The sequence below is a fragment of the Ailuropoda melanoleuca genome, chromosome 5, assembly GCF_002007445.2.
Source record: "Ailuropoda melanoleuca isolate Jingjing chromosome 5, ASM200744v2, whole genome shotgun sequence".
Classification (NCBI taxonomy): domain Eukaryota; kingdom Metazoa; phylum Chordata; class Mammalia; order Carnivora; family Ursidae; genus Ailuropoda; species Ailuropoda melanoleuca.
In genome coordinates, this window is record NC_048222.1 from 39,792,769 (window position 1) to 39,936,947 (window position 144,179).

A 144,179-nucleotide genomic window follows, 5' to 3' on the forward strand; every position below is an offset into this window, starting at 1 on the left:
TTGTGACCGTCTAGCTGGGGAGCCTACGTTCACATGGTGCAGGGGCACATCCAGGTTTTGTGCGGTCTGAGACTTATACTATTGGATGGCTTTCTTTCAAGAATACATGAATAGTGAGGCGCCTGGGTGGCAGAGTCGTTAAGCGTCTGCCTTCGGCTCAGGGTGTGATCCCGGCGTTATGGGATCGAGCCCCACATCAGGCTCCTCCGCTACGAGCCTGCTTCTTCCCTCTCCCACTCCCCCTGCTTGTGTTCCCTCTCTCGCTGGCTGTCTCTATCTCTGTCGAATAAATAAATAAAATCTTAAAAAAAAAAGAATACATGAATAGAAATACAGAATTGCTAGGGCTACTCCTAGGACCCTTCCAGAGGCCAAAGTGGGGGCTGGGCACACACCGGTACTTTAACTTCATTACCTGAAGGCTTCTCTGGCACCCCACAGAGAACCACTCTATTTCACTTTCAGGGGAGGCTGGAGGGGCTAGGCCCCACGTCTCTTTTTGACTCATCATGGACATCAGGAAGCAAGTCCTGCACAGCTGATCTGGAATACTCCGGATGAGGCAGGAGATACCTGGGATTTACATGAGACAGGAACAGGAAGTTCTGGGCCAGAATAATAAACAAGGGTACTTTCCCTCAGAGCTTTGTAAATGTCTCTGTCACTGAATGGTCCCAGGATGGTTTTAAAACAAGTTTTACTCAGGCACTTAGGCCGTATGGTGTGGTCATTAGAAGCCGGGACTCATCCCCGCTCCTAATTAAGGGTGTTCGGTGGCTAGGATTCTAAGATCCTGCGACACGTCCTGATGTAAACCTCTATCCCAGGAAAGCCTTTTTATACTACCCCAAGTCCAGGTTTCTTGTTCATTCCTGAAATTCCAGCTGGTTTACTTAGCACCTAGAGCTGTTTACAAAAAAGGCCACACTGCTCTTAGCGTTCAAACTGCCGATTTCTAAACAGATTTAAAACTAAACAGATGCTATGGTTCAGTACAAAGCTTGCCATATTTCAGTAAGAAAGGGGAACGATGGCCGTATATGCATTACTTACCTCAAAGCCTGCTGCAGGAGAATTAGTTTACCTGCCATGCTTTGAAATCTTGGGATGCAAGGTGCTTTGGAAGCACAAAGCATTATCATTTTTCTCACAGGGACTGTCCCTTGAATACCACAGTACATTTTACAGAAGACAAATTAACTGAAGGCTTTTCTTTTATTACATCTAAAGAGCTCTACATAAACAGGTAACATTCAATAGGTAAACAATTTTTTTCCAATGCATGTAATAAATATTTTCACTTGGTACTTTTATACAAACTGACATTGGTCTACTATACATTTTTAAAAGCCATTTTACTGGTTTGGCATGCGGTATGGAAATTCTAAGAGAGAAAGTTTTAAGGCAATGAATCACAGATTTAAGTTCATGGAATTTATGGTAACTTTTATATCTGTTTATATACATTTCCCCTTTGTTAATTAAACAATTAACAGCAGCACACTCTGGGACCACCAGCTATTCTCCCTCCCTCTTTCTGAAATCTAAGCTTTGTGTTTTTTTTTTTTTAATTAAAAAACAATTCAACATGTATTGATAACACAAAATTCTTACTAAAATAATTTTAAATGTGCTTTAAAGTCCTGAAGATCTTGAAGTGTCTTATGTATTTAAACTTGGAATTGTTTAAAAATGTTCTTTCCACAATTAGTTCATTTAAAATTGGGATATATTTTCATTCAGTTTCAGACATTTGACTCTAAGGAAAATCTGCCAAGAAATCACATTTATCAGAAGCTTAAGTGCAATCTTTCTTAAGTCAGTAATGATACAGAAGTGTGATAATATCTAAATTAACAAAAGACAAATTTTAATGCTCAAAATAAATTAGTCAACCAAGTGTGGTATGGTTAAGGTTCAGATTGTTTTAAAAAGATGTGTCCAATAATGCCCACAAAATAATTAAAAGCCACTTCAACCCTGCTAAGTCAAACAGCTATTTTATCAAAGATGTGTGCGTGTACACACACACACACCCACACACAGAGCGTACTGTACAGAAACACAATCATATGCACACCTATTATGAAAGACCAAGGCAAGGGGATGGTGGCAGCTTGCCGAAAGACTCTGAGAATCGCTATTTGTCCGCAGACAGCACGTCAATGTTGCCGTGGGTGGGGGAGTGAGGGTAGGCTAAGGAAAACACATGAAATGACTATGCATGTCTTTTTTTTAACTTAGAAGAGAATGGTGCAGTGCGTGACTCCACCAACTAGTACAGATCATGACAGTCTGACTGACTAGTATCGACCATAAGACCAACAAAGTGACAGCTACCATTCATGCAACACTTTGGAAAGTCAACAACTTTCCAGAGAAACAAGCTCCTTAGAGTGGAATGAACTAACATCAAAAGACAATCAAATGGTTCGTTTCTCCTGTGGAGACATGACCAAAGCCACTAGACAGACATTTCTTTCTCCCTATTACCTGTTCTTCCCTTAGGTTGGTATAATGCAGGACACTGAGGGAAACTCACCATCCCCAAAACTGGACTGAAGGAAGGAGGGATGGGTTTTCAACTGGATCATTCAGAGTCTGGAATTCAGCATCATACACAAAGTTATTGATCAGAATTTTGAGACCACTAACGACGACAGAAAAACAAACAAAAAAAGAGAATACAGAAAACTATTCATTTTAGGTAGCTGAATTAATAGAAATGTTTCCTATTACAGTGTGAAATAAGAAGCAACACCCCACAACTTGAGTGATTTCTATCCCAATCTGAATTTAGACACAAATTATGGTACCATTAAATATTAGCCTAAGTTAATATAGCTATGAGAGTTCTTAAAGAGTTTACTCACCATAATAGCAGATTCATTAAAAAACTAATTCCTGTTTTCACTGACAATGAATCTTCTGTTTTTATTGCAAATTGTTTAGTGACTATAACTCAGCCATGTATGTGTGGAATACACATGCGTAGGGGAAGACTATTTAACTCACGTGTCACTCACACTTGTCTATAAATACATATATACACACACACATATACATATCAACACCAACTTGTTTTTCAAAATTCAAGTCAACAATTTAGTGGCAGAGAGATGCTGTAAAAACAGGTATTACTTTTAGATGCCACACAGTCATGTGAACCGTTAACTTTATCATACAACTGAAGATACAGCCATCTTGAATTCTACCTGGAAAAACTAGGTCACTTTATTATCACTGCAAGGTTGAAAGGACACTTTTATACACAAAGGTGGTCCTTCATCAACTCTGAGAACATGAACAATTGTGATAGAAACATCCAGTCTGGGAAACTGGTAATTGTTATGCCCCTTCCTTCATCTTTTCTTTTAATCCAGCTAAGCCTCTCCATTAGCTAGAAGATACTTTCCACACCCTCAGGTGCTCCCTGAAGAACGTGACACCTTCTCTAATGAGAATTTTGGAACACAAGCAGAACCACCTTCCTTCCCTCCAACCCACACTCATCTCCTGAAAAACAGTTCTCACTGTATTTACATGTTCCATTATTAACAAAGAGATCAGACTGATCCATGAATTCTTTAAAAAAAAAAAAAGAAAGAAAAAAAATCGACTTTCCTATGTCATGCTTCTCTTTAAGAGGTGAAGAAAAAATAAAATCAACAAGATAGCTAGGCTAAGAAAAGAAGTACACTGAGATCCAGAGAGTAAAAATGACCAAGGATCAAGCCTATTTTGCATTTCAACTGTTTATCAGATAATGGAGTTCTAGATCGACATATGTGATGCACTGTATTTTCCAAAGAAAAGTTACTTTTAGGGTAATTGTCTTTCTTTTTCGAGGTGCTGTAACCTTACCTCTGTCAGCTGCACGAGACATCCAACACGGCTTTCTAAGCTATTTTTACTTCCTACTTTGGCATGAAGATCTTACATGAAAACTTGTTACCCTGTGGCCAAAAAGGCAGGTGTTCACAGACTTGGTTTAAATACATAATACTGGCAATCCAAATTTAGAAGAAAGAACTAGACTAAAGTGTATTATTCACAGGTCTGCCAAGCCTACTCCTTATCCAGACAGCTTTACTCCAAATCTCTAAAACATATTCTCAGGGGGTATCTAGCAAATAAGAGAGAATATGTGATGGAGAACATGCAATTGGGATATCAATAAAGATGCTCATATGTGAGTTCAAGACCTTCAAAGCACTTTGAAAGAAGCAGGCAACGGATTTATCAACTGAATGCAAACTTGGGAGGAGAAGGAACAGTAACAACAGAAAAATATACACAGACACACACACTGAACACACTCCCCCACGAGCTAGGTCCTGAAAAGACACAGGGAATGCAGTGGGACAGATGAGATTTATAACTTAAGGCTGGATAAAATATGCACACACACAAACAGAATCCAAGTCTGTCCTTCTTAGAAAATGGAAATGAAAACTAGCCCCCCCACCCCCCCCACAACAAAGAAAAGCCCACAATTTAAAACTTCATACATGCAATTCCTTTTCTGTTATTGCAAATAAAATAATGCCATTGAAGTAAAATAAAACCAAAACCATAGGACAAATGATGAAAAAAATCTTCAGAATCCAGAAAAAAAATGAACTGAAGGTGGTTTGTGGGTACTGGTTTTTTTTCTTTTTTTTTCTTTTTTTCTTTTCTTTCCTTTTTTTTGTTTTTTACAAGTGTTTTATCAGACAGGCAGTCTTAAGTTTATATACAAAAGTAAAACTGAAAATATAGTTTTGTTCTCTGTACATTTCTTTTAATTTTTTCCCTAAAAAAAGGAAAAAAACACGCTTGTGTACTTTTCTAAACAGAATAAGGTAAAACATAGCACAAAGTTCTCTTCTTTCTGCCAAGTTCATTTAATCTGGGGCGGGGGTGGGAGCAGCAGGGGCGAGGGAATCAGTCCAACGAAATAATGTCTGGTATGATGCCGAAGATGGACGCCGTGTCCGTGCCGCTCCTGTTGGCGACGGTGTGGCCGTGGCTCTCCCGCAGGCTGTTGGAGGACACGAGGCTGCTGTTACTGCCACTACTACTTCCATTGGTGGTTGGCAGAGAAGTACTGCCTCCCGCACTTAACTGATCGAGAAACATCTGCGAGGAGGCGTACGGGAAAAACCGAGACGAGTGTAAGAGGTCCTGGTCATCTGACACTGCGGCGGCGGCAGCGGCCAGGAGGGAGGTGTTATAATGCTGGGGGGGGGCAGAAGACACAGACCCATCAGCTCTAATTCAGACACCTTCTTCTCAGCAGCACAGAGTCCTAAATTTAATATGCGCTGCGTATCTGCTATGTCTGAGATACCTAATAAAACATCTCGCAAAATCAGATGGCCTTATGTAATGATCACATCCTTGATCTGTCAAGATCTGTAAAGATTTTGGGGGGGAAATACCAAAATAAAATTGGTATTTTTTTGTTTTAATTTGTAATGCAAACAATTCTCAAAATTCTATTTCCAAAGAGGCATATGCTCAGAAGCAGCAGGAAAGAACAAAATCCACCCTCTTTCTCCCATGGAGATACGTGGTCAAGAATTTATCCATTGATTTACTGCCCTGTTTCTTTATAAAAAAGTACTGGAAACCAAGAAATAGACCCTGTTCCTACTATATCTCAGACACAGTAGAAACAAGGGGATTTTTATTTACATTCTCAAAACCTTAACAATAACGAGTAGGGCTACTCTGAATTCCTAAGCAATCTCTCAGCTACATATTATAAGTATTTTAATGTGCAATTAAAACAACAGCATTTTTTTCATATAACATACCTGATTGTCTCCTGATAAGAAAGGAAAGAAATCTAATCCTGTGAGAAAAAAAATTATTTTAGTTTTGAAAAACGAAAGAAAAAACCCTCCCGAATGCCCCCAATACTCCAGAAACAAATAAAAATCTTAAAAGGCTAATTCTAAATTCATTTAGAATTTAAAGAAGAAGAGTGGGGCTGAATGCTGTACGCCTCTCCCGTCTCTGGATTACCAAGGCTGAGGTACAAGCTTTAGCCATGATTTGCCCTCCCTGTAACTCCATTTGTGGGACCTGAGCCACTGCCGCCCTGCTGGATCCAACACTGATCCCTTACACTGACAGCGCACTTTCCACCAAATGTTCTCATCGACTCCTCTTAAGTAACACTTCAAACTACTCTCATTTACTCCTCACAAGCAGCTATGAGGTAGGTCAGTATTTCTGGCTGCATTTTGTGGGTGAGACAGTTTTAATGTCGAAGGAAGTTAAGCAAGCTGGAGCACAGATTCTCTTTCTCAAATTTGCCCGCTCGCCACTATTCATACCAGATTCTAACGCAGAGACCCTCCAGTGGGCGGGGGGGGGGCACGGAGAAGGTCTGAGGGGTGTCTGGTTGCTGGGGTGGTGCATTACAGAAGGACCAGCTCTAATTCCCGGCGGCCAGGGAGTTAAGGCAAGCTGCCCCTTCTAATTCCCACTCTTGTCCGTATCACTCAATGTGTGATGTTATGAAGAACAAGAAAACCCATGTGAATAAAACGCCTTAGTATGAGATCTCAACTTGGGGGAAAGGACAAGAAGCAGATGTTGTGAAAAATATAACAACACAGACATTTTGGGGATCCATGCACTACCTACACTAGAAAAGATTATAATATGATGACCTGCAAGATGGAGAGCACTGTGGTTCCTGATAGTGAGATCTGGCAGTGGCCTAAGTGAGAAACACGGCTGCACTTAACCACATGATGTGGGTATCGAAACTCAGTTCTTCAATCACGCTAGCCATGTTTCAGATGCTCAAAAGCCATATGTGGCTAATGGCCACTGTAAATCACAACATTTCCCTCATTGCAGAAAGTTCTGCTGGACAGAGCTCAAACAGGGTTTTCCTAACAACCACTAAGAATTGACTCAACTATCTCAGCTTCCAAGAATCTTTGCACCGGATTCTTGGCCCCAGCTTTTTCTGTAGGGGAGGGATGGAGAAAACTTCCATTTAACATTTTCTATTAAATTTTCTACAAGGAGCATATATAGCTTTTTGGAATAAAAATGTTCCTAGATATATACATTATTAAATTACAAAGATATAGGAGAACAACTAAGAATTTTCTGGTAATATAAATGATTATTACCAACTCAACATTGTGCATTGAGTACAATGACATTTCAAACTACTTTTAAAAGGAAGAATCAGGTTCACTGGAACAAAAATTAAAACTTTCCAATGTCTCAATGCAGCACGATTTTAAAGATAATACAACACAGTTACCCACAATGCCTGTTGCACTATATACTGCATTCAGGGAACAAAGAATAATTTTCATAAATATCAAATTCAAAGCAACATACTGAAAGTCACCCCAAAACAACTTTCAGACTATTCTGAAGCTCATCGCATGACTTTCACCACTGGTAGTAAAACACTGGCTACTGATGAAGGTACAAGCAAGAAACTGGATCTCTAATTATTTATGAGCACAGTATATAATTCTCCCAGTTCCCTAGGCCCAAGCCCCTGTTTTATCAATCTTTCCATTGTTTCTTAGACTCACCCGGAGGAAGACTATGTAGATGAAAGGTATTCATAATGCTATGTGACAAAAGAGAAGAACTGGTGACTTACCTTGTAGGTCATAAGGCATGGGTGTCATGTGGAAAGGATGCCTGTAGTCTTGGATGAGGGATGTATTAATGTAGCTTGTGTCTACAGCAGGGAGGCTTGGGGTGCGGGACACTGGAGATGCTTGATGTGGAAGACTTAATATGCTAGAAGGAAAGGTTCGCATAATTTTCATGAGTTAGTTCAACTTTTAGGTTTAACAAAGGGACTGCATCTCACAAAATGAGTCCTAGTTTGTGCTGGAAATAAAAAGACAAGCAAAGCAAAATGTAATTTAGATTATCATAATTACTAGGAAATAATCTGCATATACGGTAGTACATTGCACGGGCCATAGGGAGAAACTGATGGGTGCAACGGTTTAGCCAACATTCATAAATCCCATGCTGTCTCATCTACACTTTTGGAATGCATGGCTGAGCCGCTTCAGTGAGAGATGAGCGAAGATATCTATAGCAGCTGAGATTCTGAAACCTTTTAAAAATAAGCACTGAGTGCTGTCTAGTAAAAAGTATAGGTACGTCCTCGCAAAGAAAACATATATAGACGAGCATGGACGACGGTAGCAATCTGAGCAGTGGAGTTAACAGTTGGCCCCCAGACTTGTAAGCTTTATGGAACAGAGACAAGGAACTGTTTATCCTGGTATCCCTAATGCCCCGCACACTCTTCAGTACACTGTTTGCATACAAGGCCTGCTGAATGGACGAAGGCAGTGAGACAAGAAGAGATGCTCCAAAATGAACAGGTGGTGGAGAGGTTTTAAAGGGAGAACAGAACTGGGGGGGGGGGGAACGGGACAAAAAAAGGGATTCTGGAAGAACAGTGTGAACGGTTTAAGTAGCTGGGAAGTTAAATCTTTTTTTCTTTAAAAAAAAAAAAAAAAGATTTATTTATTTATTTATTCCAGAGAGAGTGCCTGAGTGAGTGAGCACAGGGGAGGGGCAGAGGGAGACAGAATCCCAAGCAGACTCTTGGCTGAGTGTGGAGCCGGAAGCAGCCTTGATCTCACGATCCCAACATCACAACCTGAGCCAAAACCAAGACTCGGATGCTGAACCCACTGCACTACCCAGGCATCCCTAAATCTTTTTTTAACAAAAAAATTAAGTAAAAAGCAAAAAGGAGAAAGAAATGAAAAAGAAAAGAACTGAAATGATTTTGAAAAGAAAAAGAAAGAATTCTAATAGCCCTGAGTGCAAATATAAGGGTCATGTCCTATCCCAAACACAGAAGAGGCTAAAAGGCATGTAAGTTATAGAAAATAAAGAGAAAAGAAGGTATAAAGAGGCTCTTTTTTGCCTGTAAAACTTCATATAAAGTACTTGGGTGTGGAGATGCAATTTCAATGATGCAATCCAAGTTCAGAATATTTCAAAAGAGGTCAAGGCTGGATTTCTAGGAACAGAGTTCTAATTATGACCATCTACCACATTTTCATGAATGGAATATGAAGCATAAAATATACTCTCATCTGCCTCATAACAATGTTTTAGTCTAATGGAAACTTAATTAAGCCTCTTACATCTATAAAAAGTACCATTTTCCATTAGCTGTCTCCTCTGACAATGCCTAAGGGATTACAAGAGAGCAGAAAGCAGATGAAATGCTAGCCTCTGAAAACATCTTGGTATACCAAACAGCAAAGGAAACTTCTGGATGAATACTAAACACTTGGTGGCTGAAGACAGCAAAATGTTTTACACTGACTCATGTTTGCCTCTAATTCCTAGCTGGCAACTTTCAATTTCAGGATAATATTCTGAAAATGCATTTCCACCTTGACACTGCACAATAACAAATACAATAGGCTTAGCTTTAGGTTTTTATTTACTGGCTCGTCATTATTGTAAAACGGCCACTAGTGTTGAATATGGCGTTATCCCTCTAAAAATGCCATCAACTTCCAGGCTGCTGGTTTTTATCTGAAAACAGAGAAAGATCTGACATTTGAAAATACTGTATCTGGGTTTACTTGGTCCCTGGGAAGCTGAGGAAGTAGTTAATGCATCTAATGTAATTTTCTAAACATAATAAACACAACTATTTTTGGAAAAACAGCAAAGCAAATACCCAAAGAACTGAAATATTAGATTTCCAAACACTCAAAAGTTTCTCTTAAGGAAAAATGTATAGTCAAGAGAGCAAAATTACTGCCTAGTTCACATATCTATGTGACGACTATAAAGACTCTAACGAGCAGAACCAACACATAATGGTGCGCATCTAACCCACAACGTATTCATGCACCCAGAGATCGATGAAATATCTTTTAATGTTGCAATTATGGCATTTAAAGAAATAATACAATAATATGTATTTGGTCACAGAACAGTTTGGAATCAAGATCCTATCGATATCTGTTCTAACTACACCAGCTTCTGGCAATTTGACTTTTCTTCTTATCCTACTCAGATTAATAAAAGAAGTCGGGGGTAGTAGCAAGGTCAGGCCTGCTGGGTAGCAGCCATCGAGGTAGGCTTTCATCGGAGGTAAATCTTCATAAAACAGAACTTAAAGTAGAATTAGTGTTTAGATAATTCATTTTTTTTTTTAGAATAATGATACTGCTATTAATGTCTTTATTGCTGTCTGATGTGTGCTAAGCTACTCTAGAGTGAAAAGCACAAGCTGTGTAACAGGTTTGATTGTATTACGAAGATTCATGAAACAGTCCAAGTTTCTAACAAGCGAGTTACATTTATCACCATTATGCTTTTACTGTTGCAACTTTACCTCTCAAGTAACTACAAATATTCTCAAATAGAAGATCTTTTATCTCATCAAACAGTCTCAAACTTGAAAATTATTCCAGTCCAAGCATGGAAATGACTGCTCTCGGTCTGGGGTTAACTTTCCCTCTTGAACCTTGAAATCTTGCAACAATGCCTTCCGTGGACCTTCCTTCCCTCACTTCACATTCTTTCTTCAGGTACTACCGTTTGTTGGAAGGAGATTTTCTGAAGAGCTCCTATTCAGTTCCAACAGGCTAGGCTACACCATTCTCCTGCTACATACCTAAAAAGGGGCACACCTATTTCTAGATTTACCTTTTGTGTGCTACCACCATGCCTCAGCAAAACATGACGTCTTTTTGTTGAGAATCCCTGATGTGTCTCATGAGGCTGAGTCGATTTAAGAGTACAGCAAGTGCTAGCTACTTGTTTTACCGTCCTCCACAAAATGTTAAACCCTTAAGGTTAGGACCGTACTCACTCATTTTATCATCACCCATCTTAAGCACGGGGTGTTTTACTTAAAGTAGATAACAGTGTTTGCTAAACTGAACCGAGGTATAACCAAGGTACATTATTACTGATATTAGACTAATGGGAAATACGGGAAATGAGTCTGCAAAACAGAAGGCATCGTGGCCTGCAACTTCAGTCTCCGACTTCTCTCACTGCCAACCTCATACACTCCCAGGCAGGTTGAAAGCATTCCTCTGGTCTTCCTCTGTTTTCTACTTGAAAGACTCAACTCAGGATTAATCTTACAGCATACATTTCCAGTTTGAGTAAATGTTTTAAATCCTACGAGCGGCATTAAGATCACCTAAGAACTAATCAGACAGATGAGTTTTCTCAGTCCCTACTCCCGAATCAGACACGGGGGAGCAGGGGAGCAATGTGTGTTTTAATGAGTCCTCTGGGTGATTCTGCTGTGCACCAAAGTTTGAGAACTACTGCACTAGAGTATCTTTTGGTATGATAAAAACTATACCCAAGGGACTCCTTTAATGCATTATCCCAGCCCCTCAAGAGTATCACACACCTGGGGAAAATCCAACCTATTCTTTGATTACTAAATGAAGTTTTACAACCATGCATAATCATTTTATTTGGCAGATCTTTTAAATCGTATTTGCAAAATTAACTTTCACAATGACTTTTCAAGGTCTCAGTACTTACCCTTTATTATTTAGTGGTGATGTGGGAGATAGGGAAGGACAGGTCCTCTTGGCAGTTGGCTCTTCCTCCTCTTCATCAGATGAACTGTCTATGGTTAAGTCAATCACCTCTACTTTCTTATTTTTATTTGAGGACTGGTGGTGAGAAGCCACCTGATGCTCCAATGTGGAGCTCAAGCATCCTGTGTGGGAATGATCAAAACACAAGGCAAAAAAGACCTATGACACTTCGCTTTTTTCCCTCAGTGTGCCTATGGATTAGTTTATCAATTACAGTTCAGACTTACAATACTGGGTGGCATCAGAGCATAATAGCTCTGATTCCCAAGCTTAAAGCTACTATTTATTATTGGTTGTTAAAGGTTTGTTGTTGTTGTTTTTAAAGACAATTCCGAATTAGGGCAAAAAATCAAAATGTATGTCTACATCAGAATAAAAGTGGTCTGAGGGGAAGGACTATGTATTACATATGTACCTGGGATACTTAAGAAATGTATGGTAGCATTTTTTTAGAAGTCTTAGCTTCTTTCCAGGAAAAACATACTAAAAACCAGAAAAATTACATAAATGAAGAAACATTCACTAATCTTTACCAAATCTCTTAAAAATTTAAAAGCAACCATTTCAAAAGCATGACCTTACAAATGACTTACTAGATTATGTTGCTTTTAAATCTTGTATCCCAAAATTTTAAAAGCTGGCAAAGTGAATTTAAAAGGAGTTCTCTACTATTTCTGAATATTTAATTAATAATTTAGTAAGCGTTATTGAGTTACCCATAAATTGCTGAGTTTTTCAGAAATGTATACTTCTTTAAAAAGCTTTTTTTTTCTTTTTTTTTTTTAAAGTAATCTCTGCACCCAACATGAGGCTCAAACTCATGACCTCAAGATCAAGAGAGTCACATGCTCTGCGGACGCAGCCAGCCAGGTGGCCCCAGAAATATATGTTTTAATACTGAAAAGCAGGGCTATCCAACAGCAGGGAGACTGCCTACCCTTCTGGAAAACGAGAACTCACCATCAACTCCGTTGTAAGAGGCAGAGACTTCCTGTACTTCCTTTTTTGATCTCATAGGTGCCCAAGAGCCATCCTCCTTAAACTGTATCTCATCGCAGTCTGTACAGTACTTCAGGATTTCCATAAACAAGCTACAAAAAACACATGGTCCCCTGAATATCACGTTCTAAATGAAAAGACTACAAGTATTGCTGTTCAAAAAACATTCAGACCTCCTGTGTTTTGTACAAGTATAAACGAGAAAGAAGAAAGGAGAACAGACAAGTTGTATTTGTTCTCCAAATCAGGGCCCATTTTAGGGAAATATTACTTAGATTATCGTACCTTATACAAGGTACATTCTATAACCATGAAAAATGGGGGTTTTCAAATTTTTTTTTAAACTAGTATTTTTTATAATTTTTTTTAAAGATTTTTTTTTTTTTATTTATTCAGCAGAGACAGAGACAGCCAGCGAGAGAGGGAACACAAGCAGGGGGAGTGGAAGAGGAAGAAGCAGGCTCCCAGCGGAGGAGCCTGATGTGGGGCTCGATCCCAGAACGCTGCGATCACGCCCTGAGCCGAAGGCAGACGCTTAACCGCTGTGCCACCCAGGCACCCCTCAAATATTTTTAATAATATGGGAAAATATTCACAGAAAGTGGGAAGAGGCCAAGAAAATAAAATCCTGTGTGTGAATGGTATATAAATAGCAGTTATTTCTGAGTGGGGACATCATGAGTATTTTTTTTTCTCCTTTATAAGATTCTTGTGCATAGTCCAAGCTGTCTACAATAAGCATAGGTTATTTAAGCAATACATACGAAAATATGTACTGAATGTTACATCCTGAAAAATATCATGCAGATATTAAGAAATCATTTCTTGCAAAAATTGTGTAAAAGTGTCAAATTCTGAAATGAAACCAAAGGATAGAAAATATTAATACTGTAAAATTAAAAAAATTCTGTAAAAACGAAAATCAGAAAATACACCACAAAGCCCTTTTTTCCCTGTTTTTCCATTTTTCTTTAAATAGATAACGTGTGTGTGCGCACATATACGGCTTTTAAAATAAAGAAAGAAAAGATCCCAATTAACGGAAGAGGGGATCTAAAGCTATACAATAAACAGTGTCGGTAAAATATTATTCAATTTAGATTTATTAGTGATAGCTGCCATTTCTGAACAATTAAACATAAAACATTTAAGTGACACATTTACTTTTTTCCCATGATTGGTCTGCCATTTTTCAAGTTCCAGGTAACACTGTATTGCTAAATGTATCCCCTTTCTAATGGTACATCTTCAGACTCCTGAGTTGTCTCAAATGCTATAGATAAGTTGCCCTAAGTGTTTTGCTGGCAAGTACAGGAACTATCAGGAAGATCCTTCTTTCCACAATTTATCTTTGTTCAGTGGCAAAAAGGACAAGGAAGGAGGCTAGAGGATAGGGGTACATTTAGAGAAACACTCCAAGATGTCTGGAAGGACAGATAAAACACAGGAGTGTTTAAAACACACACACACACACACACACACACACACACACACACACGATTGTTGTGATGCTGTAGGCAGAGGAAAGAGAGAACCCAAGAAAGCTGCTATTCATTAGTTTTAGCAGCCCTTACGGTGGGGAATAGGTATGATGAACCATGACTGAAGCACAAGAAAAACGTGCAGAAACAGGCTACTTCTGCTGCACCCAATTTGGGTGAGCTTAAGTTAACCAGAGTTTCATAATGCTTTTACTCTTTCTCTGACATGGTCTGCATGGCTAGAGGTAGATGAATTCACGTGAGGAACAGGTATAAGCATACCCTGCTCAGAACCAGTGGTACTTTTAAATGGTGAAAGTCAGGAGACACAGACGGTAACGCATGCACTTTCCAAACAGGAGGACTTCAACTTAAAAAGGAAAAATGCTCAATTACTTACTTAAAAGTACTGACTTCTAGAATCAGGAAATTCCTAAAAATATATTACTCAGAAAACACAACCTGTAAAATTTTCATCCTAAACCTGATGGATAACAAATCCAAATAATAGATGGTCATTCCGAGGTATAAGGAACACTTTAAATTGACATACCCATCAATAATAAGGTGTTCATACGGAGCCTTCTTATCACAGACAGGACAAACCCAGGTTGGTTTTTTCTCATTCATCTGAATATAAAGAGTTGCATCAAAACACTGCAGATGAGAACATGTCAGGGCCCGGCATGGAATTGTCAGCCGCATTTTACCAAGCTTTAAAAGAGGGAGACAAAAGTAAATATTAGACAACTGTTATTCAATTTTTGATAAAAATCTCCTGAAACACAATGTATATGTATTCTGACTTTAAGCATATTATATTTACTTTTCATCAATATGGAAGAACATTAAACACATTTTCTATGAAACCCGCACGTTAAAAAATTATAGTATTTCTTTAGATATTAAACACAGTGACTATGGAAAGTCTACAGCAAGGGTTATCCCCCCTCCCCCCCAAAGCTCACAAATCAGTTTTTGAGGAAAAGAACCATGAACTCCTTAAAATTATATGCAAAATTCTGCAAGTTTTTACATTTCCCCAGAGAGAGCACTTTCACCAAATTTTTTTTTTTTTAAGATTTTAAAAATTTATTCACTTGAGTGTGTGGGTAGAAGGGCAGAGGGAGAGGGAGAAGCAGATTCCCTGATCAGCAGGGAGTCCAACCCAGGGCTCAATCCCAGGACCACAGGATCACAGCCTGAGCCAAAGGCAGACGCTTAACTAACTGAGCCTCCCAGGCAGCCCCACCAAATTCTTACAGTCGTCTCTGATCCAAAAAAGTTAAGAACCACTTTACTAGGGCTTTGGGATATGGAAAAAGAATGTCTCATTAAATACTGCAGGCTACAGATATAAAGACATCCAACCTGATCTCTGAATGAGAGTAGTTCACATGTCAAAACGGAACGAAAAGCAACCATTCCCTAGGATGTTAAAAATGGCCGCTCTGAGAAGGAAATCGTGTGTGCGCGCTCTGTTCTTGTCCCGTCACCGGGCACTATCGCAGACAACGCAGCAACACGCCTAGACCTTTAGCACCCCCACCATGTCATGAGACTTTCTCTTCTCACCTTGCAAATGTTGCTTAAGCTGAGGTTACATAGAGTCTGTCCTATGAAAAATGAAGCCTACTCCATCCGGTTCCTGAGCTGCTAGCTTGGGCCCAGGGCACGGATGCTGCACTGACAGCTGTCACATCACAGCTTCTTCCCTGGAGGCCACTCACAGAGCACAGCTGGGTAACCACTGTGGGGTCCGCCTGGAGCCAACAGTGGCCATACAGGAGAGAAGTTATCTACTTTCAATAACCACACTGTTTGCTAACCAGGAAGAGACTTCTCACATACTTGCAAGCATGAAAAACATAATGGCTTGAAAAGGGTAGGAGTTAAATGAGGAAAGAAAGAGGAAAAGGACTTTGGCTTAGAAGAATTTCAGGGAAATGTGCAATTTCCTAGGAAGTCTACCAAGGAAATTAACTGTCATTTGTGGCCCTAAATTATTGTTCTGGGATCAGTGATTTACTGTGCCTCTAGGAAAGGCACTTAACCTTTCTGGGCCTCTTTTTCTATCTCCAAAGTAACACTGTTTCCTTCTTACTTCAACAGGATGTAGTGATGAAGAACAAAACAGAACCCAGGCTGTACTAGAAGCTTATGAGAAGGGAGCAGTGCCAGCTTACAGTGTCAGAAGTACAGAAAGAGCCAACGGACAGCTCCCTTCTCTCTGTGCGTGCCCAACTCCACCCTGTGCATGACTCTGTACTACTCATTTATGCAGGTGTCCCCTCCTACTAGAAATACATCAGCCTCCATTCCTCACCCCTGGCACTTGGAAATGTATGTGTTCTACGGCAGGAAGATGGTCATGTGTGTGGACTGATAAGGCTTGGCTGTGCTTCACTGAGCAGCTCGAGGAGGGACTTACTCACAGAGAGTGTGGGGGCTGCACGCAGTACTTTACGAGGCAGGCCAGAGTATGGAGATAGGCTACCTAGGTTTGAATCCTGGCCCCACTACTTACTGGGGGAATCCCGGATCTCATTTAGTCTCCCTGAGCCTCAGCTTTGTAAAATGGGAATAAAAATACCATTTACATCATAAGACTGTGGGATTTAAATTATGTTATGTTTATTGTATACTACCTGACATACAGTAAGTGCTCAATATACGTCACCCATTATAATTAAAGTACAGAAACACTATCTGCTTCAAATCACTTTGTGAACTAATGGGAGACACACCCATATCTCAGCTCGGTTGTTCTTCTATTCTATGCTCACATAAGATTAAACAACTCTTTACTCCCCTCTACTCACCTATTACTCAATTTTTATGATCTGATTAATAAGCAACCTGATGAAAAGGCAAAAAAGAACAAACTAATTCTTGTAACAGAAGAATCACCAAGACATGTTGCATTAGTCCAGAAACATTTTCCAAATAATGATCTGCTTGGTGGTGCTAAATTAAATTTTTATATCTTAGGGGCGCCTGAGTGGTGCAGTCATTAGGCGTCTGCCTTCGGCTCAGGGTGTGATCCCGGCGTTCTGGGATCGAGCCCCACATCGAGCCCCACATCGGGCCCTTCCACTGGGAGCCTGCTTCTCCCTCTCCCACTCCCCCTGCTTGTGTTCTCTCTCACTGGCTGTCTGTCTCTGTCAAATAAATAAATAAAATCTTTAAAAAAATATTTTTATATCTTAAAGCAGACCTTAACTCACCTGTGAAGTGCAAATTGCAACTAAGCAGGTATTTTTCCTAAGGCTTAAATACAAAGTAGAGAAATCGCAGACTGGAAAAATCCTAGACAGTAATTGCAAAGTCCACGTACTGCAGAATTTGGATAGTTTTAATATTAAGACAGTGCATAAAAAGGTAAGACATAAAGCCAATTTCAGAATCCAAGCCATAGGCTGCAGAACTTACACTATGAAAAGCAGTTTCTCTAAACAATCACCTCACAGACTGTCCTCCCTCTAATCCTCACTTGTCAGCTCATCTTTTTCGTGAGAGAGTTACTCTACAGCCCTATGATCAGTCACTATGACAAATTTACCCAGAGTCTTTAAGGAACACTGCTACGTGAACAATGCAGGAAAGACATTTATAAATGGGTATAGAAAAGGAAAAGTTCACTTCCAAATGTACTGTTTATTAGATGTCACAGAAATGCTTTGCTTCAAAGAATCACTAAGTATTATGTGGTAATACTCTTCATATTTCTGATATTAAAAACATTCTCTAAATGCTCAACACTTATCTACAAATGGACACTGAATTCTCGAACGCGGTATCAGGAGAAAAGCAGAGTTTCAAACAATATCTTCATCTTAGAATCACAAAGTCCCCCTTTTCCTTTACAGTACATGTGGACATTTACATCACTTGCAAATAAACACTCTGAAAACAGCCCTGAAACAAGTCTTCCAATGCCACTAACCTTACCATAACATATAATAGTACTATTTAGTAACTGAGGATGCTGCTGGAGAAAATACCCTACACCTAGTACGTTTAAACTAGCTAATAACAAAAGGAACCTAAAAAGTCAACAGTATGTATTTTTTCCTTGTAAAAAGAAAGGAATAGTGATATCAAGAATAATTTCACAACTTCTTCATTATCATCATCAATATTTCATAAATAAATTTCCAAGGAATTTTTTTTTCTTCTATCAATTCCAAGTCATTTGTATTGAAATTCATAGGTCTGGGGAATAAATATCTCACAAAGTAGGTTCTCAAACATTCTCCCAGCTGTTTTTTGGTTTTTTTTTTTTTTATGATTTATTTATTTTAGAGAAGGAGAGAGTGCATGAGCAGGGGGAGGAGAGGAAAGATGATCTCAAGCAGACCCCCCACTGAGCGTGAAGCCGGATGCAGGGACGTGGGTCTCCATCTCATAACCCCAAGATCGTGACCTGAGCCAAAACCAAGAGTCAGATGCTCAACCAACTGAGCCACCCAGGCGCCCCTCTTTCAGCTGTATTTTTAATAAATCAGAACTAAAAAATTCCCAAAGAGCAAAAACATTTCTAATTGTGTTCACTGCCCTTAGCTAAATGGCACACAAACAAGAGAAACTCATTTATTTTGAGCTGTGTATATCAAAACAAGGGCAATTCAAATGCACAGTCAGACGTCATATTTACATATTTCAAAGGGAACAAATCTCTTTTATTATTCTATAAATTTGATATATAGATGAGTTGTCATTACCAAGTTTTACTTTTTGGAATAAAAACATACCTAAAATATATCATCTTGATGTTCCAGGATAATTGTAAAGGGATTTTCCCTTTAGTCAAATAGAAATCTATAAAAGTATTATAATTATGGATTATATATACGTATGTAATTTTTTTCTATAATCTGAATTTTAAAAGCAGATGTCAATTTGAAATGAACTGCTAAAGCCGTTGCAACTAAAAAGGGAGGTAACAGGCGATATGGTAAGAAATATTAAAATGACCCACGAAATAAAGAGGTGTGAGAAGCAAAACATAATTAACATTTCTAATAAGATAAAGATCACCTGAACTATAAAATTCAAAAGTAGTTCTAGAAGTAAAAACATCAAGATTTATATTACGGTGCTTATTTATATGAACAATTGCTTCACCTAATGATGTAAACATCACATGTATTAGAACAACTGTAAACACTTTTAAAAGGAAATTGAAGAAAAACAAGACTTCTTCCAGTGATTATGGAAAATGAAGCTTCTGTACTTTTCTAAATTTCTCATAGTCTCTGAACTGGTATTTTATAATGGAATGGGATGGCAAGAAATCACATGGAGGAGGAAAATACATAAATAGGGGCCTGGGGGAAGGAGGGCAGAATAAGTAAGATATCTTTTTTTTTTTTTTTTAATCTTTTAAAGATTTTAAATCTTCCACTTACTTGGTTTGTGAGCTATTTTCCTAATGTTAAAAAAAATGCCAGCTTCCTTTGCACCATAATCCGTTACAACATTTACCTGGTTGGGTGGCTCAGGGGGTTAAGCATCTGCCTTCAAGCTCAGGTCTTGATACCAGGGTCCTGGATGGAGCCCTGCACTGGGTTCCCTGCTCAGCGGGGAGCCTGCTTCTCCCTCTGCCTCTCCCCCCTGCTCGTGCACTCCCGATCTCTCGCTCTCTCCCTCTCTCTCTCTCTTGAAAAAACAAACAAAATCTTAAAAAAAAAATTTATCCATGACTCTATTGCCTATTATTGTGGTAAAAAAACATGTAACATTAAATTTTTCACTGTAACCATTTTCAAGCATGCGATTCAGTAATGTTAAGTATGTTCACATTATTGTGTAAGAGATTTCTCAAGCTTTTTCATCTCGTAACGCTGAAACTTGATACCCACTAATTCCTCCCCCCCTTCAGTTCTTGATAACTACCTTTTATTTTCCGTTTCTACAATTTTGACCGCTTTAGCCACTTCTTACGAGCGGAATCCTAGTGTTTGTGTTTTCGTGACTGGCTTATTTGCTCATCAAAAACGATTTAGAGGTTCATCCATGTGGGAGCATATGACAGGGTTTTCTTCTTTTTAAATGGTGCATAGTATTCCACTGCATGTATCTACCACATTTTCTTTATCCATTCATCACCCAATAAACATTTGGATTGTTTCTACCTCTTGGCTATCGTGAATGCTGTAATGAACATGGGTGTGCAAATTTTCTCTTTGAGATCCTGCGTTTGAATTCCTCTGGCTATATATCCAGAAGAAGAATTGCTGGATCATATGGTAAACCAATTTTTATTTTTTTGGAGAAACTTCCACACTGTTTGGCACAATGGCTGCAGCATATTATATTCCCACAACAGGGCACAAGGGTTCCGGTGTCTCTGCATCCTCACCAACATTTGATATCTTCTGTTTCTTTTGACGGTGGCCATCCTGACGGGGATGAAGTGATAACCCATGTGGCACTGATTTGCATTTCCTTAGTCATCAGCGATGTAGAACATCTTTCCATGTTTGTTGGTCACCTGTAAATCATCTTTGGAAAAATGTGAAGTCCTTTGCCTCTTTTTTAATCAGGTTATTATTGTTGTTGAGTTGGAGAAGCTTCTTATACTGTTAATACCTCATCAGATACATGATTTGTAATGATCTTCTCCCATGCCATAGGTTGTCTTTTCACTCTCTCTGGATTTTTTTTTTTTAAACATGCAGAAGTTTTTAAGTTTGGTGTGGTCCATTTGTCTATTTTTGCTTTTGTTGCCTATGTTTTTGGTGTTATATCCAAGAAATCATAGTGAAATTCAATGAAGCTATTCCCCCCTTCATTTTCGAGAGTTAAAAAGTTTAAGGTCTTATATTTTAGGTCTTTAATTCATTTTGAGTTCTTTTTTACATGGGGTATAAAGTAAGGGCCCAACTTCCTTATTTTACATGTGTATATCTAGTTTCCTCAACACCATTTGTTGAAGAGACTGTCTTTTCCCCCTTGTGTAGTCTAGGCACCCTTGTTGCAAGGTAACTTGGCCCATAAATGCAAGAGTTTGTTTCTAGGTTCTCTATTCTGGTTCCATTAGTCTACATTATCTATCTTTATGTCCGTACCACACCATCTTAATTATGTTTTGAAATCAGGGAATGTGAGGGTTCAAACTTGTTCTCTTTAAAATATTGTTTTTGGCTCTTTGGGGTCCTGTGAGATTCCACAGGAATTTTAGGACTTTTTTTTCTATTTCTGCAAAAAATGCCACTGGGATTCTGATAGGGACTGCACTGAATCTGTAAATCACTTTGGGTAGTATAGATATTTTAATAATATTCAACCTCCCAATCCATGAACCTGGAACGTCTTTCCATTTATTTATGTCTTTAATTTCTTTCAGCAATGTTTTATAGTTTTCAGTGTGCAAATCTTTTGTTTCCTTGGTTAAGGTTATTCCTGAGTATTTTCTTCTTCTTGATGCTATTGTAAATAGGACTATTTTCTTAGTTTCCATTCTGGATTGTTTATTGTTAACGTTTAGAAACACAACTAAATTTGTATTTTGATTTTGTATCCAGCAACTCTGGTGATTTTGTTTTTTTGTGGAATCTTTAGGGTTTTCTACATGAAAGATCATGACATCTATGAACACAGATCATTTACCTCCTTTCCAATTTGTATGTCTTATTTCTTTTTCTTATGTAATTGCTTTGGCCAGAATTTCCAGTACTGTGTTGAATAGCATGGTGAGGGTGGGCATTCTTGTCTTGTTGAGTATCATGTTTGCTGTCAGCTTTTTATATATGGCTTTTATTATGTTGTAGAGGCTTCCTTCTAATTCCTAGTTAGTTGAGCGTTTTTATGATGAAAGGGTACTGAACTTTGCAAAATGCCTTTTCTGCATCCATTCAAATAATCATGTGGTTTTTGTTCTTCGTTTTGGTAATGTGGTGTATTATACTGATTGATTTTTTTTTTAAAGATTTTATTTACTTGAGAGAGAGAGAGAGAGTGTGTGTGTGAACAGTGGGGAGAGGTACAGGGAGAGGGAGAAGCAGACTCCCCGCTGAGCAGGGAGCCTGACGTTGGGCTCGATCCCAAGACCAGGAGATCATGACCTGAGCCCAAGGCAGATGCTTAACCAACTGAGCCACCCAGCTGCCCATTGACTTTTTGTATGCTGAACCATCTTTACATTCCAGCTACAAATCCCACTTGGTCATGGTGTGTGATTTTTTTTTAGTGGTTTAGTTTTGTCTGGTTTGGGGATCAGGGTAATGCTGGCTTCAGAGAATGAGTTTGAAAGTATTCCCTGCTCTTCAATTCTTTGGAAGAGTTTGAAAGTGATTGATGTTAAATGTACTTTAAACATTTGGTAAGATGCTCTGGTGAAGCCATGGGGTGCTGGGCTTTTCTTTGTTGGGAGGTTTTCGATTGGTGCTTCAATTTCCTCACTACATATAGGTTTGTTCAGATTTCTTATTTCTTCATGATTCAGTTTTGGTAGGTTGTATGTTTCTAGGAATTTATCTATTTCTTCTAAGTTATCCAGTTTGTTGGCATATAATTGTTCATAGTAGTCTCTTATAATCCTTTTTATTTCTGTTACATCAGTTCACCAGTTGTAGTTATCTTCTCTTTCATTTCTAATTTTAGCTATTGGAGTCTCCCCTCTTTTTTTCTTCGTCTAGCTAAGGGTTTGTCAATCTTGTTGATCTTTTTGAAAAACCAACTCTTAGTCTCATTGGTTTTTTTCTATTGTTTTTCTATTCTCTGTTTCATTTATCTCTGTGCTAATCTTTGCTATTTCCTTCCTTCTGCTGACTTTGGGTTTAGTTTATCTTTTTGTAACATCTTGAGGCATAACATTAGGTTGTTCATTTGAGATCGTTCTTCTTTTTACATGTAAGTATTAACTGCTACAAACTTCCCTCTTCCTACTGCTTTTGCTGCATCCCGTTAAGTTTTGGTGTATAATGTGTTCGTTTTCATTTGTCTCCAGACATTTTCTAAATTCCCTTGACGACTTCTTTGACTGTTTAAGAGTGTGTTGTTTAATTTCCACCTATTTGTGGATTTTCCTGTTCTCCTTCTGCTGCTGATTTCTGGTTTCATCCACTGTGGTCAAAGAAGATACTTTGTATGACTTAAACTTGTTAAGGCTTGTTTTGTGGCCTAACACATGGCCTATACTGAAGAATGTTCCGTAGGTTACACATTGAGAAGAATGTGTAATCTGCTGCTGTTGGGCAGGGTATGTATCTTGTAAGGTCCAATTAGTCTATAATGTTTAAGTCCTCTGCTTCTTTTTTTTTTTTAAGATTTTTTTATTTATTTATAAGACAGAGATAGAGACAGCCAGCGAGAGAGGGAACACAAGCAGGGGGAGTGGGAGAAGAAGAAGCAGTCTCCCAGCAGAGGAGCCTGACGTGGGGCTCGATCCCATAACGCCGGGATCACGCCCTGAGCCGAAGGCAGACGCTTAACCGCTCTGCCACCCAGGCGCCCCAAGTCCTCTGCTTCTTTAGTGACTTTCTGTCTGGTTATTCTATTCATAATTGAAAGTGGGGTATCAAGTCTTTTACTATTATTGTGCTGCTTTTCTATTTCTCCTTTCAGTTCCGTCAATGATTGCATCATGTATTTGGGAAAAAATTTTAATAATATTAAAAAGTCTGGAATCAAAATATTTTTCCTAAGAAAAAGACTGGCTATTGTAAGGAATAAAAAGATAGAAGGATAAATATAGAATGATAGGATTTGGGGCATTTTATTAATTCCATTGTATTTCTGTAATTTTATAAAAGCCTAATAATGAATAGGGGTTCCCTTAGCAGTATTATAAAACAAAAAAGTTTTTTTAAGAGCTACATGAAATACAGTATTATAAACTAATTCGTGAACTAATGACTTTTTCATCTTGTGCTTGAAGTTTTATAAATTATAAAAGACTAAGAAGTAGACAAATAAAATTTAGTTTCTGTTTAAATTATTTGTTTAAGAATACAATAGCTTCATTTTCATCTGAGATCAGTAGGATTTCAATATTAGAAGCTTTCAATACCAGGCCTGCCTGAACAATCCAGGCAAATCAGGAAACAGCTGTGTCCTCTTATTCTTCATACTTTCTCCCCAATTTAGATATGATTAATTTGATTAATTATAGAACAAAAGGTAATTAAAATGTCAAAGTAATTTACTCCTAGTTTTTCACATATTTTTGTATGAAAGCCACATTCAATTACCACTCCTACAACTGGTGGACCTAACATCAAACTGGTTAAGAACTAAATCTTAACACATTTTTTGGTGAAACTTTTTCACAAGTTTAATCATCTGGTAGGTTTTGGGCCTTATATTCATTTTGTACAAATGATTGATTTTGACCTCATTTTCTAGTTTAAAAATATTTCTAGGTTATTTTTATATGCATAACCAATTCAGTTATTCAGGCTAAACAGAACAGTTTTTAATTGGTGAATTCTTACAATGTAGTCATTGTTGGCAAAACGGTTAAACTGAATGTGTGGGTAAATCATGGCTCGATTTCTATTCAAAAGGATACTATTTTTAAAAATGCAATTTTAATAAATATACCAAGATAATACCCATTCCTTATTTGAAGACTTTACACTTGAGTCTGAGAGATAATCATTAACCACAAGCAATATTTAAACACAGCTTACTAAGAGTAGAAAATTTTTACACACTTAAAAATTCGGTTAGATTCCAAATCCTACGACTAAGTAATAATGTCTATTGCTCAGAAACTGTGACAAAGGTGGGCATATTTCAAAAGTAAACATCGTTTTGCAAATACTGGAAATACTTCATAAAAGGAGAAAAATGTATGTTGAATCTTCTGGAAAGCAAGTATTAGTTAACACTTACTGGACATAGTAGAGAAACCCTTAAGCTGGTCGTAGCTATTTCACTGTCTGGATCCGCAGTCAATTTCTCTTTAACTGACATTCATTGAAGAGAAAACAAACAAACAGAACATGTTTATTAAAGATACATCAGTGATGCAACATAAGAAAAAGAACAAGGAACTTAAAATAAGGAAGCTTAAAAAAAATCAACTCAAAAATAATCCGCTTATTTCCAATTAACTGAATAGAAAGATAAAAACAATTACATGGTTTATAATTTCTATCATAAGCAAAAGAAGAAAAACAACCATATATCTATAGACTGACTATATTTCCTGTAAGATTCCTATTTGTCATCCATGGAACAAAAACTGCATTGCAGTAACATAAAGGAAATTTCTATGGTAAGTTGACATATTCAACTAACGGCAGAACCTTTTCCTTTTCTAAGAAACTGAATGAAGTTTTTCTTTCTTTTAAACTATGACCAATATTTTTATGCCAATATTATTTTTAAAGAAATTAATCAATACTGACTATAAAACTAACATAAAATTTTCCAAAGCTCAGATAATAAAATAGTATATTTTATATGTTAATACATTAATTCTATTTTTCTATTAATTCCATTTTTTAATTATGAAAACACATTAATTCTATTTTCAAATTCTGAGAAGAAATAAAGTTCAACTACTTTTTCCCCATATAATTGAGTTTTATATTTATTTATCCATAAACTAATTATACTATTTTAGAAAAGTCAATCCTCCTCTCTGCACTTAATTTTGCTTCTAGCAAAATAAGAACCCACACTAGATAATCTCTAAATCTTTTCAGCTCAAACCTCCTGTGGTTCTTAAGAGTGAAGCACTAGTAATAATGGCTATTCTGTTACTTTCTGTCAGTTTCATGTAACAAGGACCTATACACTTACTTCTCTGGAATCCCAAGGCATATGTTACTTCTGAAAACCTTAATTAAACAACACTGAAGTGAGACTGGAAATGCCTAAATACAATACTCCAATAATTTTAGAAATTGTTCCACAGTGCCTTTGAAGTCTGTGTAAAGCGGGACCCAAGCACAGTGGCTGTGTACATAGTCAATCACAGAATTTCAGAGCTGTGGCACAACTAAGTGCAACCAGAGAGTTAATATTATATATATTATATACAGAATTAAGAAAATGGGGAGCAGAAAGGTACGCAGATAAGGAAGAATGATTTCAGAGTAGATGTCTGTTGTGCTGAGAATTAAGAGTCCCACCTTTACTAAACATGGCAATCACTGTAATCTGGATTTTTTTTTTTAGATGGTCCACATTTTATTTTACTTACTTTTTAAAGTTTTATTTATTTAAGCAATCTCTACATCCAACGTGGGGCTTGAACTCACAACCCTGGGATCAAGACTCATGCTCTTTCTCTGACTGAGCCAGCCAGGTGCCCCAAGATGGTCCACATTTTAGATATTCTGTCTCCATAAATTAGTGAATCTCAACTGTGATACACACATCAGAACTACCTACAGTGTTTTCTAACTTATAATTGCCCACTGAATCAGAATGGGGAAAAGGGACACCAATGGGTCGTTTTTTAAAAGCTACAGATGTGATTCTGATGCCAGAGTAAAAAGTCATTTTCATTTGGCCTGGAAATTCCAAATGTCTGAAATCTATAGAATTCATAGGCTGCCTCTCACACCTGAAAAGGCATAAAACCCCTGGGTTTTAGTTTGGAAAATACAGTTACCACATCACTTATGCTATAGAGATCATATGTAAATTATGGAAAAGTATACCTGTGTCATTATATAGACCCAATCTTAGTCAATCCTTTCTTAAAAAGATACATTTAACAAATAGTATCTTTTAACGGTAACAAATAATCAACATACAATATAAACATGCAAAGAGAACTATATTGTGATTACTAAACATTTTGCATACCTTCACCTCCCTACACACAGCAATGGGAACAGTTAGGACTATCTATTTAAACTTCCACCTAAATGAAGGAATACCACAGACCACAATATCAACGTTATGCAAAACAAAGTTCAGTGGTTAGTACTTCCCAAAGAAATTGAAACGAGAGGCAACCTGAAGTAGTAGTTATGAATACAGTATTGAGAACCAGCCTAACTTAGAATCCAGACGTCAGCAAAGTCATGAGAGTAACAGCACCTGATAGCAATGTTCTAAGGATTAAATGAATGAATGCACATAAAATGCTTTAAAATAACCTAATATTATATTCAATAAATACTAGCTACTGCTACTTAAAATGTGACTTGTATGTTCACTTTCTCTAAGAGATGGCAAAATTTTCTCAAATTATTTTAGAATCAGCTTGTCAATTTCTATTTAAAAAAAAAAGCTTTGCCTTTTGCCATTATGGGTTCAATCTTAGTCAATCCTTTCACGTAAAGATACTTTTAAAGATCCTACTAGGATCTTGATTGGATTGAATTTAATCTATAGGTCAATTTGGAGAGAACTGACATTTCTCCAATAACAATACTGAGTGTTCTGATCTATTAACATGATCTATCTCCCCATTATTATTCAAGTCTTATTTTAATTTCTCTTAGAATTGTTTTGAAGTTTTCAGCATACACATATTGCACAAATTTTGTGGGACATATCCCTAAGTCTTTCATATTTCTGGATGTTATAGTAAATTGTTTTTTTGAATTTCACTTTCCAGTTGTTCTGTGCTAATAGAAATACAATTGATATTTATAAGTTAACTGTGCAGAAATTAAATTTCTGCAACCTTGCTAAATTCATGCATTAGCTGTAGTAGCTTTTTAATAGACTCTTTGGGTTTTTTCCTACATAGACAATGAAGTCATCTTCAAATAAAGACAGTAATTATTTATTCATTTCTGATCTGTATGCTTCTTTTTTTCTTGCCTTATTGTGCTGGCCAGAATCTCAAGGACAAGGCTGAACAGAAATATTAAGAGCAAATATTCTTGCCTTTTTCTCCAGTCTAAGGGAAAAAGCATTTGTGTTTCTCACTACTAACTATAATATTAGCTAAAGGCTTTTTGTAAATACCACTTATTACACTGAAACAGTTCTTTTCTCTTCTACTTTGCTGAGAGTTTTATCATGAATGGATATTGAAGTTTGACCTGATGTTTCTTCTGCACCTATTGAAATGATCATACGATTTCTTTTTTTTTTTTTTGGTTTGCTGAGGAGATGAATTATACTGATTTATTTTCAGACATATTGTATGAACCTAATATTCCTGAAAAAAACTCTATTTGGTTTCTATGGATTATCTTTTTTTATTTTAAGTATAGTTGACATACTTTATCATCTTCTTATATATTAACTTAGAATTGTTGACTTAGTCAAAACAATTCTGAAAAACAAAGTTGGAAGAGTCTACCTGACTTCAAGACTTAATAGCAAGCTATAGTAATCAAGACTGTTGTGCTGCCGTAAGAACAGACATATAGGTCAATGAAAAATAACAGTCCAGAAATAGATTCTACATCTATGGTGAACTGGTTTTTGAAAGGTAATTAAATGGAGAGAAAGACAGTCTTTCCAACAAATGTTGGAACAGTTGGATATCTATATGAGGAGAATGAATCTCTTTAACCTCACCTTGCATCATATACAAAATTAGCTTAAAATGAACTACAGAACTAAATCTAAGAGCTAAAAAAGTTAACACCTCTAGGGAAAAAAATGTTTGTGACCTTGGGTTAGGCAAAAACTTCACAGTATACAAAAAGTACAAACTATGAAAAGAAACAGGGAAAAGATTTGGACACTGCATCAAAGAAGCTATAAGGATACCAAATAAGCACGTGACATCATTAGTGATTAGGAAAATGCAAATTAAAATCATAATGAGATACTACTAAACACTGACCAGAATAGCCAAAAATCAAAGCAGCCTGACAATACTGAGCACCACTAGTGAGGATGGAGAAAAACTCGAAATCACATACATCATTGGCAGGAATACAGAAATGGCATATATACGTTTTATAAGAAACTGCCAATCTGTTTTCCATTACACATCTCATGTGACCCAGCTATCCAAGTCCTAAATATTTACCCAGGAGAAATAAAAATATATGCCTACAAAACTGGGATATCCACATGCAAAATGTAAATATTTTAGCAGCTTTACTTGTGATAATGCAAAACTGGAAACAACCTAACTGTCCACAAACTGATAAATGGATAAACAAATGATGGTACAGATAAATGGAGCACTACTCAGTAATAAAGAAGAACAAACTCCATGGACGGGCCTTCAAAAGCACTTACTAAGTTAAAGAAACCAAACACAAAAAGCTACATGCTGCAGGACACTTCAAATATCTGACATTTTAGAAAAGACAAAACTACACAGACAGAAATCACATCAATGGTTACAGGAACTGTGACTAAGGGGATGAGATGAAATGCAAGAGGCCACAGGGGAATTTTCTGGGATGAAGGATGTTCCACATTTTGATTGTGGCAGTGGTTCATAATTCCATGCACCTGTAAAATTCATCCAACTATACAATTAAAAAGGTGAACTTTTACTTTTTGTAAACTATACTTTAAAAACCTTAACCAAAAGAAGAGAAAGGGGGGAGAATCACCATGCTAAATTAATCACAAGAACGTGAGTTCTTACTTGGAAAGTAAGCAAATATTTATAATGTGTGGGCAAGGGAGTGAAAAATAAAGACAAGTCATAATATTTACCCTGCAACATCAACCAACGTGTGGGAAGTCTTCCGGGAATTAAAGTTTTCCTGTGTCACTGTGAGTGCAGTGGTAACAGTATTTTATTATATGACCTATAATAAAGTTACAGCAAGCCACATTTAATCTTTTAAAAAATCTCTATTGTCATGACCTATGAGAGCCACTCGTCAGTCACATGTGGCTATATTTAAATTTAAATTAAATATAACTTAGGGGCGCCTGGGTGGCACAGCAGTTAAGCGTCTGCCTTCGGCTCAGGGCGTGATGCCGGCGTTATGGGATCGAGCCCCACGTCAGGCTCCTCTGCTATGAGCCTGCTTCTTCCTCTCCCACTCCCCCTGCTTGTGTTCCCTCTCTTGCTGGCTGTCTCTATCTCTGTCAAATAAATAAATAAAATCTTTAAAAAAAAAATAACTTAAAATTCAGTTCCTCAGTTGCACTCGCCACATTTCAGAGCTCACATGTTGCTGGTAGCTACCACACGGGACAGTGCAATTGAGCAACATTTCCACCATCACAGATTTCTCTATTTCTGCTGCTTTAGGGTTGGTTGTTTTTTTTTTAATAATTTCTATCATTCCTTAATATCAGATTATTTTATAGTCATCCATTAAGGACTTTCAGGCTTGAAACACCTGAGCATATTAAGGCCAATACTTCATTTTATAGGCAAGGAAACAGAGACACAGACACCAGATTTTTATTCTACATCTCTTTTAATCGGTTTAACCCTCAACAAAAATCTGAGGACCTACTATGCGTCAGGAACTGTGCACTAGGAATTCAAAGATAAATAAGATTAAATTCCTGCCCAGAGGAACTCAGAGTCTAGTAGAGAGTAAAGACGCTCAGTGGGATCATCTCTAATGTGCTCTAATGCAAATGTGTTCAGGAAGCTAGCTGAAAGTCAACTCACCTACTCTGGGGGTTCTGAGATGCCTCCTGGAAAAAGTGAAACATGGAGGGTAACTGGAGTCAGGCAAAGAAGAGCGAAGTTCGGAGGCACAGAGAACAATACGAGCAGAGCAGTGCATAGAAGAAAAGAATTCCGTATTTATGGACTATAAAGTGTAAGAAGAAGGGTGAATACAGATGGCCCTGGGAAGCAGGAAGCAGGTGGCACTCCATGGAAAGCTGCATCTGCACGCTAACAAAGCTAGAGTTTTTACTTCACCGATGTTAAGAAGCTATGGATTGCAAGGGAATGGTAAGATCAGATCTGTACTTGTCATTTAGGTTGCTACCAGGAGAGAGAGATGAAGAGGGGCCAAGAATGAAGAGGGATATATTACTTAAGAAAAGGTTTTTTAAATAAAGGTAGACTATGAGAACTTAAACAAGGGCTGCGATAGTAGGGAGAGAGAGAAGACGGATTTGAGAAATATTTAGGGTGGAAGTTTGATAGGATTCAGTGAGTTTGGTTTTAAATAACTGAATCTGAGGAACCAGTGGACTGTTTTGGTGAAGGCAGTTAGCTAGCTATACATATCTATACTTGAAATTCAGGGGAAGGGGTGGGATGAAGGTATGTATTTGGGAGTTGGTGCTAACTTAAACTGTTAAGACTAGATATGATTATCTCTAGGTAAAGTATGCAGAAAAGTGGGCCAGGGACGACACCCAGGGAAAACAAACATTTAGGATGCTTCCCTTAAGAGAATCCACTGAAGGCACGTACTTGAGAAGAAATAGAGAAGAGACTTTCAAGGAGAAAGTGGTTGGTAGGAAATGCAGCAAAAATATCTAAGATGAAAACTGGAAAGAAAGTCTATTTATTTATTTACTTTTTAAGGATTTTATTTATTTGACAGAGAGACAGCCAGCGAGAGAGGGAACACAAGCAGGGGGAGTGGGAGAGGAAGAAGCAGGCTCCCAGCAGAGGAGCCCGATGCTGGGCTGGATCTCAGAACTCTGGGATCACGCCCTGAGCCAAAGGCAGATGCTTAATGACTGCGCCACCCAGGCGCCCCTGGAAAGAAAGTTTAAATTTGGCAATCAGACTGTCACTAGTGACATCTGCGGAATGACAGGAGTTCAAGGAGCACAACAGGTTGCAGTGAGGAGGTGGACAGCAAGTACAGACCACTCCTTGAAGAAGCAGGATGAGGACAAAAGGAGGAACACAGAGCTCTATCTAGAGTAGGGAATAGCTTGTTTTTGTATTTTTTAAAGGATGAAAAAGACCTGACAGAGAAGGCCAACAGGAAGAGTTTATAGAGGGACAGAAAGCAGATAAATGAGGGAGTGAGGTCCCATAACACTGTTCCTGAGCATCTCCACCTGGATGTCTCACAGACATCTCAAATACCAATGTAAGCACACACTCTGATCTTTCCCCCATACCTCAATCTTTTCCACACCTTCTTCCATCTCAGTAAATGGCGCTACCATGTAACTCCGCCTTGACTTCTCCTTTTCCTTCACTCCCCACATGTAACCCACTACCACTGCTATTCTTCACCAGTTCTCAAGCCATCGACTTCTATGTCCATCACCATTACCTATGTTCAAGACACCATCACCTCTTACCTGGACAACAGGTTCCTAACTGGCTTCATCGTATCAGTCCAGCCTCTCTTCAATTCAGTCTTCAGAGTAACCTTCTTATTGCCCAAATCTGATCATGTCACTCTACTAGAAGTCTTTCCGGGGTTTTCTATCATCTACCTTTATGTCATCTGTATGAACTCACCCCATAGCTATCTCTCTGGCCGCTGTCCTCCTTGGTTCTCTCTTCTCTAACTCCACCGGCCTCGTCTCTTGGCATATTCCCCTCTCATCTTTGGGCTTAACTTCTCCTCACCCTTATAATCTTGTCTTAAACATCACAGCACCAGAGAGGACTATGTTCTTCTGTTGTTAACTCCAGAGTTCCCTGTCTTTCTTCTTTAAGGCACATGTCACAACTGTAATTCATTAATGACTCGCTCAATCATTTAATTCAGTATTTCCCACCAGACTGCAAACTTCTAAGGGATGCAGAGACGGTGTGTGTCTTGTTTAATGCTATATTCTCCTGTGCCTGGAACACTGCAGACTCTTAATATAATTTCTTGAATGAGAAGAATAAATGAATAAAAGATTAACTTTGAGCAGAAAAAGGGACATTTCCTCCTGAGACAGAAGAGAATAAGTAAGGATAGGTACAAGTGTAGATAAGTTGAAAAGCAGTTATGGTGGCACTAAGATTAAGGAAGAAAAGGGCATTTGAGAGAATTCACATCTTGTAGCGCCAATTTTCTTGCAGTGGCAGTGTGCTGAGAGAGGAAAGTAGTGTTTAAGTAAACTATGGCCAAGGTTTAAAGTGACTGCAGGGAAGAAGGAAAGGAGACAGGAACGTGACCAAAAATTAGTGAAGGGCTGCCTCTGCAATAGAGGGGACAACTCTACACAAAGGCAGAAACCACAAGACAAAAATCTACTAAATCAAATGAATCAGAGTAGATGTCTCTGTGAAAAGTCTCAATATTACTAAGTTTATTCTTGCAAAAACATAATTGTGCCTGATTTGATGACTACAATGCTGCCACAGGAATTTACTGTTAAGATTAAGAACAACTTACAATGAATATATTTTTAGGTAATCTGATTTTTCAAAAATATCTGGAGAAACCTGTCAATATTTTCTTTTGTCAAGTTGTTTTATATACAATGTTTTAATTACACAATTAATTTACTCAGGAAGTTATTTCTTTATAGATAGTATAAAGGCAAAGAATATGTTCTTTATTCAATTACGACGAATGTCCTACTAGTAGGATCCAAATTAATGTTTTATTGGTTCTCCAGGCCAATAAGTAAGATAAGATATAAACTGCCACAAAAATCCCACCCACTCTGCAACTACTCTCCACTTCCTGTATTGTATCAGAGATGAAATAAATAGCCTCTGAATTAAGAAGTTTTTGCTGCTTGGGGCGCCTGGGTGGCACAGCGGTTAAGCGTCTGCCTTCCGCTCAGGGCGTGATCCCGGCATTATAGGATCGAGCCCCACATCAGGCTCCTCCGCTGGGAGCCTGCTTCTTCCTCTCCCACTCCCCCTGCTTGTGCTCCCTCTCTCGCTGGCTGTCTCTATCTCTGTCGAATAAATAAATAAAATCTTAAAAAAAAAAAAAAAGAAGTTTTTGCTGCTTAATAGTGACTAACAGTGGTTCCTTCCAGAAAATAAAATAATCCTAGACTCACCTTCCTACTCTCCCTCCAGATGGTGCTACAACTACAAGTGGAGAAGAGCGAACAGCTTGAGCAAAAACAGTCTACCTTACTACTATTATGATTATTAAATATAACAGCCTCATCTGTCTTATTTCTTGGTATTACTTCTTCTACCCAAGCTCACATAATTCCATCACTTTCTGTTTGGTGAGAATCTATAGCTATGTAGCAAATATGAAGATTTTCAGTGAATGACTAGGGATGGACCTCAGCAAGTGTGGGGGGAAAAAATTCCTTCTCTTGCACTCTCCTTCCAAGCAGATGTCTGTCCCTCTTCTTCTCTGTCCCTGCCAACTGGTGCTTCCTCTCCCCTAGACCCCAAACCAGGGCTGTCATTCTAGCTCTCCACTGTCTTTTGAGGAATGTCTACAGAGGCATTAGCCAAAAGTGTGCTCCTCTTGGCTCAGGATTATTTGCATTTTAAAAAGGGTTCATCTAATGCAGAAATGTTCTTCAATGAGCTACTGAGGGTATACTGCTATTCAGAGGTAGTGGGATCTTTTACTCTGGCACAGAAACAGGTTAGCAAAAAAAGATAAAAGCTATGCCACAGAGGAAGGTGAGAGGAAAGCTGGCCTTACTACTTTAGTTCTTTTCACCAGAGTGTGCCTAACTACAAATCTGAGAGTGGGTTTCACTAATCAACTCACATCAAGAATCCTCAAAGAGGAGCTATCTAATCCCCGCCTGTAGAAGTTTTGTTCCCTGTGTCCAGCCCCGAATCCATCCATAAAGAATCTATCTCTCACAAAGAAGAGAACAACAGAACTTAGTTCACCTCCTGGGAAAGGCTGCCCACCTCTGGCCTTTATCCTCAAAAACTGAGGCCAGAACGGTCAATTTGCAGACCTTGCTGCATCTCAAATTCTACACAACACTATGAACCATCTAGTTATTCATAACTATGAGCCCAGACTTTGGAGGAGCTTTAGAAATCATGTGGTAACAACCTCTTGTTACAGGTGAGGAACAGGAAACTCGGAGAAGTAGAGTGACTTGTCCAAGACCTACGTAACTGATTAACAGAAACCGCTTCGTTATTATTTTTACCATCCCACTCTCTTTTTACTTTATTAATGCAGGGATACAGTCATCACGTACCCCTGCATATTCTTCCTGGATAAACCTTAGATATAAAATAATTCTCATGAAATACATGCCAAGATTTCCTTCCTGTGTCCTAGAATTCCATAAACATTTATTTTATTAAGTTTTAGTAAAATATTCTTCAATATTCGTTTACTGGCTTGCTAAAGTTACTTTTAAGGTCAGTAAAATAGAGATTATAAAATACAGGTCATAACAAAGATATTAAAACTACTTCTAAGTCTTGATTTACTTTACTCAGAAAACAAGTTTTCAGTGTTTTGAATCCTCTATGACAAGCTCTAGTGAAAAAAAGAAATTTCTTTCATTGAAAATATACTACTCTAACCTTTACCAAAATAGTTCAGCTGCATAAATGAAGTAAGTTTATCATACGTACTTAAAGCTCTAGAATGATCCGGATTCCTTATTCCCTTTGCTCGTAACCTCTGAAGAAGAACTGTTGAGGACAACTGTTTTACAAGATACACTGCCATGGAATAGTTCTGGAAAAAAAAAAAAATGTAGAAAAACAACATATGTAAGTAAATAGTACATCTATTTTAATCCCACAATGACAGGGAAAGAAAACTAACACTTGTTAAAACACCTACTGTGTGGCCAGGCACTATCAGGTGTTTTCATGAACAGGAATAATTTAGTCTTAAACAAAAAGCTGCTGAGGTGGTCATAAACCTACTTTTATGGACAAGGAAAGGGAAGTATAGAGAAATAAAAGAATTTTGCAACTTTCAAGCAATAAAGCCAGGCTGTCATCCTTCTATGTTACCTGACTACCTATGCTTGAATCTAATCAATTTGGGGCACCTACATTAAAAAAAAAAAAACAAAAAAAAAACACTGTTAAAACTAAATATAAACCAAGACCAATAAGATGTCAAAATCACCATAAACCACATTTAGTAGGTAACAGACAGGTCTAAAATAGTAGCTATTTAAAAACTACAAATTAGATTGGCTTCCTAATCTATTCCATCGAGTCTCTCTTTTACCTCTAACTAGTTTTGAAAGACCCTACCTACATGGGCCATTATCACAAATAGAGGGAACACTGAAGATTCTCAAAGAGAAGCTGCTGGTCTGGCAAATGAACAGATGAATATCCATTACCAGCAGAGGACTGGTAAAGGAGCAGTAGAGGTAGCAGGAGAACGGAACAAAGAACACGGTTAATCAATAAAGCCAAGATGGAGTGAAGGGTACGTGACTGGATAAGGAAGAAAAGAGGGCTGACGCTTACTTATTTAGGGTAGGAGAGAGATCTAAATGAGAAGGCCCACTTTCCATCTGGTGTTGGGATCAAGAAGAAGATCAAGAGATTTGGAAAGAAGCAAAAGGAAAAATACTTACTGCCACCTTCTAGCTTACAGCTACATACAATTTCTGAAGGACTCTTAACATATACTGTCTACTTAATTTAAACCTTGCAGAAGGCCTATACAAGACAGGTAGGATAATTATTTTTCTAAGAGTTCATGAAAAGGAGGCACAAAAAGGTAAGTCATCTGCTCACGATCTTGCATCTGCTTGGTGACAAGAGCTGGCACCAGAACTCAGGAAGAAAGAATAGGGCTGTCAGGACAGCGGACTTACTGGCCAAGGCTAGTGGGGTTCTCGACAGTTCTTGCTATAACACACCTTGTTTTGCTTTGACCCTCCTAATCAACTTTCAGACTTTTCAAAAATGCATTCCCCTCTTTTAACAAGAGAAAAAACCCTACAGTATCCTCTGGAAGGCCAAATTTTCATTTAGAATTCAGAAACCTATCCAAGTTCATATGTTATGTATTTTCTGGGGAAAAAATGAAGTGTCAAAAAAAGCTAATTTACAAGGAACTTTAAAACGTGCCTAAATTTTAGAGCATACAACACACCAATCTAAAATAAAACTAAAAGGCTTCCTCTGGGGAAAAAAAAACCTTACCTTTATTATTTATTTGATTAATGTTTCGAGTATGATAGAAACTGGAGAAATGCTAATTAACACTGTGAAATTATGTACTGACAGCTTGAATCTTCAGTACTACAAATTCCCCTCAGGCTTTTTATAGTTTTTTAAGGAGAGATCAAGTAGAAACCACAACTACAAGTTCACTGAAAAGGTATGTTCACTCTAGTTGAAACATGTAACCAAATTTAAAAAAAGCAGCAGCAGCAGCAGAAAGAATGTCAGGTATTAACAAATGCCACTTGTACTGATAATATGGAATTCAATTTTATATTATTTGAAAGCGATTCAGCAGCAAAAAACCCCAAACCTTCACAGTGGCATGCTATCTCCTCTAGGGAGATAATATATTGTTTCTGCTAACCCTTTAAAGTACTTAATTCCAACTACTCATAAATATTGCATTACACTGATGTTTTTGTCAAATGCCTTCTCAAAAGTCTTCAAAACTGTCTCTCAAGTTCACAGAACATTTTCTCCATATTAAGATATAATCTACTCATGAAGTTTCCTTTACACCAGTATCTAAATAACTTTTCTATAAACAATGAGAATTTAATAAATGCTAAATTCAGCGATTACCCTGACGGAGGATAAGAAGTTATAATACAGTTCACTTATTTCCTTCAAGCACTAAACTGGCTCTTCTTTTTAAAGAAATATTGTCTTTTAAAAATTGAGATATAATTGACATATACCACGGTGTCCCAACATGTTCATCTGACACACTTACGTACCGTAATATGATTACCACTTTAGCTTCAGCTAACACTAACTTCTATTTCCTTTGCAGATGTATTTTTAACATTTCTCAGTGGTAACTAACAACGCAAATTAATCCCCAAAACAGTAAGAGATCCTACACAAACGAACAGAGTATCCCTACAAGTTGAATCAAAACTAGTGACAGAAAAACAATCTAATATATTATCTTCTGGGCTTCGGTAAAGAACAATTTTCTTTCAATGTTTTACCTCAAAAAGAAGGTCTCCAACTTGTAGACTGCGGTCTGTACAAAGATCTTACCTAGTAGACCACCTTCAAATCACTGAACATACTGTCTTCCTTCTGAGGTCTGGAAGGCCTTCCTCTCTCCTCTAATGCTATGTATCAGCACATTTCCCTTCTCTGATACAGCTGAGACTTCTTTCACAGTTCATTGTAAACACCCTGGTAGGCTATATGTTTCACACACAGGCAAAAAACCCAAAACAGAACAAAAAACATTTTTCAATACCTTCTTCAAAAAGGGAGACAAAAAGGTGAACCCCCAAGGTACACTAGAAGTAAAACATTTAAAAGGATTTCAAAAACCTAACAGTGACGTATTAATTAGGCAAAGGAAAAAAAATATAAAATTGATAGGTGTCAAAAAGGATTCTGATAAAATTCAAAATCCATGGCTCACAACAATCGCCAGTAAAAGAGCAATATAGGAATACACTGTTGATGTAATTAAGTTCTGTCAAAAATTAATTACACTAATACCTGTACTAGTAGTATTCTCATTTTCATAAGGAACAAGTTGAACATGTCTACTTAGCAGTCCCATTATTTAACACTGTTCTGAAGGTTCTAGCCAGCACAACAGAACAAAAACAAGAAATTATGACGTAAGTAACTAGGATTATCATTATCTGTATGATGATACATCTTTTCAAACCTAAAACCGCCCACCTGGAAAAACCAAGAAACCAATTAAAAAGCCATTGGAACCAATATATGAATGCAAGTAGTAAGTAAATATTCAACAATCACTAGCTTTTAAACAAACCAACAATAAATAAATTCTTTAGAAAATATAATAGAGGGGCGCCTGGGTGGCACAGCGGTTAAGCGTCTGCCTTCGGCTCAGGGCGTGATCCCACCGTTATGGGATCGAGCCCCACATCAGGCTCCTCTGCTATGAGCCTGCTTCTTCCTCTCCCACTCCCCCTGCTTGTGTTCCCTCTCTCTGGCTGTCTCTATCTCTGTCAAATAAATACATAAAAAATCTTAAAAAAAAAAAAAGAAAATATAATAGAAAAACGATCTACTTATAACAGCAATTAAAACAATAAACAACAGAGGAATTAATTAAAAAATATGGAAGATTTATATGAAAAAACCTATTAAATGAGGAACATAAAACAGGTTCTGAATAAATGGAGAAACACAGCTCCTGGAACGGAAATACTAAATACTGTTAATAAATTAATCCTTCCTAACTAATATACTAATTTAAAGCTATCTCATTCCACTTCCCAGAAAGATTTGGGGGAGCAATGCAGGGGAACACGGCTCCCTCTCCGCAATTACTCTTCCAACACTTCTGCTCTCCTCACAGCCTCCCTCACCCTCAGCTCACATTTTCTTCTCTAGCCCAAAGTTACCCTCTCAGTCTATTACCAACTGCCTATTTAGAATGTCTCCCAGGCATCTCAAACTCAAAAGCTTCAAAACTGAACTCATGATTTTCTCCATCTAGTTCTCCAACACTTCTTCCTCCAGAGCAATGACAAAAAAACACACCTAAACTCATCCTTTTTTAGTGTTTCCTCTATCTTGGTAATATCATCATTCACCTTCTCATTCTAACCAGAAACCCAGTAGTCATCCTTGACATCTCCTGGTTCTCTCAGCCCCTACCGGTAATTTCTCACTCAGTCGTGCCAACCCACAACTTCTCTCCATCCCCATTGCCACCGTTCCAGGCTAACACTCGCTCTCCTCCACTAATACTTCAGCAATAGCTTGTTCCTAAGAGGTGACCCCTCTGCATGATTCTGGCCTCCACTCAAACTGTTTACCACTCTGAAGAGTGACCTTTTGTAAACAGAAATGTACTACGTAAAATTCTTGCTTAAAAAGAGAATATACTTGGGGGCACCTGGGTGGCTCAGTCCTTAAGCGTCTGCCTTCGGCTCAGGGAATGATCCCTGGGTTCTGGGATTGAGCCCCGCATCAGGCTCCTCTGCTAAGAGCCTGCTTCTTCCTCTCCCACTCCCCCTGCTTGTGTTCCCTCTCTCGCTGGCTGTCTCTCTAATAAATAAATAAATAAATCTTTAAAACAAAAAGAGAGAGAGAGAGAATATACTTGGGGCATCTGGGTGGCCCAGTAAGTTAATTGTCTGCCTCCGACTCAGGTCACGATCCCAGGATCCTGAGATCCATCTCTGCATCGGGTTCCCTGCTCCTCAGGAGTCTGCTTCTTCCTCTCCTTTTGTCCCTCCCCGCTGCTTGTGCGCGCTCTCTCTCTAGCATGCTCTTGCTCAAATCAATAAATAATCTTTAAAAAAAAAAAAAAAAGAGCATATCCTTAACATAACAGTACCTCACAGGCTGTGCGTGGCTTGGCCCTTTCTTACCTCTGTAGCTTTATCCGGTGCGCTACTCTTCCCCACTCTGCACTCTAGCCTCGGTGGCTCCCTCTCAAGTTTCCTGGAAAGAACCAGGCCCACCCCTGCCACTGGGCTGTTGTGCAGGTTATGTCCTCTGAACCTTTCGTCCAAACTGCTTCCTTCTGCCCTTCTCTTAACTTTTGGCTCAGTCACTACTTCCTCAGGGAAGCCCTACCTGACCTCTGCCTAATTCGGAGTACCCTTTAATGTACTCTAAAATCACCGCACACCTCTCCTTCACAGTCCTTCTAATAAGTATGTTCACCTTTTTGTGTGTGACTATGTGGCCCCACATCTCAGGCTCTAAAAGAATGAGGACATTTTTCTTTTTTTAAGATTTTATTTATTTATTGGACAGAGAGAGACACAGCGAGAGAGGGAACACCAACAGGGGGAGTGGGAGACGGAAAAGCAGGCTTCCCGCTGAGCAGGGAGCCCAATGCGGGGCTCAATCCCAGAACGCCGGGATTGTGAGCTGTGTCGAAGGCAGACGCTTAAGGACTGAGCCACCCAGGTGCCCCGAATGAGCACTTTCTTTTCTTGCTATGGTACTGTCAGTTTTCAGTATAGTGCATGGCATACAGGAAACATTCAATGAATTTCAAATGAATTAATGAATAGACATGAGCTCACACGATAAAACTGAAATAATCAAAACCATTCTGAAATTGTCCCAGAAAAAGAATACAAGACTAAGAAACAATATTAAAAAATTCAGAAACACACATAGGATAAATAAAAATCAAATATATAGCAATGGTGGCTTCTGAATCAGCATTTATTTAGTTAATGGTGTCAGACCAACTGGCTACTGAAAAAATGAAAGTAAATTTTTATTTCACACCACACAGAATTTGCGATGGACTATTTAAAAGTAAAACAAAAAACCTCAAAAGTCTAGAAGAAAATATAAACAAATATTTATGTAAGCTTGGGAAGGGCAGAAAAACTTAAATGTGATGGGGACTGAGGAGGAAAGACCACAAAAAAAAAAAAACTGGTTAAAAATTGGCTCTATAGGGGCGCCTGGGTGGCATGGCGGTTAAGCGTCTGCCTTCGGCTCAGGGCGTGATCCCGGCGTTATGGGATCGAGCCCCACATCAGGGCTCCTCTGCTATGAGCCTGTCTTCCTCTCCCACTCCACCTGCTTGTGTTCCCTCTTTCGCTGTCTGTCTCTATCTCTGTCAAATAAATAAATAAAATCTTAAAAAAAAAAATTGGCTCTATAATAATTTAAGTCCTCTAAATATTAAATAATCACATTAAAAAAAATAAGAGGCAAACAAACTGGAAACAAATATTGGCAACATGTGAAAGAGGTTAAGTCTTAATACATAAAGAATTCATAAATAAGAGTAAGAAAAACAGCAATAGAGAAATAAATATGGATATAATTTTAAAATATAAATCACAACAGACAAAATATGTTCAATCTCAGTAATAAAAGGAGCACTAGTCAAAGCAACATGGTGCCTTTATTTACCTACTAAACTTGGTAAAGATTTTAAAGAAGATAAAAGTATTGATAGGGTATGGGTTAACAGGCACACAAACACTGAAAGAGAATAAATTTGTACATCTTCTGGTAAGGCAATCTGTCAAAGTACACAACATTTCTTTAAATTCTGCATGCTCTTTGACTTAGGAATTCCACTTCTGGGAATTTAAGGGAATTATGATATATGTATGCAAAGCCATAGCTTCTAGGATGGTCTCTGAAATAGCAACGAATCAGTCAATCAATAAATCAACTAATTGCTCAACAATAGGGAGTAGACTAAATTATGGCATATTCATACTGGAATATGACCTAGCCATTAGAAATCATGCAGATGAACACGTAATAACATAAAAAGACGTTCATGATAAATTGCTGAGTGAAAGGATCAGGTTATAAAACAATGAATACTGCATGAACCCATTTTTTAAATGGGAACATGTTGAAAATTCATTGTGAGACAAAAATAAATCCCTTTGCAATTCATTTTACAATATCATTTACATATAAGCTCAGGTAGCCATGGAGATTAACCCTTCCTTATAATACTAAAATCTAGTAAAAATAAAAATTTACTTACTCTTCCAATTTCTGCAGTCCAAGAAACAACAATGGTGTTTGGTACTGTTGTGGACAATCGGACAAGCGAGGTGATATTGATTGGTCGGCTGGGTCGCTTTGGTTCCACACCATTTTTTGTAGGTGGAAGATAACCCTAAGGATGAAAGATGAAATATAATTTATTACTACTTATTATTTCCACAATCATTTTAACTTCCATTCCTAAAACAAACAAAAAAAACCTCCGCAAACTACATACTGGAAAATATGAATATTTTCATTAAAAATTGGAGAAGCAAACAGTTACAAGATTAGTTCTCTGAACAACCCTACAGTCTCATTATAGTAAGCCTGAGAATAATACTGGCAAGAGAAGTTACAAATCTCTAAATCGTTAAGAATCAGGATGAATTCATAAAGAGCTTGAATAAGTATATAAGGAACACTTTAAAGGTGACCAGTAACAGCTTGCACTCTCATTCTGTTTAAGACACAGCATTCTTCCCCTGTTCTACCACAGGCTTCCAGATTCACATAAGTGTCACTAAGGTTTTGTTGAAACAATTTTTTGTCCCTCAAAATCCAGTGTAACACTAAAACTACCACACCCATCTCCAAGTCCTAGACTTTGTCTCCACAGCTAATGTCACAGCTGTTAATTATACATAGTTGGTGCAAGTGTTTTATACAGTCACATGAAAAATACATCCAAAATAAAGATGTTTCCTTAATGAAAAACTATGATTAACAACAGCTGTCATGACTTATTTGATAGCTATGCTGGCAATGCATTTAAAGAATAGCTTTTAGGACTTACCGGAAGGCTGCAAGGTTTTGTATTCACTTTCACACAAAGATTGGGTGGGAAGTGATCTTCTTGTGGACAACTGGTTTCTGATAAACAAAACCTAAACGATAAAGGACAAGTTTAACTTCCTTTATTAAAGGATGACCTCAATATTTTTGTTCAATAGCTAATCTAAAAGGATGCTAAACTTAACAACAACAAAAACTACTACGGCTAGACATTTCACATGATGAATAAGCACATTTAAACAAATTGAAAATAAGTAATTCTGTCAACGTAGAGTTTCAATGATCATGACTATCAACCTACAGTCGTCTTCATAATATTGCCAATCATTTAAGCGTGTTCTAGGGAGGGAAAAAAGGCTCTGTAGTGGAATAAATTTAAGACATTCTGAACCAAAAAATCAAATTAAGTTATCTTAAAATAGAACGTCTCAGAGCTAGGGTATCACGCATTGTCACTTTCTAAGAGGGAGATATACACAGTATCTCCCAAACTTATCTGCTTATAAAACATTCATTTTTTGGTTCTTAGCAGAATATATTGAAAATGCTGTTAAGTCCATCCCTAAGACCAAATTCTATCCGCTAAGCCAAGGTACTCCATTATTCCCTGAGAACAGAAGGTGTTGAAAAATAACATTATCTGTACTATATCCACATACATTTAAAATGGTATTTTAGAAACTCATGAAAACATTTATTTCTAAATTAAATGCATAATGTTTTAGGAAAACTATGCACAGCTACATAATTTGTAAGTTCTCATTCTGTTCATGCTTACATAAAGAAATAAATTATTAATTTGCTATTCAAGACATCTTAATAACTTCCTTATTCCCAATATACAGCTGAGGCTCATCTCACCTTTTTTTTTTTTTTAAGACTTCATTTATTTATGAGAGAGGGAGAAAACAAGCAGGAGGAGCGCTAGCCAGAGGGAGAAGCAGATTCCCCGCTGAGCAAGAAGCCCCATGCGGGACCTGTTCCCAGGACCCTGGGATCATGACCTGAGCCGAAGGCAGGGGCTTAACGGACCTGAGCCACCCAGGCATCCCGGCTCATCCCACCTTTATAGAACATTCACAGCATCATTGAGTTATATGTTAAGAAGACCCCTATCTGAATTCTGTGAAATATTCATCACACACAAACATCTTCCCTCAACATATACGGTGTAGGGTGTTGACCTGACAGCTATGGAATCTGTGTGTGGGAGGATCCACAAATTGGACAATTTTCTATGTACATAATATACATATCTGTATGGGGAAACAATCTGTAGCTTCCATCAGATTCTCAAAGGGTAAGGGTCCCATAAAACAGTTAAGAATTACTGATCTACAAAGATTTTCTTGAAATATACATAGCAACACAGATGAAAATACACAGATGTCAAAGCTCACACGATCACCTCTAACCCCGGCAAAACCTATTATAAGACAATCCTTCATACTGCAACAGTAAGAGGATGCTGCAAAGTTTTTAATAAATTATTCCAATGCGTGATAAATTTGAAACACAGACTCTGGCTTCCTGAAACTACAGAAAAGAATGATTTATATGACAAGCTGACTCCTAGTCATTTAAGTAAAAGGTGAAAATCTAAGCCACTCTAACAAACAAAGGAAAAAGAAGAAAAAAGAGGAATAGCTGTGAAGGAGTTCATGGTGGTGGGGAGGGGAAACAAGTACATAAATGAGAACAGACTAAGAATCTAATAGAGAAGACACTAACCTTAATCCTGACCAAATTATTTTCATGCTTTAGATGCAATTTATAATTAGGATAATAGGTATACACTCCCAGCTCATGATGATTGTAGACCTAGTTATCGAGGGTAAAGGGGTTATAAAAAAATAACCTTTTTATCAAAACACAAAGAACCACCTAATAATTACCAAACGTAATACAAAATGGTTCTTGATTTTTCATCAAGTTCTGGAGATGAATTTGAATTGAAAATGGCTAAACCATTTTTAACCACCGAGATTCCCTCAGAATCTCTGAAACAGAGAATTTACCTATCTTAAAAAGAAAACATTCCTTTGGAATGTTGCTGCGTTACAGAATGCATGTATATTAATATAAAATATTCAGGACAGGAACTACTCTTTTGTTCTAGAACTATGGTTTTCAAACTCTATTTTAGTCTTGCGACTCTTTCTTCAAATGAAAACGAGCCCAGAAGTCAAATATGCAAAACAGATCAAAGCAGTACTACTTTGGTTCAGAGGCGGGGGGCGGACGACACACACAACCTAGCACAGATCCCTAAGGGTGGCTCCAAGCAACAGTTTAAAATAAAACTGCTGATGCAGAAGTAAGCAAAATTATAGCAATATGTAATTATGAAAGCATCATACTTTAGTCCTTTAATTTATTCAGTCATTATCATGTTCTGCCCCTGACAGAGGATAAAGTACCTTTTACATAGGAACATCTTTGTCAGTGTCCTCTAAAATCAAGACTTCAGGGGTGCCTGGGTGGCTCAGCTGGTTAAGAGCTTGCCTTCAGCTCAGGTCTTAATCTCAGGGTCCTGGGATGGAGCCCTGCATCAGGCTCCCTGCTCAGTGGGGAATCTGTTTCTTCTACTCTCTCTGCCTCTCCCCCCTGCTCATGCTCTCAGTATCTCTCTCAAATAAATAAATTTTAAAAATCCTTAAAAATAAATAAATAAAATTTTAAAAAATAATAAAATCAAGACTTCAACCTCTCCTCTGCCTTCTCACTGCTTTCATCACTCTATTTTTAAGCCAAGATCAGAGTTTTCCACATCATTCCCTGAAGCACTGAGAAGGTGTTTTATTCTCTTTTCTGACCTCCTAATGTATTTATAATTTGTATACACAACTTCAGATCCAATTATTGAGACTGTGGTTATCTGTCTGACTTATCCTTCCCACCTTAGGGAAACAACTTATGGAGAAAAACAACAGTCTTGTACTTCCTCTTCCATCCCTATTGTGACAAGACTAGTGTGGAGCAGTTAGGTTCCTGCAGGCATAGTCAAAGAATAAAGAACACCGTAAGCTGTTTTACATAAGACAGAGACATATTAACATCAAAAAATTCTTGGATATCCTTAGAAAAAAATGAGCTAAGAAAAGAAACTGAATAAGGGAAACTGTGAATCCATGCTGGAAAATTTTCCATTCGTCTTTGCAAAACTATCAAGAGATGTCTCTTGAAATCTAGAATAGTGTTTTTAAATTAATGATTTACAATACAGGATAAAGCAAATTAGACTGTTTTGGCTTTTGTTAGTCTGTGAGACACTGTACACTTAACCTAAGTATTACTTCCTTATTTACAGTAGTTTGTCATCCATATAGATGAGGCTTTTGCACTTTCATAAAGGAAGTAGTTCTGAAGAGCTCACACTATCGTATCATTTAAACATATCGTTAGCTGGAGCTTCCCAACCAACTGAAGGCAACTAAAATGGAGAAAGGTAGTTAGGTATATGGTATATGACTTGCTATATTAAAATCTAAAATGGAAAAAATTAGGATATTTCACAACAGAAAGGTCTTCTCTCACTGAAACATCTAAACCTAATACTTTCAATATACTTACTGAAAATTACATAATTTTAAAAATCTTTAAAGAATATTAGCTTTTAAACACTGGATATATATACTGTAGGCAACACTGTACCTTAACTGGACCTGCACTGTGAAGTCACATTTGGTCCCAGAAATATCCCTAGAAAAGAGGGGTAAGAACCACAATTATTTTTAAAAAAAGCACATGAAAGCTGACTCAAAGATACTGTTACACAAAAGTTCTTCATATTATCAGAGATATAACTGTTCTTCAGATAACTAACACTATAATAGTATTTTCAATACTAGTATTTGCATGACACTAATACTCACCCAATACACTGTTTTTAAAAATCACTTATTATAGACATTACCGGTTTCGAAGGCCAAACTGCAAGTTACACTTGAAGAGAACTTACATGGAACTACTGATTTGCTGCACTTGTTGTGGTGTCAATGCAAATGCAAAACAGGTTTCTCGAAAGCGCTGACTGTTGTCTGATGCTAAAGAAGAAAAGAAGTATACTTTTAATTACCTTCAAATTCATCAATAGAGAACATAACAGCCAGAAAAAAACAAAAGCAAGCCCAATCATTCACATGACTTTAATTAACTGGAATGCATTCTAGAGTTTAGATAACAAGGCAATTAAAGCACTGAAAAGTAAGAAATGCACCAGTTGTAATGTAACAGAAAGAGGCACCAAAATGGCTAATTCCAAAAGCTGTATCAGGATTCAAATTCAGAAAATACATAATCAAAGAAACACTAATTGAAAATTATCTAATCATATAAATGTGTGCATCTAAAAAAAAGCACGCTTGTATAAAAACATGCTTATATTAATTTTACTTAAAATAGAAAAAGATAAACCCATTTAAAGATACATGGTTTTTGAGCTAAGTAACAAACATACACATCTGGAGATCACAGGTGAGGTGACATTTGGTCTTTAACGCAAAATATGGATTTTATAATCTCCTGCCTAACTATACCATGCAAGTGTTATACAGTAAATATCATAGAGAGTTTCTCTTAAACTTAGATGATCTGATTTCAAAATCTGCGTAGTCACTATCTCAGAGAAGGAAACAGTTATAAAAAGAGGGGAAGGAAGGGAATGAAGAGAGGAAGGGAGGGAGGGGAAGGAAGCAGCGAGAGAGAAAAGAGTGAGACAGCAGGCAAGCAAGGACAGGTCCATGGAAGAGCAGGGATTCCTTACAGTATGCTGCTGTGAGCAACAGTAATTCTATTGGCTTATACCAGTTACACACATATTTTAAAAAACAGTGCTAATGTTTCCTCAGTGCTTGGCACAAAGAAGCAATGAACGATTGCTGAAAAATAAAAGAATATGACAATTTAAAAATACCAAACTATTTAAACTATACTTTTCAAGGGTAATTTTCTAGAACAAAAGGATCACTAAAAGTTACTAGCAAGGAAATCCTGGCCTGTGGACCACTTAAACCCACGCAGAAAAGTAGCTGAATTTGGCCATCTCTTGTTTAAATGGGGTTTGATCTGACTTGTAAGCAACACTTCCTCTACAATTACCACGAAATTGCAGTATGTCATGCTGAAAAATCTGTACAAATGTATCACGATGAGAAAAAAATGGAAAAGATCACTGCTGATCTATAATTTCATCTCAATATAGAAGCATCTTTTAAAGGCCAGATTTGCATTTCTGCTTTCTGTGAACTGGGAAGGCTTTTTCTTAAAGAATCTATCCCCAAGAAAGAGTTACCAACCAGAAAGTGATCTTAATTGTGAGGTATCAACCTGGCAAATGGCCGATAACCAAGGACCAGAATGCAGAAAAGCAGATCGTTTCCTCCGTCAAACAATACAAGTAACTCCTTTGCTTCTTATAGGATATCTCTCCATGAAGATTTTTAATCCAGTAGGCTTAGCCTAATTTAGATTTTTGGCCCCATTCTAAAACAGTGCTAAAATAATTTCGCAAGTACAAAAATTCGTATTTCTCTTTAGGCAAAATTTCAGATTCATTTTAGAATATATGAGTACAGTAAGTTTTGGACACACACATGCAGATTTAGATAAAGAAGACATGACAAAAATAAAGGGGCAGTTGCTTGTGCCACACATAGAAATAAGGTTTATTACTTAATAATAACCTCTATTTACAAACTCTTTTTAGATTGTAATGCTCATGAAGTTATTACAATTTATCTGGAAAAGCACCTTTCATCTATGTGTTTTACAGGCTTAATTTTCACAATGAATGCCAGTGAAGAACTTAAAGTTTTGTCTTAGGTAACAGACTATCTTAAAAACTTTTCTGAAAGGCAATTAAGCTATTACTATCCCTTTCAGAAAAACTCAGGCCAAAAAGAATCACAGAATCCTCATAATGAAAAAGGAGTCCAACATATCATCCAAAACAATGACTTCCAACGTTGACAGTATGCATCTCAGAAGGTATACAAGACAATCCATAGGGATACAAGAAAAAGTACCTACCTACCTGTAAATAGAAGTTTTAAAAGGTTGAGATTTTATATGAAATCTTAAATATAATTTATAAAAATACCTAAAATTTTATGTAAAATCTTTAACTTCTACTTTTTGCTTTATAACATATAGAATATTAGTATAATAGCTTAATAGATATGACATACACACACACGCACGCACACACACGAAATTATTTTACTGAGAGGTGCATATGATCACATAAGTTTGCAGAACACCGATCTAGAGCTCAACCTTCCTTTCAGCCTTTCCTCACACTTTGTTTGAAACCATTTAGAGGTAGGAAAAGAGTGGCCATTACCTTGTCAGGCAGAAGGTGGCTGATATTAACAGTTTAATTGTAAGAAAGCACGCAGCCCTATAGAAAGTAGCAAAATTTAGTGGAAAGAGATGAGGTCACATAGACCTAGATTCCAAAATGGATTTGCCATTTACTTGCCATATGACCATAGATACTGTTTGTATCTGTGACTGTTTTCTCCTCCAGTATTTAAACATAAACACACACATACACAAATTCATAGAATTATTTTGAAGAATAAAAATGAGATAAGATATTTAAAACAACCAACAATTTCCTTTTCTATCCGCTTTCCTCCTTTCGCCCTTATACTGAGTCAAAATACATAATGCTGTAATTTCTACCCATCCGTGTCATACACCATATCAAGTGACAGCCATTCCTCAAGTATTTTAGACAGCATTAACAAGACCCTCTTTCTCAACTCTTCTCACTGTATTTCGGGGGCGACTGCATAATTACTCACCATCCTGATCCTCTGGACATATTCCAGGTTGTCACACCCTTAAAGTACCGCAAGAACTGGACATACTCTGTCACAGTATGCGTATTTATTCTAAATATCTGCTGCCCCTCTCTCTACTGGCTCATCCTTATGGGAAGATTATTCCAGTGCCACTGACATTAGCTTTGGCCAGTGAAAGGTAAGTGGAAGTATACCGCTTCTAGGCAGACCTTTATGAGTTCTCCTTTGGTTTCACCATCTTTTGTTCTAGTCTACCCTGATTCTAGAGTGAAAAGAACATAAAGCACAGCCACAGCCAATCTGCAGCTAGTAAGTAACATAAGCCAGACATAAACCTTACTTGTTTGCCACTGAGATTTATGGTTGATTATAAGCCGATTTATTAGTCCAGATGTGATGTGACTGAAAGAGCATTTTTATCAACAACTACCATCTACTATCGTTAATCGATACAGCAATGAAGAAAAGGTATCTGCTCCTTTTTCAGATTTAGAAATTGATGTTCATGCAAAAGAATGAAACTTGACCACTCTCTCACACCATACACAAAAATAAACTCCAAATGGATGAAAGACCTCGATTGTGAGACAGGAATCCATCAAAATTCTAGAGAACATAGGCAACAACCTCTACGACATCGGCCAGAGCAACCTTTTTCATGACACATCTCCAAAGGCCAGAGAAACAAAAGATAAAATGAATATATGGGACTTCATCAGGATAAAAAGCTTCTGCACAGCCAAGGAAACAGNCCAAGGAAACAGTCAAAAAAACTAAGAGGCAGCCCACGGAATGGGAGAATATATTTGCAAAGGACACTACAGATAAGGGACTGGTATCCAAGATCTACAGAGAACTTCTCAAACGTAACAGACGTAGTGAAGAGAAGGGCCATATGCACCCCAATGTTCATAGCAGCATTGTCCACAATAGCTAAATCGTGGAAGGAGCTGAGATGCCCCTCAACAGATGACTGGATTAAGAAGCTGTGGTCCATATATACAATGGAATATTACTCAGTTATAAGAAAGAACGAATTCTCAACATTTGCTGCAACACGGACGGCACTGGAGCAGATAATGCTAAGTGAAATAAGTCAAGCAGAGAAAGACAATTATATGATTTCTCTCATCTATGGAACATAAGAACTAGGAAGATCTGTAGGGGAAGAGGGATAAAGAAAAGGGGGGTAATCAGAAGGGGGAATGAAACATGAGAGACTATGGACTATGAGAAACAAACTGAGGACTTCAGAGGGGAGGGGGGTGGGGGAATGGGATAGACTGGTGATGGGTGGTAAGGAGGGCACGTATTGCATGGTACCCTGGGTGTTATATGCAACTAATGGAGCATCACTTTACATCGGAATCCGGGGATGTACTGTATGGTGACTAACATAATATAATAAAAAATCATTTAAAAAAAAAAAGAAATTGATGTTCAAAGTTGTTATGTTCACTGTCAAGGCCTCCTACTAGGTTAAGTAGAAGCAAAATTGGAACTCAGATCTAAACATCTCCACCAAAGTCCATGTTCTTCTCATAATACGGGTTCATTAGCTCCTCTGATCTGGGTGGTATACTTCTCTTCATGCAGCTTAGCATTATACTGGATCATAGAAAACAGGAAAAGAACGACCCACTATCCCTTCATCATAACTGTTTATCATTTTTACATATTTCCTTTTAGTCATTTTTATATCAAATTGTATAGACAATTTGAAAGTTCATTTTAAAGAAATCACCCTTATCACATTTTCTTATAAAGATTTTATTTATTTATTTGACAGAGAAAGAGACAGCCAGCAAGAGAGGGAACACAAGCAGGGGGAGTGGGAGAGGAAGAAGCAGGCTCATAGCGGAGGAGCCTGATGTGGGGCTCGATCCCGTAACGCCGGGATCACGCCCTGAGCGGAAGGCAGACGCTTAACCGCTGTGCCACCCAGGCGCCCCACCCTTATCACGTTTTTCAATTATAATCTCTATTACCATATTTTAATCATTGCATTGTATTCTATCTATGGGGTATAATGAAAATTTTAATTACGCCCTTGATTAGCTATTTAGGTTGTTTTTAATTTTTCACTATTTGAAACCACTCTGTGAACATCCTTGGGCTCATGTTTGTTTTTTGAAGGGGGGCTTAGTTATTACATTCTTTGGACCAATTCCCAGATGTGGCATTTCTGGGTCAAAAAGTATGGGGATTTTTATGAATCTTGACACACTGTGGAAGTGATTTTCAGATGGTTGTAACATTATATATAAGACCACCAACAATTTATGCATCTACTAATTGCACCCTACTCTGGCCTGCATGGGAGTTGTGCTAATTTAATGGGTGGATCATGGTAACTCCTTAGTAGTTTAATTTGCCTTAAAGAGTTTTTTCCCTGTTTTTGTTTTGTTTCCTGTTTAGTTAATTGTCCAATCCTGTCCTGCACCCATTTTTGTATTTGCATAGGGGTTTCATATATAAGAACATTAACCTTTGGAAATTTGCTGCAAATTATTTCCCACAGTCTGCTATATTTTTCTCATTTGGCTACATTTTTGGATGATATATAAGTTAAACTTTTATGTAATCTAATCTGTCAACCATGTCCTTCACAAATTCTAATTTGTTCCTCTTCTTAGGTTCAATCAATACACAATTCAATTTTTGGCTTGTTGTTTCTATGTAATTATTAATCCATCTGGAACTTATTTTAGTATGTGATATTTTTAAAAATCTAAATTTCTGTTACTCCAAACTGCTTACCATTATACTAACACCATATGTTAAATAATCCTTCCCTTCCCTGTGGATATGTTTCCTTTATCATACATTAAATCCTTATATCCGACATGTTCCATTTCCGGGCTATTTTCCCATTGGTCTTTTTTATCCTGGTGCTGACACTCTATTTCTCAATTGTTATAGATTCACTGTGTTTTAATATGTTATAGTTAGGTTTCTCTCCACCCATTCTTTCTTCAGAACTTTAACATCAACTTAAATATTTATTCACCTAATGAACTTCTGTATAGTCTTGTTATGATTTTTAAAACCTAATGGTATTTTGAGTAGAATTACAATAAACCTACAAATTATTTTGACAGCTGACATCTTTATAGCTTTACATCTTTAATCTTGCCATCCTGGAGTACTGTACCTGTGTCCACTTATTCATATTCTCAAGGTTTTGTCATTTTCATCACAAAGTTACATAGTTCCCATTAAGATTATTCTTATGCCAAGTATCAATCAATAAGAGAATGAATACTCATATAATAAAACACTCTGAAACTAAAAGAGAGAGAGAGCAAAATCAGTAATACCAAAGGTTGTTTCTTTCTGAAGATCGGCAAAACTGATATGCCTCTAGACAAACTAATAAGAAAAAGAAGAGCGGACACAAATGACCAATATCAGGAGTAAGAGGTGACATCGCTACTGATCCTACATATATTAAAAACATATGAAACTATTACAAACACCTTTATAACAAAAACTCTGACAACTCAGAAAAACCAAATGTCTTGAAAAACAGAAACGACCAAAGAGCACTCAAGAAGAAATAGATAACATGAATAGCCCTGTATCTAGGAAAGAAATTGAATTTGTAGTTAAATATCTTTCCTCAAAGAAAACTCTAGGCCCAGATGTTTTCTCAGGGAAATCTACCAACTATTGAAGAAAAAAATACCAAAGTTCTACATAAATTGCTTCAAAAACCTGAATAATTCTATCAAACATTTAAAAAAGAAGTAATACAAGTTCTAAACAAACTCTCCTTCAAAAAAATTAAAAAGGAGGGAATATATCTCAACTCATTCTATGAGGTCAGTATTGCTCCAGTACCAAAACAAGTCAAGGATATTACAAGAAAATTATTGACTATCACCTCATATAAGCATAAACACAAACATTCTTAGCCTAACTTTAGCAAATCGAATCTAACTTTCTATTAAAAAGGATGGGGTCCCTGGGTAGCTCAGTTGTTAAGTGTCTGCCTTCAACTCAGGTCATGATCCCAAGGTCCTGGGATCGAGACCCACATCAGGCTCCCTGCTCGGTGGGAGCCCTGCTTCTCCCTCTCCCACTCCTCAGCTTGTGTTCCCTCTCTCGCTGTCTCTCTCTCTGTCAAATAAATAAAATCTTAAAAAAAAAAAAAAAGACAAAACTGAAGGGCTAACAGTTGCTTTCAAGACATTATAAAAGTACAGTAATTAAGACAGTGTGATGTTGGTGTCAAGACAGTATAAAAATAATCTATAGAACAGAACAGAGTCTCAAAATATATCCACGTATATATATGAACAACTAATTTCTGACAAAGGTGCAAAGGCAATTTAGTTGAAAATGAATAGTCTTTTCAATGAATGATGCTGGAACAACTGGATGCCCATGTATGCAGAAGGAAAAAAAGAAGCTTCAAATCATATAGTATACCATGTGCAAACATTAATTCTTTTTTTTTTTTAAGATTTTATTTATTTATTTGACAGAGATAGAGACAGCCAGTGAGAGAGGGAACACAAGCAGGGGGGAGTGGGAGAGGAAGAAGCAGGCTCATAGCAGAGGAGCCTGACGTGGGGCTCGATCCCGTAACGCCGGGATCACGCCCTGAGCTGAAGGCAGACGCTTAACCGCTCTGCCACCCAGGCGCCCCGCAAACATTAATTCAAAACAGGTCATAAGTGACATCACAGAGGAAGCTCCAGAGGTTAGTCCCTCCTCTAAAACGACTGCTGAGCTGAAGTCTATCAGAATCAATGATTTCAGAACTCTGAAACCTGATCAGACACTTACAACAACCAGGGGAGTTGTTTGGTAAGACAAGACTGCTAAAATTTGTTTAAAAAGCTATGTGAGTGATCTAGCAACTATCCCCCACCATTTCTGAGCCCCACTATGGCTGTGGAGACTATGGCCTGAGTTCCTAGAGAGGCTGATGAGGCTAATATGGACAGTAAGAACCTAGTCCTCCAAAAATTTGGGGTTGTATGTTTTGTGTGGTCTGGTGGTTCCCTAAGGGACCAGAGCAGAGGTTTCCCTTTGTTTCAAGACTTGCTCTAGCTTCAGCAGCTTCCCTGACAGCATCTAGCATAAGATTTAAAGAGAGGTAAACACTTGTTTTGTTTTGTTTTTTTTAAGATTTTATTTATCCATTCGACAGAAAGAGAGACAGCCAGAGAGAGAGGGAACACAAGCAGGGGAAGTGGGAGAGGAAGAAGCAGGCTCCTAGTGGAGGAGCCTGATGTGGGGCTCGATCCCACAACGCCAGGATATATTGGACTTCATTAAAATTAAAAATGTACATCAAAGGACATAAAAAGAATGAAAAGACAACACATAGAACAGGAGAAAATATTAGCAATCATATACCTGATACGGTTTAATTTCCGGAATACATGAAGAATTCCTACAACTCAACACAAAAAACCACCCAATTTTTACCGATGGCTACAGTGAAGGCATCTCCACAGCCACCATTGCTATCTTCATGTTCTGCAAACCTTGGACTTGACAAGGTGCCCTGCAGACCCGGCGGGCATTGATGCCCAACTGCCATGCTGATTGCTGCCGAAAGTGTAGCAGTTGCCAGAGGCTGTATGGGCAAAGATGTGGATACCTTTCTAAGAATATATACAAAAGGCCAACAGACACATGAAAAGATGCTCAACATCTTTAGCCTGGGAAATGCAAATTAAAACCACAATGAGATATACACCTAGCAGAATGTCTAAAATTTTTAAAATGACAACACCAAGTGTTGACAAAGACAGAGAGCAACTGGGAAGCTCATACACTGCCGGTGGGAACACTTTCAAAATCAGCTTGGCAACTGCTTAAAAAGTTAAACCTACATCTATCATACGACCCATTTATTCCATTCCTTAACAATTTACCCAAGAAAAATACAAGCATATAACCACACAAAGGTTTGGACCTCAATTTTCATAGCAGGTTTGTTTTCAACAATCCACAACTGGGACCACCCCAAATGTCTATTAACAGGTGAATGACTAGTGTTACATCTATATAATCAAATACTACCCAGCAATAAAACGGAATAATCTACTGACACACACACCACCACAGATAAGTCTTACTTATAATCCTGAGTAAAAGAAGATTGACCCCTCCCCCTAAGTATATAACCCGCAATTCCATTATATAAAATTTTAAGAAATGCAAATTAATCTATAGATGCAATATTCATATGTGAGAGAAAGCACATCCAATCTAGGGGCTCAGTGAGAACACAAGAGGTAGCAGGGAAGGATTACTAATGGGATGAGGAAACTGTGGGGAGTGATGGTTATATTCATTATTTTGATAATGGTGATGATTTCATAGGACAAATGTATTAAAACTATACATTTTAAATATGTGCAACTTATGATATGCCAAGGTTATTTCAATAAAGCTGTTTAAAGAAAAAAAAAAACAGTGTCTAAAGCAAAAGGAGGGAGAGAAAGGCAGAGGAGGAGGGAGATGAACCAAAAAAACCCCGAGGAACTACCAACATTAAAGGCACAAATCAAGCAAGAAATAGCCAGGGCCGCCTGGGTGGCTCAGTCATGGTCCCAGGGTCCTGGGATGGAACCCCACATCTGGCTCCCTGCTCCATGGGGAGTCTGCTTCTCCCTCTGCCTCTCCTCCCTAGCTTGTGCTCTTTCTCTCTCATTCTCTTTCTCTCAAATAGATAAATAAAATCTTTTTTTTAAAAAAGGAAGGAATAGCCAGAAATTCAGAAAGAAAAGCTGGAGGAAATGGTGTCCTTGATACCAATGGAAGAGAATTTCAAAGCAAATGGGGGCAGTGTTAAATGCTCAGAGGTCAGGTAAAACAAGAGTTGAGAACTGGATTTAACAACCAGCAAGTCATAGGTGAACTCCGCTGGATATGTTTCCATGGAATGGGAGGAGCAAAAGCCAGAGTGCAATGGGTTCAGGTGTGAAGTTATTGATTGTAACATTTAAATATGAGATCTTCAATTGTTTTCATATCTGCAAAAGGAAATTATATTAATGTCTCAGGGTTTTGCATTAATTACCGTACTTTTTGAATCACTGGAACCAATCTTGAAGGTCTCTAAAGTTCTAGAATGTTTAGTAATTTGAAACTTTTGAAATTTTGCTAAGACCAGAGTTTGACTGCTGGCTGTTTTGGGGTTGAAGGATTTGTGTCTTTCAGGTAGTGCCTCAGCCTCTCAATGTGACCGAATTGCTATACACTTCTAGTCACTGAAGGTAAAACAGAAGTCATTCAGATTTTCACTTACTTTATGCTCCAATTTAGAGAAGAGATGAAGTGTTCTAGTGCTGTTCATAACTAAGGATACTTACAAATGTTATGGGGGAATATCTCTTATGAATATTAAGGGCTTACTGTACTCATAGGAGATTTTCAACAACCTCCTCCCAGTAACTTATAATTACTAACGTTCCATCTGTAAGAAAGAAAAGCACTGTCCACAATAACCGGGATAAAACTGTAATTCAAAATACACAAAATGTGCAGAGAGAAAGTTAAGGTTTTAAAATTTCATTGTTTTTTTTTTTTTGGTTTTTTTTTACATATTGTTCCAGAGAGAGATGAACTAGACTAAAAAGAGAAAGAGAAATCATGTTGCAATTTACATAAACTCAAAACACTGGAAGGTAAAACCTAGATACATAAAATAAACAAGGTTATTGAGATTCTGATGATAGAAACACTGAGCTGATCTAAGTGGCTGTACTTTCAACTGCTCTAAAAATATTCACTATTCCACCTCACCAGCAGAAAGAAAAGCTAAAAATAGTCATCTTTCTGTTATAGAATATTTCTTGCTGTCTTGGGGAAAGTGAAACTGAAGTACCTATCTACAAATGTCAGCCTTAAAATCTTTAATGTTTTTTCAAACAAACAAAAACCTGGACAACTATGTAATTTTTGAAAACAGAGCTGGAACGATATATTTTCAGCCATTAAGCTGCTAACTACCCTTAAGACAGAATGTTGCAGAAAATTTATTTCCTCCAATAAAGGCATATACACCGAATCATCAACAAACTAAGAATGCCTGGATGAACTACTTTATCTTTAAAATGGGAGGTTTCTTTAACAATATTTAATGACATGACAACACAATCATAAAATACTAAGAAAAAAAGGCAAGATATAAACTTGAAATGTACAGCATAAGCAAAATTGTGTGTGTGTGTGTGTATGCACTATTGAAAGACCAAAAGAGACAGTTTCTTTGTAACTTTACTTTTAAAAATTCTTCAGATCGCATTATGTATTGCTCTTACAATAACTTTTTTGTTTTCTATATCTTGTACAAAAACCAATGTAGTATCACACACACATTAAATATAGAGCTGTGACGTTCTGCTAGATTTCAAGAATTTTCAGGATGGCAAATATTTTACAATAAAATCTGGCTAAAGTTCTTTGGGGTACAACAAAAGTTACACAAGAATGTTTCAACTCACACAGAATGAAAATTACCAACACTAAGAAACAGGAAACAATTGTAACATGCAATACTATCAGACTTCAGTTCCATAAAACCCTTTGATTTCATTTTATCATACCCTAACTGCAAGTTCCTAATAAATTCATATTCAGTATGCTTGCCTGTGCTTTTCATGGTCTTTCTCCTCTGGAGTTTAACTCCTATTTATTTTGTCTTTCTATTATTTTTTGATGGTTTACTGAGTTAGTAGCTAGTTTCCTGATAGACTTAATCAAATGAGCCTATAGATTCCTGGGCAACTTTAAAGCTAAAAGTATGGTAAATATTTTATCTGGCCCATCTACTTGCTCATGGTTGGCAGGCCATCAGGCTATTTTAAGTCCAGTGGGTTAAGAAACAGTACTGGGTCAAATCAAGCCAGCCGGCTATGAACCAAGTCTGATGATCAATGTTTAAATGCAAAAACAGAAAACGGAAACAGACTATAATTAAGAAGCTAGTTTTCTCTTTCTTTTGCAAAAATTTCTTTTCATTTTCTTCTTTTTGGTTTTTGTTATTGGCAATACAACCATTCCAAGTTAGGGAGAAAAATCTAAAAGCCTACTAGTTCACAACAGCAGCTAAAAAACTGTCGTATATACTTTTCCAGGCATTTTCCCATATATATACATGTACTCACATACATACACCCATGAGTGTGGGAAACTGCAATGAAAACACTTTTCACTTAAAAATGTGTAACAAAATCTTTCCACGTCAATAAACATTATCTTTGTCATTATTTTACGGGGCTACATGGTATTCTATTATAGAGATGTGCCATAATGTAACTAATCTCTTATTGCTGGATATTTATATTATTTCTAATTTTTTCCTTCCACAATCAATGCCTTTCCTCCCTCTCTGGGTGTGTGTGCATGTGTATGTATCAGTATGATCTTCATTTCCTAAGGACATCCTCTTAGAAAACGAATGGGTGGGTCAAAACAGACACATTCTTAAAGCTTTTGTACAAGGTGCCAAATTTCTTCCAGAAACATTCACCTGCATAAATAAGTGGTATATGAGAGTTCTAGATTTCCTTGGCAACACTAGGCAGTAGGTTAAAAACATCTTATTGTTTTAAATTTGCCTTTCATTGGCTATTCTCTACTTTATGACTACTTTTCATACCTTTACTGGCTTTCTTTGTGTTGTGAATCATACTACTCTGCTGTTTAGTCATCTTTTCATTTTTTCTCTTGATGCTTCAAAACTGAGAAACGACCATTGCTTTTAGTGACATTACAGTCACTGATGACCTAGATAAGAGCAGTTTCTTTGGCATGGGGTAGGTGCAAACCTACTTGGAAACAGTTCATGAAAGAAAGGGAGAAAAGAAATAGGAGACAGTAAATTGAGACACCCCTGGCAAGGAATTCTGTGATGAAGGAAAAGAAAACAGGGGTATAGCTGGAAGGAAATTAGGAGAAAAGTAGTTTATTTTAAGATGGGAAAGTTAGCTTAATGTTGTATATTAATGGGAATGATCTAGTAAAGAGGCAAAAAGCTGATGATGCACAAAGCATTAAAGGACTGGCCTGAGCCCAGGGACTTCATCCAGGGTCCCAGAAAAAAACGTATATTAACATATGGGCAGAAAAAAACGTATATAACATACGGGCAGAGATGTAGGTAGGTGGGTATAAGGTACTTATGATGGTGGGAACTTATAAAAGTTAACTTCTGATTGGTCCCATCTTCTCAGTGAAGGAGAAATAAAAAGGAAATATATCAGCAAAGAGAGTGGAAGAACAGTTGTTTGTGAAAGAGTAAGAATGAAATGGTCATCTAGCAGAGTGGGAAAGTATGGACTAGGGTAACACCGTCTGATGGCTGGGTAGGACATCCACACACAAATGATTTTCAACAGCCTTTCATACATAAAGATATGTAATATGGTCAGATATTGTAAACAGTTTCCCTTGGTTTACTTATTGTGCCATTAATGTAATAAAGTTTCGGCAGTTTTTTGTTTTGGTTTGGTTTTGGTTCTTTGAGTCTTCACTATGAAATCATGTTTTCTTTTCTTAGGGAAAATTCTTTCTTTTTTTTTTTTTTTTAAGATTTTATTTATTTATTTGACAGAGATAGAGACAGCCAGCGAGAGAGGGAACACAAGCAGGGGGAGTGGGAGAGGAAGAAGCAGGCTCATAGCAGAGGAGCCTGATGGGACTCGATCCCATAACGCTGGGATCACGCCCTGAGCCGAAGGCAGATGCTTAACCGCTGTGCCACCCAGGCGCCCCAGGGAAAATTCTTTCTTTACCCCAATATTATTTAAGTATTATTTATATACTTTAATGCATTTATTTAAATGCAACCTATATTTCCCTCTGACACTGTTTTAGTTTCCATTTCTAAGCATTTAAATCTTTAAGCCATTTCGACATTATTCTGGTAAGTTGCAAGGTAGGAATCTTACTTTTTAATGGTTAATTAGGAACTCCTGAACAATTTAATATCTAATTCATGCTACTAATTAGAAATTTCACTTCCATGTTATTTTTAAATTGTATTTCTACCTCATTAACTGGTTGTTCAGGCACCAGCTCCACAGTTTGAATTACTGTGTGTTTGCCACATATAAAGACAGTATACGCCATATGTGGTATGGTGTGCAGCTCTTTGTCAGAATTCCTCTATTCTTATTTTTCCTTCTCAATTATACTGGACATTTTAGTCATGGTACCTACACCACATCCAACGTCCCCCTCTAGCTGAATCTTCCCAGCTAACATATCCCACCAGGGAAGCAGTTCTAGGCTGTTTTCTGCCCTGAACATTGATAGGACCAGGGAGCATAATTTTTCTAGGGGTGGCCTACCCACTGACTTCTGGGCAATTCAGCAAATGACTGGGCTTGAAGGAATCCATCCATCATCAACATATTAACTAAAATCAATTCAAACTAGCTTCTTCCAGGATTTGGAAGGTGGAACATGCAGGGTCTCTGATAGTTCTTTGTAGCCAGAGGAAAACAAAACAGATGCTTAGAGAGATACGGAGGTGCCATAGAGGGAAAGAAGGCATGTAACCAGACAGAGAAAGTACATAATCATAACTTTTGGATTCTGGTTTTAACTCCTATATATCCTTCCATTAAACTTTTCTTAGGTAACCTGAGGTGTAATTACCGTTCCTTGCACTCAAAAAAACCTGTAACACATAGGAATTTTAGAATCATTTGATAAAGCTCTCTTCCTCTTCCTGTCACCTCCCTATTAAGTTGGATTTTTAATTACAAGTACAATAAATTACTGAGAATAGATATCATCCAAAGGACTGTGTCTTTCTATATATTAAGATCTTCCAGAGTCTATAAACATTTTTTTTCTTCAAATAAGTCCTGTACATTTGAGGAGTATTCTTTTGTATTTTTTTTATTGTTACATGAGCTTTTTCTTCAATTTTATAACTAGTTCTTGGTAAGCATATCAATATTTCTCACAGTGTGGTCCATAAGAATACACTTTGGGATGTTCTAAAAGGGTTCTGAAAAGGGAAAGATGCTCTATAAAGGAAAGGATTCCACGTTCAAAGAATTTTGGGAAGTTGTTATATAAAACATCTTCCACTTAGAGATTCATAGAGCACACGATCATATTTAAAGCCCTGAGAAATGCCACAGTAACAAAACTTACTTAAGTTTCCAGACTTAATGGTCATGGTCAAAGAATATCAATTGACATCCCATGGAACCGGTATCCAAGGATCACATTTTGTAAACTGTGGTATATAAGCTAGTAGACATTTCTTGTATACTTATTCAGCAGCTTCGATTCCCCCAACAGACATTTTTGTTTGTGGCTTTACTTCCAGTCTCAGAATGGAGCATATGACCAAAGTCTAGGCCAAAAAGTACATTACATTCCGCTGCAAGGGGTGATTGATCAAGGGCTGGACATGGTATTTAAAATAGTTTAAACATAATGAACCTCAGGACTTTCCCTAGGAATGCTGAGACAAAGACTTTTCCTCTTTTCAGGTAGGTGGGAATCTGAAAGGAACTGCTAGGAACCATACAAGTGCCTAAAAAACTGGGACCAACATCAAGGAAGCAGAACCACGAAATGGAAAACAGTAATCTGACTGTCACACATTCATTCAACAAATATTTATTGAGCACCTAATATGTTTTAAGATACTATTCTAGGTGCCTGAAATAATCAATGAACAAGACACCAAAACCTCTGCCCTTATGGCACTTATATTCTAATAGGCAAAGAAAGATAAATAATATTAAATAAAGTATATTAGAAGGTGATAAATGTTATGGAAATAATAAGGCAGGGTAATGGGGACTGGAAGGAATGAGGTACAATTTTAAATAGGGAGTCTCGGTAAGTCTCGTTAAAAACAGTAATACCTTGACTTGAGGGAGGTGAAGGAGACAGCCATGTGAATATCTGCGGGAACAGCATTTCAGGTACAGAAAACAACCATGACAAGACTCTAAGACAAGAGCATACTGTGTATTTAAGCAACAGCAAGAAAGCCAGTGTAGTTAGAGCCCAGTTAACAAAGAGAATACTAGCAGATGATGGTATTAGACAGGTAACAAAGAGAGGGCTAGATCATAAGGATTTGGGATTTTACTGAGTCACATGGGAGGCGAAAGAGTTCTTAAACAGAGAAGTAACATGATTAGTTTACATTTAAAAGTATGACTCTGGCTTCTAAGTTGAGAATATTGTAAAGGGGGCAACAGTAGAAGCAGGCATTAATGTAATCATCCAGGCGAGAGATGATGATGGCTCAGTTTAGGGCAGTAGCAGCAAAGGTAACGAGAAACAATAAAATTTTGGGTATTTTTAAAAGGTAGAGCCAAGAGGACTTCCCAACTAATTAGACTGGGACATAATAAAAGAGAAAAGTCCAGGATGACTCTAAAGATTTCAATCTGAGCAACTAAAGGATGAAGATTCCCTTAACTAAGGAGGAGGAGACTCTGGGCAGCATCTGTTTGGGACAAAAGAACAAAAATTAACTTCTGAACATACTAAGTTTGAGACAGACATCTGAATGGTGATTTTCTGTAGGCGGTTAGATGAGACTCTGGAACTCATGAATAGGTCTTGGCTAAATTTAGGGTCATAGATGTGTAATGACTAAGGCTTATGACTAGATTAAATCACCAAAGAAGTGTAGGCAGAAAAGACTCTGGGAGAAGGAGAAGAACAAGCAAAGAGGTGTAAGAAGAAATGACCAGTGAGATGAAAGGAAAATCAAGAGAGAGGGTAGTATCTTGGAAACCAAGTGGCAAAATGCTGCAAGCAGCAGAACCCATGTCAAACGCTGCTAACAGATCAAATAAGCAGGGTCTGAGAAGGGACCATGGGCTTTGGCATCACAGACCCTCTTAACAAGGGAGGTTTCAGTGGAGTGACTGTAGCAAAAGGCTGACTGGAATGGACTTACAGGTGAATGGAAGGTGAGGAACTGGAGACATACTACAGAAGAGTTGCTCATGGAATTTTGCCATAATGAGGAACAAAGCAATGGGGTGGAAGCTGGCAGGGGAAGCAGAAGGTCAAGAAAAGGATCTTGGTGTTCACTGAACTCAGCATCAAGCCTCTTATTCTTTGGTTATATGAACTAATGGATTAGCTTTTATGTTAATGCCAGGTTTGGGTGGATTTTCTATCATTTGCAGTAAAAAGACTACTGATTTTTTTTCACATTAACTATTAATTAGCTCTCACGCTGAACTCTTAATTAGTTCTAACAGTTCCTCACTGTTGATTTTCTAGTAGTTTTCTTGTATATGAGTTCTTGTATAAAACTTATCTAGAAGTTTCTGGCTACACTATAACTCTACACTAGAAAGGGAAATTATTTTAAATAATGTTTCACTACTTACCTAGTACAGACTGAAACAAAATGACTGCACTGAAGTTTTTTTCTTAAATGTGTATTTTCTCTAGCTAAGTATAAGCATTAAGTATTTACTGCCAACTTTGTTTTGTTTATAAATGTTGGCCACTTTATCTTTCATCATACATTACTATTAATTGTATAATAAGTGCATTTAGATATGGTTTAATAGCCATTTTCAAATCCATTCTACACTATCCTTTCTTTCTTAAATAAAGTATAAGAATAAAATATTAAAATTTGAATAAGAGCCTAAATTCATGAACCAAGAGGCTCCAAAGACTATAATTATCTAGTGTAAACATTAGGCATTTAATAACATTTGCCTATAACTAATTTTATACTTACAAAAGGCAAACTAGAAATTCTAGGCATTTGGGTAAATACTGATTTGCACCCCTAAAATATACTGCTTAAGAGAACTCAATCTTACAAATTACGATGTTTACTTTCCCCTAGGAAGAAATGAATTTCCTTCTGATAAGTATTAAGAGGACTCATGAGATGAAGGCAGTGGCAAGTGAGCCCAAATTTAAGCATACCCGCTATGAACAGTGATCAGAGGAAAAACAGCTGTAAGTTAATGGGAAATCTCTGACAAACACCTAAGTTACAAACAAGCAAACATGTACAAATGGCTACTACTGTCCTGGACTCCCATCCCTAAAGTGGGGAGGCTACAGGTTCAAAAGTAGAAATATTATGAATAGCAAGATTACTTCAATGGAGCTGACCCAGAACAACGGACAAGCAATGTAGACTTCTTAGGTTTAGCTCTTTCTCAAAAGTATCTTTCCACCATGGTGCCAAATAATCATAAATAATGCCAGACATCCTGTTTGTCCACAATTCCCAGGTGAGAAGAAAAGTGTAGTTACCTCAGTCTGTTCTCTGTACCTTCCCAAGGAGAGTATCTCACCATGTTATGTTAGTCTTTTAAAGATCCGGTAATGATTTTTCACACAACGTGCCCCTAAACATAAGCCAACCTCATCTGTGTTCAACCAAAGAAACAGCAATCTGACCCGAGACTGAAGGAATGCTTATTTAGACATGGCACGCTCTCGCAACTGATGGACAATTTCAGGAATTCTCAGCAGTCAGGTTAATATACTGACTTTTACAACCAACTCACTTTGTATGTCAGATTGCTTTCTTTCATTTTACAGATATCAGAAGAAAAATGGAAGAGTTTTGTGGGGTTAAATAAGAGGTACATCTGCAGGCCTGCGGAAAAGTGCCACAGTGAGGAGCTAGAGACACTAGACGCCTAAGAAAGTGGGAGAAGCACAAACAAACAAACAAACAAACAGGGAAATGCCAGAGACAACTTGCCACTGAAATCTGGCCTAAGCCCATTTTGTGATAGGTAAGAGAATATTTTCTTCTTGCTCCTGAAGCTCACCTCCCTGTAAAATGAACCCTCTCCCACTCAGACAATCTAGAAGATCCAGAAGCAAAGGTTACTTTCCTCAGGGGCACAGAGATAGATATTTAACCATCACTTTTAGCTTTGATGGGGAAGGAAGGGGAGTACCAACAGTTCAGTATCTCTAATGGGTATATTCCCGTTTCTTTCTAATCCTTTCTCCAACTCTAGGTGCAAAGAAATGCACTCTCTTATACACACATAGTCATTTTTGCAAATGCATGTACTCACAAACTAGGGTACAAAAAATCAACTGGAAAAGGAAATTATCACCTTTAATTGAATCAGTATCTAAACTGTAGTTTGCCATACAGCAAAAGTACGCTTTGCAATGACCCTAAGTTGAAGAACTGAATTAGATAATTATCACTTTTTCAAAATAGTAAAATGTTTAATTATGTGAGGTGATGTCTTAGGTATCAAAAAAAATTAGTGTCTATCCTCTAACTTTATATAGAAAAGTTCATCTATGCAAGGCAAAAAGAGCTATAACAAAACACTATCATTAAAAACTATAATTTCATTTTATATGAACTTAAAACACATTTCAGAGGTTAAGTTAAAAGCACAACAGGGGTAAATGTAGAAGTGACAAGCTAGATTGGGAAGTAAAGGAAAAAGGAAGCTGCAGACTTAGAAAGGCTAACAGAGACTATTCATGAGGTAGTAAAAAGCTCCAGTGTTCAGTGTTTTTATTCTAGTCACACCAAGTGAACTATCATTCTTCTCCAAATATTCTTCTGATTTAGCAAATCTAGATCTTACGGTGGGAAGGTGAGAATATGAAAAACCACCACACAAATATAAACTTGTCTTAAAATTGACTTCAAAAGTACTCCATAATCTACACAAACATAAGCAAATTACACACAAATACACTAACGATAAATACACAGCGCCTGATCTACTTTATCTAAAAATAACCATGGGATGAATTCTAGAGAAACTTCAACTTTAAATAAAAATGTAAGAAATAGCATCAAGGCTATCTGTTAAACAATAACGTATTGTTCATACTAAATAGGGAGTTAACAATCCACATCCTGAGTGAATTTGAAAATCTCAATTTCCTAATCTGCTAGCTGGCTACAATTACAATTTGACAAGTTAAATATTGTTAGAGCTCCAGCTCCACTCTACTGGTTGAACTTTAACTCAACTTTCAATGTATTCATCAGGCTTTCTTATCCCCTCCCCACCTACCTTGAGTAGAACGACTACTTCATAGCTTTGGAGTTTACAGACTAGAGTCCTCTCAAAATAATCTGAAATAAAGATGAATGTGTATTTCTCCACTGGACAGCAATTCTTCCATAACCATAATTATTCAGTCTATTAAGATTTTGACTCTAATTCACTGAGGGAAAATGCTTCTTCCATCAATGACTCCTAATGAAAGCTTTAATTGTTAATAGAAAATTTGAGGAATAAGCTATTAACATTTCTAGTAAAACAAACCAATGAATAAATTAATGAAGGAGGAAACAGAAACAAGACATACTGATTACACTGAAATTTTATTGATGTTAGTAGGAAGATTTAGGTTTAAATTTTGGTATTTTGGTATTTATTTGGTGTTTGGTAAATTTCAAATAGTAACGACTTATAAAACAGAAATAAAAGGGAGAATTCCCAAACAACTAGAAAATGAAAGGGAAAGAAAGCATAATTCATTCACAGAGGTCAGGAAAGAAAAATAAATGACAAAAGAAACAAAGATGGCAGAATAAAGACCAAATGTAACAGTGATAATATAACAATGAGAATAAGTTACGTTTTTTTACTGGGTTTTTAAAAAGCTAGCCACAGTCTTGCTATTTATAAAATAGAAACCTGCCACAATCAGATACCACTTCACACCTACTAGGTTGACTATAATCAAAAAGACATACAATAAGAAGCCTTGACAAGGATGTGGAGAACTAGGAACATGTTACTGGTGAGAATGTAAAATGGTGCCACTGGCTTTGGAAACGTCTGGCAGTACGTCAAATGTTAAATACAGAATTACCATATGACCCCATAATCCCACTCCTAGGTATATGATGACAAGAATTAAAAACATACATCCACACAAAAGCTCGTACATGAATATTCATTCACAACAGCAATACTCATAATTTCAAAAAAGGAGAAACAACCCGAATGTCCCTCAATGATGAATGGATCAAAGCATGTTGTAGATCCATACATTAAAATGTTATTTTGCCATAAAAAAGGAATGAAGTACTGATACATGCCACAACATGAATGGACTTTGGAAACGTTATGTTAGGTAATAAAAGTCAGACACAAAGGTCACATAGTGTATGACACCACTTATATGACATGTCTAGAGCAGGCAAATCCACAGAGACAGAAACTACATCATTAGTTCCAGAGGGTGGGGATAGGTGGGAATGGGGAATGGTTGATGATGGATAAGGGTCTCTTTCTGGGGTGATGAAAATGTTCTAAAATTCAGAGTGGTGACGGTGGCACAACTCTGTGATTATACTAAAATCAATGAATTGTGTACACTTTAAAAGGGTTAATTTTACAGTATGTGAATTATATATCAATAAAACTATTTAAAAAACAAAAAGCATCCTAAAAGAAAATGCCAGAAAAGATTAAAAAAACAAAGAATAAAATTTCTATTAGGCACATGCTAAAAAAACAAAACTTAAATAAAAACAATGACAAAAAAACAAGATAGACTTCAAGGGAAGAAAGTCCAAAAACAGAAAAAAAAAAATTTATCTTGAATGGCTCCCCCTAAGATTGAACTCTAAGAAAGGATTTTTCATTCTCAACAGTATTAACATGGCACTGGAATTCCAAACAGTGCTATTAGGCAAGGTAAGCAAATGAAAGGCATCTAGATAGTAAAAGAAGAAATAAAAGTCCCTATTTGCAAGATGACATGGTAGTCTATATCCCAAAAAATCTACAAAAAAACTTCCTAAAACTAAGAGTGACCTTCAGCAAGGTCACAAGATGCCAAAATCAGCCAGAACAAAAATCAACTGTATATCTATATACTGACAATGAAAATCAAAATTTTAAATACAGTAACATCTATAATCACTCCAAAAAGTAAAATATTGAGGTATAGCTCTAATAAGTGCAGGACTTGTATACTGAAAACTACAAAATGCTGATTAACAAAATTAAAGTTCTATATAAATGAACAGACATACCATGTTCACATATCAGAAGAATCAACATAGAAAAACTATTAATTATCCTTAAATTGATATTCAGGTTTAATGCAATTCCTATCAAACTCCCAGTAAGATTTTTTTGTAGAGACAGATAACTAGAAAATCTGTATGTAAAGGCAAAAAAAGAATCTAGAATAGCTAAACAAAAGAATAAAGTTAGAGAAATCACTCTACCTGATTTTTATGACTTCTTCAATAGCCACAGTAATCAAGATCATGTCGTACAGGCAGAAAACAGACACACAGATCAGTGAACAGAAAAAGGACCCAGAAACAGACTCATACAAGTGTGGACAACTAATTTTTGAAATGGTACAAAAGCAATACATTGCAGAAAGGATATAAGTTTCAGCAAACAGTACTGGAATAATTAACCAGGCATAAAAGAACCTCAACCTATGCCTCACCTTATGTAAAAAGTAACAACAAGATTTACTTATTTTAGGGAGAAAGAGAGAGAGAGAGTGCACACACGGAGAGAGAGAGGGAGGACAGAAGCAGACTCCCTGCAGAGCAAGGGGCACAAGGTGGGGCTTGATCCCAGAACCCATGAGATCATGACCAGAGCTCAAACCAAGAATCGATGTTAACCGACTGAGTCACCCAGGCACACCCCAGGAGTCACAAATTTCAATGTAAAACATAAAAATATAAAACTTTTAGGAAAAAGCATGAAAGAAAATCTTTCAAATCTAGGGCTGCAAAGAGTTTGCAAACTTGACACCAAAAGCACAATCTACAAAAGAAAAAAAAAATTTTAACTTTGTTCTTGCACACGACCTTATTAAGAAGATAAAAAAACAAACTACAAAGTAGAAGAAAATAACTGCAAACCACATACTCAACAAAGGAATGGTCCCTAGAATATATAAAGAATTCCGAAACCTCATTAGTAAAAACACCCATACACTCCAATTAGAAAACGGACAAAGGACGTGAAGAGAAATTTCACTTAAGAGTATACTCAGATGGCAAATAAGCAAACAAAAAGATGTTTAACATCATTAGCCATTAAGGTAATGGAAATTAAACCACAATGAGGTATCACTACACATCTATCAAAATGGCTAAAGTAGAAAATAATGAGAGCACCAAACACTAACAAGGATGCAGAGAAACTGGATCATTTAGGCATAGCTGGTAGTAATATAAAATGGAATAGTGACTATGGAAAATAATTTTGCAGTTCCTTTTAAAACTAAAAAATGAACTTACCATATGGTCCAGCAACTGAACTATTAGGCATTTATCTCAGAGAAATGAAAACTTATTTCCACACAGAAACTTGCATGAATGGTCGTAAGAACTTTATTCATGATAGCCAAAAACTGAGAACTATTTAAATGTCCTTCAGGGGATAAAATGGTCAAACAAATGGTAGTGTATCACAATAAAATAATTCTTGGTAAGAAAAAAGAACTACTGGGGCTCCTGAGTAGCTCGGTCAGTTAAGTGGCCAACTCTTTGATTTTGGCTCAGGTCACATGATCTCAGCTCAAATCACATTATCTTGGGGTCATGGGGTTGTGGGATCATGCTCTACGCTGGACTCTGCACTCAGCGTGGGGAATCTACTTGAGATTCTCTCTCCCTCTCCTTCTGTGCCTACCACCCGCACTCCACACTCTAAAAATCTTTAAAAAAAAAATTCCAATGTACATCACAACTTGGATGAACCTGAAAGAAATTATGCTGAATGAAGAAAGCCAATCTTCAAAGAATATATAAAGCATGATTCCTTTTATAAAACACTGGTGAAACACATAATTTACAGATAGAGAACTGATTAGTGGCTGCCAGGGACTAGGAATTGGCGTTGGGGGTGAGTGAAGCTATAAAATGGCAGCAAGGAGTCTTGTGGTGTCTTGATTGTGATGGTAGTTACGTTACATGAAACTCTACATGTAATAAAACTGCACAGACTTGCACACACACAAATGAGTGCATGAATAACTAGTAAAAGTTGAATAAGCTCTGTGAATGTCAATTTCTTGCTTTTGATATTACACCATGATTAGGAAAGATGGTAACAATGGGGGAGGCTGAATGAAGAGTACACAGGACATTCCTTCCTGCACACTTCTTCACAATTTCCTATAAATTGATAATTATTTCAAAATCAAAAGTTCAAAAAAAAAAAAAGAAGAAGAAACACAAGTTACAGACTGGGAAAAAAACATCTACAAACCACATACCTAAGGACTAGTATCTAGAATACATAAAGCAACTCTCACTACCTACCTATTTAAACACCTAAAATTAAAAAGCGACAATAACAAATATGCTGGTAAGGATGCAGAAAAAATGGACCTCAGATATTGCTAATGGAAGTGTAAAATGGTACAAACTCAGGAAAATGGTTTGGTGTTTTTCTCAAAAAACTAAATATACATGCATATGATCCAGCAATTTCACTCCTGGGCATACAGCCAATAAAGAGGAAACTTATGTCCATACTAAAACCTATTCGTGAATGCTTATAATAACATTATTTGTGATAGACAAAAACTGGAAACAACCAATTGCCCTTCAATAGGTGAAAAGGGCACAGCAATACACCCATATCATGAAATACTACTTAAACAACTAAAGGGAGTCGACAGCAAATTTCCACCACCAGTCATAAATAAAGTCAAAAGGTAGCACACTGGGGGAAAAAATGGCTGCAATTTATATCACAAAGTGCTAAATTCCTTCTGCAAATCAGAGGAAAATTTCCAATAAGCCAATTTTTAAATGGGAAAAGTTCATGAACAATTCAAACAAAAAGAAATATACATATTTTTAAAAACCTCACTCTCACTCTTAAGAGAAATGAAAGCTAAAACTATAATGAGTTACAAATATCCACCTATTATTTTAAAATGATCAAAAAATTTGAAAACACATGGTATTACTAAAGGCAGAAAAACATTCTGCATAGCCAATAGGATTATGAATTAGCACAAATCTTCTATGAAGGGAAATTTGGCAACAACTATCAAAATTTTAAATACACATTCTACTTCTAGGAATTTATCTTATAAAAATATTTTATACATTTAGACATGTGCACACCGATATATGTTACAAAACATTCTCTGCAGTACTGTTTTTAAAAGCAGGAAACTACCTAAATGTTAATCAGTAGGAGAATATTTAATAAAGCACAGTCCAATCACAAGTAAGTAGATGCTAAAAAAAAAAAAAAAAGAATGTGGCAAATGTTTGCATATGCACAGAACTCTCTGGAAAGATAAAAAAGGAACTGAAAGCAACACCTGTGGTTGAGATAAAGGTAGAAGAGGAACTTCTTTTCCATTATAAAGCCTTTTATAACTTTTGGGTTTTGTATCAAGCGAATATATTATTGATGAAAGTTTTAAAACAAATATATTAAATAAAAAATTACATGTTAGTGGAGAAATATACAAACAAATCAGGAGTACAGAGTAAGATCCAAAAAAATATTCATTCAAAAAAAGTTCTGCAGAAAATAAGAGCTTTACCCTCCTATAAGTAAAAATAAAATCTATAGCCTATTAAACACACACACATACACATACACACACACACACACACACACACACACACACAAATGTCAGAAATGGAAAATGCAAGGCACTTCTAATTTACTCATCTTGGAGATAGGACAGGTCATCAAAAATCAAACAAAATCCAAAGCCATTGTTTAACATATGAAAAGCAAGCGATGTATTAGATCATGTTAACAGACTAAAGAACAAAGACCACAGGATCATCTCAATAAATGGAGAAAAAGCATTTAAACAAATTCCAACACACTTTCATGATTTAAAAAAAAATTTCAACTAAAAAGGCATCTATGAAAAAATCTACAGCTAACAGACTCAATGGTTCCCTCTTAAGAGCAAGGTAAGAATGTCCACTCTTCAAATTCATCAGCATACGAAAAGGATTATACCCCACGAGCAAGTGGGCTTTATTTGTGGAATGCAAGGATGGTTCAAAATATGAAAATTAATGAATGCACCACATTAACAGAATGAAAGGGGAAAAAAACACATAATCATTCCAATTGAGGGAAAGCATCTGACAAAATTCAACCCTTTCAGGATAAAAAGAGTCAACAAACAAGGAATATAAGGAGACCGTTTCAACAAAATAGAGGCAAAATATGAAAAATATACAGCTAACATCATAGTCAATGGTAAAAGACTGAAAGCTTTTTTCCTAAAATCAAGAACTATTTAACATCGTACTAGAAGTCCTAGCCATCATGTACCCAAAGAAACAAAAGGCATTCTATCTGAAAGGAAGAAAGTCATCTTTGTTCATACACAACATGACTTATATGTAGAAAACCCTAAAGATTCCACAAAAAAAACTATGAGAATAAACAAACTCATGAAGCTGTAGGGTACAAAATCAACACTCAAAAATCAGTTGTATTTCTAACATGAACAGTGACCAATCTGAAGAGGAAATTAAGAAAACAATCCCATTTTCTATAGCATCAAAAAGGATGAAATACTTAGGATAGACTTAACCAAAGAGGTGAAACACATATGGGGAAAATTACAAAGAAATGCTGAAATTAACACAAATAAATGGAAATACATCCAGTGCTCATGGATCAGAAGACTTAATTAAAATGTCCATACTTCACAGTAATCTACAGATTCAATGCAATCCCCATCAAAATCCCAATGGCATTTTCTGTAGAAACAAACAAAATCATCTTAAAATTTGTATTAACTCTCAAAGGACTCTGAGGAGCCAAAACAATCTTGAAAATGAAAAAAGTCAGAGGCTTCAATATTTCCCAATGTCAAAACACACAACAAAGCTATAACAACCAAAATAGTGTGTTACTGGCATAAAAACAGACATATAGACCAATGGAACAGGAATAAGCTCAGAAATAAACCCTCACACATCATGTCAATTGATCTTCAAAAAAGGTGCTAGGACCACACAATGGGGAAAGAACAGTATCTTCAACAAGCGGTGCTGGGAAAACTAAATATCCACATGCAAAATAATGAAGCTGAGCCCTTCTGTTACATTATATACAAAAATTAACTAAAAATGATTGAAGACCTGAAATTATAAAACTTCTAGAAGAAAACTTAGGGGAGACACTTCATGACAATAGATCTGGCAATGATTTTTTTGGATATGACACCAAAAGCATAGGCAACAGACACTTGAGATTACACCAAACTTAAAATCTTCTACTCATCAAAAGAAACAACCAACAGAATGGAAGGCAACCTATGGAATGGCAGAAAATATCTGGAAATCATGTATCTGATCATGGGTTAATATCCAAACTAAATAAAGAACTCCAACAACTCAACAACAAAAAACCGAATTTAAAAATAGGCAAAGGACTTGAATAGATGATTTTCTAAATAAGATATACAAATGGCCACAACCACATGAATAAATGTTCATCATTATAAATCAATAGAGAAATGTAAATCAAAACCACAATGAAATACCACTTCACAGCCATTAAGACAGCCACTAAAAAAAAAAAAAAAAAAGAAAAAAGAAGTGTTATTGAGGATACTGGAATGCTTGCGCACTATTAGTGGGAACATAAAATGGTGCAGCCACTATGGAAAACAGGATGGTGGCCACCCAAATAAATAGAATTACCATATGATTCAGCATTCTCACTTTTTGGGTATATATATACAAAAGAACTGAAAGTAGAATCTCAAAGAGATACTTGCATACCCGTGTTCATAGCAGCATTATTTACAATAGCCAAGAAGTGAAAGCAACCTAATGTTCATCTACAGATGAATGGTTTAGCAAATGTAGTATATGCATACAATGGAATATTAGCCTTAAAAAGGAAGGAAATCCTGTCACATGCCTCAAGGATGAACCTTGAGGGTGCTGTGTTAAGTGAAATAGGCCAGTCAAAAAGACGAGTACTGAAGGATTCCACTTATATGAGATATATAAACTAGTCCAATTTTTAGAAACAAAAAATACAATAGTGGATGCCAAGAGGTTGAGGGTAGGAGAAAATGAGGAATTGTTTAATGCGTACCATTTCACTTTAGATAAAAAGTTCTATCTTTTTCTTGGTTTCTTGTTTTCGGCTCAGCTCATGATCTCAGGGGTGATGGGATTGAGCCCCATGTTCGGTTCTGTGCTTGGCAGGCAGTCTGCTGGAGATTCTCCCTCCCTCTCGCTCTTCCCCTCCCCCTGCTGGTGCATTCTCTCTTAAATAAATCTTTTTTTTTTTTTAAAGGAAATTAGACACACTTCATCAAAAATTATATACCCCCCAAAAAAGAATGAAGTACTACTGATGCATGCTGTTAACACTGACAAACCCTGAAAACATAAAGCTAAGTAAAAGAAGCCAGGCACAAAAGGCCATACATTATATGATTCCACTTATATGAAACAGGCAGAATAGGCAAATCCATAGAGACAGAAAGATGATTAGTGGTTTTCAAGGACCGGCTGCTAATCAATCAGTACAGTGTTTCTTTTCAGAGTGATGAAAATTTTTAAAATTAAATTGTGGTGATAGATGCATAACTCCATGAATATACTAAAAAACCACTGAATTGTATATTTTAACAGGGTGAAATTTAAAATACGTGAATTATATCTAAATGAGGCTGTTATTTTAAAAATCCAAACACCATAAAAGTAATAACTAACAGATTTGACAACTTAATTGTTTTCAACTTCTGTGTAATGAAAGATTTTATAAATTACATAATAAGGTAAGTAACAGGCTGAGATAAAATATTTACAACATATAATAAAGAGCTAACTAGCATGCAGTACTCACAATAAACAAACCAGTAAGAAAAAAAGACTAGGAAAATGAGCAAGAATATGAACAAGCAATAGGAACTACAATTGGTTAATGAACATAAAAACACTCAACTTAAGCAGTAAGCAAAGGTATACAAATTCAAACAAAATATTATTTTCATTTTATCAGTTTATAAAATTTCTTATTGATAAAACTGTGGGTAATAGGCACTCATGAGAATGTTCGTAGAAGTATAACTCTTTGTTTTAGGGTCAGGGATGCAACTGACAGTAGCAAATCAGAAATATGGATATCCTTTCACCTAGTAAAACTACTTCAGATTTAAAGAAATACATACATACTATATGTATGTATTATATGTTATATATGTAAGGATGTTCACTGGTTTAAGTAGCAAAAAACTGTAAACAACCTATAGGTTCATGGAGAGGAGAAAGCTTAAGTTTATGATCATACTATGATACATTCTGAAGGAGTTCAAAGAAATGAAGTGACCTTTATGGGAAGGTATGTATATACCCTGACCCTTGAACAACACAGAAGTTAGGGGCACTGATCCCAATGCAGCTGAAAATCTGCATGTAACATAATTCCCCCAAATCTTTACAAAGAGCCTTACTGATAACATACACATATTTTGCATGTTAAATGTATTATATATTGTATTCTTATAAAAAAGGGAGAGGAAAATCATAACGAAAAGAAAATACATTCACAGTGCAGTACTATATTTAACCAAAAAAAAAAAAAAAAGAAAAAAGTGAAGTGGATCCATCCAGTTTAAACCATGTAGTTCAAGGGTGAACTGTATTATGACACTAAATACAATTCAAATCTGGCTTGTGGAAAATCTCTATTTTTAATGAGCACCTTCAGTAATTCTTATTCTACTATTCATAAAACAAAAATGTTAAATTCATGATCCCTGGTGAATAAAATTCCTTTCACTTTTATTCTTAGGTTAGGCCTTTTGGTTTACTTGGTCTTGTATTTCTAAGATGAACTAATGGATTTTTTATTCCTCCACTAAACCACGAACTTGAAGAACAATGTCTTTTTTAAAATTTTTATTTATTCATTTATTTAAGTAATCTCTATACCCAACTTGGAGCTCTAACTCACGACCATGAGGACAAGAGCCACATGCTCTTCTGACTGAGTCAGCTAGGCACCCCAAACCGTGTCTTAATCTTTCCCGCAACTAGAATGGTGTCTGGCACAAAAAGCACTTAATAGGGTGTCTGGGTGGCCCAGTGGTTAAGCAACTGCCTTCAGTTCAGGTCATGATCCCTGGGTCCTCAGATGGATTCCCACATGGGGCACCCTACTCAACAGGGAGTCTGCTTCTCCCTCCCCTTTGCCCCTCTCCCCTGCTCCCACGCTCACGCGCTCTCTCAAATAAATCTTTTTTTAAAAAAACAAAAGGCACTTAATAAATATTACTTAAATGAATAAATTTTTTTAAAAGATTTTATTTATTTACTTGAAGGAGAGCGAGAGTAAGAGTGCACAAGCAGGAGAAGCAAGAGAGAGAGCAGACTCCCCGCTGAGCAGGGAGCCTGACATGGGGCTCGATCCCAGGACCCAGAGATCATGACCTGAGTTAAAGGCAGGCGGTTAACTGACTGAGCCACCCAGGGGCCCCTGAATGAAAAAATTTTTAAAAACCAAGAATAAGTTATTTTTAAAGTTATGTTGTTTAAAGTCACAAATTTCTTGGCAGGAAGAGATGGAAAAGATTCTACTTCCATGACCATGGGTATTCACATAAAAATGAAAACATACTTTAGTAAGATCTTTGTTCTTTTGGAATATTTTACAGTGGATTGATCCATATGAAAAGGATAAAAATCAGAAGAAAAAAAAAGGGAGAGAACTAAAGAAAATTACCAAAAGAAATGAGGAGTGTTCCATTACTCTATTTTATTTCTCTTTTATTCAAGTAATTATAGAAGAACTTTAAAAAATTCATTTTTTCTCTACTCCAAAATATTAAAAATCATCAGAAAGATTTTGAGATTCACTACAAATACATGACATTTTAAGAGAATGAATGTTAGCAAAAAACTAAAATCTAGACAGCACTCAAAAAAAGTTGAGTTTTCTTTAAAATTTTTGGGTATTGAGTTATGAAGGGTCTTTTTTTTTAAATTTTTTTTATTATATTATGTTAGTCATCATACAGTACATCCCTAATTTTTGATGTAAAGTTCCATGATTCATTAGTTGCGTATAACACCCAGTGCACCATGCAATACGTGTCCTCCTTACTACCCATCCACCAGTCTATCCCATTCCCCCACCCCCCTCCCCTCTGAGGCCCCCGTTTGTTTCTCATAGTCCATAGTCTCTCATGCTTCATTCCCCCTTCTGATTACCCCCCCCTTTCTTTATCCCTTTCTTCCCCTACCGATCTTCCTAGTTCTTATGTTCCATGGATGAGAGAAATCATATGATAATTCTTTCTCTGCTTGACTTATTTAACTTAGCATTATCTCCTCCAGTGCCGTCCGTGTTGCACCGTCCGTGTTGCAGCAAATGTTGAGAACTCGTTCTGACAGCTGAGTAACATTCCATTGTATATATGGACCACAACTTTTTTTTTTTTTTAAGATTTTATTTATTTATGTGACAGAGAGACAGCCAGCGAGAGAGGGAACACAGCAGGGGAGAGGAAGAAGCAGGCTCCCAGCCGAGGAACCCGATGTGGGACTAGATCCCGGAACGCCGGGATCACGCCCTGAGCCAAAGGCAGAAGAAGCTCAAGGACTGCGCTACCCAGGGGCCCCTATGGACCACAACTTCTTAATCCAGTCATCTGTTGAAGGGCATCTCGTTTCCTTCCACGATTTGGCTATTGTGGACAATGCTGCTATGAACGTTGGGGTGCATATGGCCCTTCTCTTCACTACGTCTGTATCTTTGGGGTAAATACCCAGTAGTGCAATGGCTGGGTCATAGGGTAGCTCAATTTTTAACCTTTTCAGGGACCTCCACACCGTTTTCCAGAGTGGCTGTACCAACTTGCATTCCCACCAACAATGTAGGAGGGATCCCCTTTCTCCACATCCTCTCCAGCAATTGTTGTTTCTTGCCTTGTCCATTTTTTTGCCATTCTAACTGGCTTAAGGTGGTATCTTAGTGTGGTTTTGATTTGAATTTCCCTGATGGCTAACGATTTTGAACATTTTTTTTTCATGTGTCTGTTAACATACTTTCTTTTTTTTTTTAACTATATCTAGGGGCTAACATCTAGAGGCGATAAATCGGAATTCTTCATATGTGCTGTGAATTTCATACAGGTCCAAACTGACCTGTTGATCAAACTCCATTTCACTTAAAGTGTGTACTGGTAAAGATGATCGTGTAAAATTGAAATTTCAAACCCTCTTTCAATGTATGTATATGGAATACAATAACACCTTCAGGAGTACTCCAAAAGCAAATTTCAAAACAGTGATCCCATTTGTAGATCCAATGAATTCTTTTTTTTTTTTTTAAGATTTTATTTATTTATTTGTCGGAAAGAGCATACAAGCAGGGCGAGTGGCAGGCAGAGGGAGAAGCAGGCTCCCCACTGAGCAAGGGGACCGATGCAGGACTCAATCCCAGGACAGTAGGATCATGACCTGAGCCGAAGCTTAACCAACTGAGCCACCCAGCCGTCACCCAATGAATTCTACTACTAAAGAAAAAATTCAAGGAGTTTTTTTTTTCTAAATAAAACTGAGCACAAAAGAAGCTATAAAACTGATACAAGTACTTTAAAGAACAATTTAAAAATCTTTTTATTTTTAATATCTTATGTTATATAATAGGAAGAACACTGGCTTTGGAAGCAAACTTGTATTCAAATCCTGGCCCCATCACTTAAGTTTTGTGAATTACCTTGTGCAGACCTCAGCTACCTCTTATGTAATATTTAGGCTATTGGTCTAAACTTCCAAAGTTGTTTGGAAGCTTAAATGAGATAAGAGATATAAAGCTCCTAGCTAATGCTTGTCCAAGTAGGTACCCAATAATTTTTCTTTATGTATCCCATTTCTCTCCCCAACTAATATATTAAAGACTTAATGATAATCATTTTTTTTAAGATTGATTTTAGAGAGAGGGAGGGAGAAAATCCTTAAGTTGACTCCCTGCTGAACCTGACATGGGACTGGATCCCAGGACCCTGAGATCATGACCTGAGCCAAAGCCAGGAGTCAGCCACTTAACTGACTGAGCCACCCAGGCACCCCTTCATGATAATCTTTTTTTTTTTTTTAAGATTTTATTTATTTATTTGACAAAGAGAGAGAGAGCACACAAGCAGGGGGAGAAGCAGAGGGAGAGAGAGAAACATGCTCCCCACTGAGTAGGGAGCCAACTGGGGGCTCGATCCCAGGACTCTGGGATCATGACCAGAGCCAAAGGCAGACGCTTAACCATCTGAGCCACCCATGCGCCCCCATGATAATCATTTTTAACTCAGCCTTAAAATATTCTACATAGTAGATATATCACAGGTTAATTATTTCCTATTATTGGATATTTAGGTTATTTCTAATTTTTATATTAGTAATAATGTTACAGTGAATATCCTTAGGATTTGGGGTACCAAAGGTGGAATTAACAGATCAAAAATTATTTTTTTAAAGATTTTATTTATTTATTTGAGAGAGAGTGACAGAAAACATGAGCGAGCACATAACGGGAAGAGAGGGAGAAGCAGACTCCCCACTGAGGAGGGAGCCTGAGGCAGGGCTGGATCCCAGGACCCTGGGAACATGACCCGAGCAGAAGGCAAACGCTTAACTGACTGAGCCACTCAGGCACCCCTCAAAAAGTATTTTTAAGCTCTTGCTACATATTTCCAAACTGTACTGTACTCTCAAAGAACTGTATTATAATTTATACTGCTACCAGCAGTTTACATACATTTTAACAAATCTTATCAATACATATTTTTAAATCTAGTACTACAGACAAGATTTAAAACCTCACTACTGACTTTATTTTGGAATTTTCTATAAGAACTAGTAAAAGTATCTTTTGATGTTTCCCAGTTGCATTTTCCCTTTACTAACTTAGCAATCATATATTTTGCCTAAGAGTCTTAGTAGCCTCCCCTATATTGATTTGCGAGAGTTCTTTCCTTAAGTCTTATGTTTGATTAAAATATTTTCTATTTGGTATTTACTTTTATACTTCGGCTTTTTTAAAAAATCATGATGCATACCTAGAGGTTTAACATTTTTATGTAATCAACTTTATCCATCATTTTCTTTGTGATTTCCTAAAAATGTATGTAAACATAAGTTGCCAACTTTACATTTACAGTTTATGTGGGATGGGGCACCTGGGTGGCTCAGTTGGTTAAGCGGCCAACTCTTGGTTTCAGCACAGGTCATGATCTTGTAGTCATGGGGTTGACACCCGAGTTGAGCTCTGTGCTCAGTGTGGAGTCGGCTTCAGATTCTCACTCCCCCTCCCTCTCTCTCCAGCTCACGTGCTCTCTCCCTACCTCTCTCTCAAATAAATAAATAAAATCTTCAAAAGAATAAAATGAAGTTTATGTGGGGAGGTGGTGAAAAGCATAAAATGTTATGCATATTTATTTATATTATACACAAGTGATTTTCTCTTCTCATCATCTTATGTATTAAAATCATTAATTCTAAAATTAAAATTTAAGAGCAGAAATAAAATATTCAAAAATATGGCTCTAAAATAAATAGTGAAGCAAAATTCTAGGAACTGCAGAGGACATGTAGAAATAATTTAGTCTTTTTATTTTCACCTACCTTAAAGCGATTTAATTCTAACATTACATTCAACATTCAGCTTCTTTTGAACCACAATATCCCCGTATTTGGCACATTTAAAGCTTATTTACATTTTAGTTTTAATAAATTTAGCAGCAGTAGTGCCAAAGAATTAGAATTAATCTCTGCTCAAAACTGAGCTCATCTGCAAGTACTATCAGCAATAAAGTAGTACGGCTCAAAAAAGGCAATGGCTTAAAATTATCCTCCAATTGCCCAGATATCTAACAACAAAAGTTCTTTTAAAAAAAGGAAAGAAGGGGCCCCTGTGTGGTTCAGATGGTTAAGCGTCTGCCTTCGGCTCAGGTCATGATTCCCAGGTCCTGGGATCAAGACCCAAGTCAGGTTCCCAGCTCAGGGGGAGTCTGCTTCTCCTCTTCTCTCTGCCTCTCCCCTTGCTTGTACTCTCCGTCTCTCTCTCAAATGAATAAATAAAATCTTAAAAATATATATACATATATATAATATAAAAATATATTTTTTAATATATGTAAATAAATTTATATATATATAAAGGAAAAAAATGGACTGCCAAAATTGGGTTCTCCCTTTGTTGGACTATCCTACCTCCCCCATGATTAACACACCCAAGTCCTCCAGCTAATTGGTCTACAACTCATAAGGAACTCGATTTGTTCTGGGGAGACTGGGCCAAAATACCGTAGAACCCACTGGCAGTCTAAATGCTGCATTTTAAACACCATATACACTACATGTTTGATCTTTAAATTCCATCCCAGTAAAATCTTATATGTTGGATTTCTTTGTTAAACTGTACTTACTTCCTTCTGAATCTAAATGGCTAGCTCATTAATGTCACAATTTAAGATTTTTAATTTCATATTTACAATTACACAGAGGGGTTTTTTACTGATTCCAATTGTTAAGATTCCTTTCCAACCCAAAAAAGTCTTTCATTCTTAGTTCCCAAGAACTAATAACCCTTAAATACAAAGACACCCATTTATTAATAACACAGATGCCTTCGGGCTTCCAGAGCACTGTAGAAACATTAATCAAAATATTAAATAAAAAGGCAGAATATTATCTACAAAGGAATATAGATTTAGAAGGTAAATCTTAGATTTTGTTTTGAAAGTCAGAAGCCAGTGCTGCCAAATTAGGAAAAGTTTCTAGGAAAAAAAACCCACCTACAGAAAAAATTAGTGCTCTGATTTTCCAAATTTCAAGTACAGAAGAGCACAGCTTGGGGGCACCTGGGTGGTGCAGCGGTTGGGTGTCTGCCTTCAGCTCAGGGCGTGATCCCGGCGTTATGGGATCAAGCCCCATATCAGGCTCCTCCGTTATGAGCCTGCTTCTTCCTCTCCCACTCCCCCTGTTTGTGTTCCCTCTCTTGCTGGCTATCTCTATCTCCGTCGAATAAATAAATAAAATCTTTAAAAAAAAAAAAGAAGAGCACAGCTTGTATTGAATTGTTAGAAGGCAAATTTTCTAAAAGCACAGGAAGAGTAAATCATAAAACCTTTGAATGCCCTTTCCAATACTTATCAGAGCCTGTGTCCTTGAATTTGCATCACCTGATCTTCAGGCATGTGGAGGAAGGCAAACTCAATTATAAAAAAAATGAGAGAAGGAAACTGTGAAATCTAATCCAATGCCAGAGGAGCCCTTGGCAGAAAACACTGGTAACCAATGTTATTAAGATATAGCAGAAACCTTACCCGTGCTGCACAAAACAAGATGGATCATTTAAACTGTTCAGAAGTGCTGGAGCATCTGCTGCCTTTTTTCCTAAGGCAAAACCCAAATTTATAGACACACACACACACACACACACACACATCTATATATATGAATTATATATATATGAATTATATATATATTTCAAACCTTTTCTATAAATTATTCATACATCTTCCCAAGCCTAAAATAATTGTAACTTTCTATATAGAAGTGTTCTATTTTAGGGGTGCCTGGGTGGCACAGCGGTTAAGCGTCTGCCTTCGGCTCAGGGTGTGATCCCGGCGTTGTGGGATTGAGCCCCACATCAGGCTCCTCTGCTATGAGCCTGCTTCTTCCTCTCCCACTCCCCCTGCTTGTGTTCCCTCTCTCGCTGGCTGTCTCCATCTCTGTTGAATAAATCAATAAAATCTTTAAAAAAAAAAATTTAAAAAAAAAGAAGTGTTGTATTTTAAAAAGGAAAGAAATCAGCCTCGCTTTCTAAAATACTGAGACTATAAACCCAATACACCTAGGTTGTTGGTCTTTCCTAGGAAGTATCGGTATATTGTTCCACATGAAGTTAGAACTAGTTGTAACAAAGCTCAGGAAAATCTAAATATATGTAACCCAGGCGATGGATATTCATGGTGTATAATGGAAAAGACTGTTTAACAAACATTGAAAACTTAAACAGAAGCCACCTTCCAAGATTTAAAAAAGAGTAAGATCGGGGGCATCTGGCTGGCTCAGTTGGTAGAGTATACGATCTTGATCTTGGAGTTTTAACTTCCAGCCCCATGTTGGATGTAGACATTCCTTAAAAATAAAATCTTAAACAAAAAAAAAAGATAAAATGTAAACAGGTGACTTGTTTAATCACAAACTGAAGAAATGACATCCCTGTGATCAATTAAAATGTCTTAGTATTCCAGATACTTCCATCTGTAGCATCCAAATGCTTTCCAAAAAATACTACATTTTAAAAATTGAGGAGGACCAAGAGGAGACCATCTTCACAATTTCCAATTTCTTATGACACTTTTTAGTTAAAAACCAGATTTAAGAGAAAATGACTGTGAATTTGTCTAGCAAATGAATATACATTATTATGTTTTATATTAAAATAAAATAAGTTATTATGTATCATTTTTATCAGTTGGTTCCAATTTGGGTAAGAGGAAATGTTGTATCCTTTGGTAATCAATTAGAACACTGAATGAGAACATCAGAAATAATGCTCCAAAACAATTATAATTATTCCTCATACCGATCTACGGGAAACCTGATATGAACTTATTCAGATGTACTACCTAAGACCTTTAAAAACCTGAGAAGGGGCTGCATGGCTGGCTTGCTCAATAGGGCACGTGACTCTCAATCTCTGGTTTGTGAGTTTGAGCCCCATGCTGGGTGTAGAGATTACTTAGATATAAAATCTTTTTTAAAAACGAATTAATTAATGAAAAATAAAAACCTGAAGACATCCCTTGAGAAGGTATAATTTGGCTTAGCAAACCTTGCGATGACTCAACAAACTTTTACATGAGTACTCCAAATGAAGGCAAAGCTGTTTTCTATGTTAGCCTTTGAAATAATTAAAACTATTAAAAATATTTAAAGGTACCATTTTAAAAAAACGTAGTTGCTCTTTGAAAAATTTACCTGAGTCAAGGAAAACAGAAATAACTAAGTCACTAACAAACATAAAACTGAGTCTTAATGGATGTTTACCCATGTCTGAATCAAACCAAATACTCTTTTGATTGCTGTGAAAATATTTTGTGTTTTTGCCATTATGTTCTAACACAGGCCAACGTAAACAATATAAACAATAATACTCTACAAAAAACCCAAAACAATAATACTCTAAACAATTTTATTATTTTAAATAAAATAATATTAAAGAACTGAAGGAAAATATCTTGCCTCTGAATGAACATAAGAAGATATTTTAATCCAAAATGACTTGTCCTTTTGACTTTCGTAACTGTAAATTCGACAGCCGAGCAACACCAAGAGTGACACACTGTACAAATAAGATATTTCAAACAAAGTACACTTCTAACACATGGTACTCAATATACTATGAAGATTAAAATTTTCTGTGCCCCAGTTTTTACTGATATGGGTCAATAATGCATGTTGCTAAGAATCTCCTGGGTTCAGTTAGTATTTGAGATTCTCTTCATCAAAACAAAATCAGAAATAAACACAAACACATACACACACAAAACAATGACTGACTAGAACACAACAGAAATATTTTTAAATTACTCTCTAAAGTAACTAGTGTCTATGGATTCTATATTAAACATGTGATATATATCTTTGTAATTAGGGGGGAAAACGTAGAGTACATTAAATATCCAAGTCGTTGACTGACCACAGAGATAAGAATGGGGGTGGAAACAATAAAGGGAAGGGCACCTCTTTTCTTCCTCTCTATTTCCCATCCCTACCATAAGCCACTATTTATGATAGATAACATGGTATACCTCGGTTGTATTTGAATGGTAAAATGATCAAAATTCATAGAATTGGAGTGAAGTAAAAGACTCTACCTACTGTATTTAAATAAATTGGAGAGCTAATAAATGTTTACGGAACAACTACCATATAACAACTACCATATAACAAATTCATGGATAGCTATTACGATGAACACAGCAGAACCCTTCCATTTTGAGGAACTAACAACAAAATGTTGTAAGAACATGCAAGAAAGTGAAATCAATTCTGGATCAGGGAAGGAATAGACAGATATAGGGGGAAATCTTAGAAAGATTCATGGAAAAGGCTTTAAAAAGCATTTAAAATAAGCCTAATAGAACAAACAGGATTTTAATGATAGGCAAAAATAATAAACCATTTTACTTTACAACCACCTTTACTTCATCTCCCAATTCTTCTAGTTAACATGGACAATGAAAAGAACTCTCTTTAAAATGTGGTTCCATGGGGCGCCTGGGTGGCACAGTGGTTAAGCGTCTGCCTTCGGCTCAGGGCGTGATCCCAGCATTATGGGATCGAGCCCCACATCAGGCTCCTCTGCTATGAGCCTGCTTCTTCCTCTCCCATTCCCCCTGCTTGTGTTCCCTCTCTCGCTGCCTGTCTCTATCTCTGTCAAATAAATAAATAAAATCTTTTAAATAAATAAATAAATAAATAAATAAAATGTGGTTCCAAAATGAAGGACCTTAAAATTACTCATTGTTCAAGAAATAACAAAATGAGTTTAAGAATGGATAACAATTACCTAATAAAACTGGGGATACCAAAACTATTTTGATTTTGGCTAGAAACATGAACCATACAGAAAACCATTCAAGTTACATCAGAACATCTTAAAATCCATTTAAATCTAATGGTTAAGGCCAAAAGGGGGGATGAAAAATTAAATTTACTTGTCACATTCTGGACTCACGTGATAACTGTGATGAACTAGCTGGCTATAGGTCAAAACTAACTCTTACGAGCTTGCTGTAATGATTTATAATATGTATATCTATATTTATATCTTCATGTGTGTGTGTGTTTAGAAACAGAATGCCAGAAGCCATTTCATTTTTCAGAAAATACTGTTTTCCTATATTCAAAACAAATGATCTACTGGCAAAAATAATCCTTTAGAAAACTGAATTCCATGATGAAGTAGTCACTTCATTTAATAAAGGAGAAATAGTCTTTTAATAACATTAAAGCACCTTATATATTCTTTTCTTTTATTCTTTGCCAAACAGGGCTTTTTTAAAAGATGCTCATCCTAAATGCTGCAAATTACTCACAACCTTTTTTCAATAAATCTTTTTCAGATTCACTGAACATTCCCTGAATATTTACTGAATCAATAAACCTCCACAAATTACTTTCTGGTAAGATCGTTTTATGCATAACCAAAATGATGACTTTTAATTCTATGGTAACAATGAGAAATTAGAAATCTATTTATATACCACCAAGCAATTCTATAACACCTATTCAATGGGTATATACCACAAACAATGAATTTATTCAATAAAAACTAGTATTCAAATCAAATTATACTTTAAAAGTACAGTCAATTTTTATTATGTGTGCTAATTGTTCTATAAAGTCACCACAAACAATGAATTAGTGAATTCTGAACCACTGCTCCTAGGGAATACACAGGGCTAGGTTCCTGCAAGCCCTGATCACATTTTCAACAACTAATCACTATGTGACCTTGTTTTAGGTGTGTTTCTGTTCAAGGACACCTTATTTAATATATAATTCATTTATTACTTAGTAATAATTTTATTTATTTAATAATAATTCATTAACATTGACCTCACAGCCAATAGCACTAACTCATGTCTGAACAAAACTGAATACATATGTACTTTTTCTCCATTAGGCACATCACAGCCTTTTTGCATTTAGGAACACCAGATAGACCAGATACACCAGCACGATGGCTGGGGGCTATTTAAAACTGAAATCACCAATAAAAAGCACAAAAATGCAAAAAACATGGCACTAAATAGAGCACAAAAGAGGACATGTCCTGGGGCGCCTGGGTGGCACAGTCGTTAAGCGTCTGCCTTCAGCTCAGGGCATGATCCCAGCGTTCTGGGATTGAGCCCCACATCAGGCTCCTCCACTAGGAGCTTGCTTCTTCCTCTCCCACTCCCCCTGCTTGTGTTCCCTCTCTTACTGGCTGTCTCTGTCAAATAAATAAAATCTTTAAAAAAAAAAAAAAAAAGAGGACATGTCCTTACAGTATGAGAGCTGAAAACAAGAAGGCAAGAGTCACCTTGTGGGAAAGTATAAGGCAGAAGACTCAAATTTTTCTACCATTCCGTGAATGTCCATAAATAACCATGAAACTGTTGTAATGATTTTGTAATTACAAATAAATTTGAGATAGCAGACATTCACAAACACAGAATGTACAAGTAACGAGAATTGACAATACAAAGAAAGCCTAATTAAATAAATCTCAGGGGAAATATTTTAGTACTTCAATCCAGTCAATTTTATAAATACAAGGGTTTACTTACTGATCATCAAGGATTGGAGAAACTTTATGGCATTGTTTTTAAATTATCACACAAAAACACCAGATTGAAGCAGTTTATAAGTTTCTAGATAAAGACTAAACACAGAAAAACTACTTAAAATTTACTGCCTAGGGAACACCTAGGTGGCTCAGTCGGTTAAGCATCTGCCTTCGGTTCAGGTCATGATTCCAGGGTCCTGAAGTCGAGTCCCACACTGCGCTCCTTGCTCAGAGGGGAGCCTGCTTCTCCCTCTGCCTGCAGCTCCCTCTGCTTGTGCTCTTTCTCTCTTTCAAATAAATAAATAACATCTTTTTTAAATTAATTAATTAATTAATTAAAATTTACTGCCTGTTCTTTAAAAACACTACAGAAAGGTATCAAAAAGGTATCAAAAATTGCAGCTTTAAGAACATAATTTATGAACTGTTTCTAATATCTTTTAAAGGAAAATCAGTATGTTTACCCATTACTATTACACACTGAAAAGTTCATAAGGATAAAAGTATCCTGAAGTATTAAAACAGTAAGAGGAGCGCTTGGGTGGCTTCAGTCTGCTTAAGTGTCTGCCTTTGGTTCAGGTCATGATCCCAGGGTCCTGGGATCGAGCCCTGCATCGGGCTCCCTGCTCACTGGGGGTCTGCTTCTCCCTCTCCCTCTATGCTCTCTCTCTCAAGTAAATAAACAAAATCTTAAAAAAAAATAAATAAAGCAATAAGATACAAAATGTAAATTACAATATGTAAGTTAAGCTAAAAAGGCATGAAAAGACCATCAGTGTAGACAATTAGAAATTAACACTTAAATATATTCAAGCAAAGTACCTTAGTGAAATAAAAATTGACTTAAAATCTTTTAATTCTGATTTAAACTATTATCCAGTATTAACTATAATGTGTGTCCAGCTTGCATTTCTACTCTATGTAACAAATTTAGATACATATGTAAACATCATCTATTCACAGTGATACCTGAAATTTATATTACTGAAAATGAAAACAGCAAGATACATTAATTAAGACCAGAAAAGAATCTGAGAAGTGGGAATCAAATCAAATAAAAGGCACCAACACTTTTTTCCTTTTAAATTTCAGATGATGTTCACTACAGTAGTTTTTGGCTGCAAAAAACCAGAAAATTTTGTCTTTTAATAGAGGACTTATATCATGGAATATAGTTTTTTAATAAGAAATGAGCTAGAGTGTGTTTGTGTGTGTGTGTGTGTGTATATATATATACACACACACACACCTGCTCACATACTATGTTTATGTGTGTATACATGACCTTCAATTAAAAATGTGAAACAAGACAAGGAGAGATGTCTGTATTAGGAGGAAAAAAGGCAAATCACAGAATACAATGTAAAATATGATTCCTTCTTGAAAAACAAGAAATGTAACTTGTTTACATACGCATACACACCAAACTACTAATGAGGAAGGGACTTCGACACTTTCATTTTTTTATAATGAGCATGTGTAAGTTTTATAAGCATATGATAGGTTCTTCAAAAATGACAGGTTACCTTGTTATAGCAATTTTAAAAATAAAATAATGTGATATAAAATTCATGTTGTTTGAAAACGATTCCTATAAGCTTAATTTATTCAGGTAAATCCTGTTAAATATAATGAAAAACAAACATTTCCCGATTCAAAGAATTTCAGTATGTTCTCAAAATTTAACACTAACCAATCCCCCAAGCTGAAATGTTTATTGATTTATGACAAAGGTCAGCAACCTTTTTCTGCAAAGGTCAGACAGTAAATATTTTAGGTTTTGCAGACAAAGATGGTCTCTGCTACATACTATTCTTTTTGTTCTTGTCTTTGATTTTTTTAACAACCCTTTGGGAATATTAAAAAAGAAACACACACACACACCAGTTAGCTTATTAGATCCACAAAAAATAGACCAGAGGCTAAATTTGTCTTGCTGGCCACAGCTTGTCAACCACTAATTTATGACAATAAACCAGCACCTGGACATCTGATATTTTAAATATAGTATGACAAAGGTATCAGAATCACAACAGTTTTATTCTATGTTAAATAAAGTAAGGTAGCATTGGAGAAATTACACGTTGATTACTACACTGAATTCTATTAATATGCCAGACATTAATCAAACGATAAAACACAGTAAATAAAATTTCAAGTATTCACATTATAAAACCATGATCATGTGTGCACCTTCAAAGCACACATATCCATTTGAAAAAGTCAGCTGAAATTGAAATACTACACAAAGCTCAAATCTCCTTTTATAATAATTAAAACCATTTACTCATTTAAATAATCAAAACTAATCAGTCATTTGTTTTAGATGTCATCAACCCTTGAAAATTAAGAACTGAATTCAAAGGCTCGTAGTATTATTAGGTTTTAATTTTTTAATTTGTAAGGGTTATTATAAAATATTAATTATCAACGTAAAATATTACACTTTAAAAGTTTATATTCTTGGAAACTTTTTAATATTTACTGTGTCAGCAACCATCACTGGAAACTTGACTATGCTTTTTTCTTTACCTAAAAGATAGCTTTTATATATTTGATTTTGTTTAAAACTGAAAGATCCTTATTGTAATCTGAACGCTACTAGCAAAGGAAAATTTCATTATGAATAATAAACTGGGTCAAACTGAAACTCTAAAATGACAATGTATCTCCCCACCCCCACCCCAAGTAACCAAATAATCATTATAGGATAATCTTACCTAGACTGGTGGGTTTTATCAGTTCATCCAGTAAATCATAAAATGGTAATTTTTGAAGTTTTATATCCGGATGGACTGGGTGAAGAGCTGATGTAAGATGTGGGAGTTCCAGTTCATGTTTAGGTCCCAGAAGAGAAACAGGGAGTAACGGTGATGATGCAGGGTGACCATCATAAGTGAGCTGTGGAATGGTAGATGGAGACAAAGTTGCTGGCATAGGACTTGAATGGACATTGGGGATGGACAAGTCCGCGGGCGTCATGATTTTCTGGGGGAACCTCCGCCTATAGAGTTCTTTAATTTTCATTTGTACAGCAGGACTGCAGCCAGCCTTTAGCAAATGCAGGGCTTTTGTGAGAAGTTCGTGTTTGCGTCCGTGCTTGTTTCTCCCAGCGTAGCCCAACAGTACTTGGAGTTCAGAAACTCTAAGGCTCATAACCATTTGCTTAGAGACAAAACAAAATGTAAAACGTTAGTATTTCAATAGTATAATTTACAATATTTAACAATACTTTATTCTAACCCTTTCCCCTCATGGTTTGCTTTAAAGGCCAGCTCAGTTACAATCAATTCTAGTCATTTCCAACTTAAAATAAGTAACCAAAAAATTTAAAAATTAATATTCATAAATTCAGTGACTTCTACTCAGGGTTATGAAAGATGTAAGATGAAGTATACACCAGGCAGAACCACATCTCACCTCATTCCACTGTTTTGATGCAATTGTCAGCTATTCATCAAGCACTTACTGAGTCTCCAGAAGAGTGCTGAGTGCTACGTGGATGGCAAAATATAATGATGAGCCCTCGAGAACATTTGTTTTCTTGGAGGAAAAGTATATAACTATATATGAAACACATAAATGCCCACCTCAAACACCAGATGCAAGCAGGGTATAAATAACATACTATCAGGTATTACATTCTATGCTGACCCTGGAATTTGTAGGACTTAAAAACTATCTATCGGGGCACCTGGGTGGCTCAGTCGTTAAGCGTCTGCCTTTGGCTCAGCGAGTGATCCCGGCGTTCTGGGATCAAGCCCCACATTAGGCTTCTCCGATGGGAGCCTGCTTCTTCCTCTCCCACTCCCCCTGCTTGTGTTCCCTCTCTCGCTGGCTGTCTCTATCTCTGTCAAATAAATAAATAAAATCTTTAAAAAATAAAATAAAATAAAATAAAAATAAAAATAAAAACTATCTATCCTTTCTGACCCAGTATTTACCAGATATACTCGGTATTTTCATATGGGTGTCACGAAATCTTTACTATCTCCACAAGGTGTTATCCCCTTCCTTCTTTACACGTGAAGAAACTATGTAGTTAAGAAAGGTCAAATAGCTTACCTAAGGCCACAAAGCTACTAAGCAGTAGTCAGGACGCAAACTCAGATCTATGTGTGGTATGTATGATTCTCAAGCCCACTTTTCGCTGAACCTTTAGGAAAAGGACAGAGCTGGAAACATAATATTGACTCACTCCACTGGCAAGGCCAGGCTAAAAAGTCTAGGAATTCAATCCGCATGCCATAATGTGGAAGGTTGTAATAAAGAGATCTATTTAACTTCGACGCTTTGTTCCCAAACTTGTTTGGTCACTGTTTCTCCTTTTTCTCCAATTACTAAGAGACTACCAACAGGAAATGCTCAACTATACCAATCCTCTCATTTTAAAGTGGAAGAAAATGGAATCCAGAGAGGAGAAATGGCTTACACAAGATCATGTAGTATTAACAGCAGAATCCTGACCTGACCACCGCTGACAGGGAGGTGTTAGGGTAGAAGACACACGTAAGCTTACCACCAGCTATTTCCCCAACTGTTTTATACCCTCACCTCAGACCTAACAGCAATACAGAAAAGATAAAACTGCCTTTCCTAATTTCACTCCCGCTCCCTGAGAGGCCACCCTACCCTAGCCGATCCTCTGGAAGCTATTTAGAGAGTGCAACACAATTAAGTAACAAATCAAACAGGAAGAAAACAGTGTATAAAGATCTTTATATACAATATAGCTGGTTATCAAACATATCTGAGCCCTTTCCCTACTTCTCTGGCCTGAAAAATACTTTGTTTCTTTAAATTCCAGCTTTTGCCAGCCTTTGTCCATTACACCTGGCAACATTAATGACTTCTTTCCTCATTACTTTTACTGGCCATTTTGCATATCTGTATTTAGCACTTTTATAATTTTTTTATAATTTTTATAATTTTCCATTTGTACAAGTGATTCCATGACCAGTTTGAGGTCCTCCAGGACACAACTCAATGTCACTCTCACCATCTAACACTAGGGCCTGACAACAGTAGAAACACATCAGATGCCTGGACAATGAATAAATGAATGAATGAACGAAATAAACAAGAAAGTCACACCAGAAGAAAGGGTGGGGTAGAATCTACAATGGTAAGTTATACATATAACTACAATACAAATGCAAATGAACTCCCAAATTCTTATGCTCAATAGAAGGCACACAAAGAAATACTACGGGCCTTAAAAATAAAGCCTACCCCAAATCCTATAAATGCTTCTCTTTTTTAGGTATGATCGGAAATTAAATAATTACTAACTATAATGTCAGCAAGCTATCAATTTCTCCCTACTATCCAAAATGTCCTAAGAGTACAAAATAGTTTTAAAGATTTTTATTACTTATTTGAAAAGGAACTGGGACTTCAACTGAAAAGTACTATATTAATAAGTAGCTTCTGCTTTTGTAGAAATAACAGAAATTATGCTTCAAAGATGATCGGTTAAAAATAAATTTAGGTTAGCACTGGTCAAATGTACTTCATTTTACAGAGAAAAGAGTATAAATTTTAGAAAGAGAACAATGTCTTCCCACTTCAACCGCATTCTCCTAGGTCAAACACAAATAAACCTGAATCCAGTGATTATCACAGGCTTTTCACTGATGATAGTTTTCTGTCCTTACTCTATGGCTATAAGGATTTAAATGCAGCACAGATGTATTATTGTTTTACTTATATGGAAGAACACTGGCAATTCACATGAAATAAAATCTCTTGTGTAATGGTCAAAAGAAAAAAGCTGATGACATAAGTTTTGTTTTTGTTTTTACAGGATGTGAAATTAATCATCACAATTATGAGGCAGATATTGTCCTCATTTTACAGACAGGAAAACTGAGGCCTAGGCAGGTTAAGAAATTTGCTGAATATTATACAACTACTCCAAATATTATGCTCTTACACTATAATACTGTCTTTTAGAGGAAACAAACCACATGCCTTTCAATTAGGAAAGAGAAAAACCTTTTAAAAGACTAACTGATTTAACATTTCAATCTCCATTTCAAGCTTCAATATTTTGCTTTAAAAAAATTGGTGGTTCAGATAAGAAAAGAAAGCATCTGGATTCAAATTAACCATTGCACCTTAAAATCAGGTTTAGTGAAAGATGGGGTGCTATCCACTGCTATTATCGGAGCAGCTGCTGCATACACTTAAGGACTGTAATAAGCATGCAATATTTTTAAAAACTAAATAAAAGGGGGGCAGGAAACACAAACATCTGAAGCATCACTCAACCGAAAGGCTTCAGAGAAGCATGGAACAGTCAATTCACAATGCGGTGTTGACAGCACAGAGGAAAACTAAACACATCTGAGATGCTGAAACGCAATATATTTTAATCTGTCATGTATTTAAAAATCTCCATTTGTTAGCAGTACAACAAAATGAATATTTATAACTAAGGATAACATCAACCACTGCTACTACTAGAAATCACTACCTCCTCAAATAGCATTCTACTGACTCTACATCCCCAAATGATAAGAGCTGTCAGAACCCTAGGAAATTCAGAATGCCTGAGAGATATATACACGCTGTACAGAAAGCATTCTGTGAGGGGCACCTTTTTAAAATTAATTTTTTTAATCAAGCAGGCATGCACACAGTTTAAAAAGTCAAATAGTGTGACGAGAAAACAGAAGTCCCTTGCCCCGCCCCCACTCTTCACATCCCTGAGGCAATCTCTTTCAAGTCTTTTGGGTATTCCGGCATTTTTCACTATATTCTATAAAGCAGGTCTACGTGTTCTTAAAATTTTTCCTTGTAGGAAAAAATTGACTTACTATAAACAATAACGGTTTAGCTCTGCGACATCTCTACCCCCATATTTTCATCACAATTTTTGGTTGAATCAGTTGTTGTTTACATTACTATGGCTGTAAATAATATTCACACATGAGCCAAAGTATGCCATGATTACTCTTCCCTTTACGTAGAACCTTGGCTTTCCCTAGGTAATAACTGCACCATTTGTGCATTGGCTTTGTTTTCTAAGTAACTACTAATTCATTTGCAAACTGATAAAAGTGTACTTTCAACATATTCAAATACAAGAGGTAAAACTGTTTTCATTTCTTTCCTGAATACATGCTTTCTGTAGCCCTCCCCATCAGGTTCCAATTTGGACTGCCTGCTCTTTAGACCTGGTACATGACTATTGTCATGGAATTTCCCTTCAACGTATCTTTGTAATTTCCCGTCCCTCTTCCATATTGGATCCCATTTCATCGATCTCACTTTTGCCTCTTAGTTTTCTCTTTTTAGTAGAGTATTTCCTCCACTAGCTTCCTAAGAAGGAACTGGAAGCTAGTTTTTTTATTCCTGGCATTGTCCAAAAGTATATTCATTTACCCATAGTTAATAACTGAGTTTGGCTCAGTATTTGAATTCTAGACAGGAAAGCATGTTCTGTCAGAATTTTAACAGCCTTTCCTCATTGTCTTCTGGCTTCCGGTGCTGCTGTTAAGAAGCCTGGCATCATCCTGATCCGCAATCCTTCACAGTCGCCTGTATATCCCATAAGGAAGCTTACATAGAAGCTTCTTGGGGCATCAGTGTGGCTCAGTCAGTGAACAGTCTAAGGCTCAGGTCATGATCTGAGGGTCCTGGGATCCAGCCCTGCATCAGGCTCTGTGCTCTGCAGGGAGTCTGCTTCTCCTTCTCCTTTTGCTCATGCTTGCATGCTCTCTCTCTAATATAAATAAATACAATCTTTTTTTTAAAAAAGAAGCTTCTTTCTACATGCTCTGCAATTTTACAGTGTTGCATCTTGGGGTTGAGTTGGTTTTTCTGTGGGGTTTTGTTTTTGCTTTAATTGTATGAACTGGTAATTGCTGTCTTTTAAATTTAGAGATGCACGTCCTTCCATTCTGGGAGGTTTTCTTTCTTCATCTTTTTTCTAGTCTCTTACTTGTGTGCCTGTTATTTAGGTACTGGCCTTCTTAGACTGATTATCCAATTTTCCTTTACTCTGTTTTCTTTTTTTTTCTTGCATTTAACATCTCTTGCGTTTAGCTCTATTTTGAGAAATTTCCTCAACTTGATCTTCTAGCGCTTCTATTAAAATTTTCATTCCCATGAGCTCTGTTCCGTTCGTTACATGCCTTTTTTCTTTTTTTTTCCCCTACATCTTGCTTTTAGTTTTCATGAATGGAGTATCTTGTTTTCTCTCTGACAATATAAATAAACTGGGTATTTGGCTTTGTTATTGTTTTCTTCTGCTGTTTGCATGGTCTCTGTAACCTCTGGGTGCTTTTTTGCTATCTGCTTTGGTCTATGCCTTTCATGCCTGATGTTTTCCTCAAATGACAGGAGACTGCTGGCTGCACATTTATATTTAAGAGTAAGATACTAAAAACATGATCAAGTGATCTGTGTGAGTGAGCAGATTGGGGTACTTCATTCTAGGATGATCAGGCAGGAATTTGGCTGTTTTGAGGATTCCTTTTTTCCTTTTATCTAATCTCTTTCGACAGAGGAATCCTCCAATGTTCTGCTTTGGCAGTATGACTGGCTTCCAGTGTTCTCAGGATAATGAGGAGAAAGGAGGGGGAGGTCTCCACCATTCAAAAATAAGACATTTCTACTTAATCCCCTTTTCAAATACATAAAATTTTACACACACACACACACACAATCTGTGTGTGTAAGAGAACAACTATGTCAACCACAGGGGCAGGAACCACATTCTGAGAAAGATAAATTCAGATGATATTCAAGCAGTATCAACAAGTACTACAGACAAAGTGCTTTTTGCAATTAAATAAAAACTGCCAGTATTATTGTTCTTCAGTTATAACCTTACATTATTAAAGGTCATACCTAAATTGTGACTAAGAATTAGGTACTTCCTGTTGAGCAACATAATTACTTTCATTCACACATCCCACTGCAGTAGTTTAGAGGATTAGTCATAATAAAGCAGACTCTATATTATGAATCTTTATCTGGTATCAATTTATAACCAATAGTAAACCAAAATGAATTCTGAACATAGACAAATTAGGCATTTAACAATGTCATAATATTTCATTTATACTTTTGTTTTCTATCCACAACAGCAATCATCAAAAATTCTATAATTGCATACACTAAAGCCTGTACAGTACAACAAAAATATTTTATTATTTTTAAAGTCAGATGCTTCATCTAATGAAAATGACTTCTGCGTCATTTCTAATCCTCTCCATTTGAAATCGTTAATAAGCAGCTGTTAGATTAGTAATTTGTCAACAATGCCCAGTTCAACCAGAAAACCTAGTTAGACAGTTTCTATTAAAGAAGCAAATCAGGTTGGTTATCTCCACAATCTTGTTCGACCCAATTTCTCATCTTTTTATTTATTTCTCAATGTAAGGTAACTGAAAAGTGACCTCTAGAGCCTACTCCCCTAGTTGATCTCCTCTGACTTCTCCTGGTCCCTATTCCGCCACACCGGCTGCATTTAGTGGCACGTAATGACAAAACATGGAGATGGCGCTCCCCTCTAAGCAGAGCATAAACCTAGTACTGTTAAATTAGTGTACCACGACTTTAATTTCTGACAGATGATTTAAACATCATCCCCATTTAGGTACTACCACATTTCATGAAACATATGGATATGTCCTTCAAAAGGCTCCTTCCAGATGATAACTTGGATATTAAAAATAACAAACCTAACTCAGAACATTTTAAAATTTGGATAAAATATTTTTTCTAATAAAAAACAAAGTTTAGAGTGTAAGATTCTAACACGTGTATTGCCAAACTTCTGGTGCAGAGGTAGGAAAATATGACTTTTATTTAAGTAAAAAGCTGTTCTGCACACAGATGCTCAATAAATGCTTTCTGGATCAATGCACAGCCCCTAAATGAGTATGAAGAAAAAGAGAATACAGGAACAATGAACACAGAGAGAGAAGCTAGTCTTCAGAGACAGACATATGTAATCAACACATTAATTCGATTCTCAGAAGTTACTGAACACCTACTATGTGCTAGATACATGTATTATATGGTACCAGTACATGTAGAATTTGGATTCCAGTACCAGCCTGACCACTTACTTACTGAATCGCATCTTTCACAGGGTCTATTTTCTCATTCTGAAAATGAGAGATTAACTAGAGGTTCTCAAAGGCTCCTTAAAATTTCAAAATTCTTTAATGTTGTAACTCTATTAAATGAAATCTTTCTTCTCATTCTTCTACCCTTTCATAGTTAAGGAAATATAAACAATCTGTAAAGTCAGCGAATCTAGGTTAGTAATATTTTCAATCAAAATTTTAAGTGTCATTTACCTGGGCTGACAGAATAAAAACAATGATAAACCTAAAACATGTTACATGCTTACAATATGCCAACCATGTACTAATTACAGTAAACATGATCAACTTATTTAACCCTCACACGAACCCAAGAGACAGACCATTATCATTATTCCCTCTGCATGGATAAAAAAACTGATGCTAAACCTGAAGTCAAACACTAAGTAAGTGATGGAGACAGCTCAAACCCAACCTGACTTCAGAGCCTAGGCTCATAAACACTAACCAAGAGAAGTGTCTTATCACAAATCTCAGGCAGAGCAGAATATGTATTACACTGGGACAGGGGGCACTAAATGACATAAGGAATTTAGACTACACAGAATAAACAAGTATATTGGGGGGCAGTGAAAAATGTGACAAAAATAGTGTTTAAGGCTATCCAAATAGTCACCTGTAGGACAGATGAAACAAAAAAGATTAAGAAATAAGATTTCTAGCTAAAATATATGGCAATAAAAATTATTTATCTACATATAAGGGAAGAAGGAAATATGACAGTCAACACAGAGGAGGAGACAGGACCAAGAAATACTGAAAAGAAAAACTGCCGATCACATGCAATATTCTAGCTACAGGTGCCTCTTTTCACAATTAGTATTGTACATGATCATGAGAACAATTACCATTCACTCTTCAAATAAAATCTAGCATTTAAAAATAATAAGCAGGGCTTGAAGAAATTTTAATTCTATCAAATTATAAAAGATTGAGGATTCTCTTCCAAACTCCCCCAACCAAAAACAAGCAAAACACTGCATATGCAACTGGGAGATACCATCTCATCTAATTTAAGTTTCAGACAAGACAAGGAGCTATGAAAGAAACAGTATACTCTGAGAGAAAGTTAAGAAGCTTAAAAGGAAGAAAAGACACGTATAAACAAAATAAAAAGTGAGGGGGGGAATGCATTCTATAACTAAACAAAAAGTCTCTAAATCATAGCTTTCTGAGTCCCAGAAAAGAGACTAAGGTGAAGCCCTAGAGGGAAATTATCAAGGGAACTATTTCAGAGTAACAGGTGTAACCCACACAAGGTTACAGAGCTAGTAAGTAATGCAGCCCAACTCAAAAGTCAGATGCCAAAATACACGCAATGTTGCGGAGTACTTACAATGATAGACACTATTAGATAATTGGAAAATGATGGTTTTGGGAAATAGGAGAATCACAACATCAAATAAAACTGGCAATCTTCTTGTCCAACTTTCCATCTAATACATGAAGTTTTTTACTGTAACCTCCTTAGTTGATGGTCTCCCAGCCTCTGCTCAGTCTTCTAAGACTTCACAAGCTCATCTTAAAGTGACCTACCTTACTGAAAAGCTCTATGAATCAAACTTTCCTTTAACTCCACCCAATGGTTCTAAAATTTTGTCCTACTGGTGTTCCAGAGTCTATTTTTTTAAATGTGTTAAGAGGGCTCTTTTCCTTCAACAGGCTTTGTTTCTAAACCCCTTCCTACCCTGATCACTGTTCTCTGGAGCATTTAGCAGTCCACTATACCCAGAGTGAGTGAAATAATGCAGATAACAGGCCTAATCTTGAATACAGTATTACCACCTCTCTTATTATGAACACAGTATTTCTACCCACATTACCAAATAAGGCATTCGCAGTTTAGGCTAATTGGTTTGTTTTACCTGTGCAAGGGGAAGGATGTGGTATGTGTTATGTTTTTGTTTCAGCAATGACGGGGAGTTGCATCCACATCATACAGTTGCTCATACTAAGCTGGAAGTTAACTAAAACCTTCATGTTGGTTTTTTTTTTTTTTATATATATGAACTGCTTTTAGGTTAAACCTCCTCACGCTTTAATACAATTTTTTTAAAATTTAAAAGTAGAACTTTATATTAGGTTCTGTTAAACTTCACTTTTTCTTCCAGTTCATCATTCCAGCCTTTCAAAACCCCTCTGAAGAACTGCACTCTCCACCCTCTATTGCAGCACATACACAGTATTATAAATTGCTGGTTTTCTGGTCTATGTCCTCCCCTAGACTTTGAGCTTTTCAAGGACAAGCACTTACCTCCGTATCACCTATGCTAAGTATAGTACATGACACTTGGTAAGTGCCCAGGAGATGATGATGAACTAACTAACTCCCTTTGATTCTGTCACCTAACATATTCTTCCCAGGGCCACCTACAAAATCAGAAATATTTATATAGGTCATCCTTACAACTTGGGATATAACACGGTCAAGACTACAGAGCCCTGTGGCACATCATAAGAGATTCCCCTTCAGATAACAAAAAAGTTTAAGGTTACAAATACCATTGTTCAACTACTTAGGATGCAGATGACTATTTTTCCCCAATATTCCCCAATCTTAAGGTTATTGTTCAATACACCCTGTCCAGGGTGCCCAAGAAAAATAATTAAAGCTATCAAATTTCAATCCTGATTTACAGACTTGCTTTTCAGAGAAAAATAAGCTTAGAAAGATGTACACAAATTTTCTAAAAGCCTTGGGGGGTGGGGAGGTGCCTGGGGGTTAAGCATCTACCTTTGGCTCTGGTCATGATCCCTGCGCCCTGGGATCAGGCCAGCCCTGGGATCAAGCCAGCATCCAGCTTCCTGCTCAGTGGGGAGTCTGCTTCTCCCTCTCCCTCTGCCCCTACCCCCTCCTTCTCTCTCTCAAATAAACAAATAAAATCTTTAAAAAAAAAAAAAAAGAAAGAAAGAAAAAGAAAAAGCCTTGGGAATGGGATGCCTGGCTGGCTCAGTCAGAGAAGCATGTGGCTCTTGATCTTGGGTTCATGAGTTCGAGCCCCACAGTGGGTGTAGAGATCACTTAAATAAATTAATTAACTTTTAAAAAATAAAAAATAAAAGCCCTGGGAATGATTTCTCAAAAACTACAAAGAAATATTAAAAAGAAAAAACAGGCTGCAGGAAAATGCTGTTCAGGTCTTACAGTGACAGTTTGCCTAAGGTTCGGGAAGGGGGAGGCAGAGAGAGAATCTTAAGCAAGTCCCACATCTGGTGCAGAGCCTGACACAGGGCTCAACCCCACAACCCTGAGATCATGACCTGAGGTGAAATCAAGAGTAGGACATTCAACCAACTGAGGCACCCCAAAATGTACTTATTTTAATACAGTTAGCTGCCTAGACATCACCAATCAAAATTCCAAAATAAAGCTTGTAACTAAGATTGGGCCTCACGTTAAAGAGCTTTAACTTAAATAACAGGATACTCTAAATCAGCATTTTCCAAACTAGGTTCAAAGTGTTAATGGATAGTCAGAGAAATAGGGTTCTATGGCAAAACAAGTTCAAGAAATTCAAGATTCTGTAATTCCCCACCATGTCCTCCTTTCCCAAGTCATATTTGAACACATTAAATAAGTCCAACAGAAATGTTAATCTGCATTTAACATTCTGCAAATTTACTTAGCCACAAAACCTTCTTTATTATCATTATTTAATCTATTATCATCTCATTTCTTAGCACTTCACAAAAGAAGAAATCTAGAACAAATTACAAGGTCTTCCAGTTGTCCAGGAGTTCCATTTTATGCTTGTTGTTCCAGCAAAATTATTAAAAGCTTCCCCCTTCCACTGTTAAAAGTGCCATCCATCCCAGTATGGACGATAAATTATCTAGTCCTAGAATTAATACTCCAAAACTAAATATGAGTTATAAAACATGTGAACTACCTTTACTAAACGTCAAATTAACATGGCCATGTTACTGCATGCAGTTAAAATGTTATGTAGATGATGATTAATCTCAAACCCTTTTCCCAAACTTCTTGAAGAATTCTCCACTAGCAATCTTACATTATTTTCAAAATATTCTGGACTAATAAATTCTTGCTAACTGAACTCACAACCAAACAGATCTAGACAGTAAAAGGTATCTGTAATTGCAAAATTTTAAAGAGTCCATTATATCAAATTGTAAGGAAGGACAGTATCTTACAAATATTAAAGCAGTCCATAAAAGTTGTTTAAAGTTTTAAAAGATATTTTAAAAAATTATTCCAGGTCTTAACTGTGAGATTTCCTCTCTATTCTTGACCCTACTTTCACTCAGACCAGTCTTTCTGGATGACCTCATCCACCTCATGACTTCAAAATGCCATCTTTGTTAATTCCCAAATCCACTTCTTCTATGTCCCACACATATTCAACTCAACATGTCCAAACCTAATACATCAAATTTCTCTCAAACCTTCCACCCATCTAACCAGTTGTCCAAGCCAGAAACTTCTACAACAACCTCTCCTTCATTCATGTCTATTTACCAAGTCATATCAATCCTACTGCCTTAAAATGTCTACCGCTTTATTTTTTTGTTGCTTTTGCCTTTTGACTTTTTTATTTCTCAAAAAAAACTTAGTTTTTTGTTTTTCAATTTGGCTTTCTGACTCTGAGCTTGTGCTGTCAACACTTTCACAATGATTTTCTGCTCCTCCATAAGGAAAGCCCACTTGATCGTGTTGCGAACACACTTTGCACACAGAGACCCAGCAAAGGCCCTGCTGATGGTTTGTTTTATTTTTATTTCTTTTTAAAAATTTTATTTATTTGACGGGGGAAGGGATCACAAGTAGGCAGAGTGGCAGGCAGAGGGAGAGGGAGAAGCAGGCTCCCTGCTGAGCAGAGACCACCCCCCCACCCCCCCACCCCCGCCATGTGGGACTCAATCCCAGGACTCTGGGATCATGACCTGAGCCGAAGGCAGACGCTTAACCAACTGAGCTAACCAGGTACCCCTATTTTTTTGTTTTAGACAACCTTATAAGGACTTTAGGTCTCATAGCATGAACTCCTCGCAGTCGACCTGGGCATACCCTAATGAGAATTTTGGTGCTAGAAAGGTAAACAATTCTATTACCAGGGGTTCAGGACAGCTTCGTTTTGTTAGAGGCTATACTGTAGGACAGCCTACGACAGTATGTCAAATGCTGGACCATTCTGAATGCCTAAGGATGCTGTTCCCCGGAGAGCCCTATTTACCAACTTTAATTCAGACTACCACTATCTCTGTTCTCCCCATCTATGATATTATCCCCTCCAAGTCCTTCTCCACACTAGTAATCCTCCTAAAATATAAGTCTGGTCATGTCATTCTCATGCTTAACCCTTGCAATGATTATCCCTACTGCACTCAGGATAGAGGACAAACTTCCTAGCATGGCCTAAAATATATTTCATGATCCAGTCTCAGCCATTGCCACTAATCCCCCTAACCAGCTCTCCATCATCCGGGACTTGTGTATATACATGCTGTAATGTATGTATATATATGAAGTAATTCTTCTCCCTCTCTCATCCCAACCTTTTTCTAGCTAACTTCAACTCATTCAGGTGTCAAATTAGATGTCATCACCTTTGGAATACTTTCTTCAGTCCACCCACAACATCAGTAAATTTACCCTCCCATATGATCCACAGCCCTTATGCTATCTGTAGAGAAGTCCTGTTTACTGGTCTGTTCCACTATAAACTGTCTATACAGATTATGTCTGGCTTGTTGTCAATAAGTGTGAGTAATGATGGTCTGACATCTGTCTTAATTATTATGAACCATATTGGTAGTGCAAACCTATTAGACATACGCACATTACTTCCCTAAAATAAAGACATTATATAATTCTGCCCAATGCCCAGGCAGTATGTTACTGGAATCCAAACAACAGATTACTTAGCTTGGTTGGCTAAATTAAAGAATTTTGTTCTTAATCCTACAAAGAATGAGAAGTTATAAAAACTGTTCAAATTGCAGGAAATGGAGGGGGTGGGGAAGAAACTGACATACAATCAAAAAGTCAATGTGACTGAAGAGTAAGTGAACTGAAAGGGGAAATTAAGATAGGAGACTAATTTAGAGGTTGTTGATTAACACCAAACTGATACTATGAGAATGAAATAATAAGGGTGGTAGCTGGGAAGGAAAGAAAGGCATAGTATTAAGAAAGATGTGACAAGACTTGTGTGTGGAGGGATTCTGTAGTTCAGAAGGTTCAGAAACAGGGAAGCCTTCCTTGAGGACCCGAACCAGGTTACGTCTCCTTGTTACACATACTTATAGAATTCTGTCCTTTTCCTTTATAAAACTTACTACAGTTTCAGACTCATAAATTCAATGTGAAAAGTTCTGATAACAATCTATCCCCAACCTCCCAGAATTTGCATTACTCTCCTATGTGTATCTCCACACATGAATCTACTGGGTGTTCCATAAAAATACACCTCGGTGTTTTTTCTCCATATTACCTTTGTTCGTGTTGTTCCCTCTGCTTGAAATAACCTTCCTATGATCAACTATCAAAAGTCTTCTCCTTTAAGGCCCAGTTTGAAATAAGCTTAACCAGAAGCGACCTCTTCCTCTTATGAATACACTGTTAACTATTCATATGGTTACTTTTTTTTTTTTAAAAGATTTTATTTATTTATTTATTCGACAGAGATAGAGACAGCCAGCGAGAGAGGGAACACAAGCAGGGGGAGTGGGAGAGGAAGAAGCAGGCTCATAGCGGAGGAGCCTGATGTGGGGCTATCCCATAACGCCGGGATCACGCCCTGAGCCGAAGGCAGATGCTTAACCGCTGTGCCACCCAGGCGCCCCCATATGGTTACTCTTTTATGTTGCTTTCCATTATAGTTGTTCTAGACATTCTCTCCACATGAATGAGACTAACTCCTTGAGGTCAGGTATGGGGCAAAGGGAGCCTAGGTAGGCGTGGAGAGGCTGAATAGACAGGAACTCTAAGCACAAAAAACAGCTGAATAGAAAGCATCAGAGAACCAAGGAAAATCTCCACCCCCCCCCCAAAAGGATTCTTATATTGGGTTCTACAAAGACCCCTACAGATGTCTTCCCTTCTAATCCTCATACTACTTACTGGTCGTATTATTTCTAGAAAACCACTGCCCAAAAGAAAGATAATATAAGCTCCAAATTCAAGCTACACATGTAATTTTAAATTTTCTACTAACTATATTTTCATTTTCTTTAAGATTTTATTTATTTGAGAGAGACAGAGAGACAGCATGAGCAGAGAGAGGGAGAAGTGGACTCTGCTGGGCAGGGAGCTGGATGACCTGAGCTGAAGGCAGACGCTTAACTGACTGAGCCACCCAGGCACCCCCTAACTACACTTTTAAAAAGCAAAAGAAACAGGTAAAATCAATAATATATTTTACTTAATCCAATATCCAAAATACTATCATTCCAATATATAATCAATATAAAATTATTAATAAGATATTTTCATCCCCCTTTTCACACCACGTCCTCAAAATCCATTATATATGTGCACTTCCAGCACACCTCAATTCGGACCAGCCACATTTCAAATGCTCAGTAGCTACATATGACTAGTGGCTACCATATTGGACAGTGCAGCTCTAGAACAGTAATATCCCTGTCATTCACTGAAGGTTTTTAGCACCTGCCTCAACTATCCAAACTCCAACCCAATACTTGGCTGTATTTCTTAATTTTTTATCATTACTCTCCACCCTGAGCCACTCCACCCTGAGCCACTCACTCCCGTAGCCATACCACGGACCTTTCTACGAAAACCTGTGCCACTTCTAAAATCACTAATTCAAACACTGACTCCTCCAACTACCGCCTCCTATTCTTGCTTACGTACCTCCACTGCAATAATTCAACCTCATAAATACCTCCAGTTCACTGATGTTATCACTCTATCCATCTGCCCCCTTATATCCAGCTTTGAGAGATTCCATGGTCCATTATTAAACTTTCCTTGCAAAATTCCCTTCCCCCTCTATGCCTGGCACACTCAACTGGTTCCAACTTTACAACACAGGCAGAAGAATGCAAGCGCACAAACAGATGTTACTATACAACCATAATCGTCAACTTCAATGGGCACAGACATCCCACTAAATTTTCCAGTAAGTAAGCAATTGAACTCCCCACGATAACTACCTCAATCTTTTCCTTGCTCCTCCCACGCCTCTTTCCTCCAAAAACTACCTTTAATAAGCATACATAAAGCAAATGACTTTTCAACTTTATACCGAAGCATTCAAAATTATTATGTTATTTTAAAAAAATTAAAAAACACTTCCGGGGTGCCTAGGTGGCTCAGTCGGCTGAGCCTCTGACTCTTGGTTTTGGCTCAGGTCATAATCTTGGGAGCTCAAGTCATGATCTCAGGGTCTTGGGATGGGTCTCATATCTGGCTCCACAGAGTTTGCTTCTCTCCCTCTCCTGCTGCCCCTCCCAGTCCTCGTGCGTTCACGCACTCTCTCTTTCTCTCTAAAATAAATAAATAAACTTAAAAACCTTCCAAAATTTAAAAACAGCATTTTTTGCTAATTATAAAAATGTTTTCTTTATAAAAATTCAGATATAGAAAAGCGCAAGAGAACCAAGCTATATTTCATGTATTTAACTGGAATACTAGAATATAAGTTTCACAAGGGCCAAGAATCAAATCTATTTCCCTCCCAAATAACAACTGAGCATCTAACACAGTATCTGGCACGTAAGCCAGCTTTCATTTTTATTGATGGAATGAGATCCTTGCCTTAAGCAACTGGGATATGAAAGGTCAAACCTGAAACCGGGAAAAGGAAAGGAAAGGGGAGAGTACTTATTTGTTTTCAAGATTTAGCACAGAATGTATATAGCTGAGTAAAGGAATAATTATGTTTGCTTTATATGAAACTTTTTTAAACGTATCAAACAAAATAATGGAAAAAACATATTAAATGTAACACAAATTTTCATGGTTTATGCTTCCACAAAAAGCTAGACTTTTCTCACCATTTAAATTCAACTTTCTCATGGATTACAGGATGAACACATATAAATCTAAGCACTTTTCAAGATTTAACCAAATGTCAATCACTGTGGCAATTACCTTAAGTCCCTTTGTCTTCCCCAAACATCATTAGGCATAATTGCTAGATTCTATGGACATATATATATTTACCACAGTTATGCATGTTTTCAAAATGAGGTCTCCAAAACTTTCCTCTCCACCTATGGAAACCTCCTCCTCAAAGAACACTGTTATCAAATTTGGAAAATTTGTAAGACTATGATATAATCAGATGGTTTAATTAGAAGCAACAGCTTAAAAACAACTTTACAAGTAAATAATATACAAAACTAATACATCATCACCAGTTTTGATTTTAAAAGCAATTTATTAATACAAATTACGTAAAAGGAACTAGGGAAGAAATAGGATGAAAGTGCACCAAAAAAGGCCTCAAAGTTTTGGAATACTCTATTAAGTTTGATGTTTTAACAGTCATCTATAAGTTGTATGTTCCTCAAAGTTATACATACTATTTTTGTATACACATTTTCTTTAAAGCAACCTAGCTTTCTCTCAGAACACAATTTCTATTATCACTCAAATCATAAATCTTCATTCAACATTGCCAACTATTTAAGAATGGTTATCATATATTAATACAGTTCATATTATGAGCTTCACAGAGTTTACAATGTCCACCAATGACCATACACAAACACCTACCATATTCCCTCCCTAAAAGGAAACAAAATGACATAAGAAAAAAAAAAAGAAAAGTCACAAGCGCAAAGAGCAAAAGACAATAATCAACTGGTTTTAAAAAAAAAATGTAGGTGCGCCTGCCTGGGTGGCTCAGTCAGTTAAGCATCTGACTCTTGATCTCAGGCTCATGAGTTCAAGCCCCATGCTGGGCTCTATGCTGGGCATGGAACCTACTAAAAAAAAATTAATTAAAAAAAAAAAGGCACAGGTCCAGTCCTCTAACAAGAGAAAACAGAAAATGAAAGGGAGAATATTACTAAAGGATTAATACAAGACAACTTCCTAGAAGTGAAGGACGTGGGTCGCCAGACTGTGCCATCAAGTACCTTAGCACAATGACTGAAAAATACCCATACAAAGGCATTTCATCCTGAAGTTTGAGCACACCAGGAATAAAGATCCTAAAATCTCCAGATAGGTCACATGTAAAGGTCCAAGAATGAAATGGCACCCTGTACCATGTACAATGCAGAACTCATCTTTATGTTACAAAAGGCAAGAATATACAATAGAAAATGCCTGTTCTAACTGTTCAAAATTCTACCATACTTCAAATTGCCTAGTTTCATTCAAGAGAAAAAACTAGCCCTTAGAGAGAATTTTCTGAAAAGCTAAGATATCTCAAAGATCTAACAGTAAACTAACTTTCAGTAAGATCATTATTAAAGTTCAACCTTAACTTTACTTAAAGTCCTTTGCTCCTAATAGATTTTGGTTAATTTAGCTTGGCAAAATACTAACCTAAAAATGAAGGATCCTTTTTTAAAACCAAGGGTCAGGCAGGAAGGGAGGTGGGCATGGGGCAGGCATTTGGACAGGAGAGAGATAAAAATCCCAGAACAAAAGACTACAGCAAGTTTTTCAAAAAAGTTATAGTAACTTTTTTTTCTACTAATCTAGTTAATTCTTAGGTGAAAGTTGAGGAGAAACATGGAGATTCAAAATTAAGTAAAACGTACAAATCAACCATGCATGGCTTTATTACTGGTCTTAACTAGATAATTATGATGCAAGATAGTATGTATCCATCTCTCCACCTGATTGAATTCCTTTCCAACAGGAATTGTTCTAATTATCCCTGTATACTGATGACTAGCACAATACCAGACACATAGAACACACTTAAATATTAACTGAATAAAATGACTGTATGAGAAGACCTAACTGTATAGGAAGTAAAATAAATTCTCATCAACACCGTTTTTAATGAGCCACGTAAGATTATAAAAGGGAAAACATTAATGGATGAAGCAATTTTTAAATCAAGTGAAAAAGATTATTTTTATATTCATAAGATATTACTTCTTCAAATACCCCAAACCCATAGCTAATTAATAAAAGCTTGAGTTTAACTATTCACACTTCACATCAATATCACTTTTCCCTTGATTAACTTTATCTGCAGAATTATGTTCAATGGAGGACATACCCCTTGAATTCCAACAGCATTCATAGCATCCTCAGCACCCCCAGCATACAAACACAAACATCACCCCATTCCTTCAAATGGATTATGCAGTTAGGATGACAAGACATTTGAACACCAAAAGCTAGGCGAGTTTTATAAAGCTACAGATAAAACTGGAACTGAATGCAAAACAAAATGTTCAGTATCATTCTCCACACTCAACAGAATTACCTGTTAAGATGAGCAGATTCCAGAAAATAACTCAGTAACAGTAAGAAGTGTTTACCTACAAGAAACTATGTTCTAAACAATTACCAACCAACCTATAAGTAGCAAAGTTGAACCTACTCAACCAAATTACTCAAGAGTTACAGCACATTTTTATATGCAAATAATGCTGCTAATTACAAGTGAATTTTATCTAATGTCCTTCCCATTGGGCATAGCAGGGTTGCCACCTGGAAAAACTTTTTTTTTTTAAGTAGGCTCCACTCCCAATGGGCAGCTTGAACTCACAACCCCAAGATCAAGAGCCACAACCTCCACTGAGGAAGCCAACCAGACGCCCCAGAAAAACTTAACATAGTTGCCACATTTACCAAAAAGCAACTTTTTAAAAATAGTCTGGAATTAAAGGTTATTAACTTTAACTGTTCCCCATTCTCATTAGTAATTGCACTATTCCTGGGATTACTATTTAAATTTAGGAGTGAAAAATAACGGCAATCCTAAAATTCATGTTCTTTCCCTTAATTAGGATTCAATTACACACAAAATACCATACTTAAAAAAAACCTTTCACCTTCAAGATGTTACTTCATTTTGAAATCACAGATTAGAATAACTTCTGCACAAGAATCTTCGTTATCTAGTATTACCTTGACACCCTTGGGAAAGACGCTTGAGGAATACAGAGGTTGAAGCTTTTCAAATACAACTCTAAAGAAAGGTAAAAAGAAACTAGAAAAGCATTCAGAGTTTTATAATCTCTAGATTCCACTTCAATCCCACAAGAGGGAAAGGAAGGAAACAAAACAGGTCGAATGCAAACCAATCATCTTAGATATTTGGTTAAGAGCTAGTAAGATCTGCTGAAGAGGAAATTATTGGCTAAAACAGGTTAGGGCACATCTGTATGGCTTTTTCATTTATCCAAGCTATTTCTATCCCCTACTACAGAAAAAAAGCCAATCAAGGGTTGAGACAGAACCTTGAGAAAAATAAAAAGTTATACCATTCCGACACCATTACTGATTTAAAGCACTTGAGAGTAGAGTCATTCAATGCAGTGCAAACTGTTAGTATCTTTACTACAGAGATGCAGGATATAATTAAACAGTTTCTGCTTGCAAACTTGCCTTGTAAATGGGATCACTATTATCTATAAGCAAACTATTTTTTTCTTTTAAATAATAATTTTAAAAAATGCCATGGATGAGAAGGTGAAACGGATAGTCTGATTTTAAGCTATAGATTCTTGTACTGTAAATATTATATAAACAGTGTTCAGGTTCTCAAAGTTTTTGCTCTCTGGACTCTTTTATAGTCTAGAAAATGGAGGACTCCAAAAACTTTGTTGATTAAATCTATCGATATTGGGGCACCTGGGTGGCTGAGTTGGTTAAGCACTCAACTCTTGGTTTCGGCTCAGGGAGCGACTGAGTCCTGTGTAAGGTTCTGTGTTCAGCAGGGAGTCTACTTGAGATTCTCTCTCTCCCTCTCCCTCTGCCCCTTCCCCCCACCACACTGTCTCTTGCTTTCAAATAAATAAATCTTTTAAAAAAATCTATCCATATTTACTGTATTAGAAATCAAAACAGAATTTTTTAAAGATTTATCATTTCAAAATAATTCATTATTTGTTAACATAAATCACATATTAATTTTAAAAACTACATTCCAAGACAAAAAATATATTAGCAAGAAGACTGTCATTGTTTCATATTTTTGCAAACCACTTTAATGTCTGACTTAATAAAGACAGCCTGATTCTCCTATCTGCTTTTGCATTTAACGGGCTCCATGAGGTTGTTCTGACTGAAGTACATGAAGAAAATTCAGCCTCACACAGGTATGTAGCTGGAAAAAGTATTTCAGTAGCCTTTTCAGATAACTGGATATTCTTTGATTCTCCAAAACTCAACAAGCACAGGTCCTTAAAGGCTGCTGCAATATGGAATCTGAAAACGTTATCAGTGAACACTTCCTACTCTGATTTATTGAAATCCATTGGTCAATCTTCCATTTCCAATGGATCTTCTTACCCATGCATGATTTTACAACACCATGCGTTATTTAGAAAGCACTCCTTCACTGAGTTACACAGTTCTTCCAAATGTTGACAGTTTCAAGATATCATATTCATTAGTACCACCACTGATCTTATCAAAAAGTATTGGGAAGCTGTCAAACTCACAGTAGCAAATACAAGTATTCCAAAATTCCATCTTCACTTGAAAACTTGAATTTTAGCATCAGCAGCAAATACTGTCAGTTGTTTTTCTTGTAGAGAAAATGTCCTGAATATCCAATTCTGCATAACCATTCTTTTTTTTTTTTTTAAGATTTTATTTATTTATTTGACAGAGATAGAGACAGCCAGCGAGAGAGGGAACACAAGCAGGGGGAGTGGGAGAGGAAGAAGCAGGCTCATAGCAGAGGAGCCTGATGTGGGGCTCGATCCCATAACGCCGGGATCACGCCCTGAGCCAAAGGCAGACGCTTAACCGCCCTGCCACCCAGGCGCCCCCTGCATAACCATTCTTTGTCAGCCATTCTTTCAAGTAAAAATGGTATTCCATTAAAAAAGCAGCTAGTTCAGCCCACAACTCAACTGCACAAGATCTTTTCTTCGAGTCAACCATTGGATCTGGTACTCAGTAAAAGTGCTTTTACAGGTACTTCCCACTTCATCACACAAAATATATTTTCAAATGGACTCAAGGATTGAGACGTAATCAAATTAATACTTTTTTTTCCTTTGCTTAAGGACACTAAGGATAACTGACATTTATTTTTTAATTCCAGATGTATGATGATGTACTAAAGTAGTACAGTTTAGTGCCACCGCCTTAATTCATGCTAAGGTACCAGCAATTTTACCCATCACAGACTCTGCAAACACCAATATAATAAATAATGCCTTACTACTATTAGAAAAATAGTTTTGACCTGGATGACCCCCAGAAAGAGCCTAGAAAGCCACCAGAGGTCTGGAAAATGGACTTTGAGAACCACTATAATAGCTGATGCACTACTTTTATGATTTAAAAAAGGTAACTTTTAAATAAATATACCATTATAACAAAAATGTTTAAATACACACATATACACAGAGATATACTCAAACTACTGATAGCCTGGTACCTCAGAGTTGGAACTCAAAAATAATGAATGACAGAATGTGATAGAAAACTCCCTGAATAAGTAACAAACTTTTGCCAAGTACTTACCATCAGCTAGGTGCCTCTACAGTCCCTTTCTTGGGTAACTAACAGAACCCTAGAGACCAGAATGATGATTTTAATGTAAGAGAAAAATGTTTATCCTGAAATCTTTCAGATCTTTTTTTAAGATTAGACCTACATGACTGCAAGAAAAAGTCTTAAAATTCACCATAAAGCACAAGATAGCATGTTAAATTCTATTTTAAGTACTATGCCATGAAGCTAAAAACAGCCTTGCTCACTCAGAAACCCAAATACAAAATGAACTGCTTTGGTTGTGCACTGCCAGAATCCCATAAAAAGCCTGCATTGCATTTCTCCTCAAGCCAAACAACCTTTACCTGTTTTAGTTTTTATTCCTATTTTTCAGTGAAACTCCAATGCTAATACCATAGATGTTATGTTAAATGTGGCAACTGTTTTTTAAAAAAGCAACAGTATAACAAAACTATCAAAACAAATTAAGAACTTTTAGACATATACATTGATATATTCAAGAGGTAAACCTCTATAAATATACATACAAAATATGTGCACAGTTAAAAAAGAATGAGATGATCTCATTTTGGGATACAACATGGAAAGATCTTCTATTTTATTAAGTGAAAAAAGCAAGTCAAAGGATATTAGGTATAGTATGATCCCATTTGTTTTTTATGTACATGTACATTCATTTAGTAATACTGAGTTCCTTCTGTGTGCCTCAGTCATGTATTATTCTAGATATAGACATACAATAAATTAAAAATATTATACAGGCACAGATAAATGCCCACCCAAAGAAAAATGAATAGGTCAGACACAGAAGACTATACATTATATGATTTCATATATATGAAATGTCTAAAATAGGCAAATCTACAGAGACCAAAAGAGATTAGCAGCTGTCTCAGGGTGAAATGAGTTGTGGGCAGTGGGGGTGATAGCTGAAAGGTGCAGGATTTCTTTTGCAGGGAAGGAAAATATTCCAAAATTGATTATGTTGATGGTTGCACAACTTTGTAAATGTATTAAAAACCAGTTAATTGTATACTTTAAATAGATCAGCTGTATGGTATGTGAATTTTATCTCAATAAAGCTGTTATGCTCCCCACCCCCAAAAAAAGAATAGATACCAAAGTGATTGCCTCTGGGGGAGGGGAGGATTGAAGATGATGAAGGTCTTTAAAATTGTACTCTACTTACTGCCATATCACTACAATCAAAATGTAGTCACTTATTATCTATATAACTTAAAGAAATATAAAAGACAAACCTAAAACAGTCTTTCATAAATTATACTAGATTTAACATTATTCAAGTTCATCTAAAAAGCAGCCATTAAAAAAATGTGAAGATGTGAACATTTACAATTAAGACTGTCATACAGACATGTGCCATCAGTCCCCTTACTAACAGAAACAAATTCTGAACGTAATTTGTTCATTTCACAAACGTATCTTAAGCACCTACTATGGCCACAGGGAAGGAATGGGAGGAAATGAAGCAGTGTACAAAGCAGAACACTAGTCAACAAAAAGAAGCTAACAGCTCTGGCTTTCAGTTAAGAACTTCTGCCATAGAGTGGAGGAGACAAAACACACAAAAAGTGGACTGGGATCAAACTACAGAAAATCCTGAATACATGAGAGCTAAGACTTTATCCTGTTTTTGAGGGAAAGCCACTGGAGTGACAGGATGAAAAGAAATGTTTTGGGAAAATTAACCTGGCAACCAAAGGGAGGGAAATTGAAAGCAAAAAAGAATAGCAGGAAAGGTAAGAAGGAGATGAAGTTTTAAAAAATAGGAATATTTGCAACAATCTCTGGAGAGTTATTGATATTTCAAAGTTACTAGTTACTGTTCAAAGGGTTTATATTTTGTTTGATGTAAGGTGAAACAAAAAAGGAAAAAAAAGGTAGTTTCTTCATTTCACTGAGTTTTAAAAATTTATTAAAAAGAAGGAAGTTTTACCAGTTAATTCTGAAGGTAGGAGGAGTTTGGGGACTCTCATTTCATGTGATACCGCTTAAATTGAAAGTAGAAGAAATCAAAGTAATGGGAGTTCCACAGTTTTTAACATGGAAGGGGAAGTATAATCACAAACATTTTGTAATAAGAATAGCAAAAAGTGCATAGCAATTATGAAATTGATAATAAAATACAACTACATACTTAAAATTTATCACCCATTTTTAAAAATCCTAATGGTAAAACTTGTTACATAAATTCAAATTTACATGAGGACTAAATTTGACATGTCAAATTTAGAGTTTGATCTCTTTCATGCCCTTAATCTCATCAACTGTTCCTTCTACAATGCAGTATTTTCCAGATGTTACACAAATAAAATTCTTAGCTTAACTGACATATCCATTTATTGATTGAACCCATAAAGGTTTCTTCTTAAAATAGAAAAATATGGGGCACCTGGGTGGCTCATTCAGTTAAGCGTTTGCCTTTAGCTTAGGTCGTGATCTCAGGGTCCTGGGATGGAGCCCCACATCAGGCTCCCTGCTCAGCTGAGAGTCTGCTTCTCCCTCTCTCTCTGATCCTCCTCCTGTTTGTTCTCTCCCCCTCCCCCCACCAAAAAAAGAAAAAAGAAAAAAAATAGAAAAATATTTTCATTGTGTCTGTAACCTCTTTTCTGTAATAGCCTCCTCAAAACAATGTTACCTATCAAACTAATACTTTGGCAACACTTACTTTTGAGAAAAAATACAAGTAAGGCAAATTCTCATTTCCACTTTATCTAAATTAATGCTGAGCACTGCTTTTCTTAAAATGTCAGTTAAAAACAGATGCGCAACTAAACAAGGCACATAAACTTCCAATATTTGATTACTGTGATATAATTTCCAAAATCAAACATACTTGAAATAAATTACAAATGCTGTTTCATACTCTATTTCATACTTTATCAAATGTTGATTCAGAAGCAACGTTTACTTACATTTTTATAGAATATACTCTGCTATCATTTAATAATCTTATCTGATAGGCTATAGAAACAGAAACAAAGGTACAGACAATGAACAAATCAAGAATTGGGGCGCCTGGGTGGCACAGCGGTTAAGCGTCTGCCTTCGGCTCAGGGCGTGATCCCGGCGTTATGGGATCGAGCCCCACATCAGGCTCCTCTGATATGAGCCTGCTTCTTCCTCTCCCACTCCCCCTACTTGTGTTCACTCTCTCGCTGGCTGTCTCTATCTCTGTCAAATAAATAAATAAAATCTTTAAAAAAAAAAAAAAAGAATTACCTATTTCACTCACAACACTCATCTAATCAAAATCCCATTAGCATTACTCCCTAAAACACAGAAAAAGTTCTGTCATATCAATGTATTGTTAGAATAAAACATTTGCAAATTTTTATATCAGGCTGTTTGTCAAGACATTGTTTAAAACAGCAAAAAAGTGGAAATATCTAACGTCCAATGATAATGGGACTGGCTGAATAAAATACAATGTTACCTTTCAAATGATCAGAGAGACCTGTATTTACTTACCTGGAAAGATAGCCATGAAAATAGCAGATTACACATAAAGAAAAGTGTGATCTCTTTTTGTGATGAATATACATACACATATGCTCACAGAAAGAAAGTCTAAATGGATACCCAGATGTTAACCATGATATTTCTAAATGCTGGGATTACAGGTGTTTATTTTTCTGCTTATTTTTCAGTATTCTCCGAAATTTTCAAAGCAAAATGACATTTGCAGGAATTAACGTCTATGATTCCAACTAACAAACTCCAAAATCTTCCTTGCAAAAAGCCCAAGGAATATCCAAAAATACCCTGGCATAAAACAAGAGGGAAAGTATTAGCAACAACATAACTAGAATTCTTTGTGAGCGAGGCATCCTAGAGGGTTCCAGGACAGACATGGCACCTTTACAGCAGCCTATATAGTACAGAGTCTGAAATCACAAGACCTAGGTTCAAGTCCCTGCCAGTTTTACTTGTATGACCTTGGGCTAGTCACTTACTCTTTCTGGGCTCACTTCATCAATAAAAGAGAGATATGACCTGCCTTCCTACCTCAAAGAACTGTTGGAAAGATCAGATGAGATAATGTAATACATTATAAACTGTAACATTATGAACTGCAAAGTACTACACAAAAATAAGATATTATTCATTCAAATATGAAAAAAAGAAAAAGGTGCTTAATGCCAGAGTAAAATACTTCAGAAAGCACTACAATCAATTCTATAAAGTAATGAACCAGGGGTTTTGTTTTTAAAGGCTACATCTTATCATAAACACCCAATTTTTCAGAAACTCAGATACTTTTTCCCAGTTCCCACTACAACCATGAGCCACTTTATTTTCCTATCCCTAGTTACTACCAAGAAAGGGTACAGATTACACTGAACTCAAAAAGCCTCAGCAAGAACCCTGGAGCAGCATGTTGATGTAGTTCACCAGGAGAAACCCAAGGTTAATCAGCTGTAGACTCACCACTAAGCACTAGTGCAATCCACAGTGGTTACAAGAGACTCTTTGAAGAGAAAGACAATACAGTGACCCAGGAGAAAACTGTAGATGAAAAAGCAGTATTTCAAAACAATCATATGAAATACTTAAAAACTAAAGTGTTTTATAAATTGTTTCTAAATACTGTTCATAAAAAAGGTGACTTAAAACCAAAGCTATCTAAATATGGCACTTGACACCAAACCCAATTAGGGAGATTCAAATCAAATTCATGAATAAACTGCCAGGTTTATTTCCTTCTTATCTGAAATAAAAGCAGACAAATCACACCACAGAGATCAAAATTAAGTGACTCTTTCTTGAAAATAAAGAGTGAGAATATGACAACAGAATTTACTGACATGCTTATAGATACTTTTAAAAGCATAGTGTCAAAAGTATGGCTTCTCTTCCCATTGAATTCCATTATTTTATTCCACTAAAATGATAAACTTCTTCCTCCCCACCATTCCTCCTGTGAGTTAAAATGGCAATATAACTTGATTTGAGAGTTAATGCAAAAAAATTGTAATAAAAAAAGTACTCTGGGGTGCCTAGGTGGCTCAGCTGGCTAAGCACCCAACTCCTAATTTCTGCTCAGGTCTTCTTAGGGCTGTGAGATCAAGCCCTCGAGCCCCCCCACCCCACCCCAGGCTCCACGCTCAGGAGTCTGCTTGAGATTTTCTTCCTCCCCCTCGGCCCCTCCCCCAACTCCCCCTAGAGCGTGTGCATGCACACTCTCCCTCTCACTAAAATAAATAATTTTTTTAAAGTACTTTAAGAGGAACTACATGAAGCTGTCAGATTATTAACTTCCAAGATCATCTGGCCATCACACCCTCCTGCTTTTTAAGTTCCTAAAGATAATAAAATGCTCACTCTCTACATTCTTGCAGATGTCATTTATGGGTATTCCCCTAATGAAAAATTAAACCTTTCATAAACAAATGTGCACAGAGAATTCTTTTTGATATGTATGACTCACAATCTAATTTTTATTGGCAGTATCTTCAAGTGTTGCAGCTTGCAGTGTTCCTACAGGAGATACAGATCTATCCATTTTTCCCACCCAATCTTTGTAGATTCGTTATAGATTTAAAAGGACTCACTAAAATGGGCCATGAGGAAAATAATTATGAATACAATCCACAGCAAGATGAAATGTGGGTTGTGAATTGAGATAACAAAAAAGTCACTGTATTTATTCAAAACCTCATAGTTGGATATCCATTGTTGAGTACTGTATTTTCACCTAAAACTGAAAAATCTGGGTTTTTCTTTAATTTTATTCTGCTTTTCCTATCTTATTAAGAATAAATGCTATTTACTTCCCAAAAAAAAAAAAAAGCCATCAGAAAATATAATTTCCTAAAGGAGTATCTTCCAAAGCTTACTGCACTGAAAATTATATACACGTTCTCAAATAGCTATGGTAGGCGTTCCTAAGATCATCTACCCCTTAAAAAAAAAAAAAAAACAGCAAATCTACCCACAATCAAGTACTAAAATTTTTAACACAGCTATCACCAGCTAAGCAATTTATCACAGCTTCTCTCAAAGTATTGGACACACACAATGCCAAACCAGTATGTCAAAACAGTTATTATAATTTGAAAAAATTGTACTATAGAAACACAAGAGTAGTCTTTCCTCGGGGGGGGGGGGAGGAACTCAAGTAGAGTTTTGAGAAAGCAAAAAGGGAGACCATTTTTAGAAAAATAATGTTTCCCCCAAGTGCTCAGCATTTATCTGATACAGGCTCATTTTTGTAAAGAGAAACTTTACCTAACAAGACTCACACCAGGGATCTGATCTATCCCCAAAGGCACTTTCTTAAAATGAGAAAGAACAAAGGAGGAAATCTCCCAGCATGTGCTTTTCATACCAGTTTCTTTGGACAGCATCAAGAGTGACAATATAACCAGCTCAAGCTTTTCAGCTTAATTCTGTGGCCCATGTATAACAGAACTGATTAGCTATCATTCAAAAGGATTCCAAACAAAATAAATATTAGAAGGCAAAGATCACAGCAACATTGTGACTACATCTTAAGAGTGAAACTATAGAAAACATGTATCTTAAAGTTGTGTACTTTATAAGAGTTATGACCTCAAAATATTCAAATTGCTGAGGCTTTTTCATTTCAGTCAATAGTTTGAAACTGGAAAAAAACGAAACCAACCATTCTAAATCTGCTGTCTCTTCAATTAACTCGCAATTAGAAGTAAATTTTAAAAGAATGACATTCAAAGTCAGCGCCTTAGTATACAAATTGTGGAATGTTAACATTGCAAAATTATTGAGGAAACCCATCTTTCAGCGAAGCTTTCCACAGAAAAACTCCAGAAACAAACCTGGTGTTTGCCTGTTCTAGAAGCTGTCGTTTTAATACAACGGAGAAATTTTTCTTAAATATTTTTTATTAAATAGAGACAGAGGACCCTCTGCAAAGATTTACAACTGTATGTCCCAATCGCCACTCTGACAGAGATGTCAGTTCTCTGGGTCAAGATACAACCAGCTGCTTGGTTCACACACAGGAAGCCACAGAGAGGGGAATATAGCGTTCAGAGCCTCGAAATAATACGCGTTAGTTAAAACTGCCTGCTACTAAGCCAAAATTATTCAAGCGGAGCCCCATTTGTCACAATCCAATCATAAGGGTTCCACCCCCCTCCCCCAACAGCTTGTGTAGTGGTATATCTGCTTCGGTAAAGAAGCCATCATCAGGTAAAGAAGATTGGGGTGGGAGAAAAAGCGGGGAAAAGGGGGCACCCTTTCATCCAATTTCGCGAGGCGTGAGTAATTGGTACAGTTGAGAGGAACGGAGGAACGTTCTATTTATTGGGGGTTGAAGTAGGGATGAGGGGAGAATTTCGTTCAAATCAACATGGCCAGCAAGATGTCCCTACAAACAAAAGGCAACGGGGGGATATAAACACGAACCATTCACCTCCATCAGCTATAGCATCGCCATCATGGTGTGTGCGGAGACCCCCAAAGGCTCCTCTCACCCTCCACACCAGGCAAAGGAAGAGAAGGAAAAGAAGGGAGAGGTAGCTGCTTCCCACCACCCACCACTGCTTCCAAATACACACCCTTCGAGGGGGGTTCTTCCCCCCCCCCGCGGTTGCCCAGAATCAGAAAGTAACGTCCCACCCAGGCAGACTCCCCCGCTACCCCTCAGCCGAACCCCAACGCCGGCCCGGGGCTCACTAAACTTTACCGGAGCTTCTCCCCACATCCCCGCCCCATAGCCCCAGGATCGCGCTGCCCACAAGCGGGGCACCCCCGGCGCCTCCTGACAGGCGGGCAGCAGGGGAGAGCCGAGCCCGGGGCGGGGGCGGCAGGGAGCCACGGAGGGGCGGGGCGGCCGGAGCCAAGTTCCCGGGGGTCTGAGGAGAGCTCCTGACAGCAGCCCGGGACTGCAAAGGAGGAAGAGGAAGCGGCGGCGGGGAGCTTTCCCAATCCCCCTTACACGAACACCCTGCCCCAGCCCCCGTTCCCTATGGGGGGGGGGCGGGGAGGCTAGTGGAAGGTGAAGAAGCCGAGCCCGGGGGCAGCCGAGGCCCCTACCTCCCGACTCCCGATCTCTTCCCCCGCCACCCCCGCCAGAGGCGCCCACAACAATAACACGCCGGGGACGACCCGTCAGCGCCCCCGAGGCACCCGGGGCCCGCGGCCCGCCGCTGCCGGGCCCCCTCAGCTGGGGCCGGGCGCGCCGCTCCTCCCTACAACTCCAGGCCTGGATGGAGTCAGGCCCGAGCGGCCCCCCAGGGCCGGACCCATCCCCCCCGGCACCAGCGGCGCCGTCTCCGCGGCCGAATATTAGAAGTGAATTCGAGCTGCGCTTTACCTTTAGTTCCGCACTGTCCGCCATCTTGCGTCTGTCAGCGCAAGCGCACTGAACCTCGCCGGGGGCCGCGGCTAGGTCCGCCCCTCTAGCCAGCCTGGCCCCTCCCTGGCCCATCCCCTCTCGCCCCTCCACCTCCCCGTCCCGCCCCCGGCCTCCGCCCCTCTCCCGGCGCTCGGAGCCCCGCCCCGGGCACGTACAGCAGCGAGACCGGCACGTACCATTTAAATAATGGCGCCAAGTGGGGAGTTTTGACAGTTACTCCCCCCTCAACCTCCCCGCCCCCCATCTTCCCCCGGCTAGCGCCTCCAGGGAAGGGCCGGAGCGAGTGGGCTGCGGGCCTGAGCCCCGCCCCTCCGCGGCCCGCGGAACCCTTCTGCAAAGCTTCGATGCCTACAGTCGCAGAAACTATAATGGCACCCTCCCCCAATCAGCGAGTCCTTTTCAGCACCTGCTACCTGCGAGGCTACGCGTGGGCTTAAAATAACAATCCGTTATATTTGAGGATCACTTGATGAAGCATTTCCAGTTTTATTAGCTCAGATCCTCCTTATGACAGCGCTGCGAGGTGGGCAGAGAAATGATTACAATTCCCATGGTATGTATATAGTCAGAAATGAAAGCTGAGAGAGGAAAAGTGACTTGCCCAAACACTTAACAGGGGTGACCTAAGACAAAATTCTGAAGACGTTCATTCATTAACTCTGTTTCAACAAGTAATTATTTAGTGATTATGTACCAGTCCTGTTTCTTTATGCATACATCAGGAAATTAAAAACAAAGTCCCCGCCCTCCTACAGTTTTCTAATGGAGGAACAGACAAGTGAACCGATAAAGATACAATTACAAATGGTGATGAGTACCAGATCAGAGCAAAAGGTCCAGCGAGAGAGTGGCCGTGGGAACGAGATCTACTTAATACCTGGAGGGCTTTCTCCAATAAATTGACATTTAAGTAGATATGATGAAAGAACTATTTCCTCTCTACTGAAAGCCTCCTATACCTCCTATACCTCCTCCCCACTTTTTGCTCTCAGTTTTGCTTCATTCCTCATGGAAAAAATGAGAAGATAACAGACATGAACTCCCTTATCTTTCCACCATCAAAACCATTCCTAGAGACATAGTAACATTCGGGTTACTATGAATGAAGTGTCCCTGTGCCTATTAAGGCCAGTCTCTCTACCAGTGACCAGGATTCCTTTCCCTCCCACATTCCTAAGAACTTTACTCCTACAATCACCTCACCCTCCAGCATCATTACTTTTTCCCCTATTTGATTACTCCTATCAGCATATAAACACACTGAAATTCCTCCCAGCTAAAACTTCCCTTGACTCCAAACTCTCCTCCAGAACTGCTCTATTTCTCTCTCTTCACTGCATAAATTTTCAGGTTTTTCAAGATCTCTCTACAGTGATTGTTCTCCCTTCCTCACATCACCTTCCCTTCTCAGCCTACTCTGATCTCATCAAGATCACCTATCAAGATTATTAATGATCTCCATGTGTCCAAAACCAATTGTCATTTCTCCATTATCTAAAATGACCTCTCAGGAGAACTGCAAACAGTTGACAAGACTCCTTTCTCTTGAAACCCTTTTCCCCTGAACTTCCTTCAACATCTCCCTGTTGTGATTTTCCTGTTCCTTCACTGAGCCTCCTTGTCAAAATCATCTGCTGATTCCTCCTCTTTGGCTCAATCCTTAAATGTTGTGCTCCAGGCTCAGTCCTCACTCTCTTATCTTCTCTGGTTTACACTTCCCAGGTGAATTTAACCAACTCCTTGACATTCAAATTTCTGTCTATCCCAGACCTCCCCACCAAAATCCAGGTTCACAAATCCAACTGGCTACTTACTATCTCTATTTCATGACTCCTAGTCATCTCAAGCTTACAGTGTCAAATAGTGCCTTGATTTTACCCTAGCCCTGTTCCTTTCCCAGTATTCTCTGTGGATGGCACGTCATTCACCCAGTTGTTCAAACCAAAAATCTGGAAATCGTCCTTGGTGCTTGTCTTTCATTCACCACTCACATCCAATCCATCAGCCAATCCAATATGCCTCTAAAACATATCCCAAGCCTATCCATTTCACTGGCTATCCACTACCATCACCCTATTCCAAGATGCCATAATTTCACAAATGGACTGCTAGGAAAGCTACTCATCTGACAGGAGTAAGAAACTATCCAAATCTCCTCTAATGGGTAAATGGCTAAACAAACTGTGATACATGTATATTGTGGAATACTACTCAGCAATCTAAAAAGAAACCAAAAAAAAAAAAAAAACTATTGACACACACAACAACTTGGATAAACCTCATGGAAATTATACTGACTGAAAAAAAAACTAATCCCAAAACGATGCCTATTGCCTGATTCTACTATGTAACATTAATGAAAAAACATATTTACAGAGATGGAGAATAGACTAGTGGTTGCCAGGGAGCTAGGGATGAGGGAAAAGGATGGTTCTTACCAATGTCAATTTCATGGTTTTGATATTACACTGTAGTTCCATAAATGTCAACTTTGGGGGAGACAGAGGAAAGGATGCATATGGCTTCCCTGTACATTCCTTTGCAATCTCCTGTGAATCTGCAATTACTTCAATATAAAAGTACACATTTCTTCATATATATATGAATATGTTTATCTGAAAAGTATATGTGTATGTAAATATTAAAGATACAATGTATCAAAATCGTGGGGAGAGGGACATCATCAAAATGGCAGAACTGGCAGCTCCAAACTCCCATACCTTCACGGAAACTTTAAAAAATAACCAGCAACTGTCAGACCAACTTTGTCAGAACTCTGGAAAATATTCAAAGGTTTATAGCAACCAAGCAAATGCTTAATCAAAACAAACAAAAAAAAAAGACAAGAATGGTAAGAAAACTTTATGATACTTTAACTTACCCTGCCCTCGTCCCTCCCTGACTTGGCAGCAGTCCTGAAGACAGCAGCCCACCTTCCAAGGATGGAGCCCTGATCCCTGGAAATCATTGTGTTGTCTGTTCTAATCTTCGTGGGAGCTAGCTGAAGGACTAATGCAAGGCCTATCTCTATTTTGCTTAACCTAGAACCCACAAGAGAAAAGCAGCAGGAATTGCTTGAAAACACTGTAAGATAAATAAACAACCTGCAACTGCCAAAGATTACAGTTGGTACCTAAATAGACCATCTAAAGCCTGGGAGTAAAAGCTGGAGAGGGAAATTTACTGGGAAATTAGGTCATTCAAATTGAAAAGTGCTCATGAACACTGGGGCATTTAGAAGGCCATGCACATGTGCCTGAGACGAGATGCATCTCAGGAAAGACCCAAGAAAGCCCTAAGATTCCACCATTGACTGATTCATATGCTTGGTACAACCAGAAAGTGAAGGCTGAGGAAGAATTTCAAATGGCTTAGTTAAGTGTTAAAAGAAATACCCCCACACAGAGCCAAACCACAAAGACTGGGAAAGGTGTTTTGTTTGTTTGTTTTTTTAAGTTCCCAGTGTTCAAGGAAATCTCAGTAAAAACACTGGCTGAACAGAAGCTGAGGCTTCAACAATCAAGAACAGCAAACCCTGGAGAAGGGAGAGCATTTGATTCCCAGAAATAACACATTATAATATTGGAATGCTCAGTTTTTTGATGACAGCAACCAGAAAATCACAAAACATAATAAGAAACAGGAAAATATGGCCCAGTCAATGAAAAAAAAATTGACAAAAACTATTCCTGAGGAAGCTCAGACATTGGACTTATACAAAGACCAAAGCCACTGTTTTAAATTTTCTCAAAGAGCTAAAGGAAACTAGGTAAATAATGTATGAACAAAATATCAATATAGAGATAGAAATTGTTTTTTTTTTTAAAGATGNGAGCTAAAGGAAACTAGGTAAATAATGTATGAACAAAATATCAATATAGAGATAGAAATTGTTTTTTTTTTTAAAGATGTTATTTCTTTATTCGACNGACAGAGATAGAGACAGCCAGCGAGAGAGGGAACACAAGCAGGGGGAGTGGGAGAGGAAGAAGCAGGCTCATAGCAGAAGAGCCTGATGTGGGGCTCGATCCCATAACGCCGGGATCACGCCCTGAGCCGAAGGCAGACGCTTAACCGCTGTGCCACCCAGGCGCCCCTAGAGATAGAAATTGTTAAAAGGAAAGAAGTAGAAATTCTGGAGCTGAAAAGTACAATAACTAAAATGAAAAATTCATTAGAGGGGTTCCAGAACAGATTTAAGCAGTCAGAAGAAAGCAGAAGAAATCTTGAAAGCAGGCAGAGTAAAACAATTTATCATATACAAGTATTCTCAATCAGACTAAAAGCCAGTTTCTCATCAGAAACAGTAGAGGCTGCAGAGCAACTGGATTCCATACTCAGAGTGCTGACGTAAATAAACCCTGCCAAATAAGAATTCTATATCCAGCAAAACTATCCTTCAAGAATGAAGGATAATATAAGGGACACCTGGGTGGCTCAGTTGGTTAAGAATCTGCCTTCGGCTCAGGTCATGGTCCCGGGGTCCGGGGATCAAGCCCCACACTGGGCTCCCTGCTCAGCAGGGGGGTCTTCCTCCTCTGCCTTTTCCCACTGTTTGTGCTCTCTCTCTCTTGAATAAATAAATAAAATCTTTAAAAATAAATAAATAAATAAAATATAAACTCTCAAAATAATAACTATCAATCTATGTTAATGGGCGCATAATATATAAAGGTGCAATCTGTGACAATAAACGGGAAGGAACAGAGATGTATGAGGGCAGAATGCTTGTATGTTATTGAAATTTAGTGGGTACTATTCAGATTAGGTTGGAAAGTCACCAAAATATGTACAGAAAAGCTAGGAATAATGGAATCAGAACACTATAAAAAAGTCAACCATATTTAAAAAAAGGGAGTGTTGGAGGAATTGAGGAATATAAAGTATATAAATCATACAGAAAAGAAATAGTTAAGTGGCAGAAAGTAGTCCTTTCTTATCAGTAATTACTTTAAATGTAAACAGACTGGACGCCTGGGTGGCTCAGTCCGTTAAGCATCTGCCTTCCACTCAGGTCATGATCCCAGGACCCTGGGATCAAGTCCCACATCAGGCTCCCTGCTGAGCAAGGAGCCTGCTTCTCCCTCTGCCTGCCACTCCCCCTGCTTATGCTCTCTCTCTCCCTCCTCTCTCTCTCTCTCTCCCCTGACAAATAAATAAAATCTTTAAAATAAGTAAATAAATAAATGTAAACAGATTAAACTCTCCACTTAACAGAGAGAGATTGTCAGAACAGAGGAAAAAAAATGATTCATTTATATACTATGTACAAGAGATGACTTTTAGATACAAAGGCAAGAAGAGAATGAAAATGGGAAAAAATATTCTGTGCAAATAGTAATAACCAAAAGAGGTGGTTATCTATTTTTATCAGACAAAATAAATTTTAAATTAAAAAGGTTATAGGGGCGCCTGGGTGGCTCAGTGGTTAAGCGTCTGCCTTCGGCTCAGGGCGTGATCCTGGCGTTCTGGGATCGAGCCCCATATCAGGCTCCTCCGCTAGGAGCCTGCTTCTTCCTCTCCCACTCCCCTGCTTGTGTTCCCTCTCTCGCTGGCTGTCTCTATCTCTGTCAAATAAAGAAATAAATAAATCTTTAAAAAAAAAAAAAAGGTTATAAGAGACAAAGAAGGACATTACCCTACACATAAAAGTTGTGGTGGGTTTTTTTTAATCCGTTCTGACAGGGACACCTGGGTGACTCAGTTGGTTAAGCATCTGCCTTTGGCCCAGGTCATGGTCCTGGGGTCCTGGGATCCAGTCCCAAGTCTATGACAACTGTGTACTATGACAACTGTACTCCAACCGATTGGATAACCTAGATGAAATGGACAAATTCCTAGAAACACACAAGCTACCAAAATGACTCATGAAGAAATAGAATAGACTTATAACAAGTAAGGAGACTGATTCCGTGATTTAAAAAAAATCCTCCCAACAAAGAAATCCCATCCCACCAGATGATTTCACTGGTGGCATCTACCAAACATTTAAAGAAGAGTTAACATCAATCCTTTTCAAACTCTTTCCAAAAAATGAAGAGAACATAGTACTTTCTAACATATTCTGTAAAACCAGCATTAACCTGATACCGAAATCAGACAAAGACGTTACAAGAAAAGAAAACTATAGACTAATATCTCTTATTCATCTTTTGGTTGAATTTATTCCTAAGTTTATTCTTTTTGATACCATTATAAATGAAGTTATTTTCTTAATTTCTTTTTCGAATTGTTCATTGCTAGTATAGAAACACAACTGATTTTTGCATGTTGGTTTTGTATTTCACACCTTTGCTGAATTTGTTTAACTTGTAAGTGGCCACTTTTGTGTTATATAATTTACCGCAATTTTTAAAGTAATATAACAAACAAACTTAGGAATTTAGAGACATATGTGCTTATATTAGAAAAATTTTTAAGTTGAAAATCAATTATGTAAGTCTCCGTCTCAGAAAGACATTAGGAGAACACCAAATCAAACTCAAACTGGCAGTAAGGAAATGACAAAAATGAGAGCAGATATAAAATTTATAACATATAAAATATAGAAGATCAATAAAGCTGAAAGTTGGCTATTTAACGTTTTTAATAAAATTGGTTACCCCTAACAAGGCTGATCAAGAAGAAAAGAAAAAGAGGGGTGCCTGGGTGGCACAGCAGTTAAGCGTCTGCCTTCGGTTCAGGGCGTGATCCCGGCGTTATGGGATCGAGCCCCACATCAGGCTCCTCTGCTATGAGCCTGCTTCTTCCTCTCCCACTCCCCCTGCTTGTGTTCCCTCTCTCTCTGTGCCTCTATCTCTGTTGAATAAATAAATAAAATCTTTGGGAAAAAAAAAAAGAAGAAAAAGAGAAATTATCACTACCAGAAATGACCGAAGGATCACTACGGATCCTGTTGACACGAACAAAGATTATAAGAGAGTACTATGAACAGCCTGTTGCAATACAGCTGATGATTTAAATAAAATAAACAAATGCCATAAAATATAAAACTTACCAAAACTGACTCAAGGAAAAATAGAAAATAAGAATAATCCTACATCTATCAAAGAAATTAAGTCCATTATTTAAAACCTTACAAAGAAAACTGCAGACACAGATGATTTCACCAGTGAATTTTCCAGGCAGTTAAGGAAGAAACAATAACCAGTCTTACACAGAGTCTTCCCAAGGATAGGAAAAGATACACTCAACTCTTTACGAGGCCAGGACCTTGAAACCCAGCAAGGACACTAGGAGAAGGAAAAAGTATAGACAATTCGCTCTCATTTCCACAGGAGCAAAACTCTTAAGCAAAATATCAGCAAATTGAATACATCAATAAATAAAAGCAAAATAGAATCTAACCAAGAGGCACTTATTCTAGGAACAAAAAAGTTGTTTAACATTTAAAAACCAATCATCTTGGAATGCTTGGGTGGCTCAGTCAGTTAAGTATCTTCCTTCAGCTCAGGTCATGATCCCAGCGTCCTGGGATCCAGTCCCGCATTGGGATCCTTGCTCAATGGGGAGCCTGTTCTCCCTCTGCCTGCTGCTCCCCCTACTTGTGCTCTCTCTCTCTCTGACAAATAAACAAAATCTTTAAAATAAATAAATAAATAAAAACGAATCATCTTAATTCACCACATTAGCAGGTACAGAAAGTGAAAAACCATATGATCATGTTGATGGATGCAGAAAAAGTATTTAATAAAAATTTAACACCCATTCACGATATTAACTTTAATAAACTAGTCATAGAAGGAAACTCCTTTATGTGATTATAAGAACCTACCAAAAATGCACAGAAAATCTAATTAATGGTAAAATATTGAAAATATTCTTTTTGATAATGGCAATGAGAAAGGTGATAAGGTAAAGAGAAGAAAATATCAGGATTAGAAAAAAGAGTAATAAAATTGTCATTTACAGAGAACATGATTGTGCCTGGAGAACATCTAAAATAATTCTCTGAAAAACTATTAATAATAGAATTAATAAGTGAATTTATCAAGTTTACTTGATGCATGGCGAGCTAACAAAAATCAGTTCTATTTCTACATATTAACAATAAACAAATAGAAAATATAATTCAGGAAAACATACCAATTACGATAACTCTTTTATTTTTATCTTTTTTTTTAAAGATTTTATTTATTTATGTGACAGAGAAACCGCCAGCGAGAGAGGGAACACAAGCAGGGGGAGAGGGAGAGGAAGAAGCAGGCGATGTGGGACTCGATCCCAAAACGCCAGGATCACGCCCTGAGCCGAAGGCAGACGCTTTAACGACTGCGCTACCCAGGCGCCCCTTGTTTTTATCTTTTTTTAAAGAAGCTCTACACCCAAGGTGGTGTTTGAACTCACAACTTCGAAATCGAGGGTCATATACTGTACTGACTGAGCCAACCAGGTACTCCTACAATAACATTTTTCAAATAACAAAAGATATCTTGGAACACACCTTTTAAAAAAGGCCTCTACACTGAAAACTATTAAAATTTCACTGAAATTAACGACACAAATAACTAAAGGGATTATACTCTTCATAGATTTCAATGCTCAGTACTGTAAAGATGTCAGTTCATCCCAAACTGATACATATTTACTTGGAACGTATTCAGTATGATTGCAATCAGGGTCCTACCATATTTGTTGTCAATACTAATAAACTGTTTCCAATATTTACAGAAATGCAGTGATTCAGGAATACCAAATACAATCTCGAAGGAAATAAGATGCCTCACTGTACCAGATATCAACCTATTATCAACCTAAAGTGATTAAATCATGAATATTAGCACAAGGATATACAAGTAGGCCAAGAAACAGAAGATATAGTTCAGAGACACTTGGGGAAAGCATGATCTTTTCAATAAAAGATACAGGTCAATTGGATATCATTTAGCAAAAAAATGAATCTTGACCCCTATCTCAAATCTCACATAGAAAGCAATTCTAGATAGATACTAAATCTAAATATGAAATGTAAAAACACAAATAAATATTTTAGAAATTAACATAGAGGAATATCTTTATGACCTTAAGGTAGGCAGAGATTTCTTTTTTTTAAAAGATTTATTTATTTAATTATTTATTTAGAGACAGAGAGATAGAACATGGGGGGGGGCAGAGGGAGAGGGTGAGAGAGAATCTCAAGGGGACTCTCCACTGAGCACAGAGCCTGACAAGGGGCTCAATCCCATGACCCTGAATCATGACCTGAGCCAAAATCTAGAGTTGGCTGCATGACCGACTAAGCCACTCCGTGCCCGTGGGTTAGATTTTTTAAATAGGATACAAAAAGTGCCAACCACAAAGGAAAACGGTAATTGGAGCATGTTAAAGTTTAAAACTTCTTTTCATCATAAAACACTATTAGGAGAGAAAAAGCAAGTCAATAGTGAGAGAAGATACTTGAAATACATGTATCCAACAAAAGAGATCATTTCGAATATTATATCACAAGCTTATAAAACTCCTTCAAATCAATTTAACAGAACAAAAAGCATGCAACCCAATAGAGTAAATAGACAAGAGACTTGAATTGGCACTTCACTAAAGATCATATTCCAAATGGCCTATCGATACATGAAAAGATGTTCAACTTCGTCAGTCACCAGGGAAACACTCATTAAAACCATGGTGTGACAAACTTGGGAAGAAGAATGGAACAGGCTTGGCTCAGCTTAAATGTTACTTTCTCTGAGATGCCTTCTTATCTAAAGACAGTAGGTGGTAGAGTTTATCTCGACCATAGTCAACATTTGCCCTATTTTTGGCTGACCCACATCTAAGTCACCTTCACTGTAATAGACCTCCCATAGGGAATTCCCCACCATGGGAGTTTTGGTGGGAGGAGAGTGCCAAGAGCTACACACCCAACCTGGACGCCAGAAGCTGAGAAAGAACAACTTCATGGTTCAGCCAGGGGAACAGGTGTACGAACCAAGCCCAATCAAGTAAAACCTCACTGGGGGCTCCCTGGTTCTCTGTGGTGACATGGGGACACCAAGGCAGAGACTCAGCAAACATAGCTTTCTGTAACACAACCGTCTTGTTTCTTGCTACCTACTCCCTAATCTCTCAGGGTTTTACTTCACTCTCCGAGCCTACTCATTCAGGCTCCCTTTGATCCTAAAAGCTGCCAATAATCTCCCTTTTTTTCCTCTTCTTTCTTTTTTTTAAAATAATCTCTATGCCCATGTGGGGCTTGAACTCACCAGACAAGGATCAAGAGTTGCATGCTCTACCAACAGAGCCAGCCAGGCGCCCCTCTTTTTTCCTTTTAAATGGATATCCTTGCTTGCAATCAAGAATCCAAACTGATGTAGCATTGGCTGGCTGGCTCAGTGGGAAGAGCCTGTGACTCTTAATCTCAGGGTTATGAGTTCAAGCCCCACACTAGGAAAAGAAAATAAATAAATAAACAACTTTTAAAAAAAGAATCCTGGGGAGGGGGGTGGGGGACTGGGATAGGCTGGTGATGGGTATTAAGGAGGGCATATATTGCATGGTGCACTGGGTGTTATACGGAACTAATGAATCATGGAACTTTACATAAAAAATTAGGGATGTACTGTATGATGACTAACATAATATAATAAAAATATTATTATTAAAAAATAATAAATAAATAAAATAAAAAAACCAGGGGCGCCTGGGTGGCATAGCGGTTAAGTGTCTACCTTCGGCTCAGGGCGTGATCCTGGCGTTATGGGATCGAGCCCCACATCAGGGTCCTCCGCTATGAGCCTGCTTCTTCCTCTCCCACTCCCCCTGCTTGTGTTCCCTCTCTTGCTGGCTGTCTCTATCTCTGTCGAATAAATAAATAAAATCTTAACAAAAATAAAATAAAATAACAAAAAAATAAAAAAAAAAGAATCCTGACTGATGCATCGTTCTCTCATTCACTTTTTCACTGTATTTATGGCAGTGTATAATTATTTTATTCAATTGTTCGTCTAGTTGGTGCTGACCCACACCTAAATGTAAGCTCCAGGAGGCCAGGGTTCCTACCTGTCTTGTTTTCCACCGTACCTCCTGCACGTAGAATAGGGCCTCACCGATAACAGGGATCCAGTGAATGTTGGATGAATGAATGAATGTCTTCTTTGCTTGCGACCCTGCAGCCTTGGGTAGTTATTCATAGAAAGCGGTTTTCAACAGCCATCTTTTTTTTTTTTTTAAGATTTTATTTATTTGAGAGAGAGAAGAGAGCATGACTGGGGGGGAGGGGCAGAGGGAGAGGGAGAAGCAGACTCCCTCTTGAGCAGGGAGCCCCATGCTCCCCGATCCCAGCACCCTGGGATCGTGACCTGAGCTGAAGGCAGACGCTTAACTAACTGAGCCGCCCAGGCACCCCTCAGCAGCCATCTTTATCGAAATGTTTAATTTGACATGTTTTCTGTCAGGGCATTTTCTTTTCTTTTCTTTTCTTTTTAAAGATTTTATTTATTTATGTGACAGAGAGGCAGCCAGCGAGAGAGGGAACACAAGCAGGGGGAGTGGGAGAGGAAGAAGCAGACTCCTAGCGGAAGAGCCTGATGTGAGACTCGATCCCATAACGCCGGGATCACGCCCTGAGCTGAAGGCAGACGCTGAACGACTGCGCCACCCAGGCGTCCCTCTGTCACGGCGTTTTCAACCAATGATTTAAAAGCCTGCCTTTAGTAATAGTAGCTTCAAGACAGGCCTAGGATCTAATTTCAGAATGAAAGATTAGAAAGCTGCCTCATGTTCCTACTGAAGTTCTCAAATATGCCTAGATATTGATATTAGTTGCTAAACAACAGCTCTGTTTCCTTTCTCACTAACATTCTTCCATTCAGCGAAGTAGATAATCACAACCTTAAGAATCTCCATTATTTTAGCACTAAATTAAGCCGTTTTTAAATTTTCGAGTAAAAGCAAAAACAAAACTAAACTTTCATTTTGAATAAAAACAAACACCAGTAATTTTTCTGAATTGACCCTCTTGCAAAACACATTATTAACCATGGTCTCCAGGCTCTGATAGAATTGCAGAAGGAAATGTCAGATAAGGAAGGGAGGATAGAATAAGGAAATATCTGAATTATAACTTCTCTTGAACGGGTGTGGCTTAAGTCGAAGAAACTCAGTTTTAAGGATGAGGTCTTTTTATTCAGGGATAAAGCAAAATTGTATTTTATTTGAGTGTGGGCTTAGAATACGATGGCCTCGCATTACAACCACAAAAAAATAGAGCAGCAGAAGTCCCACGTGGAGTCATAAACCTCGACCCAAGGATATGGATCATTGTTACCTATGGTCTATTTCCCTGTAGTAAGCTCTCAAAACAAAGATACCTGTGATAGCCATTTAGATTATTCACAAGTATGCAGGTTCTCTTCCCTGTGAATCTGATAAGATGGACACTTTCCGGAGCCTTTAGAAGCTCGGCGGACTCGTGTGATTTGCCTGGAATGAGAAAGGATTAGGGAAAGGAAGATGTGTCCCTTCTAGGCAGAGCCATGGATCTGTGTGCCACGTCCCCTCTCTCCCTGCTGGGATGATTGTGGAAGCCTAGGACGAAGTGCAGCTCCCATCGGCTAAGGTTCCTGAGGGGCTTTAAAGAGCAGTTGTCCCTGCTGATCCACACTGGACACGTAGCACAGGCAAGAAACAACTGTATCGTTGTTAGCGATCAAGCAATCGAGATTTCGGAGTTTGTTTCTTACACCATAGCCTATCTTACCTTGACCAATCCCTAATATGAGAGGCAGCCAGACAAAAACCTAAAAAGATTTCACCAGCAGACATAAGGATGGTGAGCCATATTACACGACAGTGAAACATTTGGTAAAGATGTTGCCCAAAGTTACTTGGAAGGTAGATTATTTACCTAATGAACTTGTACTCCAGAAGAAGCAGTCAGAAAACATAGTATCAGGGGAACCTGGCTGGCTCAGTCAGAAGAGCATGCAACTCTTGATTTCAGGGTTGTGAGTCTGAGCCCCATGTTGGGTGCAGAAATTACTTAAGAATAAAATCTTTGAAAAAAAGAGAGAGAGAAAGAGAAAGAAAACGTAATATTAATGGTGTACCTTAGCAGTATTTGACAGGCTATCAGAGAGAGATAAAGATAGAGAGGCAGAAAGAGAAGGAGAGGTGGGGGCGGGGAGAGAGACAGAGAGGAATTGGTTCGTTTGCAAGTAGAAATGAAAAACGAAAGAATCCACAAATTCAGAGATTTGCAGAGTTGGAAGACAGACTGCTTCATTACAGATTAGATGAAAGATGAAACGGTGAAAACTCAGCCTTACGACAAGGATCTGATAAAAAATACTGCTTTCACATCCATGTTCAAAACCGCTGAGTGGATTAAGGTGTCAGAACACAGGGCCAACCAGAATGAGACTCTGGGGTTGACTGCCTCAGAAAGGGTGAGTGAGGCTATTTTGACTGTGGGGACGGCATTTGGTGGCCAGAAATGTGGATTACAGACAGTCCCCGACTTAGCAATGGTTCGACTTACTGATTTTTTTGACTTTATGATGGTGCAAAAGCATCAATAGAAATTGTACTCCCAATTATGAATTTGGATCTGTTCCTGGGCTAGTGATGTGCGGTGCAATCCTCTCCGGTGACCCTGGGCAGGGGCAGGGGGTGCGGCAACCAGGCAGCCAGGCCATCACAGGGGTGAACAACCAATAGCCTTAGAACCGCTCTGTACCCAGACATCCATTCTAGATTTTTCCCTCTCAGTACAGCATTCAACAAATCACATGAGATAGTCAACGCTTTCTTAATAAATTAGGCTTTGTGTTAGAGGATGTGGCCCCGCTGTAGGCTAACGGAAGTGCTCTGAGCACGGTTCAGGCAGGCGGGGCCGAGCTATGCTGTTCAGTAAGTGTGTTAGATGCATTTTTGACTCACGCTATTTTAAACATAGGATGGGTTTATCGTGAGGTAACCCTCTCATAAGTCGAGGGAGATCTGTACAGTAGTCCTTATTGTCGCCTGAAACTGGGTTCGCCTCTTGGTGTGTGTTGAACCAAAAGACACAATCAAGCCAAAGAACTGGAAAAGGAAGGGCTTTACTTGCAACAAGCAAAAGAGAACACCAGAGACATTTCCCGAAACAGTGTCTCCCTGAACAAGAAGACTGGGAAAGTTTTAAGCTAAGGGTGCATGCATATTCATGAAGGGGCTTGCGCAATGAGTAATACAGCCTAGAATTGAGACAAAAGTCCCCTTAAGGTGACTAAGTCCAGGTTAAAGTCACGAGGCTGGCAAGGATCAGCATCGACAATTCTCAGGCTCCAGTTGGTCGTGTATCTAAATGCTCAAAGGGGTTTAGATCCTGCAAAGATAAGTCAAGAATGTGTGTCAGGTCAATCTTTACATTTGAATCAGCACTGGGAGTTTTACCACTGATTTATTGTCCCTGATATGATTAGGCTACCTCCTGGCCTGATAGTGGCTGGGGTTCTTTTGTTTTGTTTTGTTTTGTTTTTAGTGGCTGCTTGTTCTTACATTCTTTCACAAGATGGCCAGCGTCCTAAAATGACTTTTCTTTCTTCTACTTTTTTTTTTTTAGAATTTAGTTATTTATTTATTTATTTATTTGAGAGAGAGAGAGCATGAGCAGGGGCAGTGGCAGAGGGAGAGGGAGAAGCAGACTCCCTGCTGAGCAGGGAACCCCACGCGGGCCTCCATCCCAGGACACTGAGCCAAAGGCAGACATTCAACCGACTGAACCACCCAGGTGCCCCCTCAAATGACTTTTCTTATGTGAAGAAAGCTATGCCTGACTTTCTTTTTCCAGGGACCCCTAACTCTTTCTGCTTACATGGTGGCTGTTCCCAAATATTTTGGTTCTCTTCTCCCAAGCACATGATAGGATTGTACTTTCCCAATTCATTTGAAATGAATCCCGACTATGTGACTGAATTTTTTCAATAAAATGTGAAAGGAAATCATGTATGTCATTTGGGGGCAGAAACTTTAAGAGCTAGGGTTTACTGATCATTTCTTGAGATGGAGCCTCCCCTCCATCAGCTTGGGTGCCTGAGTGACTGACTACAAGCAGTAGGGAGCTTTCTTTCAACCCACCACATAGTGTGAGCAAGAAATACTTCACTTGAGTTCCTGCACTGAAATTTTAGAGGCTGTTTGCTTTCTTACCATAGCGTCCTTAACCTATCCTGACCAATCTAGTGACCAGTGTGCTTATCTCTGGAGGAGGAAACCATTATTAAGCAAGAAAGGAAATCCACAAGCCATAAAGGGAAAGAAAGTTACATGGGACAATATTCTGACTTTAACTTTCACACGGCAAAAAGACACTAGAAGAAATTACATGCTGGGAAAAGCATTTGCAGCACATATACAAAGGGTTAACATGAACTATACTCAAAGCATAAACCGATGACAGAACAACCCAATAGAAACAATAGGGCAAAGGATATGAGGAAGTTGGGGACATGTGTTGTTTCCTTCTCCAACATTGCTTGTCGTTCTCCTGCCAAAAGCCCCTACATTTTCTTTTGGGCAATTGCCCCTCTCCCATTCTCAGGCCTGTGATTTGAGGGCGTTTGACCACACCAGCCTGCAGCTGCAGGTGGGGCTCATACTGGATTGGGTCACATGCCGAACCTGAGCCAATCAGTGAGACTGGGAATGATTGGCTCAATTTTGGTATTTCCATGAGATATTACTGAGCAGTTTGTTTGTATTTATTTATTTATTTATTTAAACACGCAGTTTAAAAAAAAAAAAAAAGGATAGCTCTCGTATGCTTACATGAAAAGATGCGCATGATAATTGTTCAATGAAACATGCAAGTTTCAGAGTAATGGGGTCTGATAGGACCCCATTTTTTCTAAATAGGAAAGAGGGGGCAAGCCTGTAAGACGTGTGACTCTATCTTTGGATCAACATAGAGAAAAGTCTGTAATGCTACAGACCAAATTGTTAACATTGTGTGTTTGTGATTAGGCTCTCGTCTCGGGTCCACACCGCCCCTTTAATTCTCCTTGTGATGCCGGGATGAGACTTGGCAAACTACACTTCTTTGTCAGAAGTCCTGTGACACTCTGGTAACAGAGTGGCAATATGGGGTTCTAAGAGGCTGGAAGAGGAACTTCCTGTTCACTTCCTGAGGGCTTCCTTTTCCTATCAGAGTATCCCCAGCAATTTTTCACCCTGGCAGCAGCACCTGGTTCTGGCTTCCAGTATTTTCCACGTGCCGCACCTGGTTCTGGCTTCCAGTATTTTCCACGTGCCCAGAACGAGCTTCGGAGTGCCCACTCCTCAGAAGTCTGGGTGCTGGCTCCACAGGCCCCTTCTCCATGTTTCTGGGTTCAAATGACTCAGCCAGTCCCCTTTGCTCCTCAGGTCTGGGGGCGGGAGCCACCTCCCATCGTTCCTCTCTGATCTCAGCGGTCCTTTTGCCTTCTCAGTCCTCCACTACCTGTTGAGTCAATTGTCCTAGTTTGTTATGGCTGCTGTAACAGACCATCACAAGCTTAGCGGCTTAAAACAACACACGTTTATTATCTGACAGCTCTAGATGTCAGAATCCAAAGTAGGTTTCACCTGGTTAAAATCAAGGTGTCAGCAAAGCTTCACTCTTTCTGGAAGCTCTGGGGAAATCTACTTCTTTCCCTTTTCCAGCTTCCTGAAAAGCCTGCATTCTTGGGTTCATGGCCCCTTCCTCCACGTTCCAGGACAGCCATGTAGCATCTTCAAATCCTTCTCTGACTCTCCTGCCTCCTCTATCCCTTCTAAGGACCTTGTGATTACATTGGACTCACATAGATAATTCACAGCCATCTCCCCATCTTAAAATCCTTAATGTAATCACATCTGCAAAGTCCCTTTTGCCATGTCAGGTAAATGACCAGGTTCTGGAGATTAGGACGTGGACATATTTGGGGACTATAAGTCTGTCTCCTATCCCAAACCCCTAGATCAGAGGTTTGTAAACTTTCACTGTAAAAGACCAGACAGTAAATATTTTAAACTATGCAGACCATATGGTGTCTGTCACAACTCTTCAACTCTGCTGTCGTAGAATGAAAGCAGCCATAGACGACACAGAAAGGGATGAGCTTGGCTGTATTCCAGTAAAACTTTACAAAAACATGTCGTGGGGAGGATTTGGCCGGTGGGCCTCAGAGTGCCAACTCCAACCTAGATAAAATTTTGTCCATTAAAAAGCTGATTTTTTTCCTGTTTTCCTGACCGATATACTTTAACTACTTAAGGAGGGTGAAATCGAAGAAGATAGTGAGGAGATTATTAAATTTTCTGTATATAGATCTCTATATTGTTTGACTTGTCACAATTAGAATATATTGCTTCTATGACTAAAATATCCAATAAGCAAAAAATGTATCTGTTCTATGATCATGTATCTGTATAAAAATATGTTCTTATCATAGTAAAATATTGGAAATAACCTAAATGTCTGACCAATGCCTGAATTGGTTGGTTAAGTTACATATTTACACAATGGCCAGTGCAGAGGTCCCCCATTTCACTCACGCTAAAAATACAAATCCTTACAGTGGCCTATAAGGCCCTACATTTATTTATTTATTACTTTTGTTTGTTTGTTTGTTTGTTTGTTTTGTTTTTTAATGTCTATCTCCTTCTGCTAAAATGTAAGTTACAGGGCGCCTGGGTGGCACAGCGGTTAAGCGTCTGCCTTCGGCTCAGGGCGTGATCCCGGCGTTATGGGGTCGAGCCCCCACATCGCTCCTCTGCTATGAGCCTGCTTCTTCCTCTCCCACTCCCCCTGCTTGTGTTCCCTCTCTCGCTGGCTGTCTTTTTCTCTGTCGAATAAATAAATAAAATCTTTAAAAAAAATGTAAGTTACATGAGAATGGAGATTATTCTCATTTTTGTGAATTGATGGAGCCCAAGAACCCAGGACAATACCTCTCACATAGTAGGTACTCGATTATTCTTATTTACAGAGTACGTGAATAATGGAATATTTAGCAACCCTTAAAAAATAATTTTATAGTATTAAGTTTCCACATTTAATCATGTAGGAAAATGCTCAAAATATATTAAGTGGGAAAAAGCCCATTACAGGATAATATATACCCTACAATCTAATTTCCAAAAGTTATATTTATACATGGAAGAATACAGACAGGTATACTCTGATCTATTAAGCAGTGGTTATCTCAGAGTATGGAATCTTGAGTAGTTCTTTTCTTTTTTTTTTTTTTAAAGATTTTATTTATTTATTTATTTATTTATTTGACAGAGAGAGAAAGAGACAGCCAGCGAGAGAGGGAACACAGCAGGGGGAGTGGGAGAGGAAGAAGCAGGCTCACAGCAGAGGAGCCTGATGTGGGGCTCGATCCCAGAACTCCAGGATCAGGCCCTGAGCCGAAGGCAGATGCTTAACGACTGAGCCACCCAGGCGCCCCTTGAGTAGTTTTTATTTTAAAATTTTATTTTCTGGGGCAGCTGGGTGACTCAGTCGGCTGAGCATCCAACTCTTGACTTCGGCTCAGGTGGGGAACTCAAGGTCTTGAGATTGAGCCCTGCATCCGGCTCCCCGCTCAGCAGGGAGTCTGCTTCTTTCCCTCTTCCTCTGCCCTTTCCCCCACTTGTGCACAGACTCGCTTGCTCTCTCCAATAAATAAATAATAAAAAACAAATCTTAAAAACGTTTTATTTTCTTATATATATATTTTAAGATAAAAGACTACCTATGAGTTCCATTGTAGGGGTCCCACTGCTTTTTCTCATGTGACTCTTCAGCTACAGAGAAATAGTCCAATTCCTAAGTTACTGCCTTCCCTCGACCCAAACAACAAACAACAAAACAAACAAAATCAGCTGTCCTGATCCCAGTAAGAATTCCGGGACAGCTAGCTAGCTGTTCTTCAAGGTCTGCATGGCCAACAGCAAACCTCCTGTCAATCTCCTCCCCCTGTCACTTCTGGTGAATGTCAGGCCACCTCCTCTGAATGCCCTAGACACTTTACTGGCACTTTAGAGACACTCGTTGTGTAAGAACCCTCCCACCTAAGAGTAGAACCACCTTGTGGGCAGGATTCCCATTTTAGGTTGAGAATTAGTCTAGGTTAGTAATAAGAGTGATAGCTTGAAAGTCATTAAGACCTAGGTGATCTTGGGCAAGTTTCTTGACTTCTTGGACTCTCAGGGTTCCCATCTGCAATTTGGGATAATAAGGTCCATGTGACATGACTGTAGAAGTGTAATCGTTAGAAGCAAGACCCTTGTGGGGTGCCTGGGTGGTTCAGTCTGTTAAGCATCTGCCTTTGGCTCAGGTCACGATCCCAGAGTCCCCAGGATCGAGCCCGAGTCGGGCTCCCTACTCTAGCAAGGAGTTGGCTTCTCCCTGTGTCCTTCACCTGCTCTCGTGCTCTCTCTCACTCTCCCGCTCTGTGTCAAATAAAATAAATAAAATCTTAAAAAAAAAAAAAAGAAAACAAATAAGCTTTAAAGAACAAGGGCTATGGGGTGCCTGGCGGGCTCAGTCAGTAGAGCGTGTGACTCTTGATCTAAGGGTCGTGGGTTCAAGCCCCATGTTGGGCTCTGCGATTACTTCAAAAGAAAAAAAAAGAACAAGGGCATTGGAGTGAGAGTGGGCTTCATATCCAAGCTCTGCCACTGTGTGCTCGGTATCCTTAGGCAAGTCACTTTACCTGTGACCCTGAATATCCCCTCCGTAGGAAGGGTCATTATAGCACCCATTTCAAAGGCACGGTGGAGGATAAATGCAGTTGTAATCGCTGTGACCTCCCTGGTCTGTGACTCATCCTCATCTCTCCCTCGGTTGACTGCAGTGGCCTCCTCATATGTCCCTGCTTCTCCCTCCAGTCTCTTCTCAACACAGCAGCAGGGGTCCTCTGGTCGAAGCTCAGTTAGATCCTGTCATGCCTTTCATGTGGGGCTCTGCAAACTACTGCTCACAGCTCAAACACTGCTGGTAAGCTCAGAATGGTTTTCACATGTTCAAAGAGTTGGGGGAAAAATCAAAAGAGGAATACTATTTTGTGACACGTGAAAATCACATGACATTCAAACCGCATGTTTAAATAAAGTTTTGTCAGAGAACAGCAACGTTCATCTGTTTATGCATCGTCCCTGGCTACTTGCACTGCGTGGCAGCCGGCAAAGCGCACACGGTATTTACTATCTGGCCCTTTCCAGAAAAAGTTAGTTTACCAAGCCCTGCTCTAACACACAGATTAACACAAGAAAGCAAACTATAAGCATCTGATGGCTTCCATCTCACTCAGAGTAAAAGACAAAGGTCCTTCAGAGCCAGACCCTTCCCATAATCCTGCCCTCTCCTTTCCAGTCACTCTGAACTTCCCTGGTGTTCAGATACAGTCACTGTCGGCCTCAGGGCCTTTGCTCTGGCTGCTCCTTCACTCTGAAACACTTCCTCAGGTATCTGCACAGCTCAGTCCTTCACCTCCTCCAGCGGAATCTTGGCTCAAGGGTCACCTTCCCAGGGAGGACCCCCGGGAGCTCTAGTTTAATATTCGAGCCCTCTCTGCGCCTCCTAAATGAGCGTGAGCCACTTAATCCAGCTCCATTCATTGCTGTCTTCCAGACACTCCACTTCGTTTACTTATTTTTTACCTCTGTGGGTCTGTCCTTCCCACCAGAATGAAATCTCCAGGTCAGGGATTTTTTTTGTCCACTGTTATTTCCAAGCACTTGGTACCTAGTAGATGATAAAACAAATGTGTGGAGTGAGTGAATGAAATAAAAGAGAACAGAAAACACGAAGCACTGTGCTTAACCCATAGGAAGTACTTCACAGTGCTTACCATGGTTGGTAGAATTGTTATTATTGAATGTTAGTATATATACAAGTGCCTGGGGTAAAACAAACACTTAATAGATTTGAATCCCCCTTCCCTTCCCTTTCTATCTCTTACAGCACTTAGGACAGCGCCTTACCTGTACTGAGTACTCTCTTCTCTCAACCTCCGTGCCCCCCCCCACCCGTCACTAGGAGCACTGCCCACAATGGCAAGCTAAATACTGGGCTCTGATCCTCACTCCTCTCCATCCCCCACAACAGTCAGCTCAGTGACTCTGGGGATCTGTGACCCGGGGGAGAGCGTGCCTGTGATTAAGGTGACGCTGGTGGCCTTACCTTACCGGATTTGCCTGAACTGCTCTGGACTGCTTCGTGGAGGACTCCAGTTCTGGTGTCAAAGTTTTGAAAGACTATTCAAATGCAAAAGGCTTAGAAGGTTTGGAGGCTTGGCCCTAAAATAAAGTTGTTATAAAGTCTCCAGGGGTTGGAAAAAAACGGACTACGTAATCACCATAGCCAGGCTTTGTTTAAATAAGAGTGTTTGAGGAATGTGTTCAGGATTATTTAAACTCAGACTATTTAAACTCTAAAGCATTCAAAAAGTAAGGGTAAACACTTAAATGACTTTAAAGATTTGCAAGATAAGAGGCTATATAACTCATATAGTTACATATAACTTATCTAACCTCCATCCGTCATTCTAAGGATCATGTCATTAAAAATGGCATATCTGGGGGAAACAAGTGTGGGGAGGGGAGATGGAGTCCGTGTAGAGGTATACAATGAGATCATACATCCTGGATTGTCTGGGGTCAGGTCCAATATAAAATATTCTGGCATGGGCAGTCAGTGTATCTTGGATTTTTGTTTCTGAAAATATGGCCACCATTTTAATTCATTGGGATCATCGATTCCAACACCCTTATGTTACAAAGAAGAATGTGAGGGGCGCCTGGGTGGCACAGCGGTTAAGCGTCTGCCTTCGGCTCAGGGCGTGATCCCGGCGTTGTGGGATCGAGCCCCGCATCAGGCTCCTCCGCTATGAGCCTGCTTCTTCCTCTCCCACTCCCCCTGCTTGTGTTCCCTCTCTCACTGGCTGTCTCTGTCTCTGTCGAATAAATAAATAAAATCTTTAAAAAAAAAAAAAGAAGAAGAAGAATGTGAGACCCAGAGAGGGACTTACCAGTGCTAGGTACCATTCCTGGAATATAGGTGCCAACTAAATATTTGCCAAATGACGAAGCCTGGGCTGATGACTAGCTTAAAATTAGTGAGTTGTGGAGTTGAAACTCTTCCCCTGGCCTCTCAGCTGGAGACGGTGCAGCCCACTGTGTGCAGTATCCAGGCCAATACTGACCATGGAAGAGAGTATTACCAGCCACAGATGCTTCAGGCAAGTGGGTTTGGGATTAAGTGAACCTCTCCAACACCTGTCTCACTGGTAGTACATGATGCCATTCTTACAGACCCTTCCGAGAAAGATGTCTTGCTCTGAGGCAGGTGGCTCTCCATCCTATCCCCCAACTGATTAGAGGGAGGATCTGGCCCAAATCAATGGTGGCCATCTTTATAAACTGGAAATGAAGGAAGTCTGCAGGCTGCCAGGCATAAGAACACTTACAAACTGGCAGTGGACCCACCAGAACTACTCTTAGGGGACCGTCAGAAGATGTAGGGGGTGCCATGATGTGCCACCACACTCCCCTTCAGGACTGAGGTGCTCATTCCTTCTGCGACTGGCTTTATTGGCTCTTGACAACCCACTGCTAAGTCCCTCTTCTAGAACTGTCCTCAGCCAAATGATATGCCTTTCCCAGGAGCAGCCAGCATTCAATGCCTAGTGAGAGTCCAAAGGCCTGCCCCCACCGTCTCAATCTGGTGCAACTCTGAAAGGTCACCCCAGCTCCAGAACTCCCCAGGGGGTTGGCTGAGGCCTTTGTATTGACTACATCAAAGTCCAACTTCTCCCTCGCCCTTAGTCCTCACAGATGTTGACGTTGAGAGTTCTCTCCAGTTAACTTCCTGCGTACGAATATCCACCTCAGAGTCTTTTTCCTACAG

The 144,179-nt window shown here is 37.8% G+C and overlaps 1 protein-coding gene across 1 annotated transcript; it reads right to left on the reverse strand.

Moving 5' to 3' along the window:
• Nucleotides 1–1,196: 1,196 nt before the first annotated feature.
• PIAS1 (protein inhibitor of activated STAT 1) lies at nucleotides 1,197–121,414 on the reverse strand. The gene is made up of 14 exons (XM_011226745.3): nucleotides 121,304–121,414; nucleotides 90,978–91,422; nucleotides 47,119–47,203; nucleotides 46,812–46,859; nucleotides 43,159–43,249; nucleotides 42,361–42,495; nucleotides 35,334–35,439; nucleotides 24,920–24,993; nucleotides 14,631–14,791; nucleotides 12,558–12,688; nucleotides 11,539–11,719; nucleotides 7,631–7,773; nucleotides 5,802–5,839; nucleotides 1,197–5,220 (listed from the first exon to the last, which is right to left on the reverse strand). The coding sequence occupies exons 1-14, from the start codon at nucleotides 121,325–121,327 to the stop codon at nucleotides 4,927–4,929; spliced, it is 1,956 nt and encodes a 651-aa protein (XP_011225047.2). The 5' UTR covers nucleotides 121,328–121,414; the 3' UTR covers nucleotides 1,197–4,926.
• Between the last annotated feature and the right edge of the window lie 22,765 nt (nucleotides 121,415–144,179).

Bases quoted from the DNA above. Each gene is read 5' to 3' on its own strand.
- PIAS1 (XM_011226745.3), bottom strand. From the start codon at position 121,327: ATGGCGGACAGTGCGGAACTAAAG. The intron at 35,440-42,360 runs GTAAGTAAATTT...TTTTTTTTCCAG, and splicing joins GGACTGCAGAAATTGGAAGA to AACTATTCCATGGCAGTGTA. The intron at 12,689-14,630 runs GTATGTCAATTT...TGTTTTTTGTAG, and splicing joins GAACACCTTATTATTGATGG to CTTGTTTATGGAAATCCTGA.